The 144,179-nt window shown below is 42.0% G+C and overlaps 1 long non-coding RNA gene and 1 pseudogene across 2 annotated transcripts; both read left to right on the top strand.

Moving 5' to 3' along the window:
- The first annotated feature begins 47,370 nt into the window (after positions 1-47,370).
- On the top strand, positions 47,371-106,614 carry LOC143859671 (protein DETOXIFICATION 23-like; annotated as a pseudogene). Its single transcript, XR_013239317.1, has 5 exons — positions 47,371-47,808; positions 90,406-90,947; positions 106,207-106,293; positions 106,389-106,445; positions 106,526-106,614. The product of XR_013239317.1 is annotated as a protein DETOXIFICATION 23-like (transcript).
- A 2,860-nt stretch (positions 106,615-109,474) lies between these two features.
- On the top strand, positions 109,475-110,698 carry LOC143859672 (uncharacterized). The gene is made up of 3 exons (XR_013239318.1): positions 109,475-109,588; positions 109,676-109,762; positions 110,267-110,698. It is a non-coding gene; the product is annotated as an uncharacterized LOC143859672 (long non-coding RNA).
- The last annotated feature ends 33,481 nt before the right edge of the window (positions 110,699-144,179 follow it).

Raw genomic sequence — 144,179 nt, 5'->3', positions numbered from 1 at the left:
ACAATCATGACCCATTTCATACAAGAATTAAAGGGCTCCATTACAAACTCACCCCAAATTAGAGGACCCATTCCAAATCCCCTTTCTTTTCTGTTAACGGAACTCCATGGATACCCACGGAGCTCCATGTGCGGAACTCCGTGGAATCCCACGGAGCTCCGTGCAAGTGCCTGGAAGTTTTTTAAAAAGGGCCCCAAGCCAAATTCGGGGCCACTTATAACATGGGATTTCTACTGTTTTTGTCCATCTCATCTCCCTCTCTTCAATTCCATCTATTTTCTCTCCATTTCTCTTCCATTCTCTCCTCCATTCCTTCTATTTTAGGTTTCAAAACCCTAGTTCCTCATCTTTTTCATCCAAACCATCATGGCACGCACCAAACAAAGTGGTGAAGGATCCTCCCGCGGTCGTCGTAACGAAGAACCAGCACCAAAATGGGCAAGGGAACTGGCCTCCAAACAAGAACATCCTTCCCTCTTCAAGGGTAAAGGGGCCCGTTCCACATGGAACAAAATCCGCCATCATGGCATTCTCACGGGTTGGTATGTAGAACCCGTTGCTCTTCAACATTTTGATCTCAACCAATGCTTCGACAACTTGGGTTGGACACCCATCCTTCATGTCCAAGAACATGTCTACCCTCTCTTGGTCATGCTATTCTATGCGAATCTTCACATTTCTCCCTCTAATTTTGTCATTACCACCCTCGTCAAGAAAACCCCCATCAAGATCAATCAAGACCAATTTAGTACCCTCTTTGGAGTTTCCCCTGCCGGTGGTGATGATTACTTTTGGCCTGATAATGATATTGATGACACCGATGTTCCCCGTCTCCGTCTCTTTCGCACCATTGCCAATCAATATGACCCTCACATTAAGGTTCACTCATCCCATCTCAAACCTGCTGCCAAGATGTTACATAACCTCATTTTTAGCAACATCACCCCTCATGGTGGGCAGACAGACGCTGTGAGACCCCTTGAGGCCTTCATCATCTACTGCATCTTAGCCAATCATCATCTCCATCTTGCAAACATCATCTTCCGATTCATGAGTGAGGCCCCTACTCGGTCCCGTTCCTCCATGCCATATGGGATGCTCTTGACTCGGATCTTCAAAGCATATGGTGTTCCTCTTAGCGGTGAGATGACATGCACCCCTACTGCTCCATTTGATGAATGCACCGTTCGACGAATGCAATTGGAAGTCGCTCCTTTCTTTGAGGAAGAAGAGTTAGAAGATGAAGACACCTCAGAGGAGGAGGCATCTCAGGATGATGGCGACGACGACGACACCGATCTTTCTCAGCCGTGTACTCGCCTGGGCCTACTAGCCATGCAGGAGGGCTCTTGAGCGCTCCATGACAGCTCAGCTTGACGTCCTCCATACTCATGTGGACACTCAGTTCACTTCACTCCGCAAGACCTCCTCGGCTCGTCAGTGTGGTCCATCTTATGGCAGTTCCTCTCACCGTCCGTCTCCTTCCGAAGACTAGACGGGCTTTGCTATCTTCAGCTTACTCTCATTGATACTTAGTTGGAGTTTATCTCTAGGTTATGTTTTGATGGCTTGTACGACTTTGTATCTATGATATGTACGCTCTATATGGTGTGTTTAGCTAGTTTATCTTATTTCTATGTACTAGTGAGTGTTACTATCGGTATGTCTCCCTTTGCACTTGGATAGTATTATGTATGATGATATGAGATTGTATGGCCAAGCACCTCATGGGTATTGATTCTATGTATTGGCCTTTCATCATGAATAAAATATGGTTTGCTTATCATTTTGAGCTTCTATGGCTTATCATTTTCCTTGTAATGTATGATATTACTCTCCCTAGGCTTGTTCTCTTTACGGTTCACCTTTTTGTGATGCCAAAAGGGGGAGAATGTTTGAGCTCCCAAAGTATACTTAAATGCATAAATTGAGGGGGATCAAAGCTCATACAAATTAATGCTTAAATTGCCAATCAAATATTTCTTTAGCGGGAGCATTAATTATTTTATTCATCCCAAAAGGGGCAGCTCCTACCCTAAGGCAAATTATGTTTGTCATCATAAAAAAGGGGGAGATTGTTAGCCCAAGGGTTGAACAAGCACTTCTAAACATTTGTTCTGATGATTAACAAACTTAATTTGTTGTAAAATGTTTGTTTATACTAATGCTTTTTGATGTTTAAGTAATCATGTCTCAAGCACAAGCAATCTCAAGAATGTACCTCAAAGGTCTAATCATTTAGTGATCATGACAAAGTCAAAGACATGAAGATAGCAATGGCAAAGCAAAGCAAAATCAAGGCAAGATCCATGTTCCCCAAAGGCAAAGTCAAATTTGAAGACATGAGTTCGGTATTATCTAAACACCATATCCCCCTCTCTGGAAGTTCACGGCTTAGCTCTTCATCTTCAATAGGTGCATCAGTCAACTGTTCTGTAACGAATTTGTCTTTGACAAACTTTTTAGAGAAATGTTCATAACGTTGAATTTTAACAAATGGTTATCAGGCGACAGCTGGTAACAACATTAGGGGAGATGACAAACAACCTTTGATTTTTTTGAAGGCTTCTTGATATTCAGCATTCCACTGTTTGGTTAGTCATCCTTTGGACAACATCGAGTTTTTCAATATTTCTGTTTGGATAGTCATCCTTTGGATAACATCGAGCTTTTCTATCTTTCTTTGGTATTGGAATGATGTTTGCTAATCATTTGGGATACTTGAAAATTTTTAGAGATTGATTGATCACTTCTTCTCTGATTTTGAGGACCTATTGAGATCTTGTTGTTCTGAGCATCTGCTTTTTCGGATTGTCTTCTAGGAAGAGAGGGATACGTTGCTGGATAATTTCCTCACTTAATTCTAGCATATCTTTGTAAGACTAGACGAAGGCTTCTTTGAATTCTTTTAACAATTTGGTTAATTCCGCACGCTCTTCAAAGGTTTTGCCAATCTTAATCTCCTGAAGTAGGAATTCAGTGCAATAAAGTGAACTCAAGGAAGGAGATCGCTCCAAGCGCCAAAGCTATGCATACGCGGATCAAAGGAGTTGATAAAAGCGAAGACAAAGTCTCGTTGAAGTGCCAACAAAATGAAGATCAAAAGTATACTTAGAATGTGTAATGTTTAACAATGTGTATTTCATGTTCATGGCACAAAAAAAGGACAAAAACAACACTAAAACGGACTATACATGCATGTGCATACCATGGTGGTGTTCACACATTATTGAACCCACATGGCATCACAAACTATGTAAGAAAACCAAGTTCCGGAGGCCAAACCAAAACACAAAACAGATTGCAAGAAAAACAGTTCCAGGTGCCTCCACAAAACTTTGTGGGTTCCCACGGAGCTCCGTGCACAGAACTCCGTGGAAACTCAAGGAGCTCCGTGGAGCTACCTGTCCTAAAATAAAAAAGGCCTCAACGGTTATCACAGAGCTCTGTGCTATGCCTCCGTACTAGCCGTTAGAGACTCCCAAACGGTCATATTTGAGTCTCCACTATATATATGATGGTCTAGAGCTGATTTAAGGCTAAAAAACACCTTGCCTAACCATCTTGGATCATTGAATACATACCTTAGCATTATTATTGATCCTTAATCACTCTCACATCCTCTATTTGTGCCTAACCTTGAAATACCTTTGTGAAACTCTAGGATTGATTTGCACTTTTCTTTTCGTATTGAGAGTGAGTGTTCTTTACTTTGTAATCAGCCTAGTGAGCTACTTCTTCATCTCTTCATTGTACTTGGCAAGAAAGGGCGCCATAGTTAAGACCCTTGGAGCTTGAAAGCTCGGATTGTACTTGGCAAGAAAGGGCGCCATAGTTAAGACCCTTGGAGCTTGAAAGCTCGGATTGTACTTGGCGGAAGGAACGCCGTATTTACCGAACCGCTATAAAAACCTTGTGTCAACCCTCTTGTCTCTTCTTCTCCTCTCTTGTGGTAAGCAATTCATCTCTTGTCTTTGAATCTTATTCTTAATCTTTTTAATTAAATTAAAACTAGTGCAAGCAAAGTTTTAAAATCCTTAAAACTTTTAAAGACACCTAATTCACCCCCCTCTTGCGTTGCTAAGTGGAATTTCAAAGATACTAAAGCCTGTACAATAATAATGCCTATAGAGTTTGACGAAATGTGCTTGCATAGTTTAAGGGCAAAAGTTCAGTTCCCTGTGGTTTTTTTCTCATGTAAAATGTACAGAATTTCAGTACATGCTTTAAGTTAGGAGATGATGTTCTTTCAAGGTTTAAATTTTTATTGAAATTTTAAAGTAGCTGCATGGAATATGACTTATATATGTTGTCTGTTTTCATTGTTTAGTATGATAGTAAGTCTTCATAGTAAACTCATGAGCAAATGAAAAATGGTCATAATTATATTGTATTTGTAATTATTAAAAACCTGCTTGAATGATTTTAAATGAAGACATGTAAATTTTCTCTTTACAAGTGCTTGCTATTAGTTTTATTATGTTTTATTCACAATTGGATATTTTTATTGGCCTTGAGAATTGAAATGGTCTTTATATTGGTCAGTCTAATGGCTTGAGTTGGATGTGATGTAAAGATTGGGTGAGTAATAAACATGTTACATCTACTTTCATAAAGAATTTTTTATGTATAGTTTACTGAATACATGTGCATTTTTTTATGAGTAAAAGACATTATGCAAAATATGATGTGTAGTGGTATCATTTTTTAGGCAGCTGATGTGATGTCTATCTTTACAGTTCTTCTTTCCTTCTTTCCAATTGTATTATAAAATTTTGATAGTGGTTTGAATTATCTTTTCCCCTTTATAGATTTTCTTTGGGATTGTTCTGAGTAGTGTCATTCTCAATAGTTATACAGATTCATCTCATCCACTAATGGTTTCTCATTTTAGCTTTTTGAAAATTAATGGATAAGACAAGCTAGTGCAATCATTAATATAGAGGACTTTGATTGTTGTGATTGCTATTTTAAAAATTGTTTAGGACAAAAGTGAGCTTGTTGATTATTAATCATAAAGATTTTGTATGCTTAATGAGAAAATCAGAAAGAGTAGAGTTTATGGTAATTTAAAGGTATGATCTTCTCTGATTCTATGGGAATTATTTTTAAAAAAATCAAGTTTTGATTTGTGAGTCTTTTCATCATTAGATTATTAGAAATGTTATTAGTCTATTATGTTCAGTAGCAAAGTATGACCAGTTTGTTTTCTTTAATTATTTTCTTGCTAAGCAGTAATGAGTAATTTCTTTTAGTCTTGTCGATTGCTGCTGATAATGTTTGGTTGTTTAGTCATTGTATTTCTCTTAGTATATTACTTTGTTAATTTTAGGGATGTTATTTCAGTATGTTTGCTAAATGAACCATTATAGTACTTAATTGGTATTCTTTTGAATAATTGTAAAATGGAAAGCATTAATGTGCCTGAGGGATATGGTTGAGGTGATAGTTTTTCTTTTCTTTTCATGAAATAGTTTTAAAGGATGAATGATTGCTTTCATATTTTGATTATAGTATTTTCTTAATGGATTGTATTCATCTTATTTTAGACAGTTAAACATGCTAGAAGCATTGTTCATTGAATTTATAATCGAATAGATAAGAATATGATCATTACAAAAGAAAATCTGTTTGGGCATGGCTGAAGAGATCCAGGTATTGAATATTAGTATATATATTGTTTTGTTAAATGGATGTTGCCAATTGGATGACTTCACATTCATCGGTTTTGACATTTGGGTATAACTCATGTACTTGTCTAGCTATACATATAATCAGTATTTGAAATAGATGATTACATTATAATTTTAGCAGAAATATTTTCAGATGGATGTAAGCGTGAAAAGTTGACATTTATGTAAGTTTTTCTTCTAATAAGACACCTGTTTTGGATGGGGACATACATAGTTTTTTTAGTCTCGTTTCAGGTTTTGACTTTCAAATCATTGTGTTCAGGTATTTTAATTTTTGAGAATCTTATTTTTGTGTTGCCAAAATTGAAAGCTGGAGTTACTTCTTGTTTATTTTATTTTGTCCTTGTCATTTGATCATCTAGTTTAGTTTGTATAGTTATAAGTGAATGAATTTATTGATATTTTAATCTCTTGATAGAATAAGACAATGGAGTATAATCATGATTTGTCATATAATGGTTATGGGTTTGTTTTTAACATGATCAATTCTAAATAGTTTAAATATAAATAAAGTGAAGTATTTGTTATAAACAGTTATATAAATAGGTGTTCATCAGGTCAGCTTGAATCGTTATTGTATTTTTACATCATCTGTTGAAATTACTGGGATAGATCATGTTTCTTCAGTGATGTTTTGATATTTGTAAAGTTTAGCCTGTCACTTTGCTCTGACTGATTTATAGGGAGGTTGTTATGAATGGTGATAGCTCTTCAATTAATTGTATTAAATAAATACTGATAATATCATTATCTTAGATGTTTAAAAGAAGAAAATGTACAGATAGAATTTTTGTGATAATCAGAACATAGTTGTGCTGATAGTTTCTTCTTTGTGTATGAGTATAAAATGTTATGGTAAGAAAATTTTATTAGTGTTATTTTATTGATTGACTTAACAGTCCCTTGTTTAACTGATAATGTTGCGAGCTTAAAAATGTAGGTCTGCTATCTTATTTGTCATTGGAACTTGGTCTGGGTTCACACATGTTAAATTGCATGGATGTAGAATTGGATTTATTTACATTTGAGTATCCTCGGGTTGAAAACTATTGACACTATCATTTTTTTTAGTACCAAAGCCAATTTGCAAATATGATAGGTTTTCTTCAATGATTATAATCTACCCATTGAATTTTACTTGTACCCCTCTTTTCTTCTTTTTGTCTTTAAAGATTTACCTAGTCTAATGAATAGCTCTTCTTGAGTTCATTATACAAGAGGCAATGAAAGAGTTATCTAGAGCCCATCCTTTAGGGGACTTGATTAGTCCTTATATCATTCCCTTCTTTTCCTTTTCTTTAGTAGACTTGCTAAGTCTTTTAGACATATTTAGATATTAGACCCCTCTACCATAGCATGGGCTATGATGGAGCTATTCGGAGCCTCCCTCTTAGGAGACATGCTTTGTCTCTGTAGCAAGTCACACCCTTGGGAGACAAGCTTTGTCTCATTAAAAAAGTACCCTTTTAGGAGACCATTTTAGTCTTATTAGAAAGTCACACATAGGGAGACTACCCAAGTCTTATAAGATAGAACACCCCTCCTACTAGTTACGGACCAACTTGGTCTAATAGTTGCCCTATTCTTATTTATCATTGCAGGGGCAATAATAAGGTTACTTGAAGCCCTCCATAGGAGACATTCCTTGTCTCATTAGCCTTAGTTGTCAGCTCTTCTTCTAGGAGACATGCCATGTCTCATTAGCTCTGGGTGTCCTCTCTTCCATAGGAGACATACCATCTTTCATTAGCACTTCCCTTTATAGAGTCTATCCTTTAACTTAGATATTTCACACCTTGTCATAGAGACTAGCTTAGTCTTGTTAGAGTCATATCTTCTTGGGTTTAGTTCATATTACTTGGGACACTAGTTCACTAGAAATATATTTTGGAAAGTCTGTTTTCGAACTACGTTGGTTTGATCCTCTTCCACGAGGTACGTAGGCAGTTTGATACCGTCATCTCAAGTCCAGTCAAACCTTTTAAACTAAACATTGTAAACCTTTCAAACAAAACTTAGTAAATCTTTTAAAAAATTATCTTCCTTTAGCATAGGAGTCTGTCCTAGATGTATGGAGATTTCTAGAGTTAGGAGTCTGTCCTAGATAGATAGGAGAGTCATAGAGTTAGGAGCCTCTGTGCGGTCAGTTGTACACATCGTCAACTGATGGCTAGAATAGGGTTAACTTAGTTAGCCCATCTCTTCTTTAGGGTACAACCTAGTTGCATATAAGGTGTAGGGCCCACCTGCATTCGTCCATGATAACTTACATCTAGATTAGGAGCATATAGGGTGTCCTAAAATTCACAATCAACTTAAACTTAGCTAATCATTCAATAAACTTTAATCACAAGTGAAGACAAGTCTAGTTGGTCGAGTGTAGTTTAGTGGTTCTATGCATAATTAGGCATCGTAGCTTCGAATAGCGCCACCGAACTACGTTGATCTTGATTCCAAAAAGAGGCTTGGTGTCTTAAAGTTGATTCGCAATCCCGAATATCTTTAGGGGGTGCCATTGATTACCGGAAGATGAGAATTCAAGTTTCCAATCAAGTGGGAAAACCTGCTATTTTTTGAGTTTCTCAAGGTTTCCTCTATTTTTGCACCTCAGGGGTATTTTGGTCATTTACCATGTGCGTGAGATTCTCCCGAAAGTATGTTTGAGGAGTCATGAATGATTTAGATTATTTTAGGAAACCTGCTATTTTTAGAATCTCTCAAGGTTTTCCTCATTTTCCGCATTTCAGGGGTATTTTGGTCATTTCCAGTGTGTCACATTGATCCCGAGAGTATGTTTGAGGAATCATGAATGATTTCAAGTGTTTTAAGAAACCTGCTATTTTTGAAATTTCTTAGGGTTTTCCCTAATTTTATCAATTTTTGCACCACATGGGTAATTTGGTCATTTCCAAAGTGTTTCATTTGACCCCCGGGTTGTTTCTGATAAATCTTAAGTTATTTCATTAATTTTGAAAAACCTGTTAAATTTAGAATTTCTCAGGAGTTTTACTTGTTTTGGAAATTTTGTGTGTCGAGGGCATTTTGGGCATTTTCAGGCGATTCCAAGTGATCCTGTTTGATATCACCCACCAAAAGAAGTGAACTTAAAATCTTTCTATTTTTAAAGTTTTTCCATGAAAACTTTCCAATTTTAACTTTCCCCTTAAGGGTGATCCAATTTGAAGGTATTTTGGTCACTTTTAGGTGCGTATTGGTCAAATAGGGGTATTTTGGTCCAAAAAGTTATTTTTTTCTAAAGAGGATGGTTCAACCATGTGTTGGGGGTGCACCATAATGTCATATGAGCTGGGCCCAATAATATAAAATTTGAATTTGATTTGAAAGAGGGTTGATTCTTTTGAAAAAGTCCATAAAATACACCCTAAAAAGCCCATGAACCAAAAGAGCCCATGAACCAAAAAGCCCATGGACTAAAGTACATGTGGGAACCACATGTGTGGTTAGGCCATATGGGTTGGGCATCCAAACATGTGGTCCACACATGTTGGGCGTCCAAAATTTGGAGGAGATTTGATTAGATTTGGTTGCTAAAAATAAAACAAATGGCTAATATGGTCAGGTTAGTAAAATGACCATAACGTTTTACATACTTGTCCAAAAAATTTGTAAGTATACTTGTTAGAAAGATCTACAACTTTCTAGTTTACGAATTTTCTTGATCTGCCCCTAAATAGGTCAAAAATGAGCTCCAACGTTGGGGAGTCCTTTTTGGACGGGAATCTTTCATAAAAAGGTTTATTTCCAATAATGAGTAACCTTCTAGAATAATCTCTCTTGTGCATAATAGCATGCCTTGCTTTGCAAGTAATCATAATTAGAAGCTAATCTAATTTAGAAAGAAAAGGAAAGAAAGAAAGAGAAAAAAATAGGAAACTTATTACGTATGGAGTCCTCACATTAGAAACTACCTCTTCTTATCAAACTCTTAATTTTTCTATATAAACAACATACAACCCTAGGGGATGGAGATCAGAGAAAATGCCCAACTTTTCTCCCAAGAAAAAGTAAACGTCCTACTTTGTTTGAGTGATTTGGTTCATCTTCCATATTATTCTTCACAAAGGTACAATGATATTTCTTCTTCTATTCCTCCATATACATCATATTGGAGATTATTCGATCGATCTTTGGGATTTTCTATTACGTTTATAAGGGTGTGTCAAAGCGTATATCTCGGATATACACACCCTGGAGACAAGGAGAGCGATCAACGGTTAGTATTCATCATCTTTGTAATATAGAATCTAGGAAAACATTTTAGGTTAGAATTTTGGGTTTTCTTTCATACATGATGGATATGGATGCATTTTTTATTGAAATTTTACTATAATGAAGTATGAACCATATTATTCTTAAATTCAGATTTTAGCTGAAAAATTAATTTTTAATTATTATAAATCAATTTTCTTTCAAATCTCTTTCGATATGGGTTTAAAACTCGATTTTCAAAGCAAGTAGTTTGAATCATGGGGTTTCTCTAAATCTGATTTTTTTATTTAAATACAATAAAAAAAATCTGGAAACCCAAATTTCCAGTCAAGTTTGATTCGTTTTGATATCGATTTTGTTTTTCGAACAGTAGCCTAGAAAAGGGGTATTTTTCGATGAATAAAATCAAATATATAGTAAAACAAGTCAAAATTGGTTGAAATTTTGTTTCCAGTCATTTTTTTAAGAATTTCATATTACCCAAGAAATTTCATGATTTTTTGAATTAATTTAACCCTATATTTAATTATTTTAAAATTGATTAAACCTTGATAAATATCAAACAGATTCGAAAAGTCACGAAACTTTCTAGATGATTAGTTTAAATGTATTTAAAATTTTCTGTCGACTAAAATTTTAGAAAATCAGTTTCATATATGATTTTATATTCGAAGTATTGTATTGCGTGCGGTAAAGGTTTTTTTATATTAAAATTAATATTTTTCAAACTTTTTCTGTTCAAAACAGTTACATATGTCACTGGTATATTGTATAAAAATTTTCTTGGATTTTGAAAAACTTTTGATATGAATTTCGAATTTTTATAATAAAACGGCTTTATAATTTCAAGGAAACCGTTGATTTTTCAATGAAAATTGAGTTTCTGAAGATATACTGATTTTCGAGTACTGAAATTTGGAAGTAAAATAATATAGTTCATATTTGAGCTACTATGTTATTTTCATAATTTTAGGATTACAGTAAATGTGCTTTATGATCTTTTCTTTTGAAATAGCCAGTTATTAATAGGTTTTGGAATACATAGCAAATCATAATTAAAATTGATGAAATTTTGATAGTAAGTTTTTTTCATGATTAATATGTGACTGCAAAATTTTGAACGGATTTAGAATATGATCGCTATGTGTTTCTTTGTAAAGTTACCAATCTGGCATAATTTTGATAAAATCATTTAAAATTGAATTTAATTCTAAAAATCATACAAAATTTTGGAAGATCTTAATTTTCTAGAATACATCTAATCCTTAAGTTTTTGGGACCGAAACAATAGAAATCTAGATGTTTCTTTGTAAAATTACTAATCTGGTCTAATTTTGATAAAATCATTTAAAAATTTAATTTAATTCTAAAAACCATTTAAATTTTTAGAATGCTCTAATTTTCTAATATGCATCTAATCCTTAAGCTACTTAAAAAGAAACCCTAAAAATCTATAACTTCCTTTGTAAACTTGCTATTCTAGATTAGTTTGGATGCGAGGGTTGAATTTATAATCATTTCCTCTTTGTGGTCAACCCTATGCTTTTTATCATCTAAAATAAATATATTGTTGGCTCCAAGGTCTTTATCCAATGAAATTCTGAGAAAAATGCCAGGTGACAATATATCATAGTTCATTTGCCAAAGAGCTAAGGGTAGAAAGCACGATTCGCTTCCATGAATTCGAACTAAGCATGGAACTTGTTAACCTCTAGAGCCTTAGACTCTCCCTAAATTTTAGGTGTTATGAAGCCTTAAAATACAGATAAATCATTAACTTAATAATATGGGTTGGGTAAACCCATGATCAGGTCCATCTTGGAACCGTTGGATTACGGTCCCACTTCGTAGGAACCCATAAAGCTGCTTTAGGAACACTTACGTCACATTGTGTTCTAGGTTTTAGGGTGTCCTAGAGTTAGGAGTCCAGCCTCATCATGGCCGGTCGCTACTATTAGCCACTGACCCTTAGATTAGGTTTCACTAGTTGATCCCTTTTCCCTCTAAGACAAGTCTAGTTAACCTAGGATATAGGGCTCACCTGCATTAGTCTAGAGAATGTTTTGCACTTAGATAGGACCATATAGTATCTTAGATGAAGTCCTAGGATAATAAAATCTACTCAACTTGAATTAAATAATCTCTTTTAAATTGTTGAAACAGTCTGTCAAGTCTAGATCGATGTCATGATGTCTTAGGCATGTAGCATAGTTAAGGCCACCGAACTACATCGACTTTGATTCCAATGAGGCTTGGGTACGTAGGCACCTTGGATACTGGGATGGCATTCCATGCACGAGTTGGCCCTACACACACTCCAGTAGGGTTACAGGATTATTTTATTTATTTCTTTATCATTTCAAACCCTAAATTAAATTTATTAAATCACTTAGGATTTCCCCCAAATTAGATTTTAGGAGAACTTTCATATAGATCGAATCAAACCAATTTAAGAGAATCAAAATACGCATCTAGGAACCACATTGAAATTAGATATTAAGGATGGTTGTCACATAGATCACATCAATAGAGGTTAAATGAGCCTTTTAAAAGAAATTTAATGAGTTAACCATTGGAATTGAAGACCGGATTATTGGGCAAGAATGGTGCATATGGTGACAATCTGCCATACCTTCCATTCTCGTAATCAGGTAACGAATCTAGACTTATGGGATCGCAGATCATTGCAGTGTGACTTATGGGTCCTATGTCTCTTACCTAAGTGGCGACTCTGATCATCATCTTTTGCGTGAAATTCGAATTTCTTTTGTAATTCCAAGTTCACGGAAAAGATGAATTATATTAATAATAAAAAGGCACACACCATTTGCGTGGGTACGAGAGACCAAGAGGGAGGCGGATCGCGCCCCCCTCGCTGGATCGGGTCCCACACTTGGATACGTAGGCAGCTTGGACGGTCATCCAGGTCCAGATCATACTGTGGCACATTTTTTAGAGCTTTTAGGGTCTTAGGGCTTGTGGTCTGTTGGTTGTTATCATTTCTTGTATAGGGATATGTTAGTGTGTTTTCTTCCGTTATCTCGAGTATTCCTTCTCTTTAGATAAATATCTTGTGTAGTTTTACTTGTTCATTTACGTGCTTAGCTATAGCATTTATATGCTTATCTTATCCTGTCAACTTACTTATTCACATGCTTAGCTGTAGCATATACCTGTTCATTATTTTTTATTACCTGCTTAGTTGTAGCTCGTTACTGTTTAACTGCTTATCTTATCATGATTATCTGCTTAATTGTATACCTTTACTTCTTATCCTGCTTATCTGTTTATCACATTTTATCTGCCATTATCTATTTAGCTGTAGCGTGCATGTGGTTGTTTACTGATTTCTTAGATGTGATGAGTTAGGATTAGTGGATACAGGTATCGGGGTTATCTAGCATTGGATTGGCACTAGTCTTCTCCGCCTACCTATTGCATTTGTGAGAGGGGGAGACGGCGGATTCTAGTGTTCGTTCCAATGACAGGTGACACTAATATCAACCCTTCGTAGGACATTGATGTTTTTCTTTTTCTTTGCCCATCCCCGGGTCATGCATGCTTAGATAGATCGTCTTCTTGTCGGGAAGTCTGTTTCCATTTCACATGATTTTGCCCAAAATTCTTCAAAACTAATAAAATTCGCATAAGAGACCGAGTTCGCTTGAGCGAGTGGGGTGCGTAACACCTTCCCCACTCGTAACCAGGCACGAACCTTTTCTTCTCTAGTTATTCGTTACAACAGAGTATATCATGGGTTCCAAGGCGTTAATCCCTGGATGATGACTCTTCTTTATTTTTAGGTACGTCATGGTTCTGAGTTCTACTTCGAATCAAGAGGTATCGCACACGCCATGACTCATGCTGTGAGGGCACTATGGTTGAGAGAGCCGCAACGGAGCTCTCCAACTCTTGTGGAAATTGAGAGGCCCCTCAGGCAGCCTCGAGATCGTGGGTCCACAGAAACACGCTTTTGTGGGACCCTCGAGGTGGATGGCGGGATGAGACCCCGCGTCCTCGATCTCCACATGAGGATGCGAGCTCCGTGCTACTCTCGGATGATGCCCTCACAGTATGAGTTATAGCGTGTGATACCACTTGATTTGGAGTAAAGACTCAAAACCAAGTCATATCTGAATAAATTTCCCCACATAGATCCAAGGATCCGATGGGAAATTAAATGACTCGATTCGCCATCCAAGATGAAGGCCTGGAACCCATAAATGAACTCTGTGAAATGGATAAAAGCATGTCCCAGAATGAATAGGTCCATGATTGGTTACGAGTGGGGAAGGTGTTACGCACCCCACTCGCCCGAGAAAACTCGGTTTCTAGTGCTATTTTTATTAATTTTTAAGATTTTTGGGCGAAAACATGTAATGGGAATCGGCATCCCCGAGAAGACAACCTATCTATAGCATACATAGCTCGGGGATGAGCAATCACATTCACGAAGAAAAAGGAAAACCATCCACAACCTAAGGAGGGTTGATATCAGTATCACCCAGCATTGGAAGAAACACTAGAGTCCGCCGTCTCCCCCTCTCAATATACAGACCATATGTACAAATATGAATCAATAATCCTCACATCTCTCACGGGGAGCGAGAAAGACTAGTGCAAACTTCATTATTGGATGACCTTGATACTTGTCTCCACTATAGCCTATCACATCTCATCTAAGAAAGCAGTAAACATCCACATGCATGCTGCAGATAAGCAGATATATGAGCGGATAATGATAAAAAAATAACAAGCAGATAATGCTATAGCTAAGCAGATATATGAACAGCTATCAAAAGATAATAAGCAGGTATACTACAACTAAGCATGTGATCAAAATAATAAAGAAATACAGTAATGCTACAACTAAGCATGTGATCGAAGCAGTAAAGAAACAGATAATGCTATAACAAAGCATGAGTATGCATGTGATCAAAGCAAAGCTACGCCAACATACAAGTCAAAGAATCAATAAAGGGATTAGTGGAAGAAAAGGGGCTTGATAGGCTCGAGAAAGTAGTCGTCCTTACCTTTAGCCTGTGTCCAATGAAATCAACTCTCATAAAAATGTTGACTTCAGAGTGATGTCGACAACTACCTTTTCTTCTTTGTTATTGGTTGAAAACTGTTTTTTCCTTAGGTTTTCGAAAACCGTATTATTAGTTTTGAAAACAAGGTTTTGAAAAGGTTTTTCTTTGAATGGTTTTTGGAAATTTTGAAAGAGGATTTGAAAAGTTTTGTTTGAAAGGTTTTTAAGATAGGTTTGACTGGACTTGGGTGAACCCAAGCTGCCTACGTACCCTGTGGAAAGGGATCGAGCCAACGTAGTTCGAAAACAGCTTTTCGAAATACGTTCTTAATGTTTTTTAGCTTTTTTATGTCTTTTAGTATTTTTGATGTTTTTGTAGTTTTTATGTATTTTCATCCTTTTAGCTAAAGGGAACCTATAAGACTGTCATCCGTACTCCACAGCCTGGTGAAATGTTAACAAGGAAGGACTGAATCCCTGAAGCTAAAGAAAAATCCAAGACAAGTAAATAAGAGTCCCTGACTAAATGTAGTGATCCCAAGAAGATGATAGAATCTAATAAGACTGAACTAGTTGCTAAAGAAGGGGAGACAATGGAAGGCTTACCTAGGCTATAGGACAGACTCCTAAACTATTGGACTGACTACTAGGCTAAAGGACAGATTCCTATCTAAAGGGCTGACTCCTAGGCTATAGAACAGACTCTTAAACTATAGGACATACTCCTAATCTATAGGACTAATTCCTGGGCTAAAAAACTGACTCCTAGGCTAATGACTCTAAGGGGAGTGGTAACTAGAATAAGCACACCTAGAAGGAGAGGAGACAACTGGGGTGGGCTTCAAGTGACCTTATCATTGCCCCTGTAATGATAAATAAGAAGATTCATTAATTAGACTTAGTCAGTCTCTAACTAATGTGGGGTATAAGTCATAGGGGATGTTCGATCAATGAGATTAAGCAAGTCTCAAGAGGAAAGGGAGTAGAAGCAATAGAGGCTTCTAATGAGACTAAACAAGTCTCCTAAATGAGGTGGGCTCCAGATATCCCTCTCATAGCCCTTGCAATGAGAGAGTCTCAACAGCTAGTGGATGACTCTTGAAGGATTAATATAAATTTCTACGTACTTAAAAGACAAGAATAATAACGTAAGCTCTGTCTTCGTCTAATAATTATACCAAAATCACATTCTGATAAGGCAAAATTTTTCTATAAGGGTCAAAACTAATCAGTACCCATTTTAACGGATAACACCTGTCATATATATCCTTAATCCATCCCTATGTATTCGAGACTAAATTCTAGTATTAACTCTAATCTGCTTGATCTCAAATTCTAGCTTGTCAAAACTATTCAAGAAATAAGGTTATAATTGTCGAACCATAAAATTTTAGAAGTTATTCGACTTCAGTCCTACCCAATTATCAGATTATTGTACCAATGGAATCATTTTATTTTAATTTCAAACTCAACAAAAGCAATTCTCCAGTGAACGAAGTGTGATTGTCAAATCCTAAAATCAGTAGTATTATTCAACTTCAAATAAAAGCTCACTAACACCTTGTCGAAGAAGTAATACTAGGGTTTGAGATCCCTTTCTCTCTCTCTCTCTCTCTCTCTCTCTCTCTCTCTCTCTCTCTTTCTCTCTCTAAATGAAAAACAAGAATGCCCTAAAATGGGATTCTTCAATAGGGCGAATCTCCAAGCCGTACACCCAACTCCTCCAACTCCAAAGGGAACAAACCCTTTCTTCACGAAGCCTTGGCGAGGGATCACACCCTCTTACAATATCTTCACCTTTGTTAATGGGCCGAAGAGTAGATCCTCTCTATGTCTTCACCTTTCTTAACGGGCCAAGAGAAGACCCTCTAGTACAATGAAGAAAATATAAAATAAAAGAACTCTCTTGCTTCTTGATAGGCGGATTATAAACTTTTATAGCTCACAAACACTCAAAGGAAAGATAAAATGTAAAGCCTATGGGGTTCCTCTTGATAGAATGTGCAAATGCAAGATCAAAGAAGTTTTGCTTTTGATAAGAAGGTTTTGGCTCCATGAAATGGGATTTGATCTTTCTCAAATGTTCAAAAGCTTGATTAGATAGGTTTTTATGATCTACATATAGTGTATTTGAAAATATGATCGGTTGGGGGCAAAACTGTTCAACCTGCGTAGGCCCCAACGGCTAATTTGCCCGACCGTCGCGGTCGACCGAGCCACCGCGGGCCCCCGCCCCTATCGGGCGCCCTTTTTTATTTTCAAATTTCTTACTGTGGCGGTTGCCCGGCGAGGGCTACCTGTTCGCTCAAAATTTAAACTCAAAAAACCTAACTCGGTCGACCAACCCAGGGCGGTCGCCCGCCCAAACCTATGACGGAATGGTTCTGATTCCACAGAACCGTTTTCACTGTTGCACGGCTTCCCTCGGTCTACCGGCCTGCAAAATTTCTTCAAGTGTTAGATTTCCAGCTACCTTGCCGCGGTCGCCCGGGATGCCTCCTGTCGACCGGCCCCGTGTAAAATTCCATTTTAACTTTAGAAATTCAGGGATTTTGGGCCATGGTCTTTGGGCTTTAGTCCTAAGTTTTCAAACATATTTTTGGGTGTGTTAATTATTTTCAAATATATAAAAAGTTAGGTAAGAAAACCATTTGAAAACCTTTTGAAAGTGCATTTTACATAAATCAAGATGACTCTAAATACAATCTAAAAGTGTATACCATGAGTCTTCTTGGATTGTATCAGCTCCTTTGCACTTCCTTGGGCTACTTCGGCTTGAGTGAACATCTTGAACTTTGTCTTGGCTCTTGTGACTTCCTCCAATCTTCAAATCATGTTGAGAGGTGCATGAGGAGTCACCATGGCATGTTCAACTCCAAGCTCCTTCTTGACTCTTGCTAGGAACTTGTGAATATCTTCAAATGATGATGTCTTCACTGTGACTGCAAGCTCTTGGTTCCTTTGCTTCTTGATCCACAAGTCATATGTCGAGAAGAGTTGTGTAATGGTAATTATGACATGAAAATCCTATATATAATACAACACCTCAAAGCAACACATTAGTCCATAAATGCTAATCAATTTGGTTTGCTCGTATCAAAATAAGAAGGTAAGGTGAATGATTAACCCATGGGAACCCTTAGGCTTACATTCTCCCCATTTTTTATGATGGCAAATAAATTGATTAGGGAAGAAGGAGATGTTAAACAAATAGATGAATAAGCATGATCTGATATAAATAATAGAGCATAGCTCCACCTCACTATATGCACATGTATAAAATGATAATGTAAAGCATGTGGTGCATATACAATTTGACTACCTAATCAATTCCAAAAACACTCCCCCTTTTGCCAGCAGCAAAAAGGTAGGGATATGCAAGTGAAAGTGCAAGTGGGGTGTCAAGATGAATGATAGCTTATATAAGCTATATATATAGTATATGATATGACATTCAAGCTCCTATGATGCTTATCAAAGAAAAACAAAGTGAAGTGCATGATAAGCCCTTTTTTTTATCTAAAGATTTGCAAGTGAAAGCACAACAACTGAAGGGGCAATAAATCTTGTGAGCACATCACAATGATGTATATAAACATGAATAAGAAACCATTTGGCTCTCCCCCTATGTTTTTGTCATTGGCCCTAGGTGAAACCTATGTAGCAGGGCATGACAGGATACTATGGTTGAAAGGTAAATGATTTAAACACTTAGGATCGACTTGCAACACTTGAAGAAGATAAGTCTCTATCTGAACATGAAAATGCTCAGATCTATGACATAACTTTCAGATTCATAGGTGCTCGATATAGGGGTTTCCTTGACAAGGAGCAGACAAGTCTCTTTTAGAGCATGAATATGCTTTGAACTATAATATAACTCTTAGAGATTCCTTGTCCCTTGAAGTTCACATTTATGAAAGTGAAAGCTCCCCCTGACTAAGCGCATCTAATCTAAAAGTAATAGTTTCAAGCACATAGGCCCTCGATTCAACTTTTAGTTACCTTTAACCACTGAGATTGCTCCATTCATAAAATAATCACAATTTGAATATGAATGGATGATTATTAGACAAAATGATATGACCTTAAGGCAAATGGTCTAATAAACACATGGATAAGATAATGAAACCAATGAGGTACACATCCATGACAACCAAAAAGTCATGTATATATAGATAAGAACCATAAAGCTCCATATACATGGACAAAAGATGGACGTCTGATACCACATTTCATTTAAATACCTATTGAAATGATAAAAGTGTTATTTGAAAATCTCTCGAAAGAATCTATCCGGAACTCTTCTTCAAACGATTGTGATACAAGATTACTGATGAATGTCTAGAAGAGCTTAGATCAATGCTTAACCCTTTCTTTCATGTAAGGGAGTATCTTTAACAAATCTTCTCAGATTGAGAGATTGGGTACTTGTTTTAAATCCTCTATCTCATCAAAATGTCATCTTTGAGAGGATTTAGGTAATGCACATGCCAGCCTTTAGTTATGAATCACAATTTCCTTAGTCTCTGTTCATCATTCACTGTGGAAAGAATGTTGAGTTGGACAGAGAAAAATTGTGTACATTTATCATCTTATTGCATCTGGCATTATGGAGGGAGACAAGTACCTTAGACTAGCTACGAAGGACCAATTATCTGAATTGGTCTTTTCTTCTACAGACAAGTCTGCTGATGAGCAAATCAATCTACTGAAGTCCGTCAGGCCATCAGCTATCCCCCTAAGTATCTGTCATAGCCTTTGGTAAAACCTATAATGTAAGGCATGACAATACAGAGTGGCTATAGATATGAATGTTAATGTATAGCCACAAGATCTTATCATGATGAACGATATCTTTATCTTCAAAATCTCATGATAAGAGACAACTTCATAGGCAATGAGATGATCAACTCAAGCACTATCCTATGAAGGGGAGTTCTAGAGAGTTTTGAAACTCTAGAACAATATTCTTATCATTAGAAATGATGAAACCATACGAGTTCATCCAAGATAAGTATAGAGCCTATAAAGATAAGACTCTAAGGCTCAGGCTAAGAGAACTTGACATACATGAGAGATAATCTCAACATGAAGGCATAAGTCAAGACCCAAACTACAACTCAAATGGAGCAATGAGGCTCCAAAAGAGTGCTCCTATCATATGGAATGAAATACCCATATCAAACTATATATGATAAGATAGAACAGGACATATATTATAGTTACAGCTACCCCTTTGTTAAAGACTCATATAGTGTATGAATCCAAAGGGCAGTCAAATACACATAGACACTAAGGGATTCATAGAGGAACGAATTACAATCAACCCTTGGGCTACAAATGCATGATTGTTAGGGGTAATCAAGTAATACCAAAAGAAATGATGGCCTAGCATACCATGCCCCCCCAACTAGGTACATATGGCTAATCATGGATAAGATGTTGGCGAGAAGCCAAAGAAATTAGATGTTTTTATTAAAGAGATGAGTGTACACTCTCCAACTTACTAGGTAAGAGGACTAAGCATACCAATTGAGTAGTTTTTAACTTTAAGTTTACCATCTTAACCATGTAGCTTATACCTTACAAGGGGATAAAACTATAGATTATATAGATATGCCAATTTAGCTCAAATCTATAGAACTCAGACAAAAGAAAAATAGACTATAGAGGACTATGTCTGAGAGAGATATCCATGGCTCATGCAAGTTAGAGCATACCACTATGGGTAATCATGAGCAAAATATGACATTTTAAAGCATTCATGGATCGTCTACCATGTTTGGACACAATGATCATGAAACAAAAAAGTTCATTGTCCAAACATCTATTCCTACATCCACAAACCACCTTACAAAGGTAGGGTATTAAGCACCAAGTGCATAATCACATGAAAAACCAAAATGTGTGGGAGACAAGTGTTCCCATCACAATGCATTGTATGCCAACCACCTACATGGGTAAATGCCCAACAATGATACTAGATTCCTATAACATTTTCAACGTTACTCAAATGAGTTTCATATATTGAATCTAGACTCATTTCTAACTTCCCTATATAATATATTCTTATATGAACTTAGGGAAAGATCCAAGGACTCTTTAGAGTATATCAAGTGATAAACACCTTGGACACATGTATTTCAAAATGAACTACTATGACTAGATAGTTTCATCTTAGTCATGATAGGATATTCATTTTAAGTTTTTGTAACACATCTACTTTAACCCATCAAGATTTCTTATTCATTCAATGATAATCATTAAGCACACAAGAATGGGTTTGAATGACAACTAGGTGCAAAGTAATAGACATATTTATTCACCTATGGTACAAGAGATGTCTAAGAAAGGATTTGAGTGGATTTACTTAGACATAGTTGTTAACTCATTAATTTTGCTACAGATGACATCCCAACCAAGTTGAATGTTCTAACATCTAGCAGGTGCCAAATTTGTCCTAAATAGAGTTAAAATAAGGAAGAAATTGACTTGATAGATCAAATTGAACTCAATGGCTAGAGGGTGGTTTATTTTCATGAAAGCACACATATGGTATTCACAATGAATTTTCTATTATGGATTTTTGTTGTGGATGAATACTAAGTGCAAGAAGATTTATTATGCGATGTAAGCACTTAGACTGAACATACTAGAATGATATTCAATAAAGCACAATCTATAGAGATGTATTCTAGTTTTTTACATAGACTAAGAATGAGAATGATATAATCATGAAGCTCTATGGGCAAAGATACATTATATGAACTCATGTATAAAGATATGTATCTAAGCACAAATAAAAAATGATATAACATTAAGGCACAAGTAATCTAGATACAATGAATGCAACATGTAGTAAAGTATCTAGAAAGAAAAAATACAAGATATAACAATTAAGCTCAACCCCTAAGAACAATATGTTCAATGAATGATTTGAATAGTGGACTTTGGAACCCAAATCACTTTGGTTCTATTCAAGTTTGTTTGTGGGAGTGTATCTTTTCTTATCCAAACAACCTTGTTAGATTTCACAAATCTAAGTTTGCACCTAGATTTGTGATGCCCAAATCTACCACAATATGAACAAGCATGATGATTGGTAGATGAGCAATCAATAGAGCTAAAAGAATAAGAATGTGAACATGTATGTTTGTCTTTATCTTCTTGTAGTCTTTGATTTTTCAGAGAGAGTTCTTTATTTACTAATTTTATCTCATTCAATTGATTTTCAAAGCAATCTTTTTTATGAGATGAATTAGTTTTTAATTTTTCTTCATTTTCACAAACAAATTTATATTTTTCATTTAAATTCTTGTTTGTGGTTTCAAGGCTTTCTTTTTCTTTTCCAATGATATTACATTGTTTAATTAAATCATCATTTTTATTTATTAAGACTTTGCTTAGACGACTTAATTTTTCATTTCTTTTCAAACTTTCATTAACTTCTGATTGCAAATTTTCAATTTGCATTTCCAAATCGGAGATTGAGAGTTTGAAAGAATTTTCCTTTGCGAAAGATTTTTGTAAAGTCTCCTTTTGTTTAAAAATAATATTTTTATCAATTGAAGAGAGACTATCATTTTTCTTATAAAAGTTTTCAAGATTAGTCTAAATATCTTTTGCATTTGTACATGATGAAATTTTCTCAAAAATATTAAGACATAGTCCACAACATATTATAATAATAGCTTTTGAGTTTAAAGAAAATTATTTTGCATCATTTTTTGTACCTTTCGTTGGAATAAAAAATACCCTTTCAATGACATCTAAGATGTCAAAATCTATGATTTTGAGATGGGCAAGCATTTTTACTTTTCAAGCTCTATAATTCGTTCCATCAAAGTATGGAGAAATTAGAGCGGATTGGCATCTCTCAAAATTCATTTGGATTGTCACGAATCTTTATCTCTTGTAGATTTTTAAAATTAAAAAACTCTTGAAGAGCCTTAGCTCTGATACTAAATGAAATGTAGGTGTGACAATCAAAGAGGGGGGTGAATTGGTCAATTAATAATTTTGAGCTTAATTAGTTGGATTATTAGAAATGAATTTTTCAATTAAGCACTAGTTAATCAACCCCTGTTAAAAAAATCAATATAGTGAAATCTAGGGTTTTGGTGTGACTTTAATCCAATATACTCTAACCCTTGTTTTAATAAAACATAAATACAAGAAAAGGGTAGAGTTTACCAATCACCACAATGTGCAAAGAGAAGGAGAAGAGAAAGCATTCACAAGGCGCAAGATTTATAGTGGTTCGGTCTATCACAACACCTACTCCACTCTTTCAAGTTTTCCTCCTTGGGTGCTCCACTAAATATGAGATTTTTCAATAGGGCGAATCATCAAGCCGTACACCCAACTCCTCCAACTCCAAAGGGAACAAACCCTTTCTGCACGAAGCCTTGGCGAGGGATCACACTCTCTTACAATATCTTCACCTTTGTTAACGGGCCGAAGAGTAGACCCTCTCTATGTCTTCACCTTTCTTAACGGGCCAAAGAGAAGACCCTCTAGTACAATGAAGAAAATAAAAAATAAAAGAATCTCTTACCTCTTGATAGGCGGATTACAAACTTTTATAGCTCACAAACACTCCAAGGAAAGATAAAATGTAAAGCCTATGGAGTTTCTCTTGATAGAATGTGCAAATGCAAGATCAAAGAGGCTTTGCTTTTGATAAGAAGATTTTGGATCAAAGAAATGGGATTTGATCTTTCTCAAATGTTCAAACGCTTGATTAAATAGGTTTTTATGATGTATATATAGTGTATTTGAAAATATGACCGTTTGGGGGCAAAATTATAAAAAACAGGGTTGAAAAAGTCAACCTGCGCAGGCCCCAACGTCTAGTTTGCCCGACCGTCGCGGTCGACCGAGCCACCGCGGTCGCCCGCCCCTATCGGACGCCCTTTTTTATTTTCAATTTTCTTACCTTCGCGGTCAACCGGCCCCATGGTGGTCGCCCGGCGAGGGCTACCTGTCCGCTCAGAATTTAAACTCAAAAAACCTATCTCGGTCGACCGACCACGACGGTTGCTCGCCCAAACACATGACGGAATGGTTCTGATTCCACATAACCATTTTCGTAGTCGCCCGGCTTCCCCCAGTCCACCGGCCCGCTAAATTTCTACAAGTGCTGGATTTCCAGCTATCTTGCCGCGATCGCCCGGGATACCCCTGGTCGACCGGCGCTGTGTAAAATCCCATTTTAACTTTAGAAATTCAGGAATTTTAGGCCATGGTCTTTGGACTTTAGTCCTAGGTTTTCAAGCACATTTCTGGGTGTGTTAATAATTTCTAAAGATATAAAAAGTTAAGTATGAAAACTATTTGAAAACGTTTTGAAAGTGCATTTTACATAAATCAAGAGGACTCTAAATACAATCTAAAAGTGTATACAATGAGTCTTCTTGGATTATATAAGCTCCTTTGCACTTTCTTGGACTACTTCGGCTTGAGTGAACATCTTGAACTTTGTCTTGGCTCTTGTGACTTCCTCCAATCTTCAAATCATGTTGAGAGGTGCATGAGGAGTCACCATGGCATGTTCAACTCCAAGCTCCTTCTTGACACTTGCTAGGAACTTGTGAGATCTTCATGATGAGCATCTTGACTTGAACATCTTCAAATGATGATGTCTTCACTGTGAGTGCAAGCTCTTGGTTCCTTTGCATCTTGATCCACACGTCATGTGTTGAGAAGAGTTGTGTAATGGCGATTATGACATGAAAATCCTGTATATAACACAACACCTCAAAGCAGTACATTAGTCCATAAATGCTAATCAATTTGGTTTGCTAGAATCAAAACAAGAAGGTAAGGTGAATGATTAACCCATGGGAACCCGTGGGATTACATTGTTCCATGTAGATTTTTTCATCCAAGTCTCCATGCAAGAAAGCTATCTTGACAGCTAGTTGTTCAACTTCTAAGTCTAGGCTAGTAGCTAGACCTAACATAGTGTGAATAGAGGACATCTTCACCACGGGAGAAAAAATTTCATCAAAGTCAATACCCTTTTTCTGCCTGAATCCTTTCACAACTAGCCTTGCTTTGTACTTCATATTCTTCTTGTCATCTTCATTCTTCACTTTGAATACCCACTTATTTTTCAAAGCTTTTCAATCCTTTGGCAGTTCAACAAACTCGTAGGTTTTGTTCTCATGCAAGGAATTGAGCTCTTCTTGCATAGCCTTCTGCCATTGTTCCTTATGCTCATGTGTCATAGCTTCTCGGAAGCTTTCAGGTTCACCTTCTGTGAGAGTTACATATTCTGATGATGGATATCTCGTGAGGCATTTCTTTCCCTTTCTAATCTTCTCAACATAGATGGTTCATCTAGAGAGGGTGGCTCCCCCTGCTCAGTATCACCATGCACATCCTCATGCACATCTTCATCTATTTGAGGGGCCTCACTACCCCAAGCTTGATCTTCATCATCTTCAACTTGTTCCTCATCATTATCAAATGTAGGTAAGGGCAGTTGAGCTCCTGGTAGGTCAACTATAACCTCTTTTGGTGTTTCTTCCTCAACCAAATAAGAAATCCTCTGATCTTCGTAAGAAACCACATCGTGGCTTCTATACAACTTGTTGGCCTTGGGATCCCATAACATGTACCCAAATTCATCATCACCATAACCCAAAATACACATTTGGTTGCCTTGTCATCAAGCTTGCTTCGGTTTTCCTTAGGTACATGCATAAAGGCCTTGCATCCATACACTCGTAAGTGTGAGTAGGACACATCTTTGCCTGTCCGTACTCTTTCTGGCACCTCTTCTTCTAATGACGATGAAGGAGATCGATTTATCAAGTAACACGTTCTACACATAGCTTCACCCCAAAATTCTTTAGGTAACTTTGCCAATGAAAGCATGCTTCGACCTCTTTCAAGTATTGTGCGGTTCAATCTTTGTGCAACGCCATTGTGCTGTGGCTTATAAGGGACGGTCTTCTCATGTCTAATGCCATGCTTCACACAATAATCCTTGAACTTCCTTGAGGTGTACTATCTGCCATTATCTGAGCGAAGGCATTTCAATGCCTTGGACGTTTGCCTCTCAACTATAACATGAAACCTCTGAAAGATTTCAAATACTTCATCTTTACTCTCTATAGCATAGCACCAAACTTTCCTGGATGCATCATCAATAAAAGAAACAAAATACAATGCACCACCAAGAGCTTTTACTGTCATAGGGCCACATACATAAGAATAAACTAAATCAAGGATGTTAGTTTTCTGGTTAGCATTATAATGCGAGAAAGAAACCCTGTATTGTTTTCCAACTAAACAATGATCACAAGGAGTTAAGGATGCACCTTTGACTTTTAGAAAGGAATTGTTCTTCACCAAAATCTCCAAACCTTTCTCACTTAAGTGCTCAAGTCGTCGATGCCATAAATCTGGTTTAGATTCTTCAAGGGCATTTATCTCGCCCTTAGATAGCTGACCTTCTGTCTTGTAGAGGGAGCAACACTCTTTGCCTCTTGCAACAACAAGAGAGCCTTTTTCTCAACTTCCACAGTTCATTGCCAAACTATGATACATACCCTTCATCATCAAGCTTTCCCGTTGAGATGAGATTCAATATGATATCAGGAACATGCCTCATATCTTTAAGTATCAACTTGCAACCAACAATGGTAGTAATGCCAACATCACCAATGCCAATAATCTTTGATACGCCATCATTTCCCATATTTACCGAACCAAAGTCGCCCGACTTGTACGTGGTAAAGAAATCTCTGTGTGAGGTGGTATGGAAGGAGGCTCCTGAGTCAACTATCCAATTCGACCCATAAGAAGCTGTGCTAACACAACCTTCGCCACATATCGAGAAGATCACAACTTCACTCGATGTGTCATTGCAGTGGTTTCTTGAGTTTCTCTTCTTCCTTGGCCATTTCTTTCTTTCTTTTGCTCACTTTTGTATATTCTGCAATCCTTCTTTATATGTCCAGGCTTTCTGCAGTGAAAACAAATTATTCCACTTCTTGACTTGGATCTTCCTCTTGATTTGCTTTTGCTGTAATTTTTCCTGTCCTTTGATCTCCCCCGTTCTTCAGTGACTAATGCCAGGGAGTGGGAGGAATCTGAAGATTTTCTTCTCACTTTTTCATTCAACAAACTGCTTGTAACTTGGCTCATGGTGACAATACCATCCGGCGCCGAGTTACTAAGGAAAACGACAAGAGTGTCCCAACTGTCAGGTAATGAGCTTAGCAATAACAGTGCTTGTAGCTCATCATCTAGCACCATCTTCATAGCTGCAAGTTGATTCACGATGTTTTGCATCTCATTCAGGTGCTTTGCAACTGACCCATTTTCTCTAAACTTTAAGTTCACAAGCTTTCTGATCAAGAACGCCTTATTACCAGCCGTCTTTCTCTCATACAAATCATGCAACTTTTTTCACAAGGGACTTGCACTAGTTTCCGTTCCTACATGATGGAACACAACATCATCTAGCTAGCCATTGTCGGAAACAAGCAACAGCTTTTCGATCCAACTTTTTCCAATTATCAGGTTTTACGTATTTTGTCTTCTTCTCTACACCCTCAATCGGCAAATAGAGGTCTCTTGAATGTAACAGATCTTCCATCTTGGCTTTCTAGATTAACCAATTTCCTCCGTTTAGGCTAATCATCCTTGATGAGGTACTTGTCTCTTGATTCACAGATAAATTAAATAACCCATGACCAATGCTCTGATACCAGTTTGTTGAGGAAAACACGGATATACCGCGGCGGATAAATTTCCCCCTTTTTCTGCGAGTCAAGAAAATAGCCACGAACAAGAAACCACAAAGAGTAAAAATAGCAACACACCACACTAATCAAGAACACACGATTTTAACATGGAAAATCCTTTGATGTGAAGGGAAAACCACGGGACAAGCTCCGAAAGAAATCTACTATGAAAAGAGAAATACAAAGTCTTTCTTCTCAAGTTTTCCCAAAAACTTGTGGAATACACAAGAATAGAAGCTTAACAATCAAATCTTGGAAGAAATACGGGTTACCTCAAAAACCCCTTGCAAGAGAATGTTTTCTCACTTCAAAGAACTAAGCATGAGAGACTTTCTTCTTCTTCTCCAAGAATCCCTCCAAAACCCTAGGTTTTGGCTCCTTCTTCTTCCATTTTCTTGCACGTTTGCAAAGACTTTAAGCTTCAATGGATATTAGGATTTCAAACCCTCTTTAAGATTTAGCTCAAACTAAATCCTAGATGCCACAAGAGAATACCCTTTTTTTTTCTCTCTCGGTTCTCCCCATTTTGCTCTCTTTCCTTTCTTTTTTTTCTTTTAGTATCTTTTTGTTGTTTTCTTCACTCGTTAAAACCCACCAACCGACTCTCTATATTGAATGAGAGAGTGGCCTCTATATTGAATGAGAGAGTGGCGTGGGGCCTACATCATGGGGTGGACCCACAACACTTAAGTTAGCAAAACCCATTATTAAAACAGGGTTGTGCAGATATCATTGCCTTTCACTCTTTACGTAATACAAGTCAGAGAATGTGAAAGGTGGAAGAACGTTGTCCATTGCTTTTGTTGGTTGGACTTTATGGCCGCAGCCAAGTCGGACAAACAAAGATGTGATTACGACTATTTCGTCATGCATGCAAGGGACATTTAAGGCCTCCCGTCAAAAAGCCATCTTAATCATTATTTATAATTAATTATTGAGGAAAGTTTTTCTAGTCGGCCGACTAGAGAAGCTTCTCTAGTCCGCCGACCAAAAAACACAGTGTGCCCACATTATTTGGATAATCCAAAACATTCATTTGATAGGCCCTGGCATAGATCGGGTGTGCCCAAAAAATCAGCTACATAGGATCATCCTAAACCTTTGATTTGTGGAGGCTAAAAATGGATAGATTTGTGGAGTTTATACGCGTCCATTTTAACCTCCATAAATCGAAGGCTTAGGATGATCCATTGGAGATGATTTTTTAGGCACATCCTATCTATGTCAGAGCCCATCAAATGAATGCTTTGGATCATCAAAACAACGTGGGGTCACTGTGTTTTTAGCCTCCACTGTCCATTTTTAACCTCCACAAATCGAAGGGCTAGGATGATCCTATGGAGCTGATTTTTTGGGCACACCCTATCTATGATAGGGCCCATCAAATGAATGCTTTGGATCATCCAAACAACATGAGCCCACTGTGTTTTTGGTCGGCGGACTAGAGAAGCTTCTCTAGTCGGCCGACTAGAAAAACTTTCCTCTTAATTATTTTACACATCAAAAGGATATGTTTATAAATCGCTATTGAATGTTGACAGAATGGCCAATCTCTTTGTCGTCCTCTCTTTCTGTTTCGCTTACAAAATTGATGTTTCAAGGTTGCTAGTAAAACGGGATTTCGTTTGTAAAATAAAAACAAATAGTATGTTTTGACACGTGCACAAGAAGACAAGGAGGTGAGCTGAAATCCCCAGTGTGACCAAATCTTCACTTTAGTCTTTATTTTCCAAACGAAATCCAATTTTAGAAGTGTTTCCCGTGGGGCTGATTTGGATACACGGATTTTAAAATCTTGAATTTCCTCAAAATGATGGATGGGAGACAAGATAAGGAGACCGTCGTTCATTTTCTGATTTCTCACCCTTATTTCCGTCAAGCGGGAGAGTAGATCATCCCATGTTTTCCAAGTTTTAGTAATCTCAGGATGGGGTGAAAGATTTTTAAAACCTGAATTTCTTACTTAAAATCCAAAATAATGGGTTGAAAAATATTGAAGTTTACATGTCTTTCAAACTAAAACCTGGATTCTAAAATCCACCTATCCAAGATGTTTTACAATTTATGTATATAGTGATTCATTGGTGGCCTACTTTTGTAGCAGAGAACCGCCAAAAGGCTACCTTTTTGCAAAATTTGTCTTATTCATTTTATTCATTGTTGTTCTCTAGTGCAAAAGTGGGCCACGAAATGGCTTTCCGGGAAATTGCCTAGGAAATCACCGAATCTCATGTTAGCTTATATTAAGTGATATATTCGTCCCTTTTTTTTACTTGGGACAGCTCTTGAGAAGTGATAAATACACCAAGGGGGGCTGTCCCAAGTAAAAAAGAGTACATATATCATTTCCCTTATATGATAATATTATTTGCTTATATGCCATTACCGTTTCCGGGTCAACCTAACCTTCTATTCTGTTTCCTGGCTGCGGGACTTGGCTGAATCTACAATAAAGTATCTTTGTATCTTGATTTTTTATTGCACATATGCAGAACTAACATATGGTATAGAAAAATATCATATAAACAAAATCATTGAGAAGGTTTGAAACAACAACTGACTCAATACCGCCACTACCTAGACAACCCCGTCTTGATGTACAAAAATGACCATGATTCTTGTCCGTATGTGGCATATATATATGAGCTCGGTGATCTTGATCTGATAGGCCATCATATAAGTTCAATGCTAAAGAATGATCTAAATTGGGGAAATTAGCGCATGTACATGACATCGTTTGACCAAGGTCAAGTCCTCGAATGGCTACTTAAAGTAGTTGTTCTTATTATATTAAACTTAAATTTATTTCTATAGAAAAAGAAATCCCCGGGGAAACCCTTCTACTTTCTTACGTCATGCAATCCCCATCTCATCCAACTTTTTTCCTCTTTTCCATTGCATTCGCCATCCATCCATCGCCATCGATGTCTAATGACATGTTTTTTTTTTTAGGGAAATGTTATCAGCACTGCTGTATTTTGATGAGGGCACTCCTCACTTTATTAAAAGTACTGTATGGCCCGCTCCATAGGATGATCCAAACCGTCCATTAGATGGGCCACAGCCTAAATAGGTTGTGCCCCAAAAATCATTTCCATAGGTTGATCCTAACCCTCCGATCTGAATGTTAGAAAGTTGATCCTAACCCTCTATAAATCGGAGGGTTAGGATCAACCTATGGAAATGATTTTTGGGGAACAAGCTATTTAGGTTGTGGTCCGTCTAATGGATGGTTTGGATCATCCTATGGTGGGGCCCATACCGTATTTTTAATAAAGTGAGGAGTGCCCTCATCAAAATACAGTAGTGCTGTTAACATTTCCCTTTTTTTAAATCTAATAGAACTTAAAAAGGAATATGATATCAACACAACCATGTTTTGAGATATGCGCCCACCTATCTTGTCTTCTAGTATTTAAAGAGCCGTCAAAAGGTCATTACAGTTCCCAAAAGAACTCTTACAAGCCAATTAAGAAAGGAAAAACAACCTAGAGCGCGCCCATAACAAAAAATGGTGTGAAAATATCATTTCCCCTTAAAAATAATTTTGTTATAATCATTTGTTTTTAATTTACCAAAGGAGAAAATGGCCGTCAAGTTTGACGGAAATGATTGGATAACTTGGGAAATCAATATTGAAGTTTCATATTGGGCCATGTTTGGCAACCATGAATCTTTTTTCTTGGTAAATTGGTTTATGAAGTAGTGAGAGGGACTCAGAGGGTGGGAGGAGAGACTTGAGCGTGTTGGGGTAAAATTTGGTACCCAATGAGGAGCTGAGACGTGGCAAGCAAACACCTAAAGTTTTTTATTGGCAAAATGGAAGTTTCACTACTGGATATTCTAGAAACCCTAAATAACCTCAAAGAAAAACTCAAAAGGTGATACCCCTAAAAACTAGCCTAATTAAAAGGCAATATTCTTAAAAGGCTGAGAATTGTAGTCTATAAAAGGAGGGCATAACATTGAGGTACACATCTCTTTTTTTTTGGCTCATATTCTCATGCTCTCGCCATATCAGAGAGCTCAGCTTGCATTGTTGCCGCATTGGACTTAGGCATCATAGAGTGCCCCCTCCCCCACGAGTCGAACTTATGTCCTCTTTTCGATCCATTTCTATTGTCGCATGTCATCTTCTTAGGAGCTAGCTCAGCACGGGTCACTTTCTGAGAACTATCCAGACTGGCTCTTGGAAAGTTTGGGGGGGGGGGGGGGGGGGGGGGCTCCGATACCAAGTTTGACGTAGCAACAATACAAGTTGGGCTCTGTGATAAGGCGAGATCTTGAGAACGAGCCAAAAGTAGTGATGAGTTCCTCGAAGTTCTTTCCTCCTTTTATAGACCAGAGTCTTGGCCTTTTAGGAATCTTGCCTTCCTAGGACACTTTCTTGATTAGGTTTGTTCCCAAGAATATCATCTTCCGAGTTTATCTTTGAGGGAATTTAGGGTTTCTAGAAAATCTTGTAGTGAAACTACCATTTTGCTCATAACCACCTTTAGGTCTCGGCGTGCCACGTCTTAGCCCTTCATTAGGTGCCAAATTTTACTCCCAACAAATTTTAAGTGGGTAGAAATCAACAACATACAACTTATATAAGTGAGTTTCAAATTCAATTTGAAAATTTGGGAGAGAAACGTTGTGTCGTCCGGTTATGTGACAAGAAGCTTGGCTCTACTCGGAGTTGTAATTTTGGTAAGATTTTTTGACATATGGTTTGTAATTTTTTAGGTATTAGGTTGTTGATCTTGCAAATTAGTTGTTCTAAGATGTTATAAATGTGTTTCAATTGGTGTTTTTTAAATATCTTTTCAAAGATTTTAGAAATATCACTTTCATAAAATCCAATGCCCTTCATTGGAGCACCCGCACTGGAGCACAAGGCGAGCAGGACATGTATCACAAACAAGTATGCAGAGCAACTAAAAGTTTTCTATCAAATTAAATAACAATAAGTCTTACAATAATCTGCCATAAATAACTCCATCTTAGAAGTCAATCTGATAAATAAAAAGATTAATAAATTATTTATGCTAATGTTTCTAATAAAATGCATCTGAAGATGATCATCTAAGCTACGCCACACTCGTACCCAATCTCGCATCATATGTCGTATCTATTACTCATGATTTTAAAAACATAGATATTTTGGAATGAGCGAACTCTCAACAAGTACCAAATCATTATAAAAGGGTAGATCAAGGATGCAAGTAAAACATGACATAAAACAGGGCAATTTCAGCACAATCTTATCCCAAAACATTTATCATGGAAAGAGAACAGAGATGGTGCATTCGACCGATCCACGTGACTACATACCAGTGCCACAACCTTATCGACAGGTAACAATGCCGAAGTTACCATGGCATCTTGTTTTGTTCCAGCGCCACAACTCCACTGACAAATAAAAAATCCAAAATACGTGGATAGTCTAATAACATGATCATCATGACCCAAAGGCCAAAAACTCGTTTCAATGGAACCAATAGTATAATAAAACTAATAAATCTTTCCACCACAGAAACGTCGACATAAGATTGATCTAATATTTGGAAATCCAACATGCTAAAAGCATGATCGCCTCCCCAAAACTTGATTTCATGAATATATAAAGAGGAATATAAAAACACAAATAAACTTTTCGAAGTCAATGTGGGTTCGAAAACCTCAGTATGGAGCTAAGCCACTTACAGTGGTCAATCAAAATCTTCCTCACAAATATGCTTCTAAGCCAAGTCCAGTTTTACACCATCCTATAATTAGATTAATCATAAATTAGTGTTTATTCATTTTAAACAAGTCAATCGAGCAAGATTAAGCCCCAAAATTTCCCTCGAAAATCCAAACCACAACCAAGCAGGGTTCTAAGGTTCCTTTGATCGACTCCCTAGCTCGATCGACTGACCAAGCCTTCAGTCGACCAGATCGACGAATCTGGGTTTTCCCAGATCGTATAGTCCTCTATTTTATATGTTTTTCTCCTTCCAAAACTCATTTTTTCTCATTATAATTTAATAAAGAAACACCCTAAGCCTCATTTCTCTAACAATCTTCCATATTTCTTTGATGGGTGGTGACCCCCAAGAAATTTGATGGAAATCTTCGCATCGAAAGATCACCACGAATCCGTAAAAGTCTTCTGAAATCCATTTAAACCGTCGTCGCCCACGATAAAACTACGGTCACACATCAAAGATCTTCCATTAAATCATTGATTCCACAGATCTTATAATAAAACTAGACACCGATAGCCGCTACTAGTGATCAAAATTAATCCCTTACATCAAAATCCGGCTTCCTTTGCTAGAAAGCTCCCTCAGCAACCCTTTCTTCTTCCACTAGGATTCCTTCTTCAAATCTCTCTCTCTCTCTCTAGGCTTTTCTCAAGAGAAAAGTGATGAGTTATGAAGATTAATGAGTATTTATAGCTATTAACCCCAAATTGAAGGTGAATTTACTTAATTACATGTAAACTTTCCCTAAATTTCTAATTGTGCCCAATTAGGGCTTATGGACGAAAATGTCCCTAGAGATGGGTGTTTCATTCCACACCCGTAGAAAAATTTCGTCTTCAAAATTTAAACGGATTGAAATACCTGTGAATAGGTGGGCTTACTTCTCTCACATGTTTTCTTCTAGGTCCCAGGTGGCCTCCCTCTCGGTTTGATTTCTCCATTGCACCTTTATGCAAGGAATGGTGTGACATCTCAGCACTTGATCCTTTCAGTCTGCAATCCGAATTGGCTGGTCATCATAAGTCAAATCTTCTCTCAATTGTAAGGGTGTCCATTCAATCACATGGCTCGTATCCGCCATATTTCCTCAACAAGGAAACATGGAACACATCATGAACACCCTCCAACTCAGGAGGCAATGCAACCATGTATGCTATTGTGCCGATTCGATCTAAAATCTCAAATGATCCCATATACTTGGGACTTAGCTTTCCCTTAATTCCAAATTTGACCACTCTTTTGGTTGGAGAAACTCTCAAGAATACATGGTCATCTAATCAGAATTTTGTTTCCCACCGTTTGGTATCAATGTAACTTTTCTGACGGTTTCTCTTTCGTTTGTTGAACCATATCTGGCCCCAAAAATCTCCACTCATCAACATCGTCCAAACAAATAGGGGACCTGCATTTCCTCCCATATGAGGCCTCATACAAGGCCATCTAAATGCTCACCTTGTAATTGTTAATGTTGGCGAATTCCACGAGGGGCAATTGCTCATCCTAGAAATCTTTAAAATCAATGGCACGATCCCTCAACATGTCTTTAGGTATCTGAATGATTCTCTCGGATTGGCCCTCTGCCTGAAGGTGGCATACTGAAACTCAACTTTGTTCCCATAGATTTATGAAAACCTTTGCAGAATTGCGATACGAATCTCATATCTTTATTCGATACAATAGTCACAGGAACTCCATGTAATCTCACTATTTCATCGACATACCGTTTTGTCATTTGCTCCAAGTTTACGCTGACTTTATAAGCCAAAAAAGTGCTAATTTTGTATATCTATCCACTACCCATATGGCGTTATTCTTCTTAAGTGTCCGAGGTAGGCCTGTCACAAAGTCCAACGCATATGCTCCCATTTTCTCCCTGGAATGAAAAAGGGTTCCAATTTCCCTGCCGGCTTCTGATGTTCAATCTTTATTTACTGGCACACTAAACATTTAGATATGTATCGTGCTACCTCTCTTTCATGCCATCCCGCCATAATTTCTCCCTTAAATCCCTATACATCTTTGTGCCACTGTGATGGATTGAATAACTTGAGCTATGAGCTTCTTCTAAGATTTCTCCCTTTAAATCCGAATCATCGCATCCACAAAATTGATTTCCCAATCTTAGGGATCCTTCTTCATCAATTTTAAAATCCGAGTGCTTCCCACTGTCTACATCTACTCTAATCTTCTGCAACTATCCATCTCCACTCGGGGCTAACTTTATTCTCTCTATGAAAGTGGGTTGAAACCTTAGGTTTGCTATCCGAGCTACTGATCTGTGCCTTACCACCAAAATTTCCTATATCCTTAAATCTGTCAAAATAGGCTTCTTATCTATGATCATTGTAGATACTTTTCCTTGAGATTTCTTGCTTAATGCATCATCCACTACATTTTCCTTTCTTGGATGTCAGCTAAATGTCAAGTCAGTCTTTCAACAACTCTAGCCACCTCCTATGGTACATATTCAATTCCTTTTGTGTGAAAATGTACTTAAGGCTCTGGTGAAACTGTAAATACATTACATTGTGTAGACACCCCATTTTGACCGAACCCTTTTACTTTTTGTTTTAAATAACTACCCTATTAAACTAGTGATCTGAGGTCCCAAATTTTACCCTAGCTTAGCTTAGGGTCCCACCAAGGTCCCTATGAAATTTCGTTAAGATCCGTACCTATTTGCCTAGTGAACGAGCTAAGGCGGTGTCTTGATGCAAGTCCAAAAGGGTGGCGATTTAGCCAGAAAAGGGGTTGTGGTGAAATCTGGAAAACCAGTTCCAATTTGCCATTATGGGCTGTCCAGGGAGATACAGGGGCATGCTGATTAGTGTGTAACAAAATTAGTTAGGGGAATCTTAGGTGGTTAGAGAGCTTTTGATCTCAGCCCTTCATTGATAAAGGCAATTTGAAAGGCTAGGATCAAAGGAGGAGAAGATATTTTGCACAAATTTTCTTCCCCCTGTTTTCTACTTGGGCCCCCCCTGATAGGTTAAAAAATGCATAGATAGGGGCTGTCCAAAGGGCAAGAAAGAGGTAGAATATATCATTTTTCTCAAGACCATGTCTTACCCGAGGCACTCCCCCGGCCTGAGAATCAGTCTGGAAATATGTATCGTGCTACCTCTCTTTCATGCCACCCCATACCCATCACCATCCTTCCACCACCAAACCCAAACCCTCCATCTCCATTGATTCCCTTTTCTCCTCTGCAAAATCTGAAACCCCAAAATACTCATTTCATATCCACCATCCTCCTCCCCCTCTGCAACCCATTTCTGCAACTTTTCCATCACCGGAGCTCCGGCCGACCTTCTTCCATCTCCTCTGCAACTCCAACCTCTACCACCACCACCGGCCATTTCTTCACCCCAAAACCCATTTCCACCATCACCAACCACTTTCTCCACCTTCACAGCCATTTTCTCCGGGCATCTCACCCAACTCCGGCCGGCCAACCTTCATTCCCACCCCCCCATCTCCTCCAACCTTATCTCTAAACCCATTTCGTTTTCCCATTAAAACCCACCCCATCGGTTACCCATCTCCATCACAACCACCGACCCTTATTTCTGCCACTAACACCATCCCACCATCAAATCCCCTTCCATTTCTGTCAGCCACCATTGATTCGGTCCAAACCCATCTCAAATCCCCATTAATTCCAGCTACTCTCAACCCGATTTCCGGCCATCCCGCTGGAATCCGGTGAACCATGCAGGCGAGGGCCTTCTCAATGTTGAGGCTGCAAGGAGATCTTCAATCGGAGTTTCGTTAAAAAAAAAAGAAAAAAAGAAGAGAACAAGAGCAAAAGGGAGGATCAAACGATTGCAACAGCATTAAGGAGAGGTAATTTCTCGTGTTTCTTTGTTCATTTTTATTGTGCGATTGAATTTCATTTGTCGATGATGTGGTTGAAGTCTTAAAAGTCTCACACTCACTTGATTTCCATGCTCCTGTTTTTGTTTTGGATAAATTCTTGGTTTCCTGATTCCAAGATTTCTATGTTTCATGTAGTTGATCCCATATTTTTTTGGGCCTTCCATTTATTTTCATTCTTTAAAAATATAAAGGGTATCTGAATGGATGTATGATGACCTCCCTGTTTGTTGGTGCAAAGTGAATCATCCCACTTCATTTATAGGCTCAGCTTGACCTGGTGAATTCTGCGTTATCATGAAATACCATTGGATATCATTATAATTTCTTGTTAAGAGTCAGGGACAGACTTCATGATCTCTTACTTTCTTGGAAGCTTTCTGATTCATTCTCAGATATGTTTTGGCATCTCTAATCACTGTTGCTAGCAATCCATAGTGAGTGTTTAGGATTTGAGTACTAAGGGTCTGATTTTCTACCCATATGTTTTGACAATGGATTTACTATATCGCTTCCCATCCATGCAATAGATTTTCATGAGTACTTGCTTATACTGAATATATCAGCCCCTGTTTTAAGATGTTAGCAGTTCTATGCTTTAACAATTTACAAAATTATTTTGCCTTTTCACTTTCCGGTGCGATGCTTTAATAATTTGCAAGCTTATATTGTCCTTTTGGCCGTCTAGGGCATAAGAGATTAAATTGTATTAGGTCGTGATTAGAATCGCAGCGAAAGCTTGCCTCCTCCTGTTAACCATATGTCGAAATGCTATCAAAACTTCTTCGCATGTCTAGGTTCGCATATGCATAGACCTCTCTCTTATCTTGCAATTTATGAATGAGGCCTAGCAGTGTACGCATTTCGTGCTTTGAACTTGAAGATTATGTGAGTTTCCCCTTAGTACTGTGTTTATGCATTTGAAATTTGGATTAGAAAGTCATTGGGCTTCTAAGTAGTCGCTCCTTGAGTGGATTTACTTTATCAACCCAATTACTTGTTGGTCTCGGTTCACAGTCCTGTGGTCCTTTGGAAGCCATCTATTGACTTCATTAGTTCCTCATTCGGCATAGGGGGTGGTTGCAATTATTAAAAGAAAATAATGCTCATGTAGCTTTCTCAATAGTGGTTTTGCCATGGCTTAGTGATTGACCTGTCCATTTCTTTCCTAGCACGTTTGTCTCATAGGGGTAATAACTGGTTTAGCTCTTAGGAGTTTCGCGAGCCCGGTTAGCGAAAATCTTTTCCTTTGGATGCAGGACCCCTTTCAAAGTCTTAGAGATTTTATTTGTGGTTGAGATCTTCTTTAGAATTCAGAGATGCTCCTTAGGGTATGGGCGATGAAGGCGCTAGCCCAAGCCCATCCTTAGGAGACTTGCTCAGTCTAAGTAGCGGTTTCCTCCTTTGTATATAAGAGACTTGCCCAGTCTCATCAGAACCTTTGTTTACGTCATTTGTGTCTCGGAGACAAGCCTTGTCTCATATAGAGAGTTTCCCCTTTAGGAGGCTTACCTAGCCTCATGTTAGAGTGGCCTCCTCTTTTAGAGCGAGTCTTTGTCTTGGTAGTGTTATTAGAGAGTCTCTGACTCATTTGTACTCCCTCTATAGTGTTATTAGTTAGGAGTATTTCCATTTGAGACTAACTCAGTCATATAGAGCCTTCCCTGCTTGAGATCTTAGACTGTTTTCTCTGTTCTTGGGGCACTATCTTTCTTGTTGTGGTTTGTCTCTTTGAGACGCTAGTTGCTTATTTTGGGTTTCTCCTTTAGATTTAGGGCTTTGCCCTAGTTTGTGGTGTTACTTGCGTGTTCCCTTTAAGAGTGAAAACATTTAAAGGTCCAGAGCATTGGAAAAGCTTTAAAATCCAAAAACATTAGAAATTTGAAATTCAAAAAATATTGGAAAACTTTAAAAATATCAAAAACATTTAACAAACAGAAAAATCCAAAATCATCTAAAGTATTGAGTAGTTTTAGGAGTGTAGTAGGAGAGTTCGATTTTCGAACTACGTTGGCTTGATCCTCTTCCACGAGGTACGTAGTGCAGCTTGGGATTCTTATCCCAGGTCCAGCCAAACCTTTGTAAATAAATCATTCAAACTCTTTAAAAAAGTACAAAAATATTTCATAAACCTGTTTTTGAAAAATCTTCCTCTAGAGTTAGGACTTTGTCCTAGAAGGAGCGTTTTAGAGTTAGGGGTTTGCCTTTGGTTTTAGTCTTTGATTTGTTATGTGCTTGTTTGCGTTTGTTTTAGAGTTAAGAGTTTCGTCCTCGGTGTGTTGTTTGATTGTTGTGTGTTTTGTTTGTGTTTGTGTTAGAGTTAGGAGTCTGTTTCACCTCCGTCCGGTCAGTTGGCTATTCACATCGCCGACTGATGACTAGGTCTAGGATGCGCTAGTGATCCCATTGTTTTCCTTAGGACGCACAGCCTAGTTACACATAGGTTGTAGGAACCACCCGCATTAGCTTAAGCCTAACCTGCATTTAGTTAGGGCATATAGGGTGTCCTAAAATCTACAATTTACTGGAATTTAAATAATCGTACAAGAAGCTTTAAGAACTGGTCCGGTCTTTTAAATCGAGTCTAGGATAGAGGTCTAGGTGTCTCAGGCATCCTAGTTTAGAATAGGCGCGAAGAACTACGTTGCCTTGATTCTCGTGGAGGCGGGGATACGTTGGCTTCTTTGGATGAACATCAGACCATCCGAGGACTCGGGCTAAATCGTTTAGAGTTTTAGGATTTGTGGTATTGTTATTGTATGTTTTGATATGTTCTCTTACTTTCTTGTACTGATCCTATACCTTTAGCTGTAGCTTGTATGTGTTTGTCCACCATAACTTAGACACCAGTTAGGTATGTCACTCATAACCTAGCAATATTTAGGTGGCACCTCTTCCATTTATTTTTTGTGTGCTTATTATTTCTATTCTCAGGAAATGCATGCTTAGATAGACGACTCCTGAGGATTGTTCCCATTTCACATGATTTTTGCCCAAAACTCTTTGAGGTTAATAATAAATGGCATAAGAGACCAAGTGTTCGCACTCGGGCGAATTGGGGGCGCTCTTCAGACCTTCTCCATTCGTCATCAGGCACGGACCTTTGTATCTCTGGTTATCCATTGCAAACAAAGCATTTGTTTTGGTTCTATGGCACATCCATGGATGGAGACTCTGAGTTATTTCTAGATATATCTTGGTTTCGAGCCCTGGCTTCGGATCAGGATGTATCTCTTTCTTTTTATACCGCCCCTCATGCTATGCTGTGAGGGTGGCATCCGTTTCGAGAGTTCCTTGGTAGAGCTCTCCATTCACGTGGATGATCCAGAGGATGATGGGACCCGTTCCCTCACCGCCGTCCTCGGATCGGGGTCCACAGGCTTCACGTTGTGGAGATCTTAGAGGATTGTAGGAGGGATCTCGCGTTCCTCGGCACTGTCTTCGGGATCGGGGTCCACACATTGCTCCGCGTGTAAATAATGTCTCTAAATTTTAAGAGCAAATACAACCGCTGCCAATTCCAAAATCATGGGTAGGGTAATTCTATTTGTATGGCCTCGACTACTAGAAGCATAAGACACAACCTTTCCTTGGGGCATAAAAATACAACCTACATCGTTCTTGGATGCGTCACTGTAAATAGTGAATCCTCCACTTCCTGATAGAATTGTGAGAATCCGTTACCAATCTATTACTCCATTCTTGAAAACTTTGTTCACATATCCTTCCACACAAATTTGGCTCCTTTTTGTGTCAACTGCGTCAAAGGCATTGCTTTGCTGGAAAACCCTTCCACGAACTTCGTGCAGTACCTCACCAAAATTAGAAAATACATTCATTGGTCTGCTCCACCCAACCACTACCTCTGCCTTTTGAGGATCCACCGATCCACCATCTTTAGAAATAACGTGCCCTAACAAGGCAACTTCATGGAACCATATCTCACACTTCTTAAACTTCGCATATAATGCTCTGCTCTGCCTATAGAGTATACTTACATGTCGTCAATGAAGACAACGACAAACTCATTCAAAAAGGATTTAAACACCTTATTCACCAGTTCCATGAAAGCCGTTGGGCCGTTGGTCAAGCCAAATGTTAGCACTAGGAATTCATAGTGTCCATATCTGGTCCTAAAGGCAGTCTTGGGCACATATGGTGCTCTAATATTTAGCGGATGGTAACCAGATCGAAGATTAATCTTTGAAAACACCTTAGTCCCTCATAACCACGGTTTTAAATTTTGACCGAAATCCAAAATTTAGGTCTGAAATTTCGAGTTTCAGTTGAGACCGCAATTGAAATTCAATATATTCGAAACGGTGCTTTATTTCAATTGAAATTTCAAAATTTCGGTCGAAATTTCATTTATCCTGAAATTTCATCCGAAATTGAAGGGATTTCACCGAAAATTCTCGTTCCTTGATGATAATTTAATATTATCCCGAAATTTCAACCGAAGTTATCGAAATTTCGGCTGAAATTTTGGAAAATTCCGTTAAAAATTCTATACCATATAAAATAGGCATTAGAAAGATTTTGTAGGATTTCACCGAAATTTCAAAAATTTCGGCTGAAATTTTGGTTTCGGTGAGGACCGAAACGCATTCCAAAACCGAAATTTAAAACCCTGCTTGTAACTGATCAAACAAATCATCTATCCAGGGCAAGGGATACCTGTTCCTGAAAGTCCCCCTGTTCAATTCCCTGTAATCTATGCAAAGTCTCATACTCCCATATTTATTCTTCACAAATAAGACCGACACTCCCTAAGATGAAATGCTCGGTCAAAAAAACCCTCTATGCAGCAACTCATGTAGCTGCCCACCTATCTCTTTCAACTTTTTTCGGGGCCATGAGGTACAAGGTTTTAGAGATTGGTCCGGTACCAAGTCCTAGCTCAATAGTAAACTCTATCTCTCTATCAGGAGGAAGATGAGGTAACCCCCTTGGAAAGACATCTGATTATTCCCCCACAATCAAAATATCTTCCATTCTCAAGAATCCCCTACTAGAGTCCACAACCATAGCTAAGTATCCTTGACAACTCTTCTTCAACAACTGACTGGCCTTTAGTGCAGAAATAACTCACGGCAGAGTAGGCATCTTGCACCCCGACAAAGCTAAACTCTGGCTAGTTAGAAATACTAAACCTCACAATCTATCTCTGACAATATAGATGGGCATGTGTGGCTTCCAACCAATCCATCCCTAATATGATATCAAAATCCTTCTTGTCTAGAATCACCAAGTTGGGAAGTAGCTTCCATCCATCTATCTCAACCACACATGACTTACACATATAAATAGAAATCAACATACTCCATACTGTTGTATCCACAGATAATTTGACATTCATATGTTCAAAAACCCATTCATGTTCATCAACAAAACTAAATGACACAAATGAATGTGTGGCTCCCGAATCAAACAATGGACATGGGCAAATGTCACTTATGGTAATACACACACACACACACACACACACACTAAAGATCATAGGATATCAAAATTGATAGTAAAAATGCCCATAAAATTAGACTAAGCTCAATGTGGTACCTGGCACCAGAGTCTCTGAGGCCTGCGCTTTTGAAGCAGACATAGAGTAGACCCTCATTGTTGATCGAGGCTTTTGGCCTCTTCACTTATTTGCTTTGATGGAGGGGCTTGAGATGGCAGTGAGGCTCTCGAAGTCTTAACGTCTTTCCCCTTAGGGCAATATGCTACCTTGTGCCCAACTTGTCCACATTGGAAATAGGCTCCAATAATCCAGGGACAGCCCTTGTCATCGTGCACCATTCTACATCGGCTACATGCATTTCCCTGAGTCCCACATGGCTGCCGAGACCCACCACTAGAATGATAAAATTCGTATTTACTTGCTTTGCTCCTGAACTTTGTCCACCTTAAAAGTTAGAGGACTTAAATTTCTTCTTTTTGTGGAACTCTTAAGTATGTCGTGCTTTTATTACGCCCTCTTCCAAAGATAGGGCCTTACTCACTATTTCAACACAGGATCCAATATGAAAATCTTTACCCTCTGTCTGATGAGTTCTCTCAGTGCTTCCTAGAATCGAAGAGCTATTACTCTGTCGTTCTGCATTAATTCTGCTGGGGCAAACTTGCACAACCGGCTAAACTCGGCCTCGTATTCATACACAGATTTGTTTCCTTGTTTCAGATTGAAGAATTAGCTCTCCTTCAACATCTTTATGCTGACAGGAAAGTACTAATCATAAAAAGTTCGCCTAAATTGTTCCCAATTGCAATCCCAGTCTCCCCAATGAGTCCTCTTTTCCATCTGCTGCCCCTCGCAGTAAGAATACGATAACATTTAACTTTTCTAGCACTGAAAACACAAAGAAACTTAAGTTCTTCTCCTGACCCTTCAACCACGAGTCTTGAAATACAGGTGTGACAATCCAAGATGGGGGGTGAATTGGTCAATTAGAAATTTTAGGCTTAATTAAAGGAGATTAAAAATTAATCCATTTAATTAAATACTAATTAGTTTAACCCCTGTTCAAATAGGTATATCAATAAACTCTAGGGATTAAACTTTCTAATCATGCACATTTAGCTAACCCTTGTTCAAATAGATATTATAATGCAATTTAGGGTTTAAACATTTATCTTAAGTGCATTCACTAACCCTTGTTCAATTAAAGCATAAACATAAGTAAGGTTAGGGATTACCAATCACCACACGTACAAGAGAAGGAAAGAAAGAGAGAGACAATGCACACCACAATGTGGACACCAAGATTTATAGTGGTTCGGTCACAACTTGACCTACCCTACTCTTCCAAGTTTGGCTCATTGGGTAATCCACTACGGTAAGATTTCAACCCTAATCTCGAAGCTCTTACAATAAGCTTTTCCATTCTCAAGAGCTAAAGCGAAGCCCATCTGCACGAAGCCTTCGGCGAGAGAACACACCCTCATATGCCGTCTTTACCTTTGTTCATGGGCCGAAGAGAAGACCCTCTTCTTCACAATTCTTTCCGGGCCGAAGAGAAGACCCTCAATGAAGAACACAGAAAAAAAAAACTCTCTTGCCTCTTAATAGGCAGATTACAAAGTTTAAGCTCACAATCACTCTAAGAAATAAATAAATAAATGCCCTATGAGTGCCTCTTGATAACATGTAGAAATGGAAGATCAAAGGGGCTTTTAGCTTTTGAAATAAAAGGTTGAAGCTCAAAGAGAAATGTGATTTGATCTTTCTCTAATGTTCAAAAGCTTGTAGAGATAGGTTTTAATGATGTATATATAGTGTATTTGAAAATATGACCGTTTGGGGTAAAACTGTAAATAAACGGCTTGAAAAAGTCAAGCAGAAAATGCCCCAACGGCTAGTTTCCTCAACTGCGGCGGTCGACAGGGCTACAGCGGTCGCTCGCCCTTATCGGGCGCCCTATTCTATTTTTAAATTTCTTACCGTCGCGGTCGACCGGCCACATGGCGGTCTCCCAGCGAGGGCTTACTGTTTGCTAAAACATTTGGCTCAAAAACCTATCTTGGTCGCCCGCCCTTGACCAAATTGGATTGTTCTGTTTGAAATAGAAGCGCATCCGCGGTCGCCCGGCTTAACCCGGTCGACCGGCCCGATAAAATTCGAGATGGCCTGGATTTCCAAGTTCCATCCCGCGATCGCCCGGCCTAGCCCGGTCGACCGGTCCTGAGTGAAATTTCATTTTTAACTTTAAAATCTATGGGCTTTTGGGCTATGGTCTTTGGGCTTAAGTCCAAGGTTTTCAAACACATTTTTGGGTGTGTTGATGGTTTTCAAAGATGTAAAATGTTAAGTGTAAAAACCATTTGAAAACCTTTTTGAAAGTGCATTAAAACATAAAATCAAGAGAACTCCAAAAACATTCTAAATGAATACCATGAGTCTTCTTGGAATTTCTTGGCTCCTTTACACTTTCTTGGACTTCTTCGGCTTGGGTGAACATCTTGACCTTGTGTTGGCTCTTGTGACGTCCTCCAATCTTCACTGCATGTAGTGAGGTGCATGAGGTGTCACCAATGGTATGTTCATCTCCAAGCTCCTTCTTGACACTTGCTTAAGAACTTGTGGGATCTTTATGTTGAGCTTCTTAATTTAAGCATCTTCAAATGAGGATGACTCCAAGGTAGGTACAAGCTCTTGGTTCCTTTGATTCTTGATCCACAAGTCATGTGTTGTGAAGAGTTGTGTAATGGCGATTATGGCATGGAATTCCTGTATACAACACAACACCTCAAAGCAACACATCAGTCCATAAATGCTAATCAATTTGGTTTGCTAGCATCAAAACAAGAAGGTAAGCTGAATGATTAACCCATGGGAACCCTTGGGCTTACAACTCTACTACTAGTGAATCAATGGTCTCCTCGAATGGTATCGCCATCCTCTAAAATTCTGAAAGATAATTTCCCTGCCTTGGTTGGATTTGCTCTTATGACAGGTAACTACCCCCAAAAGAGTCCTCATCATCTGACCTAGGGTAGGAGACCCTGGACATTCCTGTTGGGGCTCCTGGCTAGCTCCCTCCGCAACAGGAGGAACGTCTGGCACCGTATCACCACCCCTTATATGATGGGGCTCCTCACTGAACGACTCTCTCTGGGGTGGGGGTTGTATGGTCCTAGGGTTAGAAAAAAGATCTGTCACACGCCCGTATCTTCCTCGAGACATTTCCACTTATGATCATCAATATCAATAAAACTGGTAAGATTTTGCAAGGCAAGGTAAATCCAAAAATCATGATGTTATTTCAGAGAATGAAACTGCACTATGTCCTTGGAGTTCATAACTCTTTGTTCATTTATACCAACATAGCTCAGTCACATGTCGAACCAGGGGTCCTAGTTAGGGGTGGCCAACCGGTTCGGTTCTCGGTTCTCGGTTCATTTTTTTTCGGTTCTCGGTTCTCGGTTCCATGAACCGTAAGAACCGAACCGAACCGTAGTACACACTAGGACCGAACCGAACCGGACCGAAAATAATCGGTTCGGTCCGGTTCGGTTCTTCGGTTCTAATGGCTAATTATTAATTATTAATTATAATTTATAAAAACTTTTAATTAAAGTTATAATATAAGTTACTTTCTTATTATAAGAATAGTATTAACTATTACTTATTAATATTATAAGTAATTTATATTATTAAGTATATATATAATAGAATATAAAAATATTATATATATATATTCAAAGTTCGGTTCTTCGGTTCCGGAACCGAACCGAGAACATTAGACCCGGAGCCGAACCGAAATTTTTCGGTTCTTCATCAGTGGAACCGAACCGGACCAAAAATATTTTTTTACAGTTCGGTTCCGGTTCGGTTCTTCGGTTCCGGTTCGGTTCTTCGGTTCTGGTTCGGTTCTGGCCACCCCTAGTCCTAGTGCATGTGAGTTCGTCACGCAGTTCCTTTACGACACAACTAAATCATGCACTTCCGCGGCGTACAAGAGTCCATCTTTTCAATCGTAGGTGATTGTATGGAAACCTTTACTTTTGGATTGGTGTGTGGTAGATTAGATAATTTGGATATATTGGGCAACTAAGCTAGATTTAGAAGTTAGGATTTCCATCGTTATCTCTTTCCTGCTTATGATGACGTTATTCTCTTTCTATTTTTATCCCTTCTCCCTTCTAAGTGTTCTATTTAAACACTCATTAAGACTAATTGTAATCAATCTAAGAAACTCAAGATTAATAGTGATTTTAGTTTTCTAGAAAAGGCATCTTATTAGAATCAGGCAACCCCAGCCCGATTTTCTACAGGGGGCATCTATTCAGCAGATTTTGTCTTATTCATTTGATTCATGTGAGGTGGCTGTTTTCACATGCAACAGCCAGCTGCGAAACGCCTTTATGAGGTGGTCCCTAGCAAATCCCATGTTATGAATAGGGATGATTGACCTGGTTTTTGCTGCGCCCTTTCATTTTAGCATTCTTCCCACTGCATTAATGAGATACTTTGGGGCATACGAAAACCATGTGACAGAAATACAGTGGTTGTCATATTACTAGTTTTAATAATACCTTACATAGATATCCGAGAGATAGTGAGAAGAGGGGTGGTTTTTTACACGTTCGTAAGCCCCTCTGACTCAACGTCAAACCTTTCGACGGGTGAATTCCTACATATAGAGAGACATGATTTCCTAAAATGGAATTGCAGTTTTCTGTGTGGTTTTTCATGTGTTAGGTACGTCAAGGTGTTTATGAGATTAAAAAAAATGGAAACAGGATCGATGGAGGATAAGCTTCTGGGTTCAAGGGAGGAGGAGGGAGGGGACTTGAAGAGAAGGTTTTTTACAGAGTCGGGGAAGCTATGGAGGGTTGCAGGACCTTCAATACTGATAAGAATTTCATCTTTCTGGATGTTGGTGTTGACTCAAGCGTTTCTAGGGCACATTAGTGGACTGGAGCTCGCTGCTTATGCCCTCGTTCAAACCTTTCTCTTGCGATTTGCAAACGGAATTCTGGTACGGTTTAGTTAATTTAACAATTGTGTCACTCGGTAATCTGATTTAAGTGAGTGAACCGTTTGAATTGGCTGGTTGAATGCAAGCGGGGCAGTTCACTCACTTACATACTAATTTCCATATGTTGATCCTAAGTTCCTAACCCTCCGATGGGACTGAATATTAGAGGGTTGATCTTGACCCTCTATAGATCGGAGGGTTAAGATCAACATATGGAAATATTTTTTGGGGCACAACCTATTTAGGCTGTGGCCAATCTAATTGACGGTTTGGATCATCCTATGGTGCGGGGCATACCGTACTTTTTAATATAGTGAGGACTGCGATTATCAAAATACAGTAGTGGTGATATCATTTACCAAACTTTAACACTTCCAAATTAGCAAGTTAAGTTATTAACTGAAAATAAAGTTATTAACTAATAAAAAATTAATTTCAGACTGTTGATTTCGTGAATTTCTTTTGACCGATGTTGATGATTTTCTTTATGAAGATTAATTGGTTGTTCCATTTTTCTTTTCTTTTTTTCAAAAAAAAATTTATTTTAGTCTTTTGCCAACATTTTCTTAAAATATTTTGTTTTTAATAATTTAATACTTAATTTATGATGAATTCACAGAAGGGCGCCCTTTCAGAAATCGTATGAAAGGGTGCCGTCGTTGGTTGAAACGTCACAATGTGCAACAAATGCTCTTTAACATTTACCTATTATTATAAATGCACTTTGTGACGTTTGAACCAATGGGGGCGCCATTTAATCCAATTTTTTGTAAGGGTGCCCCTCAGTTTAGCATTCCTCTTAATTTATTAATGGCATTGTGGTTTTTGTTTGACATGATGATGTGGAGTATATTAAAACGGGGAGGTGTGTGCGGAGTGGTTGGGGAGGGCGTGGGGGCGGGGCGGGGTACCTCTGCGACCGGGATTGATTAAAAGAACTTAGGAAGTGTTAGGCCTAAAATCGGTAACAGATGATAGTGATGTAAGAGCCGAGCTGGAGGACCCGAGAAACCGAGGTGAGGGAGCTGAGTAGCTGAGCCCTGCGTAAAGAGCAAACAAGGTCAGAATGACCAACCCGGAGTGTTACTCCGGACAGGCCCTTCGACACTCAAGTCAGTATGAGCAGGAGTGCAGAGCGAGTTTAAGAGTGGTGGGTGAGAAGTTATTGCCCTTTTTATGAGCTTTGGAAGCCTTTTATAGAGGGAAAACTGGGGTAGTTGGGGAGTTATTACTCCAGGACAGGTGTCGGCCAGCTATAGGTTCGAGCTCATCTACTCTGCTGTAATTACCAAACTACCCCTGGTGACGCGGGGTCCGCGGTGGGCCATCCTCGGGCGACGTGTCGACAGCTAATAGGCTGCTGTTTTTATACCCCATCAGTTGCCCCCCAGTTCTCCAAGTCATTACGGTGACTTAGGGAAGTGTAGTGAGTTACATCTCTGATCGGTGGGAGTCTGTCCGGCCTGAGAATCAGTCTGGAAATTTGTCAGTCCGGCCTGGAATCAGTCCGGAAATTTGTCAGTCCGGCCTGGGAATCAGTCCGAAGATTTGTCAGTCTGGCCTAGGAATCAGTCCGGAAATTTGTCAGTCCGGCTTGAGCCGGACTGATTTTTGTCGCGTAGCGAGACGCGTCATATCAAGTCAGTATGAGCAGGAGTGCAGAGCGAGTTTAAGAGTGGTGGGTGAGAAGTTATTGCCCTTTTTATGAGCTTTGGAAGCCCTTTTATAGAGGGAAAACTGGGGTAGTTGGGGAGTTATTACTCCAGGACAGGTGTCGGCCAGCTATAGGTTCGAGCTCACCTACTCTGCTATAATTACCAAACTACTTCTGTTAACGCGGGGTCTGCGGTGGACCATCCTCGGGCCACGTGTCGACAGCTAATTGGCTGCTGTTTTATACCCCATCAGTTGCCCCCCAGTTCTCCAAGTCATTATGGTGATTTGGGGAAGTGTGGTGAGTTACGTCTCTGATCGGTGGGAGTCTGTCCGGCCTGGGAATCAGTCCGGAAATTTGTCAGTCCGGCCTGGGAATCAGTCCGAAAATTTGTCAGTTCGGCTTGGCCGGACTGATTTTTGTCGCGTAGCGAGATGCGTTATATCCAGTCCGGCTGGGCCGAACTGATTTTTGTCGTGTAACGAGACGCGTCATATCCAGTTTGGCTTGGGCCGGACTGATTTTTGTCGTGTAACGCATCATATCCAGTCCGGCTTGGGTCGAACTGATTTTTGTCGTCTAGCGAGACGCGTCATATCCAGTCCGGCTTGGGCCGGACAGATTTTTGTCGTCTAGCGAGACGCGTCATATTCAGTCCGGCTTGGGCCGGACTCATTTTTGTCCTGTAGCGAGACGCGTCATATCCAGTCCGGCTTGGGCCGGACTGATTTTTGTGCCGGACTCAATCGCTTTTGAGAGCTATCCTTTACACGAGTACTTTCACGGATGCCCTTAGACTTTTGGAGACACGCGTGTATTTTTACTTACGCCCTTGCTTCGAAGTTTGTGCCCGTCATTAATGAAAGACACGTGACACCGTACAGGCGCCCTCGACGCGCGTGCCCTTAATTTAAATGCAGACTCCCATCGCCAAGGCTTATAAAAGGAGGGTTTTCACCCTTCATTTCTTACTTTTTACTTTTTACTGTCCTTCTGCTTTTTGCTCTGCCAGTTCGGTTCAGGCCAATTCGGCTCGCGTAGTTCGTGGTTGTGAACGGCTGCGGATTTGGGAGCTTTCAGTTCGAAACCGGGAGATTTCAGTTCTGACCGGTAATCTTCTTGAGCGCGTCTTTCATTCGTTTCTTTTCCTGTTTTCATGTCAAGTAGTAGCTTTAGTTCTGAGTCCGGTTCAGGGGAGTCGTCTTCTAGTAGCTCAGTGTCTAGTTCGTCGATTAGGACCCAGAATAGGCCGATCAGGACACCAGCCCCGAAAAGGGCAAGTCCTGATGTTAGTGTGGATATCGTAGGTAGTGATGACGAGGTGGTTGGGGACGAAGTGATTTTGGATCTGAACACCACTCCGTTCCCAACGGATAGTTATCTCCGAGCAGAGGGGAGTGTTGGTAGTAACACCGCCGAGGTGTCGACAACATTTCTCCCTGGCCGGGCCGTTGAGGTCGTAGCGAGGGCCTGGATGGACGCCAATCCTAAATACAACGTACAGGCTCTTCATGAGGAGAATTACCTTGATGAGTCCATGATGGTGGACATTATGGATATGTACTGTGTTCCCCCCAGGTTTGGGCTGAGGGAGGCGACAGAGGGAGATAGGGCCTGTAACAAAAGCTCTGATGTTTGTATATACGATGAGTCGTTGAGGGCCGAACTCAGGTTCCCTCTGCACCCATTCTTTGTCGCGGTGCTTCGACACTACGGGCTGGCTCCGGCTCAGGTTGCGCCAAACTCATGGAGGATGCTGACGGGGTTCGTATACCTCGTCCAGGGCCGGCTTTAGAGGAACTTGTCCGTGCCGTTGTTCCGCGCGTGTGCACAATTGAAGAGGCACAAGGGCGGGGGTTGGATTTACATTAGCCAGTGCCCGGAGGTGAAAATGATCATTGGCACTCCCTCTTCGATACACTTATGGAGGAACAGGTTCTTCTACGTCGAGGAAAGGGAGTCCAATGAGCCCTGGCCGGTTCCTCTGAAATGGGACGCCCCGGATACAGTCGCAATGAGTCGCAAGCCGTTACTTGAGGGTGAGGATGTGAGGACGTTTGCCCTAATCCGCGAGGAGTTGGACCGTGAGGGACTCATTCATTGTTCGGAATTCTACGGGGAAGAGATTCTGGTTGGGCTTGGCCTTAGTACTGCGACCCCGGCACGTTTGTGGCTAGTCTTGTTTTAAAACTCTTTTTTCTCTTTTTCTTGCTTCTGACTGGTTTTGTTTGTTTATGTTGACTTTCAGAGATGCAGCAGCAGTCCATGGTAGAGAGAATGAGGCAGGGGGCATTCGGGAAGGCCCAGCAGGGCCAGAAAAGAAAGGTCGTAGAGATAGCGAGTCCGGCCCAAATCCAGGACACGCCGCCGCCTCCTAAAGCCAAGACTACAGTGAGGTTGGTGGGCGCCTATGGCCGGGGCGTGGGGTCCTCGAAGTCGGGGGGGGCATCTGCTGGAGCCTGTCCTCCCCCGACGAGGACCAGAGACAATGTTTTTCGGCCCAATTGGGCCGTTCAGAAAAATGATACTAGCCTTGGTGAGAGCCGGGTGGCTAAGGAACTCCTCAGTAAATTTCTCCTCAGCAATGACAAGCTTCAGGTTCTCAACGAACCTCCAGCTGTGGCTGATGAGGCCATATTTTCGTCAGTTTACCAGGTGAGATGGGCCTTGAGTCCTGGTTTATCTTTATCTCGTGCCTCGATTTCCTATGTTAACACTGGCTGGTCTGTAGGTTTTATTGTATTATAACGACCTCCGAGAGAAGAGCTAGAAGTTTTCTGAGGCAATAACAAAGTCCGAGGAGGAGAGCGGGAAATTGATGTAGGAGGCAAAAGAGCTACAGAGGTCCGTTGAAAAGACGGTCGAGGAAAACAAGTGGATCAGAGAAGAGTTTGCCGCTTAGTTGCCCGCGCAGAAGGAGAAGGCAGCAGAAGCCCTCAACGCTCAGAGAGAGAGAGCCCGAGAGAGGCAGATAGCGGCCGTTCAGAAAAGGGAGGACGAACTCTTTATTCTGTCCAGCGAGTCCTACAAGATTGGGTTCTTTGACTGTCTTGAGCAGGTTAAGGAATCCAATCCGGCCGTGGTTTTGACGGGAATGGTTCTCCCTGACCCACTGACGATTGGCGGTGATGAGCCGGCCACCAGTGCTGCACCCGTGGCCCCGGAGGCGGATCCAGCACGGGATGGTAGCCAAGGGGTGCCTTGAGCTCCCCTTCTTTCTTCTCTTTTGACGATTTCTTTTTGTAATGGTCCCTTAGAGGCCCAACTTTTGTAACAGCCTTTTGAGGCCTTATTTTTGTAATGGTCCTTCGAGGCCCTACTTCATGAATGGAAAGTAAATTTTATTGTCCACCCCTTCTCCACTTGTCTGTTTCTGGTCAATATTGTTTGGTTCTATGCTGTGTTGATAACACTCCAAATAGGCGTTTCGAGCTTAGGTTGAACCTGGTCCTTGCGGGGGCAAACCGTGGTGAACTAACCATCGAGTACCCTAGCTTCAACGACTAGGTTTCCTAATGGCGAGTACCTAAGTTTTTGCAAACTGGGTTTCCAATTTGATGAGTACCCAAGTTTTAGCGAACTGGGTTTCCGAGGAGCTTTGGTTTTTTTTGCATCCAGACTGGTTCTGGACCAGGAGTGCGCTCCCGATCTTTGCGGAGATGAGCCGTGGCGAACCAAGCGTCGAGTACCCTAGTTTTAGTGAACTGGGTTTCCAATTTGATGAGTATAGTGATCTGGGTTTCCAATTTGATGAGTACCCAAGTTTTAGCGAACTGGATTTCCGAGGAGCTTTGGTTTTTTGCATCCGAACTGGTTCCGGACCAGGAGTGCGCTCCCGGTCTTGGCGGAGACGAGCCGTGGCGAACCAAGCGTCGAGTACCCTAGTTTTAGTGAACTGGGTTTTCGAGGAGCTTTGGTTTTTGCATCCGGACTGGTTCCGGACCAGGAGTGCGCTCCCGGTCTTTGCGGAGACGAGCCGTGGCGAACCAAGCGTCGAGTACCCTAGTTTTAGTGAACTGAGTTTCCGAGGAACTTTGGTTTTTACATCCAGACTGGTTCCGGACCAGGAGTGTGCTCCCGGTCTTTGCGGAGACGAGCCGTGGCGAACCAAGAGTCGAGTACCCTAGTTTTAGTGAACTAGGTTTCCAATTTGATGAATACCCAAGTTTTAGCGAGCTGGGTTTCTAAGGAGTACGAAGAGATTTGCAAAAGAGCTTCTTTCATTCACATTAAGTATATATTTACAAAGTCACTTTTACGCCGCGTAGCTTACTACTGATAGTATTTGCCGATGTTCTTTGTGTTCCAGGCATGGTGTAGTAGCTGCTCCTCAAGTGTTTCTAGCTTATAACTTCCCAGGGGAATCACCTCTTTTACTCGGTACGGCCCCTCCCAGGTTGGGGAGAGTTTTCCGGCCTTCTTTGGTTGGGAGATAGCAGCTTTCCTTAAGACCAGATCCCCTGCTCGGAATTCTTTGGGGCGCATCTTGGAGTCATGATAGTTGGACACTTTCTGCTTGTAAGCGGCGACTCTGATTCGGGATTCTTCCCTGGCTTCCTCCAATAAGTCGAGATTTGCGCGGAGCCCGTCATCATTGAGCTGTTCATTGAAGTTACTGACTTTGGGAGATCGGGTGCCTACATCGACCGGTATTACTACCTCTGTTCCAAAGGACAGGTTGAATGGTGATTCACCCGTTGGTGTGTGCGGAGTGGTGCGATACGCCCATAGAACGTGATAAAGCTCATCTGCCCATTTGCCAGCCTTTTCTTCCAGCCTTTTCTTTATCCCCTGCAGTAGGATTCGGTTCGTCACTTCTGTCTGCCCATTGGTCTGCGGGTGCGCTACTGAAGTAAACCTTTGTTCGATTTTCAAGTCGGAGCAAAACTTTCGAAAGTTCCGGCAGTCGAACTGTTTACCGTTATCTGTTATCAAGACGTGTGGGATCCCGAATCTGCAAACCACTGACTTCCAAAAGAAGTTCTGCACGTTCTGCTCTGTGATCTAGGATAGAGGTTCAGCCTCCACCCACTTGGTAAAATAATCGATGGCCACAACTACGAACGCGCGCCTTCCGGAGGCCGGTGGAAAGGGGCCCAAGATGTCCATCCCCCAAACTGCGAAGGGGAGTGGGCTGATGATCGGGGCCATAGACACAGCAGGCTGGTGAATGGTGGGAGAGAACTTCTGGCATCTCTCGCAGTTATTGACCAGGGTCAGTGCGTCTTGTCTTAATGTGGCCAGTACAGACCTCTCAGCAACACTTTGATCGCCAGGGCCTTGCCTCTAGATGCTCCCCGCAAATACCTTCGTGTGTCTCTTACAGGGCGTACGCGGCATCGCTGGGCCGGAGGCACTTTAGGTACGGTAGGGTGTAGGACCTTTTGAACAGGGTCTCACCATCCAGGGAAAACGGGGCTACTCTTTGCGTCACTTTGCGGGCTTCTTTCTTAGCTTCGGGTAGTTTCCCACTACGTAGGTAGTCGATGATCTCGTCCATCCAGCAGGACTCGTGCTCCACCTGCATTACTTCAGCGGCCTTTCTTTCGATACTGGATTTCTGTAGAAACTCCATACATATATTCCCGAGAGTCGTGTATCCGGATGCGGCCAGCTTAGATAGCACATCTGCTTTTGTGTTTCCTGTTCTGGGGATTCTGATGACCTCAAAACTTTTGAACTTAGTGGATAACTGACGGACCTTGGAGAGGTATTTGATCATACGCTCGTCGCGGGCCTCGTAGATTCCTTGAATCTGGTTTACAACCAACTGGGAGTCACAGTAGGCTTTCAGTCTTTGGGCGCCGGTCTGGACTGCGAGATTCATTCCAGCGAGGAGGGCTTCATATTCAGCCTCATTGTTGGATGCGCGGAATCCGAACCTCAGGGCGTAGTCTAAAGTGAAGTTGTCCGGCCCGGTTAGAACCAGACCGGCTCCACAGCCACCCTTGTTCGAAGATCCGTCCACGTGCACTTCCCAGAGCGGTTCAGCGGTCGATGGATCTTGTTCTGCTGGTGGTATGGGGATGATTTCTGTTTCCGTTCCATCTTCTGTTCGCTCATCAGTTGCGATTGCCTTTCCCGCAGCTGGGGTTTGGACAATTTCGGGCTCGGTGATCTGCTGGGGGATGGTGCATTCAGCCACGAAATCTGCCAGCACTTGAGCCTTGATTGCTGGTCTTAGCATGTACAGGATGTCATATTCACTCAACTCCACGGCCCATTTCACGAGTCGTCCTGAGGTGTCCGGCTTATGGAGAACTTGCCTGAGCGGCTGATCAGTCAGGACCTTTATTGTGTGAGCTTGAAAGTACGGCCTCAACTTCCTGGCTGCCATGATCAGGGCATAGGCCAACTTCTTGACCCGCTGGTATCTGACTTCGGCATCATGCAGGACTTTGCTAACATAGTTGACCGGTTTTTGTTGGCTGTGCTCTTCACGAACTAGGACAGCTGCTAGAGCCAGGGTTCTCACGGACAGATACAAGAGTAGCTCCTCACCCGGTTCCGGCTTTGTCAATAGTGGTGGAGAGGACAAGTATTGCTTTAACTCCTCGAATGCGGCCTGGCACTCCTCTGTCCAGGACGCCGTCTTGAGCCCTTTGACTGCGTTGAAGAAGGGCAGGCACCTCTCTGCAGACTTTGAGATGAAGCGCCCCAGCACGGTCACCATTCCTGTTAGTCATTGCACTTCTCTGATAGTTTTTGGCTGAGTGAGCTCCACCACGGCCTTGATCTTCTCTGGATTGGCCTCTATCCCTCTTTGGCTTACCATAAACCCTAAGAATTTTCCCGAGCTGACGCCGAATGTGCACTTTGTGGGATTTAGCTTCATCTTATGCTCTCTCAGGACTTGAAATGTTTCTTTCAAGTCGGAGACGTGATCTTGCGCACTTCGGCTTCTGACCAGCATGTCGTCGACATAGACTTCCATGTTGCGGCCGATCTGGTTCCGGAAGAGCTTGTTCACGAGCCTCTGATACGTGGCCCCGGTGTTTTTCAGACCGAAGGGCATGACACGGTAGCAGTAGGTCCCCTGGTCTGTTACAAAGGAAGTCTTTGGTATATCTGACTCATACATTCTGATCTGATTATATCAGAAGAAGGCGTCCATGAAGCTCAGTAGTTCGTGACCTACAGTGGTGTCAATGAGCTGATCGATTTTTGGGAGCGGATAGCTGTCCTTGGGACAGGCTTTGTTCAGATCAGTGAAATCAACACAGGTCCTCCACTTTCCATTTGTCTTACCAGGACTACGTTTGCCAACCAGTCCAGGTATTGGATTTCTCGAATGAAGTCAGCTCTCAAGAGCCTCTCCACTTCTTCTTTAATCGCCTGCCGCCTTTCGAGGGCAAAGTGTCTTCTTTTCTGCTTCACCGGCCTGCAGGTTGGGTCAACACCAAGTCTGTGCGTGCTGACCTCTGGGTCTATACCGGGCATGTCCACGGGAACCCACGCGAAGACATCTGCGTTGTCCTGAAGAAATTGGGTGAGGCTGTGCCGGGTGCCGCTGTCTAGAGAGGAGCCGATCTGAACGACCTTCTCATCATCAGTTTTGCACAAGGGGATGGAGATGAGGTCTTCGGCGGGTTGAGTTCCCTGAGCTTCATCCCTCAGATCGAGTAACTCAATCGGCAGAGACTCCACCGCGTTTTTTCCCTTGAGTGCCATTGCATAGCACTCCCTGGATTGCGGCTGGTCCCCCCGGACTTTTCCCACGTCGTTTGGCGTAATAAACTTCATCTTCTGGTGATACGCTAACGCGATGGCGCGGATAGGGGTGGCCAACCGGTTCGGTTCTCGGTTCTCGGTTCATTTTTTTTCGGTTCTCGGTTCTCGGTTCCATGAACCGTAAGAACCGAACCGAACCGTAGTACACACTAGGACCGAACCGAACCGGACCGAAAATAATCGGTTCGGTCCAGTTCGGTTCTTCGGTTCTAATGGCTAATTATTAATTATTAATTATAATTTATAAAAACTTTTAATTAAAGTTATAATATAAGTTACTTTCTTATTATAAGAATAGTATTAACTATTACTTATTAATATTATAAGTAATTTATATTATTAAGTATATATATAATAGAATATAAAAATATTATATATATATATTCAAAGTTCGGTTCTTCGGTTCCGGAACCGAACCGAGAACATTAGACCCGGAGCCGAACCGAAATTTTTCGGTTCTTCATCAGTGGAACCGAACCGGACCAAAAATATTTTTTTACAGTTCGGTTCCGGTTCGGTTCTTCGGTTCCGGTTCGGTTCTTCGGTTCTGGTTCGGTTCTAGCCACCCCTAGGCGCGGATCAGGTTCTGGCCAGGCCGTCCCAAGATAGCGTTGTAGACCGAAGTGGCCCTCACCACCAGGAAGTTGACCATGGCGAAAGCTTGGCAGGGCGGCTCTCCGACGAGGACGGGGGGTTCGATCTGTCCCTCCACCTTGATGACCTCTCCTGAGAAACCGAACAGATCTGAATTCGCCGGCCTTAAGCGGTCGTCACCTATCATCATTCTCTCGAAAGCGTGATGGTACAAAATATCGGCCGAGCTCCCATTGTCGACCAGGATTTTCTTCAACTCCCAGTTTGCGACGAGCATGGTTAAGACCAGGGCGTCGTCATGTGGCAGTATCAGGTTGTCGAGGCCCGCATCTGAAAAGGAGATCTCATTCTCCGTCTTCATCTTCTTACTGCATGTGTGCACGATGTTGACTCGTCGTGCGTTGCTTTTCGAGCAGCAGACGATGTGCCCCCAGCTGCCGGACCACCCATAATTGTGCCGATGACCCCCCTTGGCTGGGAGCGGTGTGCCTCTGGTTGTGGACTGGATGGCGGAAGAGATTGACCCCGGGCAGGGGGTAGCTGTGACCGCCGAGGGCTCCGGCCCTGGGGGCCTTTCTCCTTGTGCTCACTTCTGTGGCTGTTGTTTATGACATACTTCTTCAAGTATCCCCGGCCAATCAGCAGCTCGATTTCTTCCTTGAGCTGCCAGCATTTGTCTGTGTCGTGGCCGTGGTCCTTGTGGAACCGACAGTACTTCAACTTGTCTCTCCTGTTTCCCTTGGAGATCATACGGGTCGGCCACCTTAGGAACTCTTCTCTACTGATAGCGGCCAGTATGTGTCTCCGGGAGGTGTTGAGAGGGGTGAAGTTCTCCTCCCTCCTCTTGGGGGACTTTTCTCTTCTGACGGCCTTGTGATCCCTACGCTGCTTGGTAGGGTTCTTATCTTCAGAGGTTATCCTCTGATTTGAGTCTAGGGCCGCCAGTGTCTCTTCCACGGATATATATTCCTCCGCCCCGGCCATTAGATCTGCTAGTGAGTGCGGATTCCGGCGGGCCACTGCTCGGCGGAAATCATTAGATCTAGCACCTGCGAGTAGCGCGTTTGTGGCGGCTGAGGGATCTAGATTTGGCACTTGAAGTGCCTCCCTATTGAAGCGGCTGACGAATGCCTTCAGAGGTTCATTGTCCTCCTGCCGCAAAGCCATCAAGGATGCTGTTGTTTTCCTTGGCCTACGGCTGCTCATGAAGTGGCGGACCAGATCGTCTCCAAAGTCGTCGAAGTTGCTGATGGAGTTTGGCTTGATCCTCGAGTACCAGTCCCGGGCCGCACAAGTCAGTGTGGTCGGGAATGCTCTACAAAGGAAGCCGTCTGACGCGTCGTGGAGGAGCATCATTGTCCTAAATGTCTCCAAGTGGTCCACAGGGTCAGTGGTTCCGTCGTATTGCGGGACGGTGGGCATTTTAAATCCTCTGGGTGCTGGGGCACCCATGACATCGTCGGTGAACGTCGTTCTGCTTGAGAACGCCCTAGAAGCGGGCCGGCTCTGATCCTTTGCCAGCTCTTCTATTTGGTGGTCCATCTCTTCCATCCTCCGTAGCATCAGATCAGCTCTACGGTCTGGTCGGTCCAGTGACCTGTTTCTCTCCACGGATTGGCTCGTTGCGGAGTCGGACTAGCTTTCCAGACTCCTACGATGAGGTCGGAGTTTTTCCTGCGGCGCGCAGCCTTCTTGGGCTCGATGCTTTCGTGCATAGCGGGACCGTGATCTCCGGCGGTGGTGAGGTTCTGTATGGGCGTGCCTAGCTCTGGAGTGCTGGGCTTGTCTCGTGTAGTGGTGAGTTCGGTCCTCACCGCGGCGCGCTGACTCTCCCATGTGGACATTTGACCTTTCCTGGACAGGTCGTGGAGCTTCTGGGGGAGGTTGGGGAGGTGCCTGGAGTAGCTGCTGGTATTGACCGACAAGAGCAGTCATCTGTTGAAAAAGAGCTTGAACTTGATCCGGAGTGGGCATAGGATTGAGGTGTTCCGAGCGAGCAAGTGAAATACTCAAGAGGGGGGGTGAATTGAATTTAACTCAAAATTAGGCCTTTTGAAAATTACCTATGAACCCTAATTGGAATTTTCTTCACTTAGTTAAATATTTGGTTAGTGTAAATAATTAGAAACAAAAAGGAAATGTCAAACCAAAAGTTAATAATGGAAATGCAAGACAAGAAAGAACACACCGATGTATAGTGGTTCGGGCAAAGCCCTACTCCACTCTTCTTAAGATCGTCCTTAAGGATTTCCACTATTGGAGACCTCCACGATGCCCGGCTCCGAGGCGGTTACACTTCCAAGGGATATTAAATGAGGATGCCCTTACACCTTTGCAAAGACTCTCCTTCTCCGCCGAGTTCTAAGCGGTTGCTCTCTAGGGAATTAAAATAAGGAATGCCCTAGCCACCTATACAAGGAATGAAGATTGAATAGCTTGGCTTCTTCTTGAAAGCTTGATGCTCTTTGTAGATCCTTGATTGCTCTTCAATGATGGTTGCAAGTGAAAGCTCTAAAATCCCAACTCAAATAGATTTGCAAGTTGCAAGGCAAGTTTGGGGAAAACAAAAATCTCAAGCAATAATAGGTTGCAAGTTTTCTTTGATGCTCAAGGATGTTTTCAAATGATCAAGAGAGTGAGAAAAACTTCTCTACATATTGTATTTATAGCCTCTCCAAAGAATATGACCGTTTGGGGGTGGAAATATCAAAATACAAGAATTAATTCAAATCCCAACGGCTATATTCTGAGCTGTCGCAGGGTTCTCGGAGTTCTGAGAATCATTCTCGGAGTTCCGAGACAACGGCCAGAAGAAATAAAATTTCTACTGGACCATTTCTCGGAGTTCCGAGAAAATGTCCAGACGCTACTGGACCTTTTCTCGGAGTTCCGAGGGAACTCTCGGAGTTCCGAGCTCGGAGCTCCGAGAAGCCTAAAAATCCGCAGTTTTTGATTTTTATTGCTTGTTTGATTTTTAGCTTTTGGAACTCAAGTCCTATGGTTATTTTGGAATGTTTATGAGGGTCCCAACATGTTGGTCCACCACATAACCATTCACTAATCCATTTTAAGTTCTTAAGTGTTCTTTGAAAAACAAATTGAAAACACTTTGAAAACATTTTGCCTTGACTTGAAAATCTAAAGAGAAAGGATGTACAATGATACCTATGCAATCTTCGATCCCTCTTTAGCTTTGGTCTTCAAATGATCTTCCATCTTTGGATGCTTGCTTGAGTGATGATGTGAGCTACACTTAGCTCCTTTGGCTCTTGTTTGGTACACTTTTAAGCATGACCAAGTTGAGTGTTGGTTTCTTCAACGATCAATCCTATCTTAAACACAACACTTCAAAGCAAATTGATTAGTATTCAAAAACACAATCAATTATGTTTAGAATCATCAAAACAAGATAGGAGAGTAGACCCTTGGGCTTACAATCTCCCCCTTTTTTATGATGACAAACAAAATTGATTATGAGGTGTGTGTGGAGTGACATAGTAGGCAAGTGAATACTTGAACTCCCCCTCAATATATGCACACATATAAATGATACAAGTTATAAGCAAGTGGTGCATATAGTCAATTGAATAGATAATCAATTTCAAACTTCTCCCCCTTTTGTCATCGACAGAAAGGGTGTAAAAAAAATTTAGGAGTGGATAACTCCCCCTAAATCAATGCTTATGGTATAAAAATATATAACCAAGTAATGCACATATACCTGTTCATGATCGAGATGTTGACATATGTCAAGATGTTAGGTATTTTAATTAAAGTGAAGATACCTCTCCAACTTAGAAAAACTAAGAAGGCTAAGAATATCAATTGAGTGATTTTTAAGATTAAAAATTTGACATCTCATTCATGCAGATACTACCAAACAAAGATTATATATATAAATACTATATAGATAAGCTGGTTAAAGGCACAAAGTATTTGTTTGGCAATTTCTTTGATTTGATCCGCACTCCATATGTTTAAGGCACTTCGGATATAGCAAATTCTATCATCACTAAGGGGTTTTGTAAAGATATCCGATAATTGTTCTTCAGTGTTGATATATTTTAAGCAAATATCCCCTTTTTGTGAGTGATCTCTAATGAAGTGGTGCCTGATCTCAATATGTTTTGTTCTTGAGTGTTGTATGGGGTTCTTTGTTAAGCTTATAGCACTAGTGTTGTCACATTGGATGAGAATATTTTTCATTTTGATTGCATAGTCCATCAATGTGCTTTTCATCCATAGGACTTGAGCACAGCAAGCTCCAGCTGCCACATATTCTGCTTCTGTTGTGGACAGAGCTACTGAATTTTGCTTCTTGCTAAACCATGAAACAAGTGATTTACCCAAGAATTGGCAAGTCCCACTAGTGCTTTTCCTATCTACTCTACATCCAGCAAAGTCTGCGTCTGAATATCCGATGAGAGTGAAGGAAGATGATCTTTCATACCACAGTCCTAGACTTTGGGTTCCTCTTAAGTACTTGAAGATCTTCTTAACTGCTGATAGGTGAGATTCTTTAGGATCCGATTGAAATCGAGCACAGAGACAGACAGTAAACATAATGTCTGGTCTGCTGGCTGTCAAATAGAGCAAACTACCTATCATACCCCTATACAATTTCTGATCCACAGATTTGCCAAATTCATCTTTTTCTAGCTTAGCAGAAGTACTCATGGGAATTCTTGATGTCTTACTGCTATCCATGCCATACTTCTTTAATAACTCCTTTGTATATTTTTCTTGATTTAAAAATATTCCATTTTTGTATTGTTTAATTTGGAGTCCTAAGAAGTAGGTTAATTCTCCCATCATGCTCATTTCAAATTTATTTTTCATTAAGGTTGCAAATTCATCACACAATTTTTGATTAGTTGAGCCACAGATGGTATCATCCACATAGATTTGGACAAGGAGGATATCATGATTTTCTCTTTTGATAAACAAGGTTTTATCCACCTTTCCCATCTCGAATCCCTTTTCAACTAAGAAAGTGCAAAGCCTCTCATACCAAGCTCTAGGAGCTTGCTTTAATCCATATAAAGCTTTATCAAGCCTGAAGACATGATTTGGATGTTTGAAGTCTTCAAAACCTGGAGGTTGCTCAACATACACTTCCTCTTGGATATAGCCATTTAGGAAGGCACTTTTGACATCCATTTGATATAGTTTAAATCCTTTATGAGATGCATATGCCAAAAGTATCCTAATAGCCTCCATACGGGCAACAGGAGCAAATGTCTCATCATAATCTATCCCTTCCTCCTGATTGTACCCTTGGGCTACAAGCCTAGCTTTATTCCTAATGATAATTCCATTTTCATCCAATTTATTTCTATACACCCATCTCGTGCCAATGACTGGATGATCACTAGGTCTAGGCACTAGCCTCCACACTTTGTTCCTTTCGAATTGACTTAGCTCTTCTTGCATAGCCATCAACCAATATTCATCCTTTTCAGCTTCCTTGATGGATTTTGGTTCTAATTCGGATATGAACGCCAAATTGTTACTCACACTACGATAGTATGATCTAGTTCTTACTGGCAATGTGGCATCACCTAAAATTTGGGATTCAGGATGATCTACCAATGTTCTCCTATCCCTAGGCAATGAGTCATCATTTTCATTTTCTACTTCCTCACTAGGTAATGTATGACTTGTTGATGCATGAGGAGGAGCACTCAATTTTGGAAAAAGATGTTCAATGGGTTCATCCTCATCATGTGGCATTTCTTGTGTTGTTGGCTCTCTTTCATCAAATGTCACATGCATGGATTCTTCTACTACTAGGGTTCTCCTATTAAATACTCTATATGCCTTACTATGAGAAGAATACCCTAAGAATATTCCATCATCCGATTTCCTATCAAATTTGTGTAAATTATCTTTAATGTTCAAAATGAAGCATTTACATCCAAACACTCTAAAATAGCTTATATTTGGTTTCAAGTTTTTCCAAAGCTCATAAGGTGTTTTCTTAGAAATTGGCCTTAAATATACCCTGTTTATAATATAGCAAGCGGTGCTAACCGCTTCCGCCCAAAAATATCTAGGGAGATCATTTTCATGCAACATAGTTCTAGCCATTTCTTGGAGAGTTCGATTCTTTCTTTCTACTACTCCATTTTGTTGAGGTGTTATAGGTGCGGAAAAATTATGTTTTATGCCATGTTCATTACAATAAGTGTCAAAATGTACATTTTCAAATTCAGTTTCATGATCACTTCTAATGTAAGAGATAGCAACACCTTTTTCATTTTGTATTTGATTGCACAATGTAAGAAAGTTTTCATAAGTTTCATCTTTGTGTGCTAGAAATATGACCCATGTGAATCGTGAGTAGTCATCTACAACTACAAACACGTACCTCTTTCCACCTAGGCTACTAGTCTTCATTGGTCCAAAAAGATCCATATGAAGTAGCTCCAAGGGGTAGGAAGTTGAAATCATATTTTTAGGTGCAAATGAGCTTTTCAATTGTTTTCCTAATTGACAAGTTCTACAAATGTGATCCTTGATGAATTTGAACTTAGGCAATCCTCTAACACTTTCTTTTGAGGAGAGGGTCGAAATGAGATCCATTCCGGCATGACCCAACCTCCTATGCCATAGCCAAGAATCCTCACTAATGGCATTAAGACAAGTTACATTTTGGAGTCTAAGATCATCTAATCCAATTGTGTAAATGTTATTGTCTCTAGAACCTATGAATTTGACTACTCCATCTATCTTATTTTTAACAATGCATTTATCGGGATTGAAGACAACTTCAAAACCATTATCACATAATTGACTAATGCTAATAAGATTATGGGACAAGCCATCAACAAATAGTACATCATGTATGGGAGAGGTAGAGTTACCTATGGTGCCTTCACCTTTGACTTTTCCTTTCTTATCATCTCCAAAGGTAACGTCTCCACCATCCTTGAGCGATAGGGATGCGAATTGAGTAAGGTCTCCGGTCATATGTCTAGAGCATCCACTATCAAGGTACCATGTGTTCTTCTTGTTATGGCTTTTAAGGCATACCTACACATGAATAGGCAAGTGAGATCCCTTAGGTACCCAAATCTTCCTAATCTTGCTATGTTCATTTGTTTTCACATTAGAGTTCAACTTAATCTTATCTTGTTTAGCATGTAAGCAAGCAACCTTGTAATGACCTTCTAGACCACAATAAAAGCAAATTTTGGTACCGCTAGAAGAAACCTTTTCAAGTTTAGTTTTATAGTTGGATATTGTGGTGTTCCATTTATGTCGAAGTCCACTTTTGTCACTTGACATTCTTTGAAGATTTACAAGCCTATCCAATTTTAATGAACTATTTTCAAATTTTTCAAAAAGTTTCTTTAGTTCATCATACTCAAAAGATAATCTACCATTTTCATACTTTAGATTGTTGTTTTCATTTGAGAGTTCTTGTCGGTTTTTATTTAAGATTTTGATAGAAGCATTTAACTCATGAATTTCTACTTTGTATTTTTCATTCTTATCATCTAAAAATTCATGATCCTTTTTTAACCAACCAAATTCTTTTGTCATGTTAGCAAGAGAATTTTCAAGTGATGCAATTTTATCAAATTGAATTTCAAGTTCATCATTTGCATTTTGTAGGGAATCAAGAACTTCTTTTAAAACAATAACATCATTTAAAGTGTTTACCTCATTGTTGTCGTTTGTTGAGGCCATGAAGCATACGTTCCTTGCTATCAAGCAATCTTCGCCATCATTTTGTTCGCCTTCGCTTTCAATTTCCTCATCCCATGTGGCGGTCATTCCTTTCTTGCCTTCTCTTCTCTTGAAGCGGTTGTTTGAAGTGGGTTCATTGTTGAGTGGACAATCCGGGCGAATGTGTCCAAGCTTCTTGCAACCGTAACATCGTGGTTGAGAAGATCCATCACCGAGTTCTTCTTTCTTCTTGAATGGAGGGTTTGTCCTTCTATTTCTCATCCCTCCCATGTTCCTTTGCAAGAATTTGATCCTTCTTGTTAGGAGGGCAACTTCATCTTCCATGTCTTCTTTTGCATCTTCATTTTCACCTATATTACAAGCAAAAGCAATTCCTTTTCCTTTTTCGATTTTAGTTTCGATTTCGGGTGCTTTTGTTTTGAAAATCATTTCATGGGTGATCAAGGACCCTATTAGTTCATCTAGGTTCAATGTGTTCATGTCCTTGGCTTCGGTGATTGCGGAGGTTTTGGATTCCCAAGACAAAGGTAAGGACCTAAGGATTTTAGTCACTAAATCTCTATTGGAAAATTGTTTTCCAAGACCCCTTAATCCATTTACAAGATTGGTGAATCTAGTGTACATGTCGGCAATTGTTTCATCGGGTGTCATTTGAAAGAGTTCGTATTGCCGAAAAAGATGGTTCATTTTAGATTCTTTTACTTGATTGGTTCCCTCATGGGTGACTTCTAGAGTGTCCCAAATTTCCTTAACCGAATTCAAATTTGATACTCTATTGAATTCTCCGGGAGATAGAGCACAAATAAGAGAATTCATGGCTTTGGCATTATAATTCGAAGCTTGTTGTTCGGCTTCGGTCCAATCATTTAAATTTCTTGTGGGTAAGATGTATTCATTATTAATTGCTCTCCACATTTGATAGTCTTGGGTTAAAAAGATTTTCATTTTGGTTTTTCAAAAACCATAGTTTGTTCCATCAAAATAGGGTGGCCTAGTGTTTGAATAACCTTCATGGTGTTGAGGGTAGTTTGCCATTTTAGAATCTTTACTCTAGACCGGTTAGGGTTTTCTAAAAATTAGAGACGAGGCTCTGATACCAATTGAAATACTCAAGAGGGGGGGTGAATTGAATTTAACTCAAAATTAGGCCTTTTGAAAATTACCTATGAACCCTAATTGGAATTTTCTTCACTTAGTTAAATATTTGGTTAGTGTAAATAATTAGAAATAAAAAGGAAATGTCAAACCAAAAGTTAATAATGGAAATGCAAGACAAGAAAGAATACACCGATGTATAGTGGTTCGGGCAAAGCCCTACTCCACTCTTCTTAAGATCGTCCTTAAGGATTTCCACTATTGGAGACCTCAACGATGCCCGGCTCCGAGGCGGTTACACTTCCAAGGGATATTAAATGAGGATGCCCTTACACCTTTACAAAGACTCTCCTTCTCCGCCGAGTTCTAAGCGGTTGCTCTCTAGGGAATTAAAATAAGGAATGCCCTAGCCACCTATACAAGGAATGAAGATTGAATAGCTTGGCTTCTTCTTGAAAGCTTGATGCTCTTTGTAGATCCTTGATTGCTCTTCAATGATGGTTGCAAGTGAAAGCTCTAAAATCCCAACTCAAATAGATTTGCAAGTTGCAAGGCAAGTTTGGGGAAAATAAAAATCTCAAGCAATAATAGGTTGCAAGTTTTCTTTGATGCTCAAGGATGTTTTCAAATGATCAAGAGAGTGAGAAAAACTTCTCTACATATTGTATTTATAGCCTCTCCAAAGAATATGACCGTTTGGGGGTGGAAATATCAAAATACAAGAATTAATTCAAATCCCAACGGCTATATTCTGAGCTGTCGTAGGGTTCTCGGAGTTCCGAGAATCATTCTCGGAGTTCCGAGAATTCTCGGAGTTCCGAGAATTCTCGGAGTTCCGAGAAATATTCTCGGAGTTCCGAGACAACGGCCAGAAGAAATAAAATTTCTACTGGACCATTTCTCGGAGTTCCGAGAAATTTTCTCGGAGTTCCGAGAAAATGTCCAGACGCTACTGGACCTTTTCTCGGAGTTCCGAGGGAACTCTCGGAGTTCCGAGAAGCCTAAAAATCCGCAGTTTTTGATTTTTATTGCTTGTTTGATTTTTAGCTTTTGGAACTCAAGTCCTATGGTTATTTTGGAATGTTTATGAGGGTCCCAACATGTTGGTCCACCACATAACCATTCACTAATCCATTTTAAGTTCTTAAGTGTTCTTTGAAAAACAAATTGAAAACACTTTGAAAACGTTTTGCCTTGACTTGAAAATCTAAAGAGAAAGGATGTACAATGATACCTATGCAATCTTCGATCCCTCTTTAGCTTTGGTCTTCAAATGATCTTCCATCTTTGGATGCTTGCTTGAGTGATGATGTGAGCTACACTTAGCTCCTTTGGCTCTTGTTTGGTACACCTTTAAGCATGACCAAGTTGAGTGTTGGTTTCTTCAACGATCAATCCTATCTTAAACACAACACTTCAAAGCAAATTGATTAGTATTCAAAAACACAATCAATTATGTTTAGAATCATCAAAACAAGATAGGAGAGTAGACCCTTGGGCTTACAGCAAGGCTCTGCTCGGCTGTAGCAGAAGTAGCCACCACCTGTGAGGCGATTCGCTCACTCCGGGTCCTGTGAGGTAGCACGGCGCGGGTAGTCCGTGCAGTTGGTACTCGAGCATTCCTCCGTCCTGCCATTTTTGTAAGGGGATTTGAACAGCTTTTAGTTCGGTGTCCCACGGATGGCGCCAATCTGTTAGGCCTAAAATCGGTAACAGATGACAGTGACGTAAGAGCCGAGCTGGAGGACCCGAGAAACCGAGGTGAGGGAGCTGAGTAACTGAGCCCTGCGTGAAGAGCAAACGAGGTCAGAATGACCAACCCGGAGTGTTACTCCGGACAGGCCCTTCGATACTCAAGTCAGTATGAGCAGGAGTGCAGAGCGAGTTTAAGAGTGGTGGGTGAGAAGTTATTGCCCTTTTTATGAGCTTTGGAAGCCCTTTTATAGAGGGAAAACTGGGGTAGTTGGGAATTTATTACTCCAGGACAGGTGTCGGCCAGCTATAGGTTCGAGCTCACCTACTCTGCTGTAATTACCAAACTACCCCTGCTGACGCGGGGTCTGCGGTGGGCCGTCTTCGGGCCACGTGTCGACAGCTAATAGGCTGCTATTTTTATACCCCATCAGGAAGAAAGAACAATAAAAGATGAAAATACAAACTAAGATCAAGGAGAAAGATAATAAAAAATCTCCAGGCTCGCCTAGTTAACTCTAGTCTGGAAAGCTGATCTGCCTCATCATTAGCCTAGCGTTGGACGTGCTAAAAGAGGATTGAATTCCCCTCCACACGGTCACGAATCTCATCAATCAACTCCACGAATTACCATGGGTGAAGACGGATACCATCTCTTGGGGGTAAAAATCAGCATTCACGGTACCAACCCTCAAACCCCTTCTCCACCATTCAACTGGATCAATACAACCCCCGTAGCAACACTCCGTAGCGAACATTGATCGGACGTCCTTGATACTTCTCCCTTGACCGGTACCGAGCTACCAGGGAAATCGAACACAATCACGGGGATCTCGCCCCCAAGCGACTAATCCGGATGGCCGTTATACGTAAGGCGCCGCTTTTGAATTCAAAACATCCCGCCTAAATCACCATCCACGATCTCCGCCTGGAATCGCAGGAAATCGTATCTCCCTGATTTTATTCTCCATCTGTTGCGCCCCACGTGGGCTAAATTAAAGGCCTAATTGATATCTTCAAGATCGCAAATCTCATCCCCTATAAAAAGGGGTCTATACACTCAACCAGAGGGCATTCAATTCTCCCTCTCCTCCTTTGATCTGGTAACTTGATTGAACACTCTCCCATTCCCCGTCCATTGTCTGTGATTGCCCATCTCTGACTTGAGTGTCGAAGTGGCCGTCCGGAGCCACAACTTCGGGCCCACTGACGCTTTTTCTGTGAGCGCAGGATTACAGGTTCTGTGAAGCTAGTTAGTGCAGTCAGATTTTTGTCATCATTAGATTGGCGCCATTCGTGGGGCACGACTATGCCAAAGTCGAAAGCTACCTCCCAACCTAGCGGTGGAATGGTTACGAGAAGCCAAGCAAGTCAACGAGACCGCAAACCACTGGAGGAGACGGGAGAGATGGTTACTTCCGGCGACTCTCCGGTATCAATGACCGTCTTCAACCAATTCATACAGCAACTTGGAAGCATCGCGGCCGCCCTGTAACAAGTAGTCCAAAGGATCTCTCCCTAACCAGCAGTGCCACCTTCGCCTATAAACCCCACCGGGCGAAGAAAATTCATCCTGTCGAGATTTCAGAGGCGCAAGGATCCTCAGAAGGACGAAATCCTCGAAGTCAAAGACCCCGCCAACGTCAGCAATGGTCTACCTCACTCACCAGCTTGCCACCCAACTATCGTCGTGATAATCGCCATCGAAGAGGTGACAACGCGATCATTGAACCAGCGAATCTAGCCCATCGGGACGATGATCGGATACGAGAAGCAATCAAGCAAAAGAAAACCCCACTGTCATGGCTGATCTCCAACGCCAGATAAGAAAACTCCAACAACAAATTAAGACGCCCTCCGACCCGGACCTCCTAGCAGAATGGGATAGCGAAATCACTTATCTATTCGTTCCAAGAATCTCTAATGCCATCGTTGTTATGAATTCTAACATGCCTCGGTTAGACATCTATGACGGGTCATCTGACCCTCTTGAGTTTCTCCAAACTTACCGCCGTGCAATGATAATCAGGAATGCCTCAGACGCCACGATGTGCAAAGCCTTTTCCGCCTACCTAAAGAAAGATGCTAGCAACTGGTATAGTCGGTTAAGGCCCAACTCCATCGAGTCATTCTACGAACTAGGAAAGGAGTTTGTCGCTTATTTCGTTAACAATCGGCCCCGAAAGAAGCCAGCCGATGCTCTTCTGACTTTACGGCAAGGAAAGGACGAAACATTACGGAAGTTCATCAGTCGGTTCCGAGTGGAACTCCACCAAATTAATGAACCGAACTTCGATATGGTTCGTGCCGCACTCCTCCATGCCATCCGAGATAGAGACTTGAAAGTCCCCTTGAATGTGAATCCTCCTCGTGACCTCCAACAACTCATGGCCAATGCGGATAGATACATGAATAATGAGGAATCATTTGCCATGGAAAGAGAGTTGGAGAACACCCAAGGAAACGAAAAGCTGAAAGACGACTCTAGGGCGCTACTGAGTCATAAGCAGGCAAGGCACAACGATTGACAGAATCGTCGCTCCCCAAATCCCCAGTTTGATAGGGTCAACCACACTCCATTGAACAACACCATCTCAAATATCCTGCATGAAATCCGCGATAGATAACCCATACACTGGCCCAAAAGAATGGGAAACTCGGGAAAGGGTAAAAACTCCAGCAAATATTGTCATTTTCACCAAGATCATGGGCACACCACCGACAATTGTTATCATCTGAAGAATGAAATCGAAAGACTCGCGGGACTTGGCCGGATTGATCGTTACCTTCAAAATCTCCCAAGGAGCCAGCAACGACCCAAATCCTAAATACACCGGCCGGACGAACATCGTCGCTCTCCAAACCACCGGGCAAAAAGCAGTAGGCAAAGAGCTTCGGATCAGGAGAAAGCACCTAAGATCACCAGAAATATTGACACCATCTATGGAGGTTCGGCGTCCGGATGACCTACCGAGGAAGGACGCGCCCTTTATGCAGGACAAATCAACTCCATAGAAAACCCCCCCAAGAAGTCAAGGATTGACCCAAGTACCAGTGTACCCATCACCTTTACTGAGGCAGATTATGGAACGATAGATTGGCAGCATGATGACGCTGTGGTAGTCCGAGTAACCATCGCCAACTTTAACGTGGGGTGAATCTTGATAAACACTGGAAGCTCGGTCAATGTCCTCCATCAGGACGCCTTCGTCGAAATGGACATCAGTAGTGATAGGCTGGAGCCTATTGACTGGTCCATCTTCGGATTTTCCGGAGGAGAAATCAAGGTATGAGGGAAAATCAAACTGCCCGTAACATTTGGAGCTCACCCGACCCAGCGCACCATCATGCAAAGCTTCATAATAGTTCGCGTCCTTTGCACTTATAATGGGATCATCGGAAGGCCAACGCTGAATGAACTGGGGGCAGTGGTTTCCACTGCCCATTTGAAAATAAAGTTTCCCACAAAACGTGGTGTCAGAGAAGTTATCGGCAACCAGGAGAAAGCCCACAAGTGCTACGTCGCTGAAATTCCAAGGGTAGGCCCGAGTACTTACTCTAACGGCAACATATGAGGAGGTAAAATTTAGGTTACTAACAAGTTTTAAGCTTTAAGCTTTTGAAAACTTCTAACCTAAATTTGAAGATTAAGAGATCAAAGATGAAAATTAAGCACACAAGTTAAATCCTAAGTGCAATGCAAATGTAAAGCAAGAGATAAGAGAGAGTGCACCCGAGATTAAAGTGGTTCGGTCCTCAAAACGCGAGGCCTACTCCACTCCACTCCACCAACCAAACCCGTTGATGACTTCACTATTTGATCTTCTTAACTTCGGCGAAGATCGGTGCCGATTACAATTCCAATTGCCTTTAACCTTGGTGGCAATCCTCACCACGGAGAGTGGGCTCCGCTTCTCTGAACACTCGCCCGAATACAATTTTCTTGATAAAGAAAGAAAGAACAAAAAATCCCTTACACGGGTTTACAGACTTTGTAGAAGATGTACAAATTGATCCAAATCCTAATCTTAGAGGATGAGAGGCATAAACAAGCTTGAATCACTCTTAGGATGTTCAAATAGAGTTTTTGAGTGTTAGGATTGATAATTGGGAAGTAGAGAATACCCATATATATAGAAAAACCAAATATGACCATTTGAGGGGCATAGTCGTAAATCTGGCAAAATCCCCAACGGTCACAATTTTGTTCCCGACATAGCGGTCTCGAAGTTCAGAGAAATTTTTGGAGTTCCGAGAATTGAAACAGAAGTTGGAAAAATGTTACTGAACCATTTCTCGGAGCTCCGAGGAATCTCTTGGAGTTCCGAGCTCGGAGCTCCAAGAATTCTCTCGGGGTTCCGAGAAGCCTATTTCCAGCAGATTTTCAATACTGTTTCTTGGGCTTCCAACTTTACACCAAGTTGGGATTGTTATGAGGGTTCCAAAGTGTTGGAACACCTCCAACCACAAGGACAATCTCTTAATCATTTAGGGTGTGTGTGTTTTACTTTATTTATGCCTCTAAACACCTAAACTAGGATTGGATCTTTACATTCTAAAACGACTTCGATCTTCAATTGCGATGCTTCAGGTCTTCATGCATCTTGGATCTCCGATGTCTTTGGCCTTCCGAATGTGGTCCAATGAGAGCTTCTTGGCCTCAATCCAAGCAATCTTGTCTTTACACACTCATGATCTACAACTTAGACAATCAAACACATTAGTGATATAAAATCACTTGTGTATTGGAATCATCAAAATAAGATGGGAATGCCAAGGTGGGAACCATTGGGCTTACAGTCGCCGTGCTGAAAAAGAAAAAGGCCGCCAAAGAAACTTTCTCCGTTGGTGGTTCCGACCCTCTGGTTGAGGTAAAGCAGGGAGAACCGGTTGAGGAACTCATGGAAATTCCTCTGTTCCCTGGCTCCGACGAACAAACCTTCCAAATAGGTTCTCTCCTGTCAGGTAAGCTTAAAACTGACCTCGTCAATTTCTTAAAGACTAACTCGGATATCTTCGCCTGGTCTGCCTCCGATATGCAGGGAATTCCCTCCGATGTAGTAGTCCACAAGCTGAACGTGGACCCAAACTCCAAGCCGGTCAAACAAAAGAAACGCAATTTCACTGCCGAACGACAAAAGCACATCAAGGAAGAAGTAGATAAACTCCTCGATGCCAAATTTGTCAGAGAAATTTGCTACCCGGAGTGGCTTATCAACGTTGTGATGGTCAGGAAATCCAACAGCAAGTGACGAATTTGCATAGATTTTACGGATCTCAACAAAGCATGTCCCAAAGATTGTTACCCGTTACCGAGGATCGATCACCTCATTGATGCCACCGCCGGGCATGAGATGCTAAGCTTCATGGATGCTTTCTCCAGGTACAACCAGATTCAAATGTATAGTCCCGAGATTCTAAAAACTTCATTCGTCACCGACCAAGTGTTGTTTTGTTAGGATGTCATGCCTTTCGGCCTAAAAAACGCTGGCGCCACGTACCAACGTCTCTTCAATAAGATTTTTGCCGAACAAATTGGGAAGAACATGGAAGTATATGTCGATGACATGCTCGTTAAAATCCTCAAAGCACAGAACCACATCGCCGACCTTGAAGAGGCCTTCGCCGTACTCCGACGGAACCGAATGAAGTTGAACCCCACCAAGTGTACTTTTGGGGTTACCTCCGCAAAATTCCTAGGCTACATGGTTAGCCAGCGAGGAATTGAGTCCAATTGCGAGAAAATAAAAGCACTGTTAGAAATGACAGCGCCGAAGGAAGTCAGAGATGTCCAAAGACTCACCGGCAGAATCGCGGCCTTCAACAGGTTTATGTCTAAATCTGCCAAAAGGTGCCTACCCTTCTTTAAAACTCTCTGAAGTGTGAAAGACTTTCGATAGACAGAGGAATGTCAGACGGCCTTCGACCAAATAAAGGCATATCTCCAAGCACTCCCGTTACTCTCAAAGCCGGTACCGGGGGAAGATTTGTATCTGTACCTAGCAGTTGAGCCCGCCGCGGTAAGTTCTGTACTCGTTCGGCAGGAAGAAAAAATGGAGCAACCTATTTACTATGTCAGTAGAGTGCTTCATGACGCCGAAACCCGATACTAGGAAATTGAAAAATTCGCCTTTGCTGTCATCATGTCGGCAAGAAAGCTCTGCCCGTATTTTTAGGCTTATCCTATTACCGTACTCGCCGACCAGCCTCTCCGAAGGATATTGTAGAAGCCCGAAACTTCAGGACACCTGATTAATTGGGCCATTGAATTGGCGAATTCAACATCAAGATAAAGCCCCGTCCAGCAATCAAATCCCAAGTGCTGGCAGATTTTATTGTGGAACGTACGGTACTGACAGAGGAATCCGAAGAACCAAGTTTCACGGCCGAAGAACCGACTCTAGACCAGCAGAGCCAAGATCCACTGTGGAGTTGTACGTGGATGGCTCCTCCAACGCTGGGGGCAGTGGTGCCGGCTTGGTCATAACAGGGACGGACAATTTTATTGCTGAGTACGCCCTGCGACTAGATTTCAAAGCATCCAATAATGAGGCGGAATACGAAGCTTTGATCGCTGGAATAGCTCTTGCCACCGAATTACGAGTCAATCGGATCAGAGTCCATAGTGATTCGCAATTGGTGGTCAGCCAAGTAAATGGCTTCAGCGAAGCTAAAGAAGAGTGGATGATCAAATACCTAGAAAAGGTGAGAAAGGAAATCTCCACCTTTGAAGAATTCCAGATAGTACACGTTCCTCAGACCTTAAATACCCGCGCTGACGCTCTCTCCAAGATGGCCTCGTCCGAAATGTTTGAACCAGGAAACATCTATACCGAGATCCTCCCTCAACCTAGCGTTGAGAGAGAAGAAATCCTACAACTCAACGAGGAACCTAGTTGGATGGATCCTATAGTACGATACTTAAAAGACGGTGTCGTACCGTCGGATAGAAAGGAAGCTCGACGCCTAGTTGCCAAGGCCGCCCATTACATTTTCGATGGACAGGAGCTGTACAAGTGGTCCTTTTCATGGCCTTTATTGAAAAGCGTCCGACCCTCCACTGCAGAACTCGCCACGAGAGAAGTCCACGAAGGAATCTGTGGCGATCACTCGGGAGGAAAGGTGTTAGCTCACAAGATCCTTCGTCGAGGTTTTTTCTGGCCAACCCGTCACCAAGACACATCTGATTTCGTCAGAAAATGAGAGCAATGCCAGAAGTTCGCTACCGTACCTCGTCTCCCTGCAATTCCCTACAAACCCATCTCAAATCCAGTCCCGTTTGCTATGTGGGGAATGGATTTGTTAGGGCCTTTTCCAAACTCGACCAAGGGGCACCGAATTATGTATGTCGCCATTGACTACTTCACTAAAAGGGTTGAAGCCAAGGCAGTGAAGAAAATTACTTCCAAAGAAACGGAAAACTTCTTCTATCATGATATCATTTGTAGATTCAGTATTCCACGGGTCCCTGTAACTGACAACGGAACCCAATTTGCGAGCAGGCGGTTCAAAGACTTTTGCAAAAAACTCGGTATCGAACAACGGTTCACCTAAGTCAGCCATCTGCAAGCTAACAGAGAAGTGGAAGTAACCAATCGAACTCTCTTACAGGGATTGAAGAAACGCGCAGAAAATAACCGGGGCTTATGGGCAGAAGAATTACCGAATCTCCTCTGGGCCCATCGAACCACCCCCAGGACAGCGACAGGAGAGTCTCCATTCAGCCTCACCTTCGGGGTAGATGCGGTCATACCCGTTGAGATTGGAGCCCACTCTCCAAAGCTTGAGGCATACAACTAGAGGGCTAATCCCAACCACCTAAGGGGTAGCCTTGACCTCGTCGAAGAAACTAGAGGAAAAGCCCGAGTCAGGATGGCCGTGTATCAGCACAGAGTCGCCTGATACTACAACTCTAGGATGAAGGAAAGAGCAATAAGGACGGGCGACTTGGTGCTACGACGATCCGAAGTCTCCGACTCTCGCAGCTTGGGAAAATTGGCTCCCACCTAGGAGGAACCCTACCCCGTATCCCGTACTTTCCAACCAGGATCGTATCAATTGGAAGACTTAGAGGGCAACCCCATTCCCCGCACTTGGCACATTTCGAATCTGAAAGAGTTTTACCAGTAATGTAGTTCGTTTCAATTTTCTTATTTCCAATAAATCTATGTGTTTGTTCTTTGTCTTTGTGATATTGTAGAAATGTGATCATTCTCCCCAAGTAATGAAATCTCCTTTTCGATTATCCATCCACAAAAGCGATTACTCCCCAGCATTAATAAATCTCCAAACCGAACAAGCTACGAACGAAGGATAAAAGATACGACCCATAAACCGGTGCCCAAAGAGGCTAGGTAGAGAGTCTGTCTACTTAAAAGATACGACCCATAAACCGGTGCCCGAAAAGGCCCGGTAGAGAGTCTATCTATTTGAAAGATACGACCCATAAACCGGTGCCCAAAGAGGCTCGGTAGAGAGTTTGTTTACTTCAACGATACGACCTATAAACCGGTGCCCGAAGAGGCCAGGTATAGAGTCCATCCATTTGAAAGATACGACCCATAAACCGGTGCCCAAAGAGGCTCGGTAGAGAGTCTATCTACTTAAAAGATACGACCCATAAACCGGTGCCCGAAGAGGCCCGGTAGAGAGTCTATCTACTTAAAAGATACGACCCATAAACCGGTGCTCAAAGAGGCTCGGTAGAGAGTCTATCTACTTAAAAGATACGACCTATAAACCGGTGCCCGAAGAGGCCCGGTAGAGAGTCTATCTACTTCAAAGATACGACCCATAAACCGGTGCCCGAAGAGGCCCGGTAGAGGGTCTATCTACTTAAAAGATACGACCCATAAACCGGTGCCCAAAGAGGCCCGGTAGAGAGTCTATGTACTTAAAAGATACGACCCATAAACTGGTGCCTGAGGAGGCCCGGTAGGGAGTCTATCTATTTGAAAGATACGACCCATAAATTGGTGCCCGAAGAGGCCCGGTAGAGAGTCTATCTATTTGAAGGATATGACCCATAAACTGATGCCCAAAGAGGCTCGGTGAAGAGTCTATCAACAAAATACTGCTTCAAAAAAACAAATCAATATCTTGCCAGAATCAGGAGAAAATTTACTATCACCAGTAAAAAGTAAAAATGTTTCAAATACATCACCGTAAATAGGGATTGCCTCGAAGGATGAACCCTTCCATCCACACCAAAATGAAATTAAGTTTTACAGAACCAGTTCATAAGAAAAGCAAAAAGAAAATTGCAAGGGCCCTGCACCTAAGCATCCTTCTCCAAATTTTCTCCAGCAGAGGGCGCTCCAACGGGAGGAACAGAGGATTCCACTCTAGGAGATGCAACCGTGAGGTTCGCCTCCTTCGCTTCAGTCGTCTCAGAATCCTCTCCCTTGGAAAGTTCGGTCCCCGGGGGTCCCTCCAGCCTGTCGATGGGAAATGTGGAGTCTATGGCTGTAACCTGGTTCCGACAGTCAATGAACCCCTTCGCCTCAAACTCCAGGACATGAAGTGCCATATCTGTTTGATACTCTTGAGCCTGGCAAAACTCGGCAATCGCCCGGGACTGAATCTCTCCTTCTCGCTGCGGAACCTCGTCCCGCACCTTTTCGAGGTTAGCACGTATCTCCTTTTCAAGGTCAAGTTCGTCCTTGACCTTCTGAAGTTCAGCCTGGGCATCTGTATGAAGCTTTTTCGCATCCGCCAAGGACTCCTTGAACAATTTCCTGCTCTCTTTCTGAGAGTCCGCATAGTTCTTCACCTCCTTGGATGCGTGAGCATAGAGGGATTTCTACTTGTCCATGCGCCGCGAGGCATGGGAACAAATATCTGACAACTGTAAGTAAAAAGAGAAAAGATAAATATTTGCAGAGCCTAAAGGACATTCAGAGAATTAAAAATAAAAGTGCACACCTTCTTCGCCAAAGCAACCATGTCCCGGCCCAAGGCGTAGTGCGAAAACTTCTCCATCTCCACCGAGTCCTTTGGTAAGACACTCGTCATCACCATCTCTACAGCCACTCTAGGGTTACGAAGGACAGAATCTTCGGTACCAACCTTCCAATTAGGTCGAAATAAGGCCCCTGTTGGGTCGCTTGGTCCTTTGGAAGGGTCATCGGCCGAAAAAGAGCCTGCGTCCCATCGCAACCCTCGGCGGGCAGGGTCTCCTGAGTCACAACTGGGTCTTTGCCTCTAAGACCCTCCCGCTCTGCCGACTTACCCCTCTTACTAGGACTCTTCCCCGGCAAATCCGCTTGTCGCTTCCCATGTACGGACTTCGCCGGAGAAGCAACATCCTTGGACCCGATGGTCGAGACCGACCCTTTTCCAGCCTTAGCCGCCTGGCGCTTCAAGGCTCTCTCCTGTTTCTGCAGAGCTACTTCCTCGGCCTTCAATCTCCTCGTCTCCTCCATTGCCGAGGTAGAAATATTAGGGCCCAAACCTTGCACCGCCATCCCTGCAATAAAACCTAAAATGAGTCACAAATGCAACAGAAAGAAACAGGTAGAAAACTGGGAGATACAAAAAAAGAAAAAAAGTAGAAGGAAGTCACCAGACTGACTCTTGCCAACACTTGTCCCATCGTCTTCCTCACCCTCCTCCCCTTCATCATCCCAAACATCATCCTCCGAATTTACCACAACGTTGCTTTGACCAAATTTGACCAATACTCGTTCGGACTTGAAGTCCCGAACATCAAACCTCTCCTTCCCTACTTCCAAACCCCTACCTACGACGTCGTTGAAAACCAACTGACTCAATGTTCCTAAAGAAAATTTTAACCCCATCTTTTCCCCCTTGGGCTCCCTCCAATCAAAAGGAAACCTCCAACCGGCCGACTGAAGAGGTTTCATAAAAAAGAACTCGTTCTTCCACAGTTTAATGGAAGATGGAGCTCTGCCCATGATCATCAGCGTCCGCCATTGGGCCACATCTACTCAATAATCCTTTAACTTGATAAGGAAACATTTCCAAATCACATCCAGAGACAGCGGGGCTTTCACTATCTTGCTTATATCCACATATGCCATGAGGCCCCTCCACCCGTTCGGATAAATCTGAGACGGAACCAAGCCAAATAAGTAAAAAAACTCTATCATAATCGGATGCAGGGGAAACCGGACGCCTGCTTCAATAACCTCCATGTAAAAAGCCGTCTCCCCCTCCATGTTACTGCTACACGCCCGTTCATCGGAAGTGGGAAGCCGAACTTCATAGTCGTCCGAAATGTGATACTTCTCCCGCAGTCGATTAAGGTCCAAAAGTTGAAGAATACCTATCGAACTCGTAGCTACTTCAGGGCGATATACCCCGCCATGAGGCACTCGAGGCCTGTGAAGTTCCACAGATTCCTGGGCCAAAACTCTAGCCTGAACATCCATCGGTGCCGATCGTGAATTACTCCTATCCTCAACCAAAGCGCCAATCACGGGGGCATCGCTCGGGACTGACTTCGCCGCGCCCGAAGGCTCAATAGGGAGAATCGGATTCACCTCTTTCCTTGGGCGTGGCACTATCCTCTTCAGGGACCCTCCGCCCCTTTCAATCATCACGCTACCACCAACTTTCTTGGCCCTAATTTTACGTCTCTTCACCGACGATTGCTCCGGTACGCTCTCCGCCTCCATTTCCAATGGGATCTAGGGAGAAGAGGATGATTATTCCATTCCCACGGGCTCAATCGACTGGTTCTATGAATCTGTGTTCTCTGACATGACTATTTTAAATGAAATGAAATGCAAAGATCGGGTTGAGAAACGCACCGGTGAAATCGGAAAGAAAAGTTGTGAAGCTCGCCGGAGAAGATGAACCAGTGCCCTTGGAAAAGGAACAAATTGGGCCGGACAACTTGAAATTTTGTGAAACCTCGACCAACGCAAGAGAACGAAGCAAAACGGGAAACTTCGACAGAAAAAGGGAAATGATTCGCCAAAAAAAGGGAACTTTACGCCCGAAAATTCAACGAACTCTCGCCGGAATAAAAAGAAAGAGACGACGGGAGGGAAAAAGGGAATAAAAGTAAAAAATAAAAAGGAAGTGGGCGAGCTTTTATAAGACCCACAGGCGGGAAAATCAAAAGTCGCGTCCGTCTGACGTTAGACGACACGTGGCGTCCCGTAATCCGCACGCAACTTTTAAGGGCATTAAATACGCCGTTTCCTCATCATTATTTAAAGCGCCAAATACCGCCATTACCTAAGAGTCGCGACCGTTACACATGTCTCTTAAAAGTACCCCTCAGGACACGTCAACAAGTACTCAAAAAACAAAGCTTCTCCTGGTGCCGAATATCGTTTGGTGAAATTAATCATGCGATACACTCAAGCTTTGTGACATCCACGCCGAGGTCATGGTACACTCGGGACCGAATGTGCGCACTTGTGCCATGAACGTAACTCCAACTAAAACGATGTACCCTCGTATGGTGATGCATGAGTCGTAACATTCGGCTCCGATTATTATTAAAGAACATATTTATCATACATCTACGAGCATCGCCCACACACCACTATTGGTATTGAATAATACTGGGAAATAATAGAAATGGCAAATATTCTTTCTTTCACAAGTAAAAGAACCTTTACAAAAGGAGGGCCTCTAGGCCAAAAACAAAAAAGAAATACATCCAAGGCTCCATTAAACTACGGCTAACTACAAAAGACAGAAGGAATGTGATGCGGTCGGCGGTCCACCGGCTTGGACAAAAGTATGCTACTGGGATGTTTAACCAGGTGCTCGAGAAGGAAACTATGAAGGGTCGACACCAGGAGCTTCAGTATCATATGTCTGGTGAACCACCTGGCGTTGGACCTCACCATCGCCACGGCACCCACTTGGCACAATCTTCTTTACCCCGGAAGGGAGCTCGATTATGACAAGGCCAAGGTCATGGCCGAGGATGCGGTCATTCGGCCGGATCCTCCTCCGACTCCTCCTTAGGGTCCTCCTCAGGATCCTCCTCTGGCAAATCCTCCTCCAGATGAGGCTTGAGACCAGGGGATACGGATCCGACCCTCGCAGCGCCTTCAGTCACCCCTTGTAACATCGCCTTCAGAGCCTCGTTCTCCATCCCCAATTCTCCAACTCTGGCTCTTAACCGGAGAACCTCCGTGCCCTGCCGAAGAAGCTGGTTCGCCACCTCATGCCCTCTCTCCATCGCGTGCTTCAAAGACCGCTTGTAATTAGCGGCGAAATTCGGAATGTCACTAGGAGGAAGGCAACTCCCAGCAAGCGAAAAAATCGAACCGCTGCCGGGTTCAACCTTCCTCTTCTTCTTGCTTTGTGAACCATGGTCCACCTCTTCCATTCCGGTCGTAGGGGAAGCCACCGGCGAAACCATCGCCACCGGAGCTACCATTTCCGGTGAACTAGGCTCTACCGCTGGTGAGCATTTCAGCCTTTGCGATCTCCTTGTTCTACGGGCCACCGGTTCTCTGATGACGGGATGGTTCCCCTCATCTCTGTCCGAAAGTGATTCCACTTCCACCACCGGAACTACCGCCCCTGGTTGTTCATCGCCCACAAACTCCTGAGACATTTTCCGACAAAGAAAGCACAGGAAAGAAATAAGCGAAAGGAAGCAAAGAAGAAAGAAGAGGAAGTGACAAAGAACCCTTCCCCCACTCCCTCATTTATAGGAGCGACTGGGCGGAAAAATCAAGCGGGATTAAATGATCCCGCCGATTTTCAAAACAACATTTGGGGGGAATCAAATAGTCCCACAAATTTTTAAATTAGTTTGGGAAAACCAGGCGGAAATTTAATTCACTCGCCGCTTCTCGAAAGCCCATAATGGTAAGCACGGGTAGGAAAACATGCATCATCATGAACCATCTCATCACAGATCTACGACTATCGAGTAATGTGACACACTAATTTCACTCACCAAATTCTCGCCAAAGACGTTTAAACTCCATCATCTCCAGAGAGTCGACACTGATCCACCGCTTGAAAATTTAGCTACTTCCTCGACCCTTACAAAGGGACTAGGAAGTAGGGGGCAGTATGTTGGGGGTAAAAATCGGCATTCACGGTACCGACCCTCAAACCCCTTCTCAACCATTCAACTGGATCAATACAACCCTCGTAGCAACACTCCGTAGCGAACACTGATCGGACCTCCTTGATACTTCTCCCCTGACCGGTACCGAGCTACCAGGGAAATCAAACACAATCGCGGGGATCTCGCCCCCAAGCGACTAATCCGGACTGCCGTTATGAGTAAGGCTTGAATTCAAAACATCCCGCCTAAATCACCATCCACGATCTCCGCCCGGAATCGCAGGAAATCATATGTCCCTGATTTTATTCTCCATCCGTTGCGCCCCACGTGGGCTAAATTAAGGGCCTAATTGATATCTCCAAGATCGCGAATCTCCTCCCCTATAAAAAGGGGTCTATACACTCAACCAGAGGGCATTCAATTCTCCCTCTCCTCCTTTGGTCTAGTAACTTGATTGAACCCTCTCCCATTCCCCGTCCATTGTCTGTGATTGCCCATCTCTGACTTGAGTGTCGAAGTGGTCGTCCGGAGCCACAACTCCTGGCCCACTGACGCTTTTTCTGTGAGCGCAGGATTACAGGTTCTGCAAAGCTAGTTCGTGCAGTCAGATTTTGGGCGTCATCACCATCCATCCAATTAATGATGTTTAGGGAATTTCCTTCCACAATAAGCCCATCTAAAGCACTACTATCAGTTATCCCGATGCCCTTGAGAATCGCTCTTACCTCAACCTCGCTCGAATCCTTGAGCCGGGGACCAAAAAATCTCATCTAGTCTATCCTTTCTCATCTCTAAGCAGGCCTCTCACCCTTATCGGTCCAGGATTACCAAGGCTAGACCTATCAAAATTTAAATTACCAAGGCGGCACCCATTTAGGTGAAGCAAACTCCACCCTCTTTGATCCACTGCAAATATCCCAACATTTGTTAAGGTCAGAGGAGAAATAAAATTTTAGAAGATGAAGGATCCTCACACAAGATAAAATAATGGACATAATTTGTGTAAATGAATAAGATTCCATGTACGCCCACGTCTCAATGCTATTGGGTGGCAAACTAATATTCCAATTAAAGGCTGTTACGATGAGATAGTTGGGAAAAAAGCCAAAGTTTGTGGCCTTCATGGTTTTCTCCCCGCACTAGGCAATTAAATGGCCTAGGTGCTCAATGGTAGACTGATGGTCTTTCCCCAAACAAAAAGTGACTTTAGAACCCTTGTATCCCCTATGATATGGATAGTAGTAATCATACCAATCAGGATACACTTTTCTGTACACCAGCCTGTGTATCGGTCTAAACATTGGATGGAGTTGCTATTGTATCATTTTCATGATCCGGTCTCTGTTCAGGCCAATGTTCTAGGGGATGTAGTTACCTTGGATGAACAGTTGATCGATCCTAGGGTTGGGTAGTAATGGTTTTCAACTCAGCTCTACCTACAACTGGAAATCTTAGAGTAACCTAAGGGTTCAGAGGTGTTGTGAGGGCTTGGTTCTGGTTTCTAGTTGTTTTTCCCCTATAAACCAGCCCCATTCTTATTCTGCACAGCACTACTAGGATCGACCGTGCTCTCGTTCGGTCTAACGATTCCAAGGTCTGGTCGATCTGCCACGGAGGACCTTGCTTGCTGTTGAGGCATCGTGGAAGCAAGGTCATTGACAATGGTCATGCTTGATGGCATATTATACTCTAGTGCTGAATTTTGGCTTGATTTTTTCTTTTTCTTTTTTAAATTGACAAATATATTCATAATAAGAAGATTTACAAGAGTTGGGGACAAGTAGTCCCACCCCTTTACATAATAACAAAGGATACAAAAAATGGACTCCATTGTCCAGAAAAAAGAAAAAGTAAAACACCGTCATCTTGAAACTCCCAATTGTAACCTCAAAATGCTCCTCTAGCAAAGATATCAAAGTTGCATCCATTCCTAGATTCAGAGCCCCTAAACTTAGAACCACTTGGAACTATCTCCACCAACACACCCAGCATTAGAAATTTCCAAACCATTTGATATCACCATAGATTGATCATCGAGGGATCAAGAAAGATCACGAGCATCGAAGGACAAAGGTCCCTCAAGCACCTCTTGGGTAGCAGTAATGCATAGCCCTGTCAACCTAAAAAATCACCCCTATACTCAGAACAACAGATATATTACCAAAATCCCCAAAAAGACATCCATTTTCCTAATTTACCTCCCAGCGAGGTTCATCACCAAGCCTATAATAATAGCCAACACATAAAACAACAATAAACCCCCATGCACTTTTATTCACACCACCACCTGCCTAAAACGTTGATAGACTCACTTCCTTATCAGTCTGTAAGAGCCTTAAGCTCTCTACGACCACATCCCGGCATTTTTCCCTTTTTTTCTATCTCATCCCTCTTCTCAATTTCCAAGAACATTTTCTTGGTCTTGTCCACATTTTCTTCGAAACCAATCTCCAAGGCATTTCCACCTTTGACATCTCCTCAAATTCCTCTGACATAGCCTTTTCGTCTTCCCCAAAGCTCACTTTTGCCTCCTCCTTAGAGCCTTGCTCAGCCCTAAATAAGCACGACTTAATTTTGCCACTATGGTCTGCATCCAAGAAATCTTAGGGGAGGGCCGATCCATTGTAGTGGATCTCACTCTCTTCCATCTGGAGATCATATCTTTTAGAATCTTTGTCTAATGCTTTTCTTTCATCTTCCAAAGCTTTCTTGGAGGTCATAATTCGTAGACCGGTACACAACACTCTTCTATTGATACAACACTCTTCTATTGATTTCTTTCCAGTGAGCTCTTCAATCTATTTCTCCTTTCCTTTGGCCTCCTCTTGAAGCTTCTTCCATTGAAGTTTCAAATATTCGAGGGCAACTTACCCCTTCGAGGCCGACTCCTGGCTCTTCCTCTTCCTATTATAGCCCACTCTCTTGAAAGCTTGCTTTTCACCTATACTTAGGCCTTCGTCTCCAGCAGCTTTCCCTTTTCCTTTGAGGTCTAGGGGCTCCCCTTCATCTGAAAAGGAAGAATCCCCAGACGAGTCCTAGCTTTCTAGAATTGAAATCAGCTTGGAGGTGAGTTTCTCTTTTTTTTTTTCTTTTCGCGCATATACGGTTGTCTTCCTATACCACTCCTCTTATAAAAAAAGGAACCGACCCTACTGGCCACTGGCGGTGAGTGGATGTAATAATTGTTCACGTAATAATTGTTCACATACCCATAAGTACCGTGCATGCTAGAGGCATTTTTTCTACGAAATCCTTTGATATTCTGCCTTGGAAACTGTTTTCTAGCTGGATGATACTTAACAAAAGATCTTTTCTTCTTTTCCCAAAACGTCTTATTATATTTCACATTTATATAATTGAGGTCACTGGCGACCTTTATGGTCTTTGGGAGAGGGGCTGTATTTCTATCATTCTGTTTATACTTTTTAAAACCCCCTACCCTGGGTGTCCGCTCCTGGGTTGCCACGTACATGCCCATTTAATTCCTCTTGATTTTCAAAATCAGCTAGTCGGCCTACCCCTCTGCCAGCTTTTGGAGGCCTTATCATTCCAACCAATGATGTTTCAGTTCGATTAGACCCCAATTCAAATTTGAATTCTTTGTTTTTCAACGGTTCGTTCGACTGGGCTAGAACTGATTTTCCTTTACTCGTCTTGCCGGAGATTAACTTATTCTCCCATATCAATATGCCGGAGTTGGACTTATCCCCTTCGTCAGGGTCAGATATAACTTCTAGAATGGACTTACCATTGATGTTCAATCCACCATTAATATACTCTTCTTCCAACATGCTCATGACACCTATTAAGTAATTTCTATTCTCAACCTTCAAACTAATAAATGGACATAAAAGTTTCCAATATGAGGTGAGAACTTTAGCTGAAGCAAAAGCCATGATCATGGTTCCCTGACAATTTAACTTGGAGGACTTGGTAAAAAACCCTACCTAATGCTTCTACTGTTGAGGAAGTCCAAGCATGAACTGGAAGACCGTCGAATTTTATCCAGATAGTCTTGGCACCTAACTGAAATGCCGGATTCCATATATGTAACGAAGTAATGTGGTTTCCCAAGCTCTCTCCTCCTTGTCGGAGAACCCAGCTTGCTTGGTTCTCCGATTCAAACCTGAATAGAACCTCCAAAGGACTGATTGCAAGGGGTATTGGGAGCTGAGGATTATTCCAAGATTTTTTTGGCTCATTCCCAGATTTCCTCAAGCTTCCATTTAGGAACTTCCATACAGCCCACTAGGCACCTTCTGAGAGCCATTTTCCGATGCTCGATCTCTCTGCCAGGGACATTATTTCCGGAAGCTGGCCACCGATTCCAGATTTAAGGGCAAACTCTTCCATACAACTACTCATGGGATTTTGAGGGTTCTTTTTGCCATCTCCTCCTTTCTCCATCAAGCATTTTCTGCAACAACTACATCTTCCAAAGTTGTAGCCGCAGTCCTTACATTTCTAGTCACCTACAAGAGGCTTCTCTGAGGTGATATTTAGTCTTGCTCCCACACCCCATTGGCCAGGTATTCTCCTTTGTCCCAGAAAGGTTCTCCGGTCACGTATTGGCCTCTCCTCCCTGCTTCCAGACCCATAAGCCTGAACTTGTGCGTTCCTTGGTGAGGACCGAGGAGAGGAATTTTATACTCTTCCCATTTCCAAGTAAGATTAGTCTTTTCCTACTACAATCTCTCTGAATCTCGAAGAGCTTAAATACAAAGTTACAAAGTAACCAGCTTCTATAAGATCCAGGTAAACATCCTTTAGGCTCTCAATCATGTAGCCAGAGTTACAAAGCCCCCAACAAATGTCATTACCCAAATAAGTTAACCCGGGGGATCTCTTCCATCTGTGATTGAAAAAATCTCGGATTGTCATTACTTAAAAAGAAGACATGACTTGGAAGCCTTGAAACAAAATCGAGAACGATAATGTTGGGAAAGTCGCCTTATTTCCCATCGTGACAGTTGCTTTAGTGGGAAGGCAAACGGCCGATCTGCCTGAATTTTGGCTTGATTCTCTCGAGGCAAATATAGAGAGGCCACTAAACGATCCTCCTAGAGTAGGATTTGACCAGGTTAAAAGTTGGAACTAGCCGATCTTGATTCCACCTTCTGGTGGGGTAGTAGCAATAAGAAATGGAGATCTATGGTAGCTACTAGACCGGCTTATTACCCTTCCAAAGAGGCGGTTGTACTAGCGCTGCTGGTGGCATTCTGTTAGAAAGCAAACCAAACAGTACTTGGGAATTCACGTCCAGGTGCTGCCTAAATGTAGTGGCCACGTCCTGAAGTAACACGGCACGCCAGAGTTTCGCCCTTGTGGAGCGGTTCCCCCACTCGATGAAATAGGATTTAAGATTCCCCCCTAGCCAAGGATTTTACTAATTTGAAGTCCTTTGATCATGTGTTTCGACACTCTAAAAAATGATAGAATCACTGGAATTTTTAGGGGCACCGATGCTTGCACTTTTACTTCTAGTATTAGAAACCATTTAACACCGAGTAATGCACTAGGTTCCACCTAGCGTGCCACAAAATTGTGTCTGATCGAAAATGCCCCGGCGCGGTCGGTGAGTGCACCGAGTGTGGAGTATGTGTGTGTGTGTGATGCGGTGCCAAATGTGGGGAAATTTTATGCGATTGAGAAAAAGAGGCGAACAACACTTCTTCCTTGATCTCCTCTTCCTTTACACAAATGAAAAGTACTTTTTAGTATAGATGCGGCACAAATGTGGTGATATCAACACACACGGAATGCCACTGACATGTTGACACGTGTAGAGTGTGATAGACCTGCAATTGGTCAAGATGCCAATGTGCGCAGAATGCAAATGAAAAAATGATGAAGCTGAAACGCCAGTGTCAGGGATAATTGAATTAAAGAGAAACACTCACATGGGAAGATCAATTCATTTCTTGCTTAATCCAGAATAAGCTATAGCTACAAAAAGTAAAGGAAACATTACTGGAAAGTTAAAAGATAAAATGCTAAAACATGTTTGGAGATGGTTCAGTGATTACATCCTTGGAGACTGACGTCTCCTTATATAGCTTTATTCGGGTAACCGTTCCTCATCACCCCACATTCTCTAGGAGGGAACTCTTGGGTAACTGCTAATCTTAGGCTTCCTTATTTGCACATCCTCCTTTCTTTTAGGTGGTTGTTAGCCACATTCCCTCGATTTGGCAACTAAATTGCCACTTCTTTGACCCAGCCCATAATGTAGTTACTTAGCAACTCAGTCCCACACGACCAATCAGGCTTAGACATAGATATAAGGAGTAGGGAACCCCTGGCAACTGTTCACTCTTTTAGATTCACTATTCGCACGTTCCCTTGCTCCTATAAAGTGCCAACCTGGCACATAACTTCAATGACTTAGTCAAAATGAGCCAACATCTAGTTTCTTCTTACCTATGGTGCCCAGAAATGGGTGTAAACACATGTAAAATGAAGGACAAGGGTTTGATGCATTATATTTTAGGAATTGAGACAAGTCAAAAAGATTATTCATGGGCCACTAACTTTGGTCAGTGTTGGTCTTTGTCGATTGATGGAAATTCCTATCCGTTTGTTGGATTTTTTTTAATGGCCCGTTTATTGGAAAATTTACTATTGATATAGGGGTATTTTAAAAAAAAATTATTTGAAGGGAATCCGGCCTGACAATTTCGGATATTACTGATTGTCTTCTTTGTGCAGGTCATGTATCCATTGCTTTTTAAGGGCATCACTTTCCCACCTAGTTATAACCAAAAACTATATATTACATACAAATTCTCGTACTTTTAAGGTAGCAATCGTGGTGGCTGGTCTTGGCCTTTTATGGATATTACGAACCCGAATTGGTTCACAACTTGATTGTTCTTCTTAGAGGGAAGATCAGCCTTTTGACCCACTTCGAGGGACGGTTCAGTCCTGCTTGTGCAGAAAATAAACTTTTTGGGATAAAATTCTTCATTCATTTAAGGCTCTATGCATATGTTACTGATAGAAAATCCGTAATCTAGATAACTCTCGTCTCCAAGACTCCTACCTGTACTAAACAACTAGAAAGAAAAGGGCAGTGATAAATCGACTCCCCATGTGTCTATCTCTCTCGTCTTTCTCTCTCTAACCTAGAGGAGAGAGAAAGACACATGGGGAGTCGATTCATCAATTTGGGGAGTCGATTTATCACTCCCCAAAGAAAAATCTAAAAATAACCATTATCTAAACTAATTTATTTCACCCTAAGCAGGACCCATCTAGTCACATAAAATTCCATCAACCTTGAAATCAACCTTGCCCTCAAGGTTGGATTATTAGAGAAACTAATTTATTCCACCGGGGTCCCAAATCTTATTGGATATAATCTTGTTGAAAAACATAGTTGATATTAGCCTTTCAAGTTCTTCAAAAATAGGAGTTGCAATCATTCGAACCCCGCCTTCAAAATCTCTTGTATTCCAAGTTGGAAAGAAATACGATTTTTCATGGAGTAGCATCGAAATGGCAAAATGATCGAATAGTTGAATAAAATCAATATACTCTTCGATAATGTGTTCATCTAATCCATCCTTTTCACCATCAATTCTTGCACTTTTCTCTAACCGAACATTAACATTGTCAAGATTATCGATATGTTGATTTTGTTCAAGCCTTCCACAAACCATCGATGCCCTCCCATCAATTCCAAAACAAGTGCATTGATCTTTCAAAAATCATCATGTACAAAATCCAAAATCTCCCAAGATGCAGCTAGGACACAGGATCGATTGATTTGATACCAATTGTTATGAACCCGAATTGATTCGCAACATGATTGGTCTTCTTATAGGGAAGATTGGTCTTCTTATAGGGAAGATCGGTCTCTTGACCCACTTCGAGGGAACAGTTGGTTCCTCCTTATGCAAAAACACAATTTCGGGGTTAAAATTCTTCATTCATTTAAGGCTACGTACATGTTATTTATAGAAAATCCCTAATCTAGATAACCCTTATCTCTAAGACTCCTACCTATACTAAACAACTAGAGAGCAAAATCTAAGAATGACAAATATCTAAACTAATTTATTTCACCTTAAGCGGGACCCATCTAGTCACATAACAATCTACACATTTATTTTCTCTGCAGTTGGGAATGGCGAGTGCGCTTCAGACTTTGTGTGGCCAGGCATATGGAGCACGACAATACCACATGCTGGGAATCTATATGCAGAGGTCGTGGATTTTTTTGCTTGCCGTCGCGACCCTTATGCTACCTCTCTACATCTTTGCAACCCCAATTCTTTTTCATCTTGGCGAGGACACAAAAATAGCAGAAGCCGCTAATGCTATCTCCCTATGGTTGATCTCAATTATATTCTACTTTGCGTTTTACTTCACTTTGCAAATGTTTCTGCAAGCCCAACAAAAGAACACGATCATTGCATGGCTAGCGAGTACCTCGTTTGCACTCCAGGTACTCCTTTCGTGGGTGGCTGTTTACAGGTTAAACTTGGGAATTTCTGGTGCCATGGGTTCGATGGTTTTTGCAAATTGGCTCACACTCATAGGAGAATTCGTGTATGTTTTCGGAGGATGGTTCCCCCAAACATGGAGAGGATTCTCTAAGAGTGCATTTTATGATCTCTAGCCAGTGGCAAAGCTCTCTGTATCTTCTGGTGTCATGATATGGTAAACTTTGACTCCTGATTTTCCCTTTTATGTTCACTAGATTTTTAACTATAATGGAAAATAAATGAGCTTATCTCCAATTTAAAACGGCTACTAACATGGTGCTAAATATTGAGCCTCAATATGAATGAGCTACATAAAGAAAACACACCCATCAGGTGATTCTAATGAAACCGATCAGATGGACGGAGAAGATGAGATTAGAAGAAACATGTTCTCTTGATACCAAACACACAAAGAATGAAAGCCAAGTTGTTGTACTAGTCAAAAGACTTCGAATTTCACTAAAATGGCTTGTAGTAGAAGATACAAGGCCCAAAATATAGGCTGCATGTCAAATAAGAGATTAACACTACTTAAGCATACTTAGCTTTCCTAAGAAATCACACACACTATCAAATGTAAAACATGAGGGATGCTAAACTCACATGGGCCCTTGTAGAAAAGGTGGACAAGGGCGGCATTATTGGATCCACATCATTGCATCTATCGTTTTCAGAGCCACAATAAATGCACTAACTGATGGGGTATAAAAAGCAACGACCAATTAACTATCGACACGTGGCCCTTAAGGGGCCCACCGCGAATTCAGCACTGGCCCAGGGGAATCCGGTAATTACCTGAGAGTAGGTAAACCTAAACCCAGAGAAGGGCCGACACTTGTCCTGGGGTAGGTAATTCAACCACTCCAGGCCTCCCTCTATAAAAGGCCTCTCGAGGCTCAAAGCAAGGGGTAATAACTTCTGAACCACCACTCTTAAATCTTTGGCTCTGCACTCCTGCTCATACTGACTTGAGTGTCGAAGGGCCCATCCGGAGCAATGACTCCGGGTTGGTCTCCTGACCTCGTGCGCTCTTGTGCAGGACTCAGTTCCTTCACTTCAGCTCCTCAGGTCCTCCAGCTCAGCTCTTACGTCACTGCCATATCTGTTACCGATTTTAGGCCTAACAGATTGGCGCCATCCGTGGGACCACGAACTAAAAGCTGTTCAAATCCCGTTTATAAAATGGCATGACGGAGGAGCGCCCGGGTACCGACTGCTCGGACAGCCCGAGCTGAAGTGCCTCGTAGGACTCGGAGCGAACGATTGGCCTCACAGATAGTGGCTCCTTCAGCAATAGCGGAGTAGAGCCCAGCTCATTCGGAACACCTCAACCCTGCTCCCACTCCGGAGCAAGTTCAAGCTCTCTTTCAACAAATGACCACTCTCGTTGGTCAATACCAGAATCCGATCCAAGCGCCTCCCCAGCATCACCCAGCAGCCTAAAGGCCTGTGCAGGAAAGGTCGAACGCCCACAGGAGGGAGGCCGCACCTCTCAGTAGAGATCAGACACACTACTCTACGAGGAGAGTTCATCATTCCAGGACCAGGCATGCCCACACAGAACCTCACCACCACCACAGGTCACATTCTCGCTCAGTGCAGAGGCACCGAGCTCAGGACGACCGTGCACCCCTAGAGAGGTCCAGACATCGTAAAAAAGGCTCAAAAAGTCACTCCGGCTCTGCAGCCAGTCCCTCTGTGGAGAGAAACAAATCAGTGGACCGAGCAAACAGGAGGGCTGATCCAATGCTGCGGAGGATAGAAGAGATAGACCACCGTATGAAAGACCTGGCAAAGGATCAAGGCCGGCCTGCTGCAAGGGCGTTCTCAAGCAGACCGCCGTTCACAGGCGATGTTATGAACACGCCAGCACCCAGGGGGTTCAAAATGCCGACGGTTCCGCAATATGACGGAACCACCGACCCTGTGGACCACCTGGAAACGTTCAGGACTATGATGCTCCTCCACGGCTCCTCTGACGGGTTCCTCTGGAGAGCATTCCTGACCACACTGACCAGTACAGCCCGGGACTGGTACTCGAGGATTAAGCCGAACTCCATTAGCAACTTTGAGGACTTTGTGGACGACCTGGTCCGCCATTTTATGAGCAGCAGGAGGCCAAGGAAAACGACAGCATCCTTGATGGCCTTGCGGCAGGAGGATAATAAACCTCTGAAAACATTCGTCAGCCATTTCAACAGAGAGGCTCTCCAAGTTCCAAATTTGGATCCTTCAGCCGCCATGAACGCACTTCTCGCAGGGGCCAAATCCAATGATTTCCGCCGATCAGTGGCTCGCCAAAACCCGTGCTCACTGGCGGATCTGATGGCTAGAGCCGAGGAGTTCATAACCGTTGAGCAGACTCTGGCGGCCTTAGACTCAAACCGGAGGAGAACCTCTGAAGAAAAGAACCCTACCAAGCAGCGTAGGGATGATAAGGCCACTAGAAGAGAAAGATCTCCCCAGAGGAGGGAGGAAAACTTTACCCCTATCAACACCTCCCGGAGACGCATACTGGCCGCGATCAGAGGAGAAGAATTTGTAAGGTGGCCGACCAGGATGATCTCCAAGGAAAATAAGAGGGACAAGTCAAAGTATTGTAGGTTTCATAGGGACCATGGGCACAACACAGAAGAATGCTGGCAGCTCAAGGAAGAAATCGAGCTGCTGATCGGTCGAGGATGCTTGAAAAAATATGTCAAAAATGACGTCCACAGAAGAGAATGCAGGGAGAAGAGTCTCTAGGGCCAGAGCCCCCGGTGGTCACAGCCGCCCCCTGCGCGGAATCAATCTCCCCCACCATGGAGTACACGGCCGGAGATACACCGATCCCAGCCCAAGGGGGTCATCAACACAATTATGGGCGGACCGGCAGCCGGGGGCACATCATCTGCTGCTCGAAAAGCCTACGCACACCGAATGTCGTGCACACATGCAGCAAAAAGATGAAGACCGAGAACGAAATCGCCTTTTCAGATGCGGATCTCGACAACTTGATACTACCTCACGATGACGCACTGGTCCTAACCATGCTCGTCGCAAACTGGGAGTTGAAGAAAATCCTTGTCGACAACGGGAGTTCGGCCGACATCTTCTACTATCATGCTTTTAAGCAAATGATGATAGGTGACGACCGCTTAAGGCCGGCGACCTCCGATCTGTTCGGTTTCTCAGGAGAGATCGTGAAAGTAGAAGGACAGATTGAACTCCCAGTCCTCGTCGAGGAGCTGCCCTGTCAAGCCTTCGCGATGGTCAACTTCTTGGTAGTACGGGCCACCTCGGTCTACAACGCTATCTTAGGACGACCTGGCTAGAACCTCATCCGCGCCGTCGCCTCAGCATATCACTAGAAAATGAAGTTTATAACACCAAACGGCGTGGGTGAAGTCAGAGGAGATCAACCATAGTCCAGGGAGTGCTATGCTATGGCACTCAAAGGCAAGAATGCCTCAGAGTCGTTGCCGATTGAGCTGCTTGATCTGAGAGATGAAGCCCAGGTGAATCAGCCCGTCGAAGACCTCATCTCCATCCCTCTGTGCGAAGGCGATAGTGAGAAGGTCATTCAAATCGGCTTCTCTCTCGGCAGTAGCACCCGACAGAGCCTCACCCAGTTTCTTCAAGACAATGTAGACGTCTTTGAATGGGTTCCCACAGACATGCCCGGAATAGACCCGGAGGTCAGCACGCATAGACTCGGTGTTGATCCAACTTGCAGGCCGGTGAAACAAAAAAGAAGACATTTTGCCATGGAAAGACGGCAAGCGATCAAGGAAGAAGTGGAGAGGCTCTTGAAAGCTGACTTCATTCAAGAAATTCAATATCCGGACTAGCTGGCGAACGTGGTCTTGGTAAAGAAAGCCAATGGGAAGTGGAGGACCTATGTTGATTTTACCGACCTGAACAAAGCTTGTCCCAAGGAAAGCTACCCGCTCCCAAAAATCGACCAGCTTATAGATGCCACCGCAGGTCATGAACTGCTGAGCTTTGTGGACGCCTTCTCCGGGTACAGCCAGATCAGAATGTATGAATTAGATATACCAAAGACTTCCTTCATAATAGACCAGGGGACGTATAGCTACCGCGTCAAACCTTTCGGCCTGAAGAATGCCGGGGCAACATATCAGAGACTCGTAAACAAGCTCTTCGAAAAGCAAATCGGCCACAACATGGAGGTCTATGTAGATGACATGTTGGTCAAAAGCCGAAGCGCACAAGATCATGTCTCTGACCTGCAAGAGACGTTCCAGGTCCTAAGCGAACACAACATGAAGCTCAACCCTACCAAGTGCACTTTCGGTGTCAGCTCGGGAAAATTCTTGGGATTTATGGTAAGTCGAAGAGGGATAGAGGCCAATCCAGAGAAGATCAAGGCCGTGGTGGAGCTCACTCCACCAAAAACCATTAGAGAAGTACAGCGTCTAACCGGGATGGTGGCCGCACTGGGGCACTTCATCTCAAAGTCTGCAGAGAGATGCCTGCCTTTCTTCAACGCCGTCAAAGGAATCAAGACAGCACCCTGGACAGAGGAGTGCCAGTTCACGTTCGAGAAGTTGAAGCAGTACTTGTCTTCCCCACCACTGTTGACAAAGCCAGACCCGGGGGAGGAGCTAGTCCTGTACCTGTCCGTAAGTCCCATGGCATTGGCAGCCGTGCTGGTTCGAGAAGAGCACAACCAACAGAAACCGATCTACTATGTCAGCAAGGTCCTGCATGATGTCGAGATCAGGTACCAGGGGGTCGAGAAATTGGCGTACACCCTGATCATGGCAGCCAGAAAATTGAGGCTGTACTTTATAGCCCACACAATAAAGGTCCTGACAGATCAGCCGCTCAGGCAGGTTCTCCACAGACCAGACATCTCAGGGCGACTTGTGAAATGGGCCGTGGAGCTGAACGAATTTGATATCCAGTACCTGCATAGGCCGGCTATAAAGGCTCAAGTGTTGCCAGATTTTGTGGCTGAGTGCACCATCCACCAGCGAAGCATCGAATCCGAAGTTGTCCAAACCCCGTTTGTAGAGAATGCAACTACAACTGGGGAACGGACAGAAGTTGAGACTGAACCAATGAGAACGGAAAACATCCATGTACCGGCAGAACATGATCCATCTTCCAACGAACCGCTCTGGGAAGTATATGTGGACGGATCTTCAAACAAGGTTGGTTGTGGAGCCGGTTTGGTTCTCACTGGGCTCGATAACTTTGTTCTGGATTATGCGTTGAGGTTCAGGTTCCGTGCATCTAACAATGAGGCAGAATACGAGGCTCTCATCGCCGGAATGAACCTAGCAGTCCAGACCAGCACCCAAAGGCTGAAGGCGTATTGCGACTCCTAGCTGGTCGCAAACCAGATCGAGGGAGTCTATGAGGCCCACGACGAGCGCATGATCAAGTACCTCTCCAAGGTGCGCTAGTTGGCCGGCAAGTTCAAAAACTTCGAGGTCATCAGAATCCCTAGAACGGAGAACGCAAAAGCAGATGTGCTGTCAAAGCTGGCAGCATCCGGTTACACCACTCTTGGGAGTATATGTATGGAATTTTGAAGAAATCCAGTATCGAAAATGAGGCTGTCGAAGTGATGCAGGTCGAGCATGAGCCGTGCTGGATGGACGAAATCATTGAGTACCTGTGTAGTGGGAAGCTTCCCGAAGCTAAGAAGGAAGCCCGCAAAGTGATACAGAGAGCAGCCCGATTTTCCCTAGATGGTGAGAGTTTGTACAAAAGGTCGTACACCCTTCCATACCTAAAATGCCTCTGGCCAAGCAACGCCGCATACACTCTGCAAGAGACGCACGAAGGAATTTGCGGAGAACACCTGGGGGGCAAGGCCTTGGCCATCAAAGTACTGCTAAGAGGCCTGTACTGGCCAACCTTGAGGCAAGACGCTCTGGACCTGGTCAAAAGGTGCGAGAGATGCCAAAAGTTCTCTCCCACCATCCATCAACCTACTGTGTCCATGGCCCCGATCATCATCCCTCTCCCTTTCGTAGTATGGGGGATGGACATCTTGGGCCCCTTTCCGCCCGCCTCCGGGAGACGTGAGTTCGTCGTGGTAGCCATTGACCATTTTACCAAGTGGGTGGAGGCTGAACCTCTGGCCCAGATCACAGAGCAAAACGTGCAGACCTTCTTCTGGAAGTCAGTCGTTTGCAAATTTGGGATACCCCGCGTCTTGATAACGGACAACGACAGACAGTTCGACTGCCGGAACTTTCAAAAATTCTGCTCTGACTTGAAGATTGAGCATAGATTCACTTCAGTGGCACACCCTCAGACGAATGGGCAAACTGAAGTAACAAACAGAATCCTACTCCAGGGAATCTAAAAGAGGCTGATGAGAAGGCAGGCCGATGGGTAGATGAACTTTATCACGTCCTCTGGGCGTATCGTACCACCCTGTGCACCGCTACTGGGGAATCGCTATTCAACTTGTCTTTTGGAACTGAGGCCGTAATACCCGTCGATGTTGGCGTCCCGTCTCCCAAAGTCACCAACTTCAATGAGCAGACCAATGGAGATGGGCTCCGCGCAAACCTCTACTTGCTAGAGGAAGCCCGAGAAGAATCCCGAATCAGAGTCGCGACCTACAAACAGAATGTATCCCACTATCACGACCTGAAGATACGACCAAGAGAATTCCAAGCAGGAGACCTAGTCCTGAGAAAGGCTGCTATCTCCCAACCGAAATAGGTAGGCAAACTCTCCTCGACCTGGGAGGGGCCGTACCAAGTGTAAGAGACAATACGCCCGGGCAGTTACAAACTGGAGACACTTGGGGAGCACCAACTACCCCACGCCTGGAATTCAAGGAACCTCCGAGAATACTATCAATAGCAGGCCGCTTGGCGTGAGAGCAAATACCGTTGTAAAATTCTGAATGTGAATGATGAAGGATATGTTTCTTTGTAAATCTCCGAGCACTCCGCCTCGAAAACCCAGTTCACTAAAACTTGGGTACTAGTTGCTTGGTTCGCCTAGGCTCGTCTCCACAAAGACCGGGAGCGCACTCCTGGTCAGGAACGGGCCTGGCCAGAAAAACCAACCCTACTCGGAAACCCATTTCACTAAAACTTGGGTAGTTGCTGCTTGGTTCGCTTCGGCTCGTCTCCACAAAGACCGGGAGCGCACTCCTGGTCAGGAACGGGCCCGGACAGAACAACCAACCCTACTCGGAATCCCAGGTCACTAAAACTTGGGTATTCGCTGCTTGGTTCGCCTCGGCTCGTCTCCACAAAGACCGGGAGCGCACTTCTGGCCAAGAACGGGCCCGGAAAGAAAAACCAACCCTACTCGGAAACCCAGTTCACTAAAACTTGGGTACTCGCTGCTTGGTTCGCCTCGGCTCGTCTCCACAATGATCGGAGCGCACTCCTGGTCAGGAACGGGCCCGGACAGAAAAACCAACCTTACTCGGAAACCAAGTTCACTAAACCTCGGGTACTCCCTGTTTGGTTCGCCTCGGCTCGTCTCCACAAAGACCGGCAGCACACTCCTGGTCAGGAACGGGCCCGGACAGAAAAACCAACCTTACTTGGAAACCCAGTTCGCTAAAACTTGGGTACTCCATACTTGGTTCGCCTCGGCTCGTCTCCACAAAGACAGGGACCGCACTCCTGGTCAGGAACAGGCCCGGCCAGAAAAACCAACCCTACTCGGAAACCCAGTTCACTAAAACTTGGGTACTTGCTGCTTGGTTCGCCTAGGCTCGTCTCCACAAAGACCGGGAGCGGACTCCTAATCAGGAACGGGCCCGGACAGAAAAACCAACCCTACTCGGAAACCCAGGTCAGTAAAACTTGGGTACTCGCTGCTTGGTTCACCTCGGCTCGTCTCCACAAAGATCGGGAGCGCACTCCTGGTCAAGAACGGGCCCGGAAAGAAAAACCAACCCTACTCGGAAACCCAGTTCACTAAAACTTGGGTAGTCGCTTCTTGGTTCGCCTCGGCTCGTCTCCACAAAGACCGGGAGCGCAGTCCTGGTCAGGAACGGGCCCGGACAGAAAAACCAACCTTACTCGGAAACGCAGTTCACTAAAACTTGGGTACTCTCTGCTTGGTTCGCCTCGGCTCGTATCCACAAAGACCGGGAGCGCACTCCTGGTCAAGAACGGGCCCGGAAAGAAAACCCAACCCTACTCGGAAACCCAGTTCACTAAAACTTGGGTACTCGCTGCTTGGTTCGCCTCGGCTCATCTCCACAAAGACCGGGAGCGCACTGCTGGTGAGAAACGGGCCCAGACAGAAAAACCAACCTTACTCGGAAACCCAGTTCACTAAAACTTGGGTACTCCCTGGTTGGTTCGCCTCGGCTCGTCTCCACAAAGACAGGGAGCACACTCCTGGTCAGGAACGGGCCCGGACAGAAAAACCAACCTTACTTGGAAACCCAGTTCGCTAAAACTTGGGTACTCCATACTTGGTTCGCCTCGGCTCGTCTCCACAAAGACAGGGACCGCACTCCTGGTCAGGAACAGGCCCGGCCAGAAAAACCAACCCTACTCGGAAACCCAGGTCAGTAAAACTTGGGTACTCGCTGCTTGGTTCACCTCGGCTCGTCTCCACAAAGATCGGGAGCGCACTCCTGGTCAAGAACGGGCCCGGAAAGAAAAACCAATGCTACTCGGAAACCCAGTTCACTAAAACTTGGGTACTCGCTGCTTGGTTCGCCTCGGCTCGTCTCCACAAAGACCGGGAGCGCACTCCTGGTCAGGAACGGGCCCGGACAGAAAAACCAACCTTACTCGGAAACGCAGTTCACTAAAACTTGGGTACTCTCTGCTTGGTTCGCCTCGGCTCGTATCCAGAAAGACCGGGAGCGCACTCCTGGTCAAGAACGGGCCCGGAAAGAAAACCCAACCCTACTCGGAAACCCAGTTCACTAAAACTTGGGTACTCGCTGCTTGGTTCGCCTCGGCTCGTCTCCACAAAGACCGGGAGCGCACTCCTGGTGAGGAACGGGCCCGGACAGAAAAGCCAACCTTACTCGGAAACCCAGTTCACTAAAACTTGGGTACTCCCTGGTTGGTTCGCCTCGGCTCGTCTCCACAAAGACAGGGAGAGCACTCCTGGTCAGCAACGGGCCAGGACAGAAAATCCAACCTTACTCGGAAACCCAGTTCGCTAAAACTTGGGTACTCGCTGCTTGGTTCGCCTCGGCTCATCTCCACAAAGACCGGGAGCGTACTCCTAGTCAAGAACGGGCCCGGAAAGAAAACCCAACCCTACTCGGAAACTCAGTTCACTAAAACTTGGGTACTCGCTGCTTGGTTCTCCTCGGCTTGTATCCACAAAGACCGGGAGCGCACTCCTGGTCAAGAACGGGCCCGGAAAGAAAAACCAACCCTACTCGGAAACCCAGTTCACTAAAACTTGGGTACTCGCTGCTTGGTTTGCCTCGGCTCGGCTCCACAAAGACCGGGAGCGCACTCCTGGTCAGGAACGGGCCCGGACAGAAAAACCAACCTTACTCGGAAACCCAGTTCACTAAAACTTGGGTACTCCCTGCTTGGTTCGCCTCGGCTCGTCTCTACAAAGACCGGGAGCGCACTCCTGGTCAGGAACGGGCCCGGACAGAAAAACCAACCTTACTCGGAAACCCAGTTCGCTAAAACTTGGGTACTCGCTGCTTGGTTCCCCTCGACTCGTCTCCACAAAGACTGGGAGCGCACTCTTGGTCAGGAACTGGCCCGGACAGAAAAACCAACCCTACTCGGAAACCCAGTTCACTAAAACTTGGGTACTCGCTGCTTGGTTCGCCTTGGCTAGTCTCCACAAAGACCGGGAGTGCACTCCTGGTCAGGAACGGGCCCTGACAGAAAAACCAACCCTACTCGGAAACCCAGTTCACTAAAACTTGGGTACTGGCTGCTTGGTTCGCCTCGGCTTGTCTCCACAAAGACCGGGAGCGCACTCATGGTCAGGAACAGGCCCAGACAGAAAAACCAACCCTACTCGGAAACCCAGTTCGCTAAAACTTGGGTACTCGCTGCTTGGTTCACCTCGGCTCGTCTCCACAAAGACCAGGAACGCACTCTTGGTCAAGAATAGGACCGGTTCGTCTCTAAAAGACCCGAGTCAATGAAAACTTGAATGCCTGCCCGGAGTGCCGTTCTGTTCTGAAACAAACTGTTTTACAAGTATTATTGGCCCAGTGTTGAGTTAATTAATATTAGCCAGAGGCAGACTTGAGCGGAGACAGTGGACAGCAAAAGGTAATTTCTATTCATAAAAAGTAGGGCCTCTAAGGGCCATTACAAAAAGTAGGGCCTCTAAGGGCCATTACAAAAAGTGGGGCCTCCAAGGGCCATTACAAAGAATCTGTAAGCGGTTCCAAAAAGGAAACAGGGGGGAGGATTCAAGACACCCCATGACCACCGTTCCGCGGAGGGTCTACCGCCAGGGCCTCAGCTGCTGCGGTGGCGTCCTGCTCGTCATCGCCGGCCACTGGTGGGTCAGGAAGAATAAGGCCCGCCAGATCAACGTTCGGGTTGGATCCCTTGACCTGCTCGAGGCAATCCATGAACCCTAGCTTGTATGATTCCGTGGACAAGCTAATTAGCTCGTCCTCCTTCTGCACGGCCTCTGCCATGGCCGCTATCTGCCTCTCCCAAGCTCTCCCTCTCTGCGATTCAAGGGCCTCAATGGCCTTCTGCTTCTGGGTGGTATTTTCGGACTTAAGCCTCCTTATCTCCTCGTCCCTCTCCTTAATGGAGTTATGGAGCTCGGCTGCCTCCTGTATCAGCTTGTCGTTCTCCTCCTCAGACTTGGTGATCGCGACAGAGAACTTCCGACTCTTCTCGCGGAAGTCATGATAATACACGCCGATCTGATAAAGCGAGGAGAAGATGGCCTCGTCGGCCGCATCTGGAGGCTCGTTTAGAACTTGGAGCTGATCCTGGTTCAGCTGGCCTTTGGTGATGATCTCCCTAGCCACCCGGCTATCACTCAGGCCGGTGTCACTCTTCTGAATGGCCCAGTTAGGCCGGAAAACGTTGTCCCCGGACCTCGCGGGGGTGGGACGGGCTCCGGCAGCCGCTTCCCCTGGCTTGGGAGTCCCCGCTCCCCGGCAGAAGGAGCCGACCAGCTTCACTGTGGGCTTCCCCTTGGGGGGCGGTGTGTCCTTAGTTGGTGATGGACTTGAAATCTCAGGGGCTTTCCTTTTCTGGCCTTGCTGGCCCTGGCCCCTACCAAAGGCCCCTTGCCTCACCTTCTCCAGCTGGGATTGCGTCTGCATTTCTGAAATTCAACAGGACAAACAGAAACCGGTTTGGGACAAAGAAGAGAAAAGAGGAGCTCAAGAGCAAGACTAACCACATACATGCCGAGGTCGCAGTACTAATGCCAAGCCCGACCAGAACCTCTTACCTGGAGAAGTTCGCACAGTGAAAGAGGCCCTCCCGGTGTAACTCGTCACAGACTAGGGCGCACGTTCTCACATCCTTGCCCTCCAAGAGCGGCTTGCGGCTTGCGGCTCAGCGCAAGTGTGTCTGGGGTGTCCCACTTCAAAGGAACCGGCCAGGGCTCAGTGGGCTCACCGTCCTCGACATAAAAGAACCTGTTCTTCCATAGGTGTATGGAGGATGGAATGCCAGTAATCATTTTCACCTCTGGGCGTTGCCTGATGTAAATCCAACCTCCATCCTTATGCCTCTTTACATGCGCACACATCCGAAACAGTGGTACGGACATGCTCCTTCGAAGCCGACCCTGGACGAGGTATATGAACTCGATCAGCGTACTCCATGAGTTCGGCGCGACCTGAGCTGGAGCCAGGCCGTAATATCAAAGGACTGCGGTAAAGAATGGATGCAAAGGGAACCTGAGCCCGGCTCTTAACGACTCATCATATATACAGACGTCAGTACTGTCGTTGCAAGCCCTGTCTCCCTATGTCGCAGCCCTCAGCCTGAACTTTTGGGGAACACAATACCTATCTATGATGTCCCCTAGTCTAGACTCATCAAGGATGTTCTCCTCGTAAAGCGCCTGAATATTATATTTGGGATCGACGTCCATCCGAGCCCTAGCAGTGACCTCGACGGCCCGGCCCGGAAGAAATGTGGTGGACGCCTCGGCGGCGTCACTACCCGCACTCACCTCTGCCCGGAAATAACTATCAGTTGGGGGCGGTGTGGTATTCAGATCCAAAATCATCTCGTCCCCACTATCTACGACTTCTATGCTAACATCAGGACTCGCCATATACTGGCCGGGAATCCTGGTCGGATTAGTTTGAGTCCTCTCTGACGAGCTAGACCCTGAACTACTAGAAGAGCGGACTCCCCTGAAGAGGACCTAGAACTGGACTCAAAACCGGACTCCAAACTAGAGGTACTACCGGACATAAGGGACACAGGAAAAGAATGAAATAAAGACGCGCTGAAAGTAGATTACCGGTCTGAAGAGAAACGCTCCTAACTCTCAGACGGCCACAACCACAAGCTACCCGAGCCGAACAGGCAGAGCAGAAGAGAAAAGAAAACAAAGAGGCGAAAGTAAAAAGTGAAAATGAAAGTGTGAAAGGTGAAAACCTCCTTTTATAAGCTTGAAGCTTGAGGCGGTTCGCATTCGCGGTCCAGGAAGCGCCATGTGTTCCTCATTAATGAAGGGCACACACTTCGAGGCGAGAGCATGAGTAAATGCGCGCGTATAGAGTGCGGGAAAAATCTCCAAGGGGTTAAGTGTTGACCAACGAAGAGCTTGAGTACTGGATACCTTGTAAGTAACTGTGCTCGTCTAAAAAATGTGTCCGTCCAAAGCCGGACAGAATATGACGCATCCGTTACAAGACAAAAATCTGTCTGGCCCAAGCCTGACAGAATATGACACATTCACTAAACGACAAAAATATGTCTGTCCAAAGCCGGACAGAATATGACGCGTCCCCTACAAGACAAAAATCTGCCCGGCCCAAGCCGGACAGAATATGACGCATTCGCTAAACGAGAAAAATGTGTCCGTCCAAAGCCGGACAGAATATGACGCGTCTGCTACAAGACAAAAATCTGCCCGGCCCAAGCCGGACAGAATATGACGCATTCGCTAAATGACAAAAATCTGCCCTGCCCAAGCCGGACAGAATATGACGCGTCTGCTAAAAGACAAAAATTTGTCCGGCCCAAGCCGGAGAGATTTCACTCCAAGTTTATGCCCGTTCCAGGCCGCCCAAATGACTTGGCCGGGCAGATTTCACTCCAAGTTTATGCCAGTCCCAGGCCGCCCAGATGGCTTGGCCGGACAGATTTCACTCCAAGTTTCTGCCCGTCCCAGGCCCCCCAAATGGTTTATCTGGACAGATTTCACTCCAAGTTTCTGCCCGTCCCAGGCCGCCCAGATGACTTGGCCGGATAGATTTCACTCCAAGTTTCTACTCGTCTCAGGTCGCCCAGATGGTTTATCCGGACATATTTCACTCTAAGTTTCTGCCCGTCCCAGGCCGCCAAGATGACTTGGCCGGACAGATTTCACTCCGAGTTTCTGCCTGTCCCAGGCCGCCCAGATGACTTGGCCGGACAGATTTCACTCCGAGTTTCTGCCCGTCCCAGGCCGCCCAGATGACTTGGCCGGACAGATTTCACTCCAAGTTTCTGCCCTTCCCAGGCCGCCTAGATGGTTTATCTGGACAAATTTCACTCCAAGTTTCTGCCCGTCCCAGGCCGCCCAGATGGCTTCGCCGGACAGATCCTTTCGCTTCATTTTTCTAGTCGCTCTGGGCACAGCCTCCTACTTCCCCAAATCACCTCAATGACTTGGAGAACTGGGGGGCAACTGATGGGGTATGAAAAGCAACGACCAATTAGCTATCGACACGTGGCCCTTAAGGGGCCCACCGCGAATTCAGCACTGGCCCAGGGGTAATCTAGTAATTACGTGAGAGTAGGTAAACCTAAACCCACAGAAGGGCCCACACCTGTCCTGGGGTAGGTAATTCAACCACCCTAGGCCTCCCTCTATAAAAGGCCTCTCAAGGCTCAAAGCAAGGGGTAATACCTTCTGAACCACCACTCTTAAATTTTTGGCTCTGCACTCGTGCTCATACTGACTTGAGTGTCGAAGGGCCCTTCCGGAGCAACGACTCTAGGTTGGTCTCCTGACCTCGTGTGCTCTTGTGCAGGACTCAATTCCTTCACTTCAGCTCTTCAGGTCCTCCAGCTCAGCTCTTACGTCACTGCCGTATCTGTTACTGATTTTAGGCCTAACAATAACTATGGCATGGATCCAATGGTGGCACCCTTCTCCACCATTTCTACGAGGGCGCTTGTGAGTTTTGAATCCTTCAAAACATAATAAAAGTAAATAACTTATACAATTCCAAAACAAAACACTAAGTCCTAAGTATTTAAACCATGGTTACCAGGGTGGGAAAAGAATTCGGGAAACAAAACGTGAAATGGAAACGGGAAACGCATGAAAAAAAATATAGGGGAAATGAGAAACGAGAAACAATAGAAAATCGTCCGAGAAATGTCTTAGGAAATTATGTGTTTTTTCCAAAATGAATTTTGTAAGTTCCATACATGTTTCCTACATGTTTCATATTTGTTTTCTATGAGTGTTGCATGCATTTATCACGTGTTTACACATTATTTACATAAGTTTTCGATATGTTTCCTATGTGTTTCAGAAACATTTCTCCAATTTTGTATCATATTTTGGAGACGTTTCCGAAACGTGTTTTTCTCGTTTTAGGGGAAACGAGTTTCCCACCCGCGAGAAACACGTTTTAGGGGAAACGGGTTTCCCACCCACCAAGGAGTTTCCGGCAACTATAATTTAAACACTTTAGAGAGTAAATTTCTAATAAGCAAATTCAAAGTAGCAAGCTTCCAATGTAGTAGTCAATGAACCATGTCTCAACGTAGTGAGTCCAAATGTAGCATCATTGAATGGACAAGGGGCACGACAATCTCCATGCATGTAGGAAGTTCCAAGATAGCGTACGGTCAAGTAGTAAATGTAAAGAATAAATATGGCCATAGGCCATAACCCCAATAGGCTACACATTTTGCAAGTGCGCCTGTCATTTTATATTGAGGAATGCTAAAATGACAGGCGCACTTGCGAAAATTGGGTGAAAGGGCACCCCATTGGTCAAAATCCACTAATGTTGGCACAAAAAATCACAATCACAACTGTTATTAATGGATTTTGACCAATGGGGGCGCCCTTTGCGCCATTTTTTGCAAGGGTGCCTGTCATTCTAGCATATTTACGACAAAAATAAAAGCTTCCTAAGCTACAGTATGAAAGATTCATTCAATTATAATCTAAACAATAAATAAGATCTTGCTAAGTTAGGGTAGTCAGCTAGCTAATGGATGCATATTAGGCTGTGACAAGAACACAATTGGAGGTTTCTAACTCAAGTTTATACGTTGATATATTTGGACTGGTAGAATTTTTATGTTTAAGATGGTTTTGGGTGTTTGTAACAGCGTAGAGCTATGGTACAATTCGGTGTTGATTTTAGTAGTGGGGTACATGAAAAATGCAGAGGTATCCTTATCTGCTTTCTCTATCTGGTAAGAGGGAATGACTTACCCTTTTCAACCATATTTTTCTTCAATTTCATGGGTAAAAAAACTAATAACACTACTAACTAAGCATATATTGGCAGCCTCAGCATCACTACTTGGGAACTCATGATCCATTTCGGCTTCCTGTCAGCAACTTGGTATGCTTTTATTTACTACCTGTAGAATAGCTCTCTCTTTTGGGTGCCTATATCAAACTGATCCCTACTGCCTCAATTAGGTGCATATTCTTTTCAGATGTTGGCCACAAGTATTAGAGCACTTCACCAGTTCAAAAAATAACTCCCTGCTTGCGAGGGTCAAATTGTGGGGAATGGCGTATACACCAAAAGTTTGGTGCATATGCCATTGTGTTCCTCGTATAATATGTGTTTATTTTTTATGATCTTTTTGCGTCGTTTATTTGCTCCTCTCATTTTTCATAGTGTGCGGGTGGCAAACGAATTGGGGAGAGGAGATGCAAAAGCTGCGAAATTTGCAGTTAAAGTGGTGTTGAGCACTTCATTAGCTATTGGTGTGGTGTTTTTCGTTTTGTTTCTGGTTTTTGGGAAGGCCATTTCTTATGCTTTCAGCAGCAGTGAAGAGGTGGCTAAAGAAGTGGCAAGCCTCAGGGTTTATGTAGCATTCTCAGTCTTGCTCAGCAGCATTCAACCAGTACTTTCAGGCAAGCTATACATTTTCTTTGCTATATGAATGAACTACAAAAGAAGATGAAACAGGGTGCACCAGATACTTCATTTGTTTTTTTTTAAATGGCTGCTCCCTATAGTTTTTCGATCTTTTCTTTGATTTTCTAGGGCCTTTTTATTGGTTACCTCTCTCTCTCTCCCTCTCTCTGACACATCATCATCTAGTCTTCTAATTAAGTATTGCACTTCATTCATAAACATTTTCATCTGAGGGATCTCTCTCTCTCTCTCTCTCATAGACTAAAATGCCCGGTCTACCTTCAATATATATATATATATATGAGGAAACTGTTGGTGAGCTTAAGCTCACCAAACTTATGGTGAGCTAGCTTGCCCAATCACATGGGTCCCACATTTTGGGGAGTGATCCAAACCATTCATTTGCAAGGCCTTATCATAGATAGGGTGTGTACCAAAAATCAGCTCCATAGGATCATCCTAACCCCTCCATTTGTGGAGGACAAAAATGAACAGACTTGATTTTTGGTACACTATGTAAGGGACTTTCAAATGAATGGTTTGGATCATCCTAACAAAGTGGGCCCCCATGTGATTGGGCAAGCTAGCTCACCATAAGTTTGGTGAGCTAGCTTGCCCAACAGTTTCCTCTTTCTCTCTCTCTCTCTCTCTCTCTCTCTATATATATATATATATATATATATATATATATATATATATATATATAGAGAGAGAGAGAGAGAGAGAGAGAAAGAGAGAGGCAATGGTTTGTGAGCAGCTGCTCAGATAAGCTTATCTGAGGAGAGCTCAAAAACCATGGGGGGGGGGGGGGGAGTGGCATTATTTGGATGATCCAAAGAATTCATTTGATAGGACCTTATATAGATAGGGTGTGCCCAAAAAATCAGTACCATAGGATCATCCTAACCCTACGATTTGTGGAGTTAAAAATGGACGTGTATAAACGTTTACAAATTTGTGCATATTTTGCCTCCATAGTTTGAAGGGTTGGGATGATCCTATGGAGCTGATTTTTTTGGCACACCCTATCAATATGAGGGCCTATCAAATGAATGCTTTGGATCATCCAAATAATTTGCCCTCCCTCCCCTATGGTTTGTGAGCTCTGCTCAGATATTTCTCATACACACACACACACACACACACGACACACAGGAAAAGGTTTCTGTGGTATCGCGCAGCCTGAGCAGCCCTCTCAATACACCATCTCCCATAGTTGTTTGACTCATCCAACCATTCATTCTGTAGGTTATAGGTAGGATTATGGTTATGGTTATGATTATGGGTTATGGTTAGTGTTATGATTTGTGGAGGTTTAAAATGGATGGCTATAAATTAGGCTCCTATAGATTGAATGGTTAGGATTATGATATGGGGGTGGCTTGTTAGGAAGACCCTATCTGTGTGAGGTGCTATAGAATGAATGGGTAGGATGAGTGAAACAACATGAGATGGTGTATTTGTAGTGGCTTGCTCAGCCTGAGCTATAGCTCAGAAACCTCACCCCCATATATATATATATATATATATATATATATATATATATATGAGAAGAGTGTTGGTGCGCTTAAGCGCACCATTTTTTGGGTGCACTTAAGTGGTTATAACGCCTTCCATTGGTTCGCTTAAGCGGGACCCAAACATTTAAACGAATGAGAGGCGTTATAACCACTTAAGCGCACCAAAAAAATGGTGTATTCATATATATATATATATATATATATATATATATATATATATATATATATGAGGAAATGGTTTGTGTGCAGCTGCACAGATAGCTTATCTGTGCATGGCTGCCACAAACCATGGGAGGCCCACATTTTTGGAGGGATCCAAAGCATTCATTTGGAAGGCCCTTCCATGGATAGGGTGTGTACCAAAAATCAGCCCTATAGGATCATCCTAACCCAATCAAAGTTGAAGGGGAAAATGGACAGACCTGTTTTTGCCTATTTTTTCCCTCCACAAATGGCAGGGTTAGGATGATCCTATAGGGCTGATATTTGGTACACACCCTATCCATGGAAGGGCCTTCCAAATGAATGCTTTAGATCCCTCCAAAAATGTGGGCCCCCATGGTTTCTGGTAGCCATGCACATATAAGCTATCTGTGCAGCTGCACACAAACCATTTCCTCTATATATATATATATATATATATATATATATATATATATATATATATATATATAGTTGTTTGTTTCAAAATCAGTTTTTCAATTGGTATACTTGTAGGCTAAAATACATTGTTCAGTCTCGTGCATCTCACTCGGCAACATCCTAGTACAAAGGAAGCTTAATTGACACTCATTTTAATACATACACCCACTTCTTTATTTCCAGCTTCTTTTTCAATGGTTTTTACAATTCCTAACTCCCGAGTATAGTAACCAAGTTAAGAGGTCCAAAGGAAAGAAGGTTCTGGGTTTATAAACTGATGCATTGTCAAAATCACTTTCAATAATAAAACTTGTCTTTGTCGTGTAACGAGCAGGGGTAGCTTTGGGGGCTGGTTGGCAAAGTATTGTAGCATGCGTAAACATTGGTTGCTACTATGTGATAGGGATTCCTCTAGGACTGTTGCTTGGATATCTTACCTCTCTACAAGTTAGAGTAAGAGACTACATTTCATTTACTCTCTCTCTCTCTCACATTTCATTTACCCTCTCTCTCTCATTCCAGTTTTTTGTTTCTTTTCAGGGTATTTGGATTGGCATGATATGTGGAATTGCAGCACAAACAGTTGTGCTTATTTGTATAACTATGAGAACAGATTGGGATCTTCAGGTAAGAGAGAAAAGCCTATTATCTAAAAGTGAATCTTAGTTGGGTCTCACATCAGTTTCAGAATTGTGTTCTCCCCATTTGACATCTGCAATTTACTGATTTCAATTGAAGAATGCCCTTGAGTTCTTTATTTAGTCATGAGCTTATCGGCTTTGCAAGTCAGAGTTTTTGAGCTTTTGACTGTGATATTTTCTATTAATCACTTCCACCAAAATTCCAGTGCAGTTGAATATAGTATGCTATTTCTAGTGAAGTAAAACCATTCGTTATAAAATTCCCAGACCAAATTACAGCATGGGATATTTAAATAACCATTAGATGGCTGTCTAGGACAGGGATACTAAAATATCTGAGACAATAATTTGCACTGAATTATGTGTTAATTAAATCAAAGGTTTTTTTCAATGAACAGTGAAATAGAAAGAGGGAGTCTTGTTTATTTAACTGCACTTCATTTCGTGTCTGAAGTAGAGTCTTTCATTTCAATCTTGCTTCTTTATGCAGGTAGAGAAAGCAAAGGCACGTCTCGATAGATGGTTCTTGCCTGATACCATTGAGTCGGATGGAAACAGGTCGCATTCTTAGCAAGTGAGGTTGCATTTTTATTTTATTTTGAATGGCAGCAAGTTAGGTTGAATACATTCGAAAAAGTCATGAAGAAGAAAGATTTCTGTAAGCAAATTATGAAGATTGGTGAGCAAAAAATGTAATGCAATTGGAAAAAAGGCAAGATAGGGAGAAGAATTCTATGAGAAATTTGGTCAATGAAATACAATTTTAGTTAAGAGAATACTTAAAAAACAGGGCTGTGGACAAAACTGAAATCTCGTTTTGTAAATTAAGAAAGGAAGAGAGCTCGAATCCCCACCACGGGAAGAAAAAGGTAAAACTGACCACATACTTGGTCACTTTCGCCTTTATTTTCTCAACAGAGTTCGGTTTTCCAACCCCTAATCACCAAGAACTAGAATTAATTCAAGGGTAAACCAAAACATGTTGAACTAATTACCATGTAATCATTTACCCTATGGAACTTAAGATTTGGAATGATTTTGAATCTTGATAAGTGAGTCATTCTATTCTTTCTCTCTCAACACACTTTCCTCTTTAATTAAGTTCATGCATGATGTGGAAAGTTGCCTTACTTCCCACCACCGTTGCTTGAGTGGGAAGGCAAGGCAATATAGAAAGTGTATTCTTTTAGGCTTTCTACAAACGTATAGGATACATAAAAAGAAAATAAAAACGAGAGGCTCTCGTGGGAGTTTGGCTACAAAATCAAGAGAGCGAAAGCAAAAGAGAAAGAGAGGAGAGAGAAAGAAAGGAAGAAGGAGATAGAGATATAGACGAGAAATAGGGTTTTTCTCTTTGGGTTTCTTCTTAGATTCCTCTTAGGGTCTCTTCTTGGGGCTTTCTCTTGGGATCTTTTCGGGTTATCTCCCGGGTACGATCTTGGGTTTGAGAAGGAAGAAAAGGGTTGCGGGTTGTGGGTTTTGGGTTAAATCCTATGTAATCCTTGTATATTGTTTTTTGTTTTTCTCATAGTGGAAGATCGTGTTTCTCGCCCGTGGAGTAGGCTTGGCCGAACCACATAAAATCTTGGTGTTCATCTTGTGGCTTTTTTGTTTACTTCTACTTTCCCGTCTAACCTGTGCATGATCGGATTGATGTGCTAAACGGATTTTCTCAACAAGTGGTATCAGAGCCATGGTTGGAGCGATCGTCGAGGCCAAGTGGAGAGATTGTAAGTATTGTGGTTGGATCTTTGGGAGTAGCAAGATTGTTCAAGAAAGATTCATGTTCGACGTGGAGTGATACGCTGAGAACTGCGAAGTAATCTGAGATGGCGGTTGTAGACACCCAATTTTGTCAAGGCAGTATTAATGATAGGTGTCGCGATGAAGAACCTTGAAATACAAGTGTGACAACCCAAGTGGGGAGGTGAATTGCTCAATTAAAAATTCTCGGCTTAATTAGATGTGGTGTTAAAAATTAATTCACTAATTAAGCAATGATTAATCTAACCCTTGTTACAATAAGCAAGATAATGAAAGTTAGGGTTTAGATATTACTTTATCATTTATGTTCTCTAACCCTTGTTCAACAAAACATAAATACAACTAAGGGTAGAGATTACCAATCACCAATGTGCAAAGGAAATGAGAAGAAGAAGCAACCACAAGGCACAAGATTTATAGTGGTTCGGTCTATCACAAGACCTACTCCACTCTTCCAAGTTTTACCTCCTTGGGGACTCCACTAAAAGAGGAGATTCTTCAATGGCGAATCTTCAAGTCGTACACCAAGTTCTCCAATCTCCAAAGGTGACAAACCCTTTCTGCACAAAGCCTTGCGAAGGGACACTCCCTCTTACAATGGATTCACCTTTGTTACCGGGCCGAATCGTAGACCCTCAATACAAATGAAGAACTAAAATAAAAACTCTCGTTGCCTCTTGATAGGCGGATTATAAACTCTTAAGCTCACAAACACTCTAAGGAATAGATAAAATGTAAAAGCCCTATGGAGTTCCTCTTGATAAATGTAGAATCACAAGTTCAAAGCATAGAGGAGGATAAAACCTTTGATGTGAAAGTTTAGGTTCAAAAGGATAAGATTTAATCTTGCAAAAGGTTATTTAGAAAGGTTTAGATAGGGTATATATAGTCCATACACAAATATGACCGTTTGGGGGCAAAACAGTAATTAACTGATTGAAAAAAAGCAACATGCGCAGGCCCCAACGACTAGTATGCCAGACAGTGGTGGTCGCCCGCCCTGATCCGCCCCGAGGTCGACCGGCCTATGACGGTCGCCTGGCGAGGGCTACCTGGTTGATTAAAATTTTCGCTCAAAAAACTATCCGCAGTCGACCGGCCCATGGCGGTCGCCCGCCCAAACCATGCTGGAATGGTTCTGTTTGAACAGAACCATTTCCGCGGTCGCGCGGATCACCCCAGTCAATCGGCCCGCTATTTGAAGCCAAGTGCTGGATTTCCAGCCTTGCTTTCGCGGTCGTCCGGGACACCCTTGTCGACCGGCCTTGTTTGAAAATCCATTTTAACATATAAAATTAGGGGCTTTGGGCCATGGTCTTTGGGCTTTAGTCCTGGGGTTTCAAACACATTTGTGAATGTGTGTATGGTTTCCAAAGATGTAAAAAGTTATTTATGAAAACCATTTGAAAACCTTTGAAAGTGTATTCTTCATAAAATCAAGAGGACTCTAAATACATTCTAAAAATGATACCATTGAGTCTTCTTTGAATGTATCGGCTCCTTCGCACTTCCTTGGACTTCTTCAACTTGCGAGTGAACACCTTGAATTTGATTTGGCTCTTGTGACTCCCTCCAATCTTCAAGACATGTTGAGAGGTACATGAGGTGTCACCATGTTGGTTCATCTCCAAGCTTCTTCTTGACACTTGCTAGGTATGCTTGAGGGATCTTCATCCTGAGCTTCTTGTCTTGAACATCTCCAAATGGTGATGTCTCCAATGTGGGTGCAAGCTCCTTGATAATCTGTCTCTGGATCCGCAAGCCATGTGTTATAATGAGTTGTGTAATGGCGATATGACATATCAAATTCCTGTATAGAGCACAACACCTCAAAGCAACACATTAGTCCCTAAATGTAATCAATTTGGGTTTGCTAGCATCAAAACAAGAAGGTAAGGTGAGTGTTTGAACCCATGGGAGCTCTTGGGCTTACAAATCTTATGACGAGTCCCAGAGTACCAGTTGTGTTTCTCTCAATCTCTCTTTAGGGTATTTACAAAAGAGAATGATTTTCGAAAAACTTTGTTATCCCAGAGAAACAACCAGAAAGCTTGTTTTTATAGCACCCGCCTTTTTCGGCAACCAAAATGCCTATTTTTAACACAGCACCCGCCTTTTTCTGGCAACCAAAGGGCACTTTGTCTCCCCAAAACCAAGCAATATTAGGTTCATTGGAAAGTATGCAAAATTTCAAATCCAAGCACCTGACCGCTCATAAATCGGAGTTCAAACGAAGAAATTATGCACGTTTTAAACTGACCGGGGAAGAGACGAACTATCACGGAGACCGAGGATGACATCACCCAACTTTATGATGGTGATTCACCCTCAAATTCGTCCGTCGACCAGATATTTTTTACCCCTCCCCTATAAATAGGGGTAAGGTTTTTTTCTCATTCCTTTCTCATTCCTTTCTCTCCCACTCTCTCCCTCTCTAGTTTTGGGTGTATACACCCTCCTCTGGTGTATTTCTATACACCGAACCCCTGCAGAAATCCAGAAAAAATCCTAGTTAACTTGCTTTTCAGAAGAGAGAAAGTAGAGAACCACTAGGTAGATCACACTGGGCGTCGGAATTACGCCGAAATTCCGAAGATACGTAGCGACTTCCTCTGTTTATGCCGTTGTCTGCCGAATTTTGCAGGACTACGAGCTGCTTTTCAATAGTAGCGCCGTTATTCTGCCGAAATCTCGACAAACCTGGAAGCTTTCGGCCATATAACGCCGTTACGCAGTCAAAATTTTGGTAAAACCGAAGCCTCTCCTCCCTCCAAGCGCAGTTACACTGCCCAACTCTCCAGTGGTGAGATAAAACCCTAAAAAAAGTAAATCAAAAAAGAAGAAAGATGTAATTCCTTTGCTTTTCCAGTTGTGTATTTACAAAATGGGTATGGGTGGGTTTCATCATATTCCTTGATGTCAAGCCCCTCTACCTGCCACTTTACTACTTTTTGCAATTTGCAGCATTCTGTAATTTCATTACAAAGTATGGTACGAGGTGGTGAGGTCATAATCTCGTTCCGTTCGACCGAGCACTTATGATATAAACCCCTCTGCCTTTCTTTTACTGTCTGCAATTTACAGCTTTCTGTAATTTTCTTTACAAAGTAAGGTACTAGGTAGTGATGTCATAATCTCGTTCCGTTCGGCCGAGTGCTTATGATATAAACCCCTTTGCCTTTCTTTTACTTTTGGCAATTTATAGCTTTCTGTAATTTATTTTACAAAGTAAGGTACGAGGTGGTAGCATCATAAAGATTGGTCGTACTCAAATTGCCCCCAGAATCTATGATATAAATCCCTCCACCTTTCTTTTACTTTCTGTACTGTCATTTTCCTTTTGATTTACGGAGAGGGGGCCTACTTGGGATCAATTGCAGTATTCATTTGGAGTCTGTGACATATGGTCTGAAACAGGATCGAACCGAACCGTGCTTCTTCTTTTTTTCCTGTAAATCCATTTCATTTACATTCGGAATTAAGCATAACCTAGTAAGGGAAATAAAATCAAATTACTTCGTTTCAAATCCTTCCAAACTGCCAATCTAAGTTAAGAGACCGGATTAATCGGGGCAAGAGGGGTGCCAAACACCTTCCCCAATTGTAACCACAACCCTTACCCAGATATCTGTAAGGACCACGCCTTAAAAACAGAGCAAAATATAAGGTTCACAGGCCCAGAGCTAAAGAACCCCATTGATTATTATTCTTTTAACGAAATTCGAGCCCCAATGCTCACTTGCTTGAAAGAATTGACACGGGTCCTAGGCCCTAATCTAGGTGGCGACTCTAAACTCTTTATTTCATGAAGTTAGGACCTCGGTTCCGAGTTCGTAAGATACGCAGATCAAATAAGACCCCCTGAAAACCCGATTTGTGGTGATCCCCTGTTGTCCTGTGCAACACGAAAAAAATCAGCTCCCACAGACTAGCGACTCCTTTGGGGAGAACTTTTAAACATGATAATCCCTCTCAGTAGAGCTGTTATCAAAATGAAAAGGTTGTAGCTCTATATAACTAAATTGGCATTTTTCAAGAATTTAAAATTAACTAATTCAATTTTTCTCCTTTCTTATGGTTATCCTTAACCCGAGGTAGCCTTCAGTGGTATTCGCAAGTTGCGAACACTCCTGACGAGCGAAATAAAACAAGTGTTACATTTACTTTTCAGTACATATACACTTGTCACATTTTCTTCTGCAGGGATTGCTAAGAGCCAATGCTCAAAATTGCCACCAACTGCGCCAAAATACCCCGGGAGGCACCTAGGCTACCCCTTTTTTCTCACGCACACACCATGGGAGTTCATCGCCCACTTGCATACCTATTTACCCGGCAACGAGTAGCCCTTGGAACGGATTCGGTACCAGTTAGGATTTCATCAACCGAAGTGCAGCTGATCTCGCATCCATTTGCGGTGAAAGCACCACCTCTTTGCATGTTGCTCTTGTGGTGGCGTTAAAATAATGCTGCACTAACTTTCCGTTGCGTTCGGGTACACTGAACAAGGAATTGCTTATGCACATTGGCAAGAGGGACCTTCAAGCCTTCATCCCTTGCATAGCCCTGCATATTACGCACTTAGATGTTACCATGTCCTATCTAAGGACATGTTGAGCTTAAAGTTAGGTAAGCCTACCAGTTACGCTCGAGAGATGTGAGCGTCATCCAAAATAGGGGTACACTAAACCTTTGGCCCACCTCGGGCATGTTGAGCGAGTCTAGAAAGGTGTGCCCGATTTGCCTCAATTCTTGCTAGGGATGCCATTACCCTAGCCGATGCGCAAATGGTTGCAGCTTACCTTTACCTAAGATTAGAGGTTACTTTTAACCTTTATTAGTCCTGTCCAGAGTCATGTTTGCAAACCCATACTGTCGAATTCCTTGGATAAGCAACCATTGTACCTTGGAGGGATGTTCGTCCTACAGTTAATACGCTTAACCAAAAGACCCTCATTCTGGTCCCATCTTTCAAAAAATTATTGCAATCTCTCAAATCACCTCCTTATCCAGACCGTCTTGGTCTTAGCCTCATCAGGCTCTACTTTTTATAAAATTGAAACCCGTCCTGACCATCGTTATGGTCAAAGCGACGGAGCTCTGCTCAAATAAATGTTCAGACCATCCTGGTCTCAGCCTCATCAGGCTATACTGCTTCTTCGAGTCTAGCTATGTCCCGACCATCGTCATGGTCAAGACGGCGAAGCTCTGTCCCAGTTGTTCAGGTTAAACCCCTGTTTAAGTTTGTCTCTCCACAGATAGAACTTCTTAGAATTGTCATAGTTGGGACGACAAAGCTCTATCCCAATTATCCCGGTTAAACTCCTGTTTAAAGTTCATCTCTCCACACAGAGATAAACCTTCCTAACCATCATTATGGTCAAGACGGCGAAGCTTTGCCCAAATAAGTCTATTTATAGACTTGTCCAAACCATCCTTGTTAAATCCATGTCATCTCGGTTGAACCCTTGTTTTAAGTTCATCTCTCCACACAGAGATAAACCTTCCTGACTATTTGTTATTGTCAGCGGCGGCAGAGCTCTGCTCATACCCAAGTCGGTCTTTCAGAAAGGTTAGACTCATTCCAACCAACCATGATGGTCCAGACAGTGGCAGAACTCTGCCAAAATTATCTTCATCTTCCTCTGGGAAGATGGCCCTTTTCTGACCAATGTCTTGTTCATAAGTCAGGAATCACACCCGGTCATGTTGTACTCACTTTTGAAAACAACCCTATCCTGACCATTTTTTTCATGGTCAAAGTGTCAAGACTCCGTTCTTATGAATATATCCTCTCACAAGAGGATATACCCAGTTAAACCTTTGTCATAACCAAAGTGTCGGACCTCTGTCCGTTTGTCACCTCGAGGTCAGGGTTAGATCTTTATCTAAACCCTATTCAAAATCAATCTTTCTAGGGGTATTTTCCCAGTTTGCAAACTCAAGCAGAGAGTCTGCTCTAACCCCTCGCTTGTCCAGGATCCGTCCTAAAATTTGTAAAATATATATATATATATATATATATATATATATATATATAAAACAAAAATACCAAAAAAAAATGTTTTACTGGGGTTTTATAATTTGTTTTACTATGTTTTTTGGTTCTATGTCTTCCGTATAGGTAGATCATGGACATGGAGGATTTAGATGATTGGATCTATAACTTTTACTCCGTGGAAAGTTTCGACTTTGATCGGTGGTTCGTTAGCCCATTTGAGCAGTTCTTCCATTTACTCTCTTCCATTCAAGTCGATTGGAATATCCTCAGAGCAGCCGCATTATGTTGGGATAAGGACAATCATGTCTTTCAGTTCGGATTGGAAGAGATTTGTCCCACCTATGAGAAATTTTGTACTTTACTCGGAGGACCAGAAGAAGGACCTTCTGTCAGGCCTATCATCAGGCCAAGTTATGTACAACAAGTCAAGCAACTTTTCTGCGTCTCAAGATAAGATCCTTTGAACTTCACGACCTCAGATGGTATTCTCGTCAACCACCTAATCGAAGCCTTTTCTCCTGCTCGAGATATGGATGATGTTCCTTATCAAGATGACCGGCATAGAGCTCTCTTATTTTGCATATACGCCGGATACCTAACTACGCAGAACTCTAGAGAAGCGTCATTCAGCATTCTTAGTATAGTGGATCAGGTTCTGTCGGAGCCGGTTTTTTCCCATGTTTGCGCAGGACGAAAGAGGATCACCACAATCGGGTTTTACATAGAGGGGTGTTATTTGATCTGCGCTACTTGCGGACTTGGGACCGTAGTCCTAACCTCGCAAGTTTAGAGAAACTCAGAGTTTCCACCTAGGTTAGGGCCTATGACCCGTGTCTATTCTTCCAAGGAAATGAGTAACGACTCGAATTTCGTTGGAAGAATAGTAATCCGGGGTTCCTTTGCTCTGGGCCTATAACCTTGTATTTTACTCAGTTTGCTTAAGGCACGGTCCTTACAGATATCCAGGTAAGGGTTGTGGCTACAATTGGGGAAGGTATTAAGCACCCCTCTCGTGCGGCTTAATCCGGTCTCTTAACTTAGATTGTCATTTTGGAAGGATTTAAAATAAAAGGGTTTGATCTTATTTCCCTTATTAAATGGAGTGAATTTACGAAAGAAAATGAGAATAAGCGACAATTAACCTGATCGGTGTTGTAAGTTGTTTACGGCTCCGAAAGGAACTCGCAATTACTCACGATCAGGTTAACTTAAATCAAACGGAAAATGACTGTACAGAAAGTAAAAGTAAGGCAGAGGGGATTATAACGTAAGTTTAGGGGGCAATTTGTGCGTCTGAGATCCTATGATGTCACCACCTCGTACTTTACTGTGCAGAAAGCTGTAAATTGTAGAAAGTAAAGAGCAAGTCAGACAGATTTATGCCACAAGGTATCGGCCGTAGTGGAATGACTCTTGTGACATCTCAACCTCATACCTTACTTGTACAGAAAGCTGTAAAGTGCTGAAATTAGTAAAAGGCATATAGAGGGGCTTGACACCACGAATGATGAAACCCACCTTATAAGTTTCGTAAATACACAGCAGCAAGTAAATATAGTTAATTTGATTGATATCGTAAGTTTCTTATGCCAGAGCCTGATTTCGCAACTTACACATGACACAATTAACTCGAATTAAGTGGAAAGGGGCAGATAAAGGGCTTGACATCACGGATGATGAAACCCACCATATCCATTTTGTAAATACAAAACAAAAAGTAAATATAGTTAATCTGATTCATATCGTAATGCGGCAGAGGTTGATTTTGCAACTTACTCACGACACAGATTAACTTGAATTAAGTGGAAAGGGGCAGATAAAGGGGCTCAACATCATGGATTATGAAACCCACCGTATCTGTTTTGTAAATACACACCAGAAAGTAAATATAGTTAGGGTGTGTTTGGCGTACCGTTTGAAATAGCGTTTAAAACGCCGTTTTGCAAAACGGTGTTTTGGTTCAAAACGGTGTTTTGCCAAACGGCGTTTTCATGTTTGGTTGGACAGATCAAAACGGCATATTAAACGGCAAACGGAAGTATTGTGTGTTTGGTTGCAAATGCCACAAAACAGAGTTTTAGTGGTAAAATGACCAAAAAGGGCATTGTTTGGTTGGCCTCAATGTAACTCAACTACTCTCTCATTAGGCCAAATATTAAAAGGTCATTAGGATCTCATTCAAACACTACTAAAATTAAACATCATTGCCAAAAAAATACAAAACAAAAGGTATAGGGTATGCTAAAGAGGAGGTGGGAAATCATTTTCAATTCAGGAAAAAACAGATTATTTTGCAGGTGGCCCCACTATCTTTCACATCCAGATTATTTGTGGACTAGTGGGTCCCACTATCATATCTTAAAAATGTGGGACCCACCTTTTGACTCATAAATACACGATATCCTCATAATTTTGCAGGTGGCCCCACTATCTTTCACATCCAGATTATTTGTCGGTGGGTCGGCCGATAAACTCTGGTTCCGCCCACTGCCTATCTTCCACGGAGCCATTACGAGACGTGTAATCCAGTAAAAGAGAGGTCTTTTTTCAAAGAATTGTGCATGTATAGAAGGCCCCTATGGTCATGTTTGTATGGCAAGAATTTTGTGGAAAAGTTAGGGAAGGAAAAATATTTCTAAAATTTCTTACTTTTTTTAGGCTTGAAAAAAAGATAATCGGAACAAACCCAATTCAAATTTTGTTTAGAGAGACTTACAATTTATGATAATATCCTTCCAAATTAATCATAATCAGAGATTTTGTACGGTGTAATGTAAGCTCTTCCAAAAAAACAAAGGTGTAAAAATGGGTTTGGTGAGGGTAAACATGTAAAAACCCAAAACCCAAAAACTCCGTTCAAAACGGTGTTTCAAACGGCATTTCAAACGGAGGCTGCGCACCCAAACACTCCCAAACGGCCGTTTGGCCCCAAAACGGTGTTTCAAACGCCAAACGGCGTTTTAAACGGTACGCCAAACACGCACTTAATCTGATTGATACCGTAAGTTGCTTGCGGCAGTGCCTGATTTCGCAACTTACTCACGACACAGATTAACTTGAATTAAATGGAAAAGGGATAGATAAAGGGATAAAGGGGCTTGACATCACAGATGATGAAACCCACCGTATCCATTTTGTAAATACACAATAGAGAGTAAATATAGTTAATCTGATTGATATCGTAAGCTGCTTGCGGCAGAGCCTGATTTCGCACCTTACTCACGACACAGATTAACTCGAATTAAGTGGAAAGGGGCAGATAAAGGGGCTTGACATCACGGATGATGAAACCCACCGAATCCGTTTCGTAAATACACAACAGAAAGTAAATATAGTTAATCTAATTGATATTGTAAGTTGCTTGTGGCAGAGCCTGATTTCGCAACTTACTCACGACACAGATTAACTTGAATTAAATGGAAAACAGGCAGTTATAAGGGCTTGACATCACGGATGATGAAACCGACCGTATCCATTTTGCAAATACACAACAAAATGTAAATATAGCTAATCTGATTGATATCATAAGTTGCTTGCGTCAGAGCCTGATTTCGCAACTTACTCACGACACAGATTAACTCGAATTAAGTGGAAAGGGGCAGATAAAGGGGCTTGACATCGCGGATGATGAAACCCACCGTATCCGTTTTGTAAATACACATCAGAAAATTAAATGGATTACATTATTTACATTTGTTAGGATTTATCCTTACCGTTTGGAGAGTTGGGTAGTGTAACCGTGCTTGTTTGGAGGGGGAAATTCCAAAGATTGCAGAGAAATCGGTGGCGTAACGACACTGTATAGCCGAATTGCCTCCGAGTTTGTCGAGATTTCAGCAGAACAATAGCAGTACTATGGAAAAATAGCTCGAAGTTCTGCGAAATTCGGCAGAACAACGGCATAAACAAGAAAAAAGACGCTCTGAACCTTCGAAAATTCGGCGGAGTGCCGACGTCTGAAAGGAGCTACCTAGTGTTTCTCTACTTTCTCTCTTAAAGCAAGATAACTTGGGTTTCTGTGTGACTTTCTGCAGGGATTTGGGGTTTGAAAAAAGGGAGAAATACACCGAAAGCAGGTGTATACACCTAAGGGGAGAGAGAGAGAAGAGGGATAAGTGTTAAAAAACCTTTACCCTAGGGGAGGGCTAAAAAATATCTGGTTCGATCTAGAATTCGTCCGGGACGAAGTGGAATTCATTTGGGATGAATTCTGGGATGACATAATCCCCATAAAGGTGGATGATGTCGTCCCTGGTTCCCACGATAGTTCGTTTCTTCTCTGTTTTGTTTTGTAGTGTTTTCGTCTCTTATCTGTATTTTCGGTCTCCATATCTCTTCCAATTGGACTCCGATTCGCATGTGATCAGGTCCGTTGGATTCCTTGTGTTTAGGGCTTTCCAATGAACCAGATATCAAGTGCTTTTGAGAGACAGGGTGTCCTTTGGGTGCCAAAAGAGAGTTTTGGGCCCAAATTTAACCTACCGATTGGGAATGCCGTGTGCAGACGGCCAGACGGGCTTACCGATTTATGCTGTAAATAGCGGGCGCTGTGTAGACAAGCTTTGAGTACGCTACAAAGGGCATTTCTATGTTTAAACAGGCTTATGGTGGAGGTGGTTTTTGTCTCTTATCGATACGTTCAATCGTCCATATCTCTTTCGATTGGACTCCGATTTGCACTCGGTCAGGTTCATTGGATTCCTTATGTTCAGGGCTTTCCAATGAGCCAAAAAATCGGGCGCTTTCGAGAGAGAGGGTGTCCTTTGGGTGCTAAAAGAGAGTTTCAGACCCTAGGTTAACCTACCGATTGGGAGTGCAGTGTGCAGACGGACTTACCGGTTTATGCCGTAATAGACGGGTGTTGTGTAGATAGGCTTTTGGTTTGCCGAAAAAGGGCGGGTGCTGTGTTAAAACAGGCTTTCGGTGGTTGAAAATATCGTTAGGTAGCCTAAAGAGAGATTGAGAGAAACACAACTAGTGCTCCGGAACTCGTCATAAGGTTCTTCCTCTCGTCACCTATCACTAATACAACCTTGACAAAATTGGATGTCTACAAATGCCCCTCTTGGGTAGAGGGTGCAAGGCACCTAAATGCCAAAGTAAGGAGACAACAAAATTTTGTCAATGGAGACTAATGATAAGCTTTCAAGATTCACATCGGATCCTCAGGGGTACAACCTTCACCGAGGAGTCTTGCTGTCAGGTCATCGAGTGGAAACCTCTTGCCGACGGTTTTTGGGGTTTTGAAGATACGATCGTCAGAACGAGTCCTGGGATGGACGTCATTGCTAACAGCCGGGAGGGACAACGGGAATCAGGTTAAGGATACCTGACTCGGGGAGGGACCTCTGGGGATGTTATTTTGACACCCAGTGCGGACACTAATAACAGAAATGCCAAAGCAACAACTGTTGCTTAATACGACGGATCGTACGCAAGATTTTTGATACGACACTGTGTTTAAACAATGTCTGATTTCGACAAGTTATCGTGTATAAATGGACTTACTCAGGCTTTAATTTAATTTGCAGGACTATTGCAGGAGCAAAACACTTTTGGTTCGAAAAGTGATTTGCGTAAGAACGAAAAAAAGCTTTCTAGAGAGCTATCGGGTTATAACGGGTCGGCTCGGATTGGATACCATGTGGTAACGGGTTTATATTGGTTTGAAAGGGCTACCATGTTCAGACGGACTTACCCTGAAGGCTAATGCATCGCAACGAGTTAGCTTAGATTGCATACCGTGGCTACCGCATGATAATGAGTTAACTCGGGAGAGCTAACGTGTTGTAACGGGTTAGCTCAAATTAGATACTGCGTGGTAACGGGTTGATTCTAGGTTTGAAACGGTTACCGTGTTCAGACGGACTTAACCTAGAGGCTAACGCGTTGTAACGGGTTAACTTAGATTAGATACCGCATGGAAACAGATTTACACTGCCTTGAAAGGGCTACCATATTCAGACATACCCTGGAGAGCTAACAAGTCATAATGGGTTAACTCAGATTAGATACCGCGTGGAAACGGATTTACATTGGCTTGAAAGGGCTACCATGTTCAGATGGACTTACCCTTGAGAGCTAACTCGTCGTAACGGGTTAACTTAGATTAGATACCGAGTGGAAACGAATTTACATTGGCTTGAAAAGGCTACCGTGTTCAAACGGACTTACCCTGGAGAGCTAACCCGTCATAACGGGTTAACTCAGATTAGATACAGCTTGGAAACGGATTTACACTGGCTTGAAAGGGCTACCGTGTTCAGACAGACTTACCCTGGAGAGCTAACGCGTCATAACGGGTTAACTTAGATTAGATACCGAGTGGAAACGGATTTACACTGGCTTGAAAGGGCTACCGTGTTCAGATGGACTTACCCTAGAGAGCTAACGCGTAATAACGGGTTAACTCGGATTAGATAGCGCGTGAAAACGGATTTACACTGGCTTGCCGTGTCAGACAGACTTACCCTGGAGAGCTAATGCGTCATAACGGGTTAACTCGGATTATATACCGCGTGGAAACGGATTTACACTGGCTTGAAAGTATTTCAAAAGACTCATGCTGGGGATGATGCCTCATGGGACTTTTGCTCATTTTTTATTGTCTGGTTTGGTCACAAGCTCTGTTGTGGACGCAGGTACAAACTTCGCTGGGGACTTGGTTGGAAAGTCCGATGGGGATTTGGGTGCAAAGTCGGCAGGGGATCTGTAGACACCCCCATTTTGCTACACTTTAAAAAAGCAAAAGATTCGATAGTTTGTCAAGTTTCGATTCCGTATTCCACCTAGGATTAAGCATCTGTGCATTTTAGGGTAGATTTCGCCTCGTTGAAGGAATTCTGAAGTTGATTCGCGATCCTAAAGGTTTCTAGGGTGTTCCAATGGTATCTAGAAGATGAAAATTCAAGTTTCCAAGCGAGTGAAAAAACCTGCTATTTTTAAAATTTTTGGGGTTTTCCCTAGTCTTGCCAAATTCTTGCATCTCGGGGTAATTTGGTCTTTTTCTGTGTAATTCTTTTGATCCCCGAAAGGTGTCTGAGAAATTATGAATGATTTCCTGAATTTTAGAAAACTTGCTAAATTTAGAATTTCTCAGGGGTTTCGCTTAATTTGGAAATTCTGAGTGTTGAGGACATTTTGCATATTTTCAGGGGATAGCAAATGATCCTGTTTGATATTGCTCACCGAAAGGACCCAACTTTAAAAGTTTTTATTTTTGAAGTTTGACCACAAAAACTTTTTATTTTTTTTATTTTTTCCTTTAGGGGTGAACCAATTTGAGGGTATTTTGGTCGCATTTGGATGTGTATGGTCAAATAGGGGCATTTTGGTCCGAAAAGTTGTTTTCCCAAAAAAGATGGTTCGATCACGTGTTAGGAGTGCACTATAAATATCATATGGGTTGGGTTCATCAATAAAAATTTTGAATTTAAAGGATTTTATTGAATTTTCGTTGAAAAAAACCCAAAATACATGTTGAAATAAATAAGAGGGGGGGGGTGAATTGATTTTAACACTAAATTATGCCTTTTGAAAATTAATTATGAAACCTAATTTGAATTTTCTTCTCTTGATTAGATTTTGGTTAGATCAAATAAGATCAAAATAAAATGAAATACCAAACCAAAATCAAGAATGAAAGTGCAAGAAAAAGAAAGAACACACCGATATATAGTGGTTCGGGCAATGCCCTTCTCCACTCTTCTTAAGATCGTCCTTAAGGTTTTCCACTATGCGAGACCTCCACAATGCCTGGCTCCGAGGCGATTACACTTCCAAGGGATATTAAATGAGGATGCCCTTACACCTTTACACCTACTCTCCTTCTTCGCTGAGTTCTAAGCGATACTCCCTAGGGTATTCAGATAGGATGCCCTAGCCACCTTTACAAGATAAGAAGATGAATAGCTTGGATTCTCTTGAAAGCTTGATGCACGTTGTAGTCCCTTGAATGCTTCTCCAAAGTAGGTTGCAAGTCGAACGCCTAAATCCAAACTCAATTTGATTTGCAAGTGCAAGGCAAGTTTGGGGAGAAGAAAACAAATTCTCAAGCTCAAAGGATTTGCAAGTGTTTGAAAGCTTAAGGATAATTTTCCAAATATTCAAGAGGGGAAAATAATTCTCTTGAATGTGTATATATAGCTTCTCAAGAAAATATGACCGTTTGGGGGTGTTGATATCAAAAACCAAATTTTAGTTCAAATCCCAACGGCTATTTTCTAAGCTGTCGCGACGTTCTCGGAGTTCCGAGAACCATTCTCGGAGCTCCGAGAAATTCTCGGAGTTCCGAGACATATTCTCGGAGTTCCGAGAAAACGGCCAGAAGATGGAAAAATTCTACTGGACCATTTCTCGGAGTTCCGAGAAAATGACCAGAAGTGAAAAATACTACTGGACCATTTCTCGGAGTTCCAAGCTCGGAGCTTCGAGAAAAATCTCGGAGTTCCGAGAAGCCTAAAATCAGCAAACTTTTTATATTTTTTGCTGCTATTTAATTTTGGGCTTTTGGAACTCAATTCCTAAGATAATTTGGAATGTTATGAGGGTCCCAACATGTTGGTCCACCACATAACCATTCACTAAACCATTTAAGTTCTTAAGTGTTTTTGAAAACTCTTTTGAAAAAACTTTGCCTTGACTTATAAATCTAAAGAGAAAAGATGTACATTGAATTCTAGGTAAACCTCAACTTCTCTTTAGCCTTGGTCTTTAATTGGTCTTCCATCTTGTGTATGCTTGCTTGAGGGATGATGTGAGCTCCACTTAGCTCCTTTGACTCTTGTGTGGTACATCTTCAAGCATGACCATGTAGTGTGTTGGTTTCTTCAATGATCAATCTTATCTTAAACACAACACTTCAAGGCAAATTGATTAGTATTCAATAACATAATCAATTATGTTTAGAATCATCAAAACAAGATAGGAGAGTAGACCCTTGGGCTTACACATGTCATAAGGCCTATTGGGCTAAAGCCCACAAGGTGGGGTCCATGTGGACCCACCCATGTGGGTCGGCCACATAAGTGGGCACCCCACATGAGGATGCCATATGGAAAAATGTTCAACATGGGATGAGGAGGTTGGTGACATCCTATTTGTTTTAGAAAAATAATAAAGAAAAGAAGAGTTATAATTAGAAAGGGCTTGTATGGTCAGGTTGCTAAAACCGTCATAACTTTTTACTTTTTTGTCTAAAAAATTTGTAATTAGGTTTGCTATTTAAGTAATTCTTTGGTTGCTATTTAACACAAACACAAACAAAACACACAACACAAAAAAGACAAACTCCTAACCCTAAAACTCCCTATCTAGGACAAACTCCTAACTGTAGAGGAAGATCTTCTTGAAAACAACGTTTTAAAATTTTTTGTGCTTTTTGAAGAATTCAAATGATTTATTTACAAAGTTTGGCTGGACTTGGGATAAAGATCCCAAGCTGCACTACGTACCTTGTGGAAGAGGATCAAGCCAACGTAGTTCGAAATCGAACTCTCCTAGCTACCACTAAAACTTTACACTCCAAATGCTTTTTTTTATAGCTTTTTCAAATTTCCAATTGTTTTTGAATTTTAAAATTTCCAAGTGTTTTTGGATTTTTAAACGATTTCACCCTTTTGATTGAAAATGGGTTTTGGCTCAGGAGGTCGCTGTCCGTCGTCGCCAAGACCCGACGATGTGTTCCCAAAATCAATGGACTCCTGAAACGCAAGGAGGATCCCGAGGAACTGAAGGGTAAACCTGAAAGAGAAGAAAGGCAATCCTAACCTTGTGAGAAATGATCATCTTGGAGAGGAAGAAATAGCTAAGCCCTGTAAGAAATAATAATCATGAAGAGGAGGAAATCCCTACGCCCTATGAGAAGTGACGAGATAAGCAAATAGACTCGAAGGGCAAAGGGGTGGCTCAAGAATCATTTCGTCATCACATAGAGCCTGAAGGAAGGTTTCTGAAAACCAATGCCAATGTCAAACACTAGTGACTACCATGACCTCCAATGAAGATTCTGACAACAAGAGGAAGCTCTAAGACTCGAAAACAATCCTGAATATCGAGAAAGAACCCGAGGGAAAGGAAAGAAGAGAAAAGGATTCTCAAAAACCAAAGATAAAAAAGAAAAGCCAACACTTGGAGACCGAGAGGCAGTGATTAAGACATGACCATGGTAATGGGATCTACTATTGAGATGATAAGATGGGCCATGAATATCCTAACCGAAAAGTGAATTCGACGTACTCATTAAAATGAGGCAATGCCAATATCAACCTATGATACCATTATCCGCACTACAATATTTGGATAAAGTCACTGTTAGCATTGCCATACACTCATCTGTTTAAATGCTGATTGTATGAATGGCATGCTATGTAATTGAATCAATCATTAAACCTGATGAGTGTAAAACAATATAACGATGCTATTATCATGATAGAGTAGTATAGATATCAGCCATCCAACACCATCTTAGGGCAATAATATTAAGGCAATAATATCACCTCAATTGTATTTTCCAAAGATACACCAGCTTATCTTGCTTCTTCCATCCGATATAACATTCAAAGATCATCATAATTTTTTCAAGAAGACTTAAGAGAACCATTCTAACAGAAATGACAACCTGAGATTCGTGCTCTTAGCAAACAAGATAGCTCCGACTGTATTTGGTCTACTTATCGAAACAAGCTGTACTCATCAAATCATTCAAATATCAGCCTCCTATGGCACAGAGAAATGGCATTAGCATAACCATGTTAACTTAATTGTACTTTCCAATCCTGTCCCTTATTACTTATAGAATCCTCAAATGCTCTCACAATCCATAAAGTTTTCTCAAATCAGCTAAGAAAAGAAAAGATAAACTGAATTGGTTTAGTTAGCAAAACATAGCAGTGTTAATGAATGGAAGCGGACATCAACACCTCCATGTTCGAATAGTTAGACACAGTTCATCCCATTTTTTTTATCAGAACTTCTTCTATGGATCATAAGAATTCTTAGAGGGAATTAAAAAAAATCAACTGAAGTAGAAGAGTGAAATAATGGTCTATAGAACCAAGAGGGGGGTGAATTGGTTTTATCAAAAATTTATACCAATTTAAATTCAAGTATTAAACCTAATTTGATTTTTTCTTCTCTTGATTAGATTTTGGTTAGTTCAAATAATATCAAGTAAAAAGGAAATGCCAAACCAAACAAAAATGAAAGTGCAAGTAGAGGAAGGAACACACCGATGTATAGTGGTTCGGGAAAAGCCCTACTCCACTCTTCTTGAGATCCTCAAGGATTTTCACTATGTGAAACATCCACGATGCCCGGCTCCGAGGCGATTACACTCCCAAGGGGTATTAAATGAGGATGCCCTTGACACCTTTACACCGACTCTCCTTCTACGCCGAGTTCTAAGCGTTACTCCTTAGGTTATTAAAAATAGGATGCCCTATTCACCTTTACAATGAATAGAAGATGAAGATTACTTGGCTTCTCTTGAAAGCTTGATGCACAATGAAGTCCCCTTGAGTGCTCTCCACAATAGGTTGCAAATGAAAGCCCTAAATCCAAACTCAAATGATTTGCAAGTGCAAGGCAAGTTTTGTGGAGAAGAAAAATAATATCTCAAGCTAAAAGGGATTTGCAAGTTCTTTGAATGCTTAAGGATGTTTTTCAAATTGTTCAAGAGTAGTAGATAATCCTAGTAGATAATCCTCTTGAATGAGTATTTATAGCCCTTTGAAAAGATATGACCGTTTGGGGGTCTGAGTATCAAAAGAGACCAAAAATCAATTTTTAAGTTTAAACCCAACGGTTCTTTTCTGTGCTGTTGCGATATTCTTGGAGTTCTGAGAACCATTCTCGAAGCTCCGAGAAATTCTCGGAGTTCCAAGAGAATGGCCAGAAGTTAGGAAAATACTACTGGACCATTTCTCGGAGTTCCGAGAGAATGGCCAGAAGTTGGAAAATACTACCGGACCATTTCTCGGAGTTCCGAGGGAACTCTCGGAATTCCGAGCTCGGAGCTCCGAGAAGCCTAAACAGCAGATTTTTTCTGTTTTTGTTGCTATTTGACTTTGGGCTTTTCGAACTCAAATCTTATGATAATTTGGAATGTTATGAGGGTCCCAACATGTTGGTCCACCACATAACCATTCCTTTAACCAATTAATTTTAATACGGGGAGTGTGGTTAGTTTTGAAAAAGACATTTGAAAGATTTTGCCTTGACCTATAAATCAAAGAGAGAGGATGTACAACAAGTCTAAATGTGGTTACGCTCCTCTTTGGTCTTGGTCTTCATAGATCTTCTATGGTGTGCTTGCATTGCTTGAGTATGTTGAGGTGAGCTCCACATTGATTGTTCTTTCAAGGTGAGTTGTCTCATGTGGTCTCTAGCTCCTTTGACTCTTGTGTGGTACATCTTCAAGCATGATCAAGTGATGTGATGGTTTCTTATATGATCACCCTACCTTATCACAATACTTCAAGGCAAATTGATCAGTATTCAAGAACATAATCAATTATGTTTAGAATCATCAAAACAAGATAGGAGAGTAGACCATTGGGCTTACAATCTCCCCCTTCTTGATGATGACAAACAAAATTGATTATGAGGTGAGTGTGGAGTCACATAATAGGCAAGTGAATGCAGGAACTCCCCCTCATTGTATGCACAATGATAAACGATAACAAGTAAAAGCATATGGTGCATATAAGCAAGTGAATAGATAATCAATTTCTAAACTTCTCCCCCTTTTGTCATCGACAAAAAGGGCGAACTTAATCAAGTTTTAAGCGCATACATGAACAAAGTGATATTCGAGAAGTAGTTCATGTTGATTAGTTATAAAACTCCCCCTTAAATTTTCAAATGAGGCAAACTAAGATGTAAAACTAAGATGATTGAGTTAGGTACTCCCCCTAAATTAATGCTTATGGTATAAAATATGTAGCCAAGTAATGCACATATACCTGTTCATGATCGAGATGTTGACATACTGTCAAATTGTTAGGTATTTTAATTAAGGTGAAGGTACCTCTCCATCTTAGAGAACTAAGAAGGCTAAGAGTACCAATTGAGTTATTTTTAAGATTAATGTTTGACATCTCATTCATGCAGATACTACCAAACAGGGATGATATATGATATATATATACCATATAGATAAGCTGGTGAAAGGCACAAAGTATTTATCTGGCAATTTCTTTGACTTGATTCGAACTCCAAATGTTCAAGGCACTTCGGATATAACATATTCTATCATCACTAAGGGGTTTTGTAAAGATATCAGCCAATTGTTCCTCAGTTTTGATATATTTTAAGCAAATGTCCCCTTTTTGTGAGTGATCTCTAATGAAGTAGTGCCTAATCTCAATATGTTTGGTTCTAGAGTGTTGTATGTGGTTCTTTGTCAAGTTTATAGCACTAGTATTGTCACATTGGATGGGAACATTTTCCAATATAATTCCATAGTCCATCAATGTGCTTTTCATCCATAGGACTTGTGCACAGCAAGCTCCAGCTGCCACATATTCTGCTTCTGTTGTGGATAGAGCTACTGAATTTTATTTCTTGCTAAACCATGAAACAAGTGATTTGCCCAAGAATTGACAAGTTCCACTAGTGCTTTTCCTATCCACTCTACATCCAGCAAAGTCTGCATCTGAATATCCAATTAGAGTGAAGGCAGTAGATCTTTCATACCATAGTTCCAGACTTTGGGTTCCTCTTAAGTACTTGAAGATCTTCTTGACTGCAGATAGGTGAGACTCCTTTGGATCCAATTGAAATCGAGCACAGAGACAGACAGTAAACATAATGTCTGGTCTGCTGGTTCTCAAATAGAGTAGGCTACCTATCATACCCCTATACATCTTTTGGTCCACAGATTTGCCAATTTTATCCTTTTCTAACTTAGCAGTTGTACTCATGGGAATTCTTGATGTCTTGCTGCTATCCATACCATACTTCTTTAATATCTCCTTTGTATATTTTTCTTAATTTATAAATATTCCATTTTGGTATTGTTTGATTTGGAGTCCTAAGAAGTAGGTTAACTCACCCATCATGCTCATTTCAAATTCATTTTTCATTAGAGTTGCAAATTCATCACACATTTTTTGATTAGTCGAGCCACAGATGGTGTCATCCACATAAATCTGGACAAGGAGGATATCTTGATTTTCTCTTTTGATAAATAATGTTTTATCCACCTTTCCCATCTCAAAACCTTTTTCTACTAGGAAGGTGCAAAGCCTCTCATACCAAGTTCTAGGAGCTTGCTTCAACCCATATAAAGCCTTATCAAGCTTGAAGACATGATTTGGATGTTTGTAGTCTTCAAAACCTGGAGGTTGCTCAACATACACTTCCTCTTGGATATAGCCATTTAGGAAGGCACTTTTGACATCCATTTGATATAATTTAAATCCTTTATGAGATGCATATGCCAAGAGTATCCTAATAGCTTCCATACGGGCAACAGGAGCAAATGTCTCATCATAGTCTATTCCTTCCTCCTGATTGTACCCTTGGGATACAAGCCTAGCTTTATTTCTAGTGATAATTCTATTTTCATCTATTTTGTTTCTATACACCCATCTTGTGCCAATGACTGGATGATCACTAGGCTTAGGCACTAGCCTCCATACCTTGCTCCTTTCGAATTGACTCAACTCTTCTTGCATAGCCATCACCCAATATTCATCATTTTCGTCTTCCTTGATGGACTTAGGTTCTAATTTGGATAGGAACGCCAAGTTGTTACTCACACTTCGATAGTATGATCTAGTTCTTTCCGGCGATGTGGCATCACCTAAGATTTGGGATTCAGGGTGATCTACCAATATTCTCCTATCCCTAGGTTATAAGTCATCATCTACACTCTCATCTTCCTCACTAGGTAATGTATTATTTGTAGATGCATGGGGAGGAGCATTTGTTTTAGGTAAGAGGTGTTCAATAGGTTCATCCTCATCATGTGGCATTTCTTGAGGTGTTGGCTCTCTCTCATCAAATGTAACATGCATGGATTCCTCTACAACTAGGGTTCTTCTATTAAATACTCTATATGCCTTGCTATGTGTAGAATACCCTAAGAATATGCCATCATCTGACTTCTTATCAAATTTGTGTAAGTTATCTTTGATATTCAAGATGTAGCATCTACAACCAAACACTCTAAAGTAGCTTATATTTGGTTTCAAGTTTTTCCAAAGCTCATAAGGTGTTTTCTTAGAAATTGGCCTCATATATACCCTATTTATGATATAGCAAGCGGTGCTAACCGCCTCTGCCCAAAAGTATTTAGGGAGATCATTCTCATGTAACATGGTTCTAGCCATTTCTTGGAGGGTTCGGTTCTTTCTTTCTACAACCCCATTTTGTTGAGGTGTCCTAGGTGCCGAAAAGTTGTGTTTGATGCCATGTTCATTACAATAAGTGTCAAAGTGTATATTTTCAAATTCCGTTCCATGGTCACTCCTAATGGAAGATATGGCAATACCTTTCTCATTTTGGACTTGATTACACAACTTAAGAAAATTTTCATAGGTTTCATCTTTATGTGCTAAAAATATGACCCATGTAAATAGTGAGTAGTCATCCACAATAACAAACACGTACCTCTTTCCACCTAGGCTACTTGTCTTCATTGGTCCAAAAAGATCCATATGAAGTAGTTGCAAGGGGTAAGTGGTTGAGATCATATTTTTAGGGGCAAATGAGCTCTTCAATTGTTTGCCTAATTGAGAAGTTCTACAAATGTGATCTTTGGTGTACTTGAACTTAGGCAATCCTCTAACAATGTCTTTAGAGGAGAGGGTTGAAATGAGATCCATTCCGGCATGACCCAACCTCCTATGCCATAACCAAGAATCTTCACTAATGGCATTAAGACAAGTTACATTTTGGAGTCTAAGATCATCTAGCCGAATAGTGTAAATGTTATTGTCTCTAGAACCTATGAACTGTACTTTTCCATCCATCTTATTCTTAACAATGCATTTGTCGGGGTTGAAAACTACTTCAAAACCATTGTCACACAATTGACTAATGCTAATAAGATTATGAGATAAGCCATCAACATAAAGTACATCATATATGGGAGAGGTAGAGTTACCTATGGTGCCTTCTCCGTTAACTTTTCCTTTCTTATCATCTTCAAAGGTAACATCTCCACCATCCTTGAGTGATAGGGATGCAAATTGAGTGAGGTCTCCGGTCATGTGTCTAGAGCATCCACTATTAAGGTACCATGTGTTCTTCTTGTTATGGCTTTTAAGGCATACCTACATATGAATAGGCAAGTGAGATCCCTTAGGTACCCAAATCTTCCTAATCTTGCTATGTTCATTTATTTTTACTTTAGCGTTCAATTTGATTTTATCTTGTTTATCATACATGCAAGCAACCTTATAATGTCCTTCTAGACCACAATAAAAATAAGTTTTAGTACCACTAGAAGAAGCCTTCACAAATTTGTTCTTAAAGTTTGACATTGTAGTATCCCATTTATGTCCAAGTCCACTCTTATCATGTGACAATCTTTGAATATTAACAAGCCTATACAATTTTAGTGAACTATTTTCAAATTTTTCAAAAAGTTTCTTTAACTCATCATATTCATGAGATAGTTTACTATTTTCATGCTTTAGTTTGTTGTTTTCAATAGATAGTTCTTGTCGATTTTCATTTAAAATCTTGATGGTAGCATTTAAATCATGAATTTCAATTTTATATTTTTCATTTTCATCATCTAAAAACTTATGATCTTTCTTTAACCAACCAAATTCTTTTGTCATGCTAGAAAGATAATTTTCAAGTGATGCATTTTTATCAAGTTCAATTTCAAGTTCATCATGTGCACTTTGCAAGGAATCAAGAACTTCTTTTAAAATAATGACATCTTATAAAGTACTTGCCAGTTGATTGTCATTTGTTGAAGCCATGAAGCATACATTTTTTGCTATCAAATAATCTTCTCCATCATTTGGTTCAGCTTCACTTTCATTGTCCTCATCCAATGTGGCGGTCATTCCTTTCTTGCCTTCTCTTCTCTTGAAACGATTGTTTGAAGTAGGCTCATTATTGAGTGCACAATCCGGGCGAATGTGTCCAAGTTTCTTGCATCCGTAGAATCGGGGTTGAGATGATCCGTCACCGAGCTCTTCTTTCTTGTTGAATGGAGGATTGGCCCTTCTATTTCTCATGCCTCCCATATTCCTTTGCAAGAACTTGATCCTTCTTGTTAGGAGGGCTACCTCATCTTCCATGTCTCCATTTGCCTCTTCATCATCACCTATATTGCAAGCAAAAGCAACACCTTTTCCTTTTTCAATTTTATTTTCAATTTCGGGTGCTTTTGTTTTGAAAATCATCTCATGGGTTATCAAGGACCCTATTAGTTCATCTAGGTTTAATGTGTTCATATCCTTAGCTTCGGTGATTGCGGAGGTTTTGGATTCTCATGATAAAGGTGGGGATCTAAGGATTTTGGTCACTAAATCTCTATTTGAAAATTGTTTTCCAAGTCCCCTTAGTCCATTTACTAGGTTAGTGAATCTAGTGTACATGTCGGCAATGGTTTCATCGGGTGTCATTTGAAAAAGTTCATATTGCCTAAATAGATGATTCATTTTAGATTCCTTAACTTGGTTAGTTCCCTCATGGGTAACTTCTACGGTGTCCCAAATTTCCTTAGCCGAATTCAAGTTTGAAACTCTATTGAATTCTCCGAGTGACAAAGCACAAATTAAAGAATTCATTGCTTTGGCATTATAGTTTGAGGCTTGTTGTTCGGCTTCGGTCTATTCATTTAGATTTCTAGTGGGCAAGGTATATCCATTATGAATGGCTCTCCACATTTGATAATCTTGGGTTAAAAATATTTTCATTTTGGTTTTCCAAAAATCCATAATTTGTTCCATCAAAATAAGGTGGCCTAGTGTTTGAGTATCCTTCATGGTGTTGAGGGTAGTTTGCCATTTTTAGAATCTTTTCTCTAGACCGGTTAGGGTTTTAAACAAAGTAGAGATGAGGCTTTGATACCAATTGAAATAATGGTATATAGAACTAAGAGGGGGGTGAATTGGTTTTATCAAAAATTTATACCAATTTAAATTCAAGTATTAAACCTAATTTGATTTTTTCTTCTCTTGATTAGATTTTGGTTAGTTCAAATAATATCAAGTAAAAAGGAAATGCCAAACCAAACAAAAATGAAAGTGCAAGACAAGGAAGAAATACACCGATGTATAGTGGTTCGGGCAATGCCCTACTCCACTCTTCTTGAGATCGTCCTCAAGGATTTCCACTACGTGAGACCTCCACGATGCCCGGCTCCGAGGCGATTACACTCCCAAGGGGTATTAAATGAGGATGCCCTTGACACCTTTACACCGACTCTCCTTCTACGCCGAGTTCTAAGCGTTACTCCTTAGGGTATTAAAAATAGGATGCCCTAGCCACCTTCACAATGAATAGAAGATGAAAATTGCTTGGCTTCTCTTGAAAGCTTGATGCACAATGAAGTCCCGTTGAGTACTCTCCACAATAGGTTGCAAATGAAAGCCCTAAATCCAAACTTAAATGATTTGCAAGTGCAGGGCAAGTTTTGTGGAGAAGAAAAACAATATCTCAAGCTAAAAGGGATTTGAAAGTTCTTTGAATGCTTAAGGATGTTTTTCAAATTGTTCAAGAGTAGTAGATAATCCTCTTGAATGAGTATTTATAGCCCTTTGAAAAGATATGACCGTTTGGGGGTCTGAGTATCAAAAGAGACCAAAAATCAATTTTTAATTAAAAACCCAACGGCTCTTTTCTGTGCTGTCGCGACGTTCTCGGAGCTCCGAGAAATTCTCGAAGTTCCGAGAAACATTCTCGGAGCTCCGAGAAATTCTCGAAGTTCCGAGAAACATTCTCGGAGTTCCGAGAGAATGGCCAGAAGTTAGGAAAATACTACTGGACCATTTCTCGGAGTTCCGAGAAACATTCTCGGAGTTCCGAGAGAATGGCTAGAAGTTGGAAAATACTACTGGACCATTTCTCGGAGTTCCGAGCTCGGAGCTCCGAGAAAAATCTCGGAGTTCCGAGAAGCCTAAAATCGGCAGACTTTTTCTGTTTTTGTTGTTATTTGACTTTGGGCTTTTGGAACTCAAATCTTATGATAATTTGGAATGTTATGAGGGTCCCAACATGTTGGTCCACCATATAACCATTCACTTAACCAATTAATTTTAATACGGGGAGTGTGGTTAGTTTTGAAAAATACATTTGAAAGATTTTGCCTTGACATAGAAATCAAAGAGAGAGGATGTACAACAAGTCTAAATGTGGCTACGCTCCTCTTTGGTCTTGTTCTTCATAGATCTTCTATGGTGTGCTTGCATTGCTTGAGTGTGTTGAGGTGAGCTCCACATTGATTGTTCTTTCAAGGTGAGTTGTCTCATGTGGTCTCTAGCTCCTTTGACTCTTGTGTGCTACATCTTCAAGCATGACCAAGTGATGTGATGGTTCCTTATATGATCACCCTACCTTATCACAATACTTCAAGGCAAAATGATTAATATTCAAGAACATAATCAATTACGTCAAGAATCATCAAAACAAGATAGGAGAGTAAACTCTTGGGCTTACAAAGAGACAAGCCCAAATTTGTACAATTAAGAAAGCATGGAAATGCTAATGTTGATACCTACATGTAATCTATTTCAATACCAACATCCACTCACTCCCTTTCTGTTAACGGTGAAAGAAAACAATGAAAAACCATAAACCACTACCTATTCCGAGTACTATTATGAAAAAAACAATTAAAACATGAAAGGAACAAGCTAACTTTTCATGCAACTTTTATATCTTTGGGGTGAAAATATCATCAGCTGAAGGTAGAATATTGGGAGAAATTGCCATCGTTAAATGCTCATCGGAGCATCGGTGCCGGCATTGGAAATGATAGAAGAGAAGTTGATGGTGGAGCTCGGATTCACCGAAATTTGGTGTCCAAAAGAGGCGAAAATGGTCGGCAATGGAGGTACAGATGTAGGCTAGGTTTGGATGGTAATGGAGGTGGGTTTGCCGGATTCCGATACAATCTTGCCGGAGGAGGGTTAGAGAGGTTAATGAAATGGTAAAACAGATTAGGGTTTGAGATTACAAAGGAGATGGAAAAATGGGAGGGGTGGAGGTGAAATTGATGATGAAGATGATGGATATTAGTGGAGGTCATGGCTGTCGAGGCGGGTCGGATTTGTGAGAGGGGGGGTAGTTGCAGAAATGGCTGAGAAATGGAGATGAAGGATGGTGGTGGCTGATGTGGGAAGAGAGTAGAAGTTGTAGATGGGGGGAAAAGAAGGTCGATGGGGGTGGAGATGGCTGGCCGGAGATGGGGACGGTGATGATGATGATGAGATGGGTTTCAAGGGTTTGTAGGAGAAAATTGGTTTGCTAATGGTAATGTTGGTGGTAGGCGAAAGAGGCGGAAATGGCCGGTGGAAATGGCGATGGTGGAGGTAGAGATGAAGATGAGGCGATGGTGGTGGTAGAGATGAAGATGGGGTACCGGTCCCTCCTCTACCTCCCTCTCTCTTTCTCAATCCCTCTCTAATTTTTCTCTCCCCTCTGTTGTAAAAAAAAATGAGAAATGAAAAAAAACCCCTTCAAATGCTCTGGCCGGATGGGTTATATGGCTTAGGGTTCTTTACTAATTCCGGCATACCCTTCCATTGATAATTACACCCTACATTTGTCTTTTCTGCCCTTTTTGGTTAGATATACATGAGACTTGGTATGGGCACCCACTTGCTTTGATAAGTCACCGTCCTTTCATTATAAGAAATGATTTATTCAAACCCCCTCCTCTCTCCTTGGACAATACCCTTGGATGTGATTATGACCACCTCTTTTTTTTTTAGCTACAGGGGGTTTGGTAAAATTGGGCCCCATAAATGTGTAATCAGTCCCCTTTTCCTCTTTGGACAGCCACCTCTCAAATGAATTTTGAATAGTCTTTTCTATGTTACATGGGTGTTCGAGTAGAATCCAGCCAAGGAAAAATGATATATTTAACTCCCTTTCTTCCAGGGCCACCCCCCTACATTGAATTTATGGCCATTTCTTCACACCAGGGGGTATCACATGGGCTTGGTCTCTTGCTGTTGCATATGGGATTAGCATTGGTACACCCCTCAACTCAACTCAACAAAGCCTTTGTACCAAGCTAGGTGGGGTCGGCTAAATGAATCCCTTAGAAAAAACATTGGTACATCCCTGGCTTTTATAAATCACCACCCCCTTTCGATAGGCAATAGTATATTTAGACCTCCTCTTCTTCCCTAGGCAGCCCCCTCTACTGTATTTTATAACTACTCTTCTACTGTACGGAGAGTTTGGCTATGTAAAAGGTGGTGCCACCAAAAAAAGAAACAAATTCCACACCCCCTCTCTCCATTTGGCATCCTTTCTTTTGGTTAACTCTTAACCTTTTATTTAATAACTTCTTCCATATTTGCCTAGACCGAATTCTCTTCTTCACATACCTTATTAACAAGTGTATTTGGAATCTTGGGTTCAATCTTGGCCATTTACTTATCTCCCTTGTCCTTCAATGGTTAAGATCAAGCTTCTAATCCCTTTCCATAAAATCAGCACCAACCACCCACCTTAGAAATTCTCAAAGCTCAAACTAAATTTTATACCAAGTGAAATGCTATGATCACACCCATATTTTTATATTTCCACATACCCAACTGTCTTTTTCTTCTTTAATCATTTTACACGGGGCTGATATTGGCACACCCTTGTTCAATATTTCACCGCTCCTTTTCCACTGCTTCACAAAGCCTCATTCTGACGCTTGCACCAACTTGACTCATCTTACTTGACAATTGTTTTTCAATTTTTCAAAAATTTTGTAGGGACCTACTTGGGACACTAAACTACCCTAAAGAAGATTTTTGACACTACTTCAGTGGTTTAAAAGGATTTCTTATTCAAAATGATGGGTTTAGGGTTCGGTCAAAATGGGGTGTCTACAGATGCCCCTCTTTGGCAGAGCGTGCTTGACGCGCAAATGCCAAAGCTGAACAAACAACACATTTTGATTAACCGAAAACAAAGCAAAGTAATTTTTTGGGTTTTTCGTTTTAAGAACGGTATTCACAAGGATAAAATAGCAAAATGACTCTTCAATAAGACTTAAAATCTGCAAACCATAGGGAGATAGCCTCTCACCGAATCGTAACTTGGTAAAACATATCATGACATATCAATGAGATGGCTTCTCTTTAAACTCTAATCTTGGCAAAACAAACCATATTGGTGAAACTACTTTTCACCTCAAACATCCAAAACAATAGGGAAACTACTTTCAAACAAACATTAAAAATCAAAAGAAAACTACTTTTCACACAAACATTCAAAATCAAAAGGAAACTACTTTTCACTCAACCACGAGAAACTACTTTCGTCCAAAACCATCTTATCAATAAGAAACTACTTTTCTACCATTCTTCATCCATGAGAAACTACTTTTCTCTCTTCTCTTCAAATCCCAGCGAAACTACTTTTCACCAACTCCTCATCCATGAGAAACCACTTTTCTCCAAAATTTCTATCCATGAGAAAGTACTTTTCTCCAAAATCTCTATCCATGAGAAACTACTTCTCTCCAAAATTTCTATCTCTGAGAAACTACTTTTCTCCAAAATCTCTATTCATGAGAAACTACTTTTCTCCAAAATATCTATCCCTATTGATGAGAAACTACCTTTCTCTTCCAAAAACTTCATATAATTAAGAAACTACTCTTCTCTTCCAAAATCTTCATATCATAAGAAACTACTTTTCTCTTTAATCTTCCTATCAAAGGGAAAACTATTTTCACCCAATCTTCGAATCCATGGGAAAACTATTGTTACCCAATCTTCCAAATCACGGGGAAACTACTTCTCGCTCAATCTTCCAATTACGGGGAAACTACTTTTCGCCCAATCTTCCAAATCACGGGGAAGCTACTTTTCGCCTAATCTGAAAACACGGTAAAACTACTTTTCACCAGGCGATAGCTATACAGACCATTGCTGAAAATCTATCTGTTTAGCTATCCGGCTAATTCTGACTCCTCTCTTTCAAGGTAGCGAATCACCCAAGATTTATATGGTCCTGCCAAACAGTTTCATATAAATCTACGTAGATATAGCTGACTCCTAACTCATTAGGTAGCGGTACATTGCGAAGCGACAATTAAACAGGTCACTACTTGGCATTTCACTATTAATTGCCAGGGCAATGATTGGACAGGTCACTACTACTAGGCACTTCAACGACTAGCAATCAAAAGATTTTTTTTTCTTAAAAAAAATGACCCTTGTTTGGGTTTTAACAAAGAAAAAGATTTTTTTAGGCCCAAAGGGCTTGTAAACATGATTGACAGGTTTATCGATCTTTTATCGATTTCAGTGATGGAAAAGATATCTCCTCCCGAGAAAAAATGAGAGTGCATGATCATTGCTGAAAAATAAACTCAAGTAACTTGAAAGAATTTTAGGGTATTGACTCTTTTAACAAGGGAACTACATTCCGCTGTGTTTGAAAACTGCAAAAGTGGGTTCTAGACTCCGCTGAGGACTGGAGTTTATAAAACTTTGACTATACTGGGAAACAATTCATTTAAGGAATTTTGACTCAAAGAGTATGTTCAAGCTTTTCTTGTCTCTATCTGCTGAGAAAATATATCTCAATTATCAACATGTTTGATATCTTTTACGACGCAAGTCATAAAAGATGCCCCTAGTATGATTACTTCCATGACAAGATTCATAAGAGAGCAAAACCATGATACACAAGAATGTTTAAGCTTGCATGGGTTCTTTCTTTAGTATATGAGTGAAAGGATATCCACAATGGCTGAGTCTGACAATTTTTTCTTTCATTGCTCACTACTTGAGGCTTAATGTCTCTGACAAGTTTGAACCAAATGTGTCTTGCCCCTTCCTTAATTTTCAGACCAGGGTCCACTTTGAATTCTGTTTATATTTCAAAATGTGTACTCTCGCTCTTCCAGTGCCAAATACTTTGGACCTTGAGAGAAAAAAGGATAAAAATAAGGAAAAGACTTCCAAAGACTCGATCAAAGAAGCCTCAAATTACTCAAGGGACTTGACTCACTTTTGATTCACTCTTAGATGAAATGTGTTATTTTTTATGATAAGGCTAGCCACTCTTAAAGTACTTTCGAAAACCATGTCAAAAGGCTCTAGTTTCCTCCATCAGGACATCTGTCATGGTTATTACCCCCTTTGGGTTGCTCGGTTTTAATGCCCCTAGTTTAAAAGGATATCAAAGTAAGTCTCACCAACACTACTCGGATTCCGGGATCCTACCCTGTTTCGAGGTTGCTTCTCCATCGCCTTGATTTCTCTCTTCAAAAGAAGTCACAACTTTTGCTTTTCAGTTTTCAGTGTAAAAGACTACTTGTCTCAACTTTTGCTTTCCAGGTTTTCAGTCTAAAAGACCACTTGTCTCAATTCTTGCTTGTACTACTTAAACTCTGGAATTCTTCATGCCTTCTTTATCTCATCAACTCACTTTTATAGTAAGTCTTTACCCCTGACTGGATTCCTTTCTTAAATTTTTCAATTCCGTAAACCTCTACCTTTGCTCCGCATAAGCCAATACCTTTGGTTATTGACTTAGCAAGCTCAAAACATTATATAGGCCGCCCTTTCAGGTTTTCAACCTAGTAGGTCTTCAGACTCTCGTTCTTTTCTTTTCTTTTTGTTTTTGCTTTCATTTGCCTCGAACCTTCGCTTGTTTCATCAGAAGGACTTTCTAGGTGGGCTTCAGTTCAAAAGGGTTAGAGATCTAAGGTTCTAAGGATTTAGACAGAATCTGGTCTAGCCAGATTGCCTACGTACCCCAAAAATGGAGGATCAGGTCCGCGTAGTTCGCCCACTCGAGTTTAGCAAATAATGGTTTAGCTTTAAGCTTTAAAAAGATTGACAGGGAATAATTTTGCTTTATCCCAAAGGTTGACCGAACCTGAATTGATCAGGTTCCCTACGTACCCCTGAAGAGCTGGGGATCAGGTCCGACGTAGTTCGGGTGCATAATGCCCCGGGTTTATAATGTGTTTGAAAGAAATGTTTAGTTGTAACTTTTGGCTCAAAGGGTTTACAAAAGGATTTTTAAACGTTGGGGTTTTGGCCATAAAAGTTCAAACATCCAAGGATGGCCTCCTGGTGTATTTAGCGTACAAGCTCTTTTGCTTAAGGTTCAAAGACTTTGAATGTTTTTGTCGAGGAGTCTGGCGGTATCTTCGGGCAAGACTTCAACCGCGGTGCTCCACTCTCATCTCAGAATCTTAAATTTATGCTAAAGATTCTACAACTCTCATTTGTCTCCAAATAGTGAAGTGAATTATCATATGCAGTCTATCTCATTGACTCCATCATTTAGGTCTTTGATGTTTCTAAAGATTTGTTTTTGGGTCACATTCCCTTCTCCTTTTCTTTTCCTCATATTCTTCTTCTCTTTTTTTTAGACATGTGGAATGTCCTTACTCTTGAAATGTTCCACCTCGGAATCACACTGAAAATATGCAGCCCAAGTATATTTTTTTTAGGGCTCAAATTTATATTACGACTTCCTTGCTTAAAAGTCTTCTCTCAATATCTCATCAGCTCCACAGGATGTCTGATGCCCATATCTCTTGAATTTTGCTCTTCGACCTGATGTCTCTAACAAATGGGGTCTTGCTTTGCACCACACCATGACATTCACCTAGTTTATCCTTATAGGATCAAACAAGACTAACTCAAACCCTTCTAAACAGGTTTATCAATTCTTCACGCTCCTCTGGAAATAAAGTTTTGCCAATCCATCTTTCCTGAGTTTCGGATTTCGATACCACTATCAACGGCTTCGATTTCTTCTTCAAGTGGCTATGCTAGACGCTCTTCCTATCGTTTGACCTTTTCAGATCTCGAGGGGAATTTCGTCTGCATTTTCATTCGAGAAGGGTGTCTTTAGTTATTTTTTTAACATTAGATCTAAAAGTGAATCAAAAGAACATTAATAACAGTGAAATCAAACTTTTATTGAATTGAAAGTTTCAAGTACATTGATGACTCATAGACACGCCTCTATGGGCTTTACATTTGATTTGATAGAAAACAAAACACTAACTCGTTGAGAAGAGTGAATGACATGACACACACTCTTCTTCTTTTTTCTTTTTTTTGACATTGACACTACAAGACTCAACAACTTTCAACACAGGAGTTGGTATACACTTAACAGAAATTGAATCTTGAAACATGGATACTTGGAACATGACAACTAAATAGAGGTAAGGAACTGGCACTGAAGGTCACGAGTAGCACGCCCTCCTCCATGATAATGCTGATTAGGGAGTTCGACCCTGGTTTAGGAACCTTGGGAAAGGTGGTCCTCTGAAGTCCTGTTGACTTGGCCCGAATTGTCTTTGAAAACCTGCTGGTGACATCACCTTCTCTGCCTCAACATTCTCAAGATATTCAAACTCTGACATTTTTTCTTTTCCCTTCAACTTATTCCCTGGCTCTGGAGTAACATAAATGATGAGATCTCTGGAGGGTTGAATGGTTCTTTCAAGTGTCTGGTTCACAAA

Source organism: Tasmannia lanceolata, unplaced genomic scaffold (genome assembly GCF_043159265.1).
Source record: "Tasmannia lanceolata isolate RefF3 unplaced genomic scaffold, GAP_Taslan_0.1 ptg000035l, whole genome shotgun sequence".
Classification (NCBI taxonomy): Eukaryota; Viridiplantae; Streptophyta; class Magnoliopsida; order Canellales; family Winteraceae; genus Tasmannia; species Tasmannia lanceolata.
This window is presented reverse-complemented; position numbering and strand designations above follow the sequence as displayed.